The sequence below is a fragment of the Dromiciops gliroides genome, chromosome 3, assembly GCF_019393635.1.
Source record: "Dromiciops gliroides isolate mDroGli1 chromosome 3, mDroGli1.pri, whole genome shotgun sequence".
Lineage (NCBI taxonomy): Eukaryota > Metazoa > Chordata > Mammalia > Microbiotheria > Microbiotheriidae > Dromiciops > Dromiciops gliroides.
Window position 1 is genome coordinate 190,122,778 of NC_057863.1, and position 144,179 is coordinate 190,266,956.

The following is a 144,179-nucleotide window of genomic DNA, read 5'->3' on the forward strand; positions in this document are numbered from 1 at the left end:
CAAGTTTTTTTTTCCCTCCACAGTTACTATTGCTAACTGTATTTCCCTCCAACCTATTCCCTCCCTATGATATTTACTCTATTTACCTTCTTTCACCCTATCCTTCTTCAAAAGTATTTCGCTTCTGATGGCTCCCTCCCCTATCTGCCCTCCCTTCCTTCACCCCTCCCTCCTTATCCACTTCCCCTCCCACTTTCCTGCAGGGAAAGATATGTTACTATACCCACTTGAGTGTTTATGTTATTCCCTCTTGGGGCCAATTCTTATGAGAGTAAGGGTCACTCACTCCCCCACAACTTCCCCATCTTCCCCTCCATTCCATAAGCTTTTTCTTGCTTCTTTTATGTAAGATACTTTACTCCCATTCCACCTCTCCCTTTCCCTTTCTCCCAGTGCATTCCTCTCCCCCTTAATTTTATGTTTTTTAGCATATCAACATGGGGCATTCCATTAGGTGGCACAGTGGACAAAGCACCAGCCCTGGACCCAGGAGGACCTGAGCCCAAATCCAGCCTCAGACACAAGACACTCACCACCTATGCAACCCTGGGCTAGCCACCCTACCCTGACCACCCCAAAAGTTTTTTTAATGCTTTAAAGACATCATCTCTTCACATTCAACTCACACCTGTGTCCTCTGTCTAAGTATACTCCATTCAGCTGCATTAATAATGAGAAAGTTATTATGAGTTATAAGTATCATCTTCCCATATAGGAATGTAAATAGTTTAACCTTTTAACATCCCTCATGATTTCTTTTTCCTGTTTACCTTTTTATGCTTCTCCAGGATCTTGTATTTGAAAGTCAAATTTTCTAATTTAGTTCAGGTCTTTTCATCATGAATGCTTAGAAGTCCTCTCTTTAATTGAATTCCCATTTTTTCCCTGAAAGGTTATAATCAGTTTTTCTGGGTAGGTGATCCTTGGTTGTAATCCCAGTTCCTTTGCCCTCTGGAATGTCATATGCCATGCTCTCTGATCTTTTAATGTAGAAGCTGCTATATCTTGTGTTATCCTGACTGTGGCTCCACAGTACTTGAAATGTTTCTTTCTGGCTGCTTGCAATATTTTCTCCTTAACCTGGGAACTGTGGAATTTGGCTATAACATTCCTAGAAGTTTTATTTTTGGGATCTCTTTCAGGAGGTGATTGGTGGATTCTTTCAAGTTTCCTTCTGTTTCTAGAATATCAGGGCAATTTTCCCTGAAAATCTTTTGGAAAACTGTCTAAGCTGTTTTTGATCATGGCAGTAATTTTCAAATTATCTCTCCTGGATCTATTTTCCAGGTCAGCTGTTTTTCCAAGGAGATATTTCACATTGCCCTCTAATTTTTCATTCATTTGGATTTGCTTTATTGTGTTTTGATTTCCCATAAAGTCATTAGGTTCCATTTGCTCACTCCTAATTCTTAAGCAATTATTTTCTTCAGAGAGAACTTTTGTATCTTCTCTTCCATTTGGCTTTTTAATCTGTTGACTTTTTTTTCCCATGACCCTCCTACATCACTCTCATTTCTCTTTCCATTTTTTCCTCTACCTCTCTTACCTTATCTTCAAAATCCTTTTTAAATACTTCTATGGCCCGACACCAATTCATATTTTTCTTGGAAGCTTTGGATGTAGGAGCTTTGACTTTGTTATCTTCTTCTGAGGGTGTATTTTCATCTTCCTTGTCACCAAAGAAACTTTCTAGGGCTGGCATCTTTTTCTGTCTTCCCATTTTGCCAGCCTATTTTTTGACTTTTAACTCCTTAAAGTGGTGCACTGTTTCCAGGTTGTACTGTCCCAAGCTTCAGGGGGTCCAAGGTAGTACAATTTAAGGAGAGGCACATTCACCAGTCCCCTGGCCTGTGCTCTGGTCTGTAAGCAACAGCAGGCTGGCATGCTCTATAACCTGGGGACAGAATCCTGTTTCACTGTGGCTGTAAGTGTTGGCATGCCTGTGCCCCTCCACAACCTGGTCCACCACTCAAAGCTGCTTACTAGTTCTGAGCATGGCAACACCACATAGTTCCACCTCAGCACAAGCAGAGAGCCCTGCAATCTCCCTCTAGCCAACTGCTCAGCCTCCTCACTGGACTGTGAACTGAGTTCCAGAAGTAGCCGCCACTGCAGCTGATTCAGAGGCTCCCTCTGGCATGGCTGGCCTGTGGCTGGATCTGTGTCCACGTGGCCCGGATATGGACTCTACTCTCACCATGGTACAACAAACCCTTCCTGCTGACCTTCTAAACTGTCTTTGGCTGGAAAATTATCTCACCCTGTCCTTTTGTGGGTTCCGCTGCTCCGAGAATTGTCTTATGATATGATTTTGTAAGGAGCTAAAATCCTAGCTAGTCTGTCTAAAATATCTAATGAGTGGTCACCAATAAATTATAAGCTTTAGCAAGAGGTTAGCATTTATTAAGGAGAATAAGCATTTGGTGAAGAGAGAGAAAGAAGCCTAGATTCAGCTGTCTATTTCAGGGAGCCAATGTCTCCAGCTCCTCTCCCCCCATGAGGTCCTCCAGAAAGAGACCAAGAGAGCAAGCCTTGCCTCTTTTATAGAGTATCCATGAGCAAACGTCACTTCCCGATGCCAAGGAAAACTGCATGGCTTGCCCTCAGACACCTTCTCCTCATGGTGGAGTTTTCCTACAGTAGCTCTCTAGCAGGTGGTGTCATTCCAATTGTTACAATTTGGAGCTATTTGGAAGGATTTGGGGGAGAGGTCTATAAAGTTACTACTTTTCCTCTGACATCTTGGCTCTGCCCCACCCTCCCAGGAACTTTTCTTTCTACTGGTATTTGTGTTCCTAGCAATTAAAGCAATGTCTAGTAAGCATATGTATGGTAAGCACTTGATTCTAGTTCATTTAATTTAGTATTGTAATTTTATTGTATATAGTGTATCTTTTGGGGGGCACTTGTGACAGGGTTCAGAGGGGTAGCTCTCCTAGAAAATTGGAGGCTCATCACAAATCTTGTAAAATAAAGAGGGATTTATTAGAAGAGAGAGGAACAGATCACCATGGTAACTGTCCCACTGGAGTAAGAGAAGACAGGGTCTTTTGTATCTTTACGAAACAAAGGGGAGGGAAGAGCATTACAAAGAACCAGGAGGGAAATGCAACAACAGGGAGAGGATTTTGGAATAATGCAGCATCAGTAAGATATGCAGCTCCCATCCATATCTTACATCTTACAGACCTTGGAATTGCTTATCAGTGCTAGGCAACACACATTCCTGAAGTGGGAGATAGAGCTACCCCCCCCCAGGAAAATTCAAGGATTCCTTGGGGGGTTGGGATCTTTAGGATTCTTGGGGTCCAAATGCATTCCCATAATAGTATCTTTTTGCATTGTTTTATGGGAATGGATTTCTTGATTTTCTCATGAAAGTTTTATGTGAGAATCAGGGTGCCACCCCCCTGCTGAGAAAGATATTGTGAGAACCAGGGCAGTGCCACCCTGAGGAGAAAGCATGTGACTAGCATCCAGAAGTTACATCTATTCATAGAAAAGCCTGTAAGTCATGTCAATCAATGCTACCAGCCAATTAGCTTGGAGCTGTGTGTGTGGGGACCACACCTGGGTGGGCCACAGATAGCATCTGCTTGAGAGAACGGAGGATCCTCCTTTTTGGTTGGAGGTCTCGGTGGAGTCACCAGGTTTCCTTCTGAACTACATGTGTTCTTCTCTCTTTTGCTAACTTATAAATACTTTAATAAATGCTTAATGTCCCAAAGACTGGTGCTATGAGCTTAAATCACATCCATCATGGCTATCTTTCAAATTTGTTGATTTTGCATGTAATATTTTGAGTATTTCTACACCTAAAATGTAACAACAACAACAAAACAAAATTGTATATAGTTTTAAACACATAGCACAATAGTTATTATTAGTCTTTTTAAAAGAAAAAAACTAAAATTATTAGTCTTTTTAGCTACTCAAGCAAAAAGTATCTAGGTTGGGATATGTTCTACTCAGGGATACAAAAGCACCCTTTTGCAATACTTTTTCAAAGAGCCTTCATTAGACTGCTATCTTGTTATCTGAAAGTTCATTAAATATCTATTCTCTCATATAAGGTGGTTGACCAGCCAGTATTTTATCTCAAATATTGACTATGACTCTAAAAATACAGTATATAGAGCCCAAATATCAAACTAAATCTTGTGACGTTTCTGCTTAAGATCTTAGTATCATAGTATTTAGGGTTGGAAAGTACCTTCTAGTCTAGACCCTTCATTTTATCTTGTTTTTAGTATTATATTTATGCTGGTTGGTTTTTTTAAAATATTATTTCCCAATCTTCCATCTGCCACTCCAGAAATAAAGAGAAACAGTTAAGAAAAATAAAACAAGGCAAAGAATTGGAATCTGTAGGGATGCTCATCAATTGGGCAATGGCTAAACTAGTTAAAGTATATAGATGTGATGCAATATTGTTGGTACTGTAAGAAGTGATGAAGGAGATGATTTGAGAAAAATATAGGAAAACTTGTGTGAACTGATTCAGTCAAGTGAAGTGAGTAAAACCAGGAGGAAAAAAAATTAAAAATTTTTAAAATTAAAATTTTTTTTAAAAAAGGAGAAACATATACAACAGCAATATTGTAAAGACAACTTTTGTAAAGACAAAAAGACTTAGATTAACACTAAGACCAACCACAATTCCAGAGGATTAATGATAAAATAAGCTACCCATTTCCTAAAAGAGATAGGCTCAGAGTATAAATTGAGGCATTTTGGGAGGGTGGAGGGGAGTGACAGCTGGTATAGGAATTTGTTTTGTCTGACTATGCATGTTTCTTTGGGGGGGGTGGGCAATGAGGTTAAGTGACTTGCCCAGGGTCACACAGCTAGTAAGTGTCAAGTGTTTGAGGCTATATTTGAACTCAGGTCCTCCTGAATCCAGGGCTCTACTGTGCTACCTAGCTGCCCTGACTATATATGTTTCTAACAGAAGTTTTGGTTTTCTTGTTTTCTCAAATTGAGGTGTGGGTGAGAGGGAGAGAATGCAAATCTGATAATAATTTTTTTTTTAAAGAAAGAAACCAATGTCTACCACTTTCTACACCAGTAGATGTCATCATCAGTCTGTTGAGTTGCAACATCAGCTTCATGAATAGAGTGCTGGTCTCCAGAAATAGGAGTTCTGACTCAGCCACATAATTGGCTACCTCTCAGTGCCCCAAGTGACTTTCTAAAACTAAATTGTGGAAAATGTATCTGTTTTGTCCATTGCACACATATGTGTGTGCATGCATGTGTGTGTGTGGTGGTGGTGGGGCAATTCATGCTCCTCCAAATACATTTCAGAGAGGCCAAGCCATAAGAACCTCATAGAATTGTGTAAGTTTGAATCACTGCAATTTTTAGAGGTTCTAAAATTCATTGATTCTACCATGGGGGTGGGGGTGGGGGGAAGCATAGAAACAAACTAAGCTCTGAAGCAAGGTCATCGTCTCCTTTCTATCAGGCCCCATTCCTGCCTTTATTTTGTATGTGTGGCCAAAAACTTTCCAAGCTTTGAGCCCATACTGATAAGGAAATGTAGGTCCAAACTAAGGAAGACATCTTTGCCCTGTCATAAAACTAGTATTTGACAAAATTCAAAACCCAAAACATACCACATAACTAGCATATTCTTATTATTGACATAGCATATTCTTATTAACTATTGCCCAATTCAAAACATGAAGTGTACCACATATCTAGGATGTTCCTTTCTTATTTTTAGAGGATAGTAAGATGGCTATTCCCTTAGTGGGGTCCATCTGTCAATTAACCTAAAAAAACAGCGTAGTCAAGAAGATCTGGGTTAAAATTCCACCTCATACTAGCATATATATTAGCTATATGTCTTAGATCAAATTATTTAACTTCTTTGAATTTCAGGAGATTCCACTATAAAATGTCCACCATAATAGTACCTACTTTGCAGGTTTGTTGTTGTACTATATCAATCAATTAATAAACATTTGTCAAGTGCCCAGTATGTGTTAAGCACCAAGTTAAGCAGAGGTTAATTGAGGACCCTCTACTTTTGAGTTTCCAAAAAAATATATACATGAAATTTACAGGAAATAAGGGACAGGGAAGACAATAAGATGTTGGACTTTAATGCCAGCACTCTCAGCTCAGGTTCAATATTGGGATAAAATGTGCCACTCAAAAGTTATTGAACAGTGAACAAAAGGAGCTTTATGTTGCCCTAGCAAAGCAAGGTTATATATACAAGGATATAATAATAGTATTTAGCTTTTAGGAATGTATATACCTTTGTCTCCATATGGTCATCAGGGAAAGAGGTGGTGTTGAAAGACATGGTGACTCAAACGGTCTTCAGAAAACTACCAAGTCATAGGGGCCCCAATTGCCTGCCCATGGCTGGGACTTTTTATGCCTTTAGGTGGCCAGAAGATATGAGAATGTGTACCCCTTTCAGATTCTTAGTGGTTCATTTTTACCTTGTAAGGGAGCTTAATAACCTGACTCACTAGGCCTAGGAGGGATCTAGGTTTTAGGGCCTGCCAGACTCTAGACTCCCCTCTATTTCCTTTCAATTCCTATCAAAGGAAGGAAGGAGTATGATCCTGGACTCATACACCCATGTTGTGGGTGGTGGGAAGAAGTTACACCCAGGAAACCATTAGTCCTATCACAACCTATCTTTCCATAACCACTCCAACACTGATTATTCCCATCCTTTGTCATCTTTGCCAATTTCCTGGCCATATATATAAATTTCCAAGCCACCATCTTCCAAATTTTTTAATATAAAAAATCCCTGAAGTAACATTCAATCCATTAGTATGCTTTTACCTAGAGCAGTAATTTTCAAACTTTATTCAATCTATAACTGATAGTTATAGGCCTATAATGAAACCATAGATCTGGACCAGAAAAACAAAATTATAAAAAGTAGTATTTAAAAGGGTCCCTTTACTAACTCCATCTTCATATGTTAGACTTGCTTATCTTTGCCTATCCCATTTTTTTTTGATCATCCCCTCAATGCAATTCAACTTAATTAAAAACACTTATTGATGCCTACTATAAACAGTGCTAGGCACTAGTGATACATAGCTAGATCTTGATTAGTATGAATAAGGCATTCAGTGAGGGGTCGCAATAATTGAATTCTGAGCTTATACTTCTATTAAGCTGGAACCAATTGCCGTATTTTACAAACATAGTGTGAATTTGAATATAGGTGATCATTTCACACACTAATGTAATTATTTCATACATTAATCATCTAGCTGTAATACAGAAAAGACATTATTCATGGAACTTACAATCTGATAGACAAATACACAAACAGCTATAATTATTTCAATGGTTTAAGGAAGTACTGAATCATTAGAAAATTATTAACTGCGATTAGAGAGATGCAAATTAAAACAACTCTGAGGTACCACCTGACACCTATCAGATTGGCTAAAATAACAAAAAAGGAAGATAATAAATGTTGGAGAGGCTGTGAGAAAATTGGAACACTAATGCATTGTTGGTGGAGCTGTGAGCTGATCCAACCATTCTGGAGAGCAATTTGGAATTATGCCCAAAGGGCAATAAAGCTGTGCATACCCTTTGACCCAGCAATTCCACTTTTAGGTCTTTTGCCCAAAGAAATCATGGAAGGGGGAAAGGGACCCACATGTACAAAAATATTTATAGCTGCTCTTTACGTGGTAGCAAGGAATTGGAAGTTGAGGGGGTGCCCATCAATTGGGGAATGGCTGGACAAGTTGTGGTATATGAATACAATGGAATACTATTGTGCTATAAGAAATGATGAGCAGGAAGAGTTCAGAGAAACCTGGAGGGTCTTACATGAGCTGATGATGAGTGAGATGAGCAGAACCAGAAGAACATTGTACACAGTATCATCAACATTGAGTGTTGACCTACTGTGATGGACTATATTCTTCTCACCAATGCAATGGTACAGAAGAGTTCCAGGGAACTCATGATAGAAGAGGATCTCCAAATCCAAGAAAAAAAAAGAAAGAAAGAACTGTGGAGTATAGATGCTGATTGAACCATATTATTTCTTTCGTTTTGGGTGCTGTTGGTTTTTTTTTTCTTTCTATTTTGAGGTTTTGCATCACTGCTCTGATTCTTTCTCTTGTAACAGGATTAATGCAGAAATAGGATTAATGTTATTATGTGTATATATATGTGTGTGTGTGTATATATATATATATATCTATATGTATATGTATAGAGATATATAGATATAACCTATATCAGATTACCTGCTGTCTAGGGGAGGGGGGAGGGAGGGGTGGGAGGGAGAAAAATCTGAAATTCTAAAGCATGTATAAACAAAAGTTGAGAACTATCTTTACATGTAATGGAAAAAATAAAATACCTCATACATTAAAAAAAATAATTAAAAAAAAAGAAAATTATTAACTGCATTGTAGATGCTAAACAGTACATGATCATGATCATGAGCTCATGTGGGCTCATTTAGGCTCGTTTCTAGCTGGGGAGATCAGCTAGGCTTTGAAGAAGGAAAGAAATAGAAAGGGAAGAAAGAAACAGAAAAGAAATTTATTCCAGGCAAGGGGGTCAGTGGGAGCCAATGGGATAAGATTAATATAGAGAATATGATCTGGATTAATCAGCCAGAGTAAGGCAGGCTACATCTGCATCTCTAGGTTCTAGGGTACCCTGAAAAGTGTCAGATGTCTGTACTCACTAATCACCTTGAGCTCCACCAGCCATGTTCCCTCATTGTTGGGTGTCCGTGACTAGTGCTCTCATTCCATTGAACTACTTAACATCAATTATCTTTTTCTTTTTTTTTTTAATTTTTTTTTTTTTGCGGGGCAATGGGGCCAAGTGACTTGCCCAGGGTCACACAGCTAGTAAGTGTCAAGTGTCTGAGGCTGGATTTGAACCGAGGTACTCCTGAATCCAAGGCCGGTGCTTTACCCACTGCACCACCTAGCTGCCCCCAATTATCTTTTTCAAAGCCAATCAATATGTTTAAAGCAACTACTATGTGCCTGGTGCCATGCTAAGTGCTGGGGATAAAAAAAACAAAAGGCAAAAGACAGTCAGCTCCTGCTTCCCAGGATCTCACAGTGGTGAGTGAGATTCTCCCACCCCTTAGATGTTAGTGATTTAACTATAGTAATGACCCATTTATAGACAACAAACTGTGACTTAATATGTCTGGGTGTTCTTTAGTAGCTTAAGAAAATAAAGATAAAGGAAGGAAGACAGGTACTAGCAGAGCAAATTCAAATGCTATATCACCATCAGGTCTAAGAAAACATCTAACTGGCATTCCCCTTTTCCTCTAGCAATCACCTGGTGGCTAGCACCCAAGGAGGCACAGCCTTAAGTGGAAAAATGAAACCCACAGCGTTTACCACTTGGATGACAAAAGACTGATGTTTCTTTCTCTCTATTTCATACTTACTGTACATGTACCACTTGGTTTGTGTTTAATTTGTGGGATGATCCTGAGGCTCAGGGTCTTTGAGTCCTAGACCTGAGACCAGCTTTATTGTGAAAACAGGATCCCTCTCTCAATAAACCTGTTTTCTTTTGCTTGGAGACTGCTTTTTCTTTGTCTAGCTTAGAAATTTTCACAACAATTTTGGTGACCCTGACATGATTGGGCAGAAATTCTGTCTTTCGGGTTCCTTTTTTCAACTAGTTACTCTATTTCTGAACTCAAACTTAGGACTATTTGTCCTTGGTCCCTTCTTGAAGGGAAGAGACCTAACAAAGATTCTCCACCCAATTCTACCTGCTCCAAGCCCTGTTCCAAGCCAGTGAACATTTAACAAGCTGCAGATTGTGATACTCATTCTCTTTTTTTTTCTTTTTCTCCAAAGGCTTCTGATACTAAGTTATTTTATATTTGGGTTTAAAATGAGAAAGATGATACATTGTAGCTAGACAGTGGAGGGTCTTAAATTCTGAGCTAATTCTATTCTATTTTGGTAGGCAATGGAAAGCAACTAAAAGTTTCTGATTATATAATATAAGTAGAACTGAGCAGAATATGATTAGACCCAGAAAAATACTAATATAATTGAACCTGAGCATTAGGCAAATTTCTTTGGCAGTTAACGCAAGGATGGAATGAATCAATCAACCAAGAGCCCAAGAGAGGAGAAACTAGAGACTCAGAACTGTTAGAAGACTACCAAAATACTGAGACCAGATGGAGGTAGCAGTTCAAATGGAAGACAGGGGATAGAAGAAATATGTCTGAGGTAGAACTGAGAAGACTGATTAAATATTGTGAAGAAAGAAGGAGGAAATGTCAAGGATGACTCAGTATTTCTGAGCCTGGTGACTAGACAAGAGCATGCTTGTTTAACAAACTTGTAGGAGCTCTCTTCTCCCTTGGTTTCCCTGACATGGCCTTTCTCTGTGCTTCAGGTTCCTCATCTATAAAGATTTGAGGTTGGCTCAGATGATCTCTAAAGTTCCTTGCAACTCTGTTCTTCTGAGTTTATACAGGGTTGCTTTCTTCCTTGTCTCTCTGCTCCTTTGATTATATTTCTTCCTCAAATACTGAGATTTCTGCTAAATTTAAATGTTTTCCAAAGTTCTGTCCTTGGCAATTTCATTCACCATGAAGGCTTCAACTTCTATATTTATGTAAATGGCTCTTCAAAACTATTTCTCCAGCCTTGATTCTTTATACCCTATATTTCTACCTGCAAGCTATTTATCTCCAACTGGATATTCTATAGTCATTATGTCTAGAACTAAAATCATCCTTCCTTTAAACCCTCCTGACTTTTCTATTTCTGTTCATTGCATAACCATTCTCCAAGTTATCTAGACTCAAAAACCCATTGTCTTTGACTCCTTTCCTTTCTTTTAACCCCCAAATTCAATCAGTCACCAAAACCTGTCATTCTTCCTTTATAATGTCACTTAATTCTAAAGCCTCCTTACCACTCCAATTGCTACCTTTGGGATTTAATTATCTTTTAAATGGAGCATTGCAGTAGTCAACTTATTTATAGTCTGCTCACATCCAGTTTTTCATCTCTTTAATCCATTATTATACATACTGGTGTCAAATTAACTTTGTAAAAGCAGTAGTTTTGGTCTTCCATATTCATACTCAAAAATTTTCAATGACCTCCCATTACCTAAAAAGTCCTTTGCATGACATTCAAGGACCTTCATTGTGAAATCATTGTGGCAAGGGGGTCTACCATTTTCATCACCATCAGTCAGTTGTTGCTGACCAACTACCAACAACCAGCAGAAAAGCATGGGAGTCGAGAGAGTGGTAGCAATCTTTCAGATCACTAGTTCCTACTTCCAGGCCAGTCTTCACAGTCATCACTCAGGAAAATAGCTCCTGTGGAGAGGGGACCAGCCATCCCTGCTATCAACCAACCATCACACACAGGGCATGTAAGCCAGTCTAGTTGAAGCAACAGAGAACTTTGAATGACAGATGGAGGCAGCTACCACCTTGACCACCATCTCCCCTCAGATCCTAATGGAGACAATCCAGAACCCTGAGCTTGCCAAGAACCAATCCAGTGCTCAAAGTCATTATCCTGGGAAGCAACTCAGGTGGAGGGGCAACCGAGCAGCTATAAGATTATAGTGGTTACAGCAACAGCTACTGAAGACCCAGAAAAGAAGGTTCTTGACCCCAAAGTCCTTAGCACTGTCAAATGGTTCAACATCAGAAACTGATATGATTTTATCGGTGAAAATGACCTTAAAGAAGAGGTGTTATGATCTATCTTCTTTTGTTTTGTCTCTGCATCCATGAATGGGACTTTTCCATTTAATTTGCAGCTAAAACATTCCATATAATCAGACTTGAGCATTAAGAAGATTACTTTGGAAGCATTAAGAAGAGCATTAGGAAGCTCTCTAAGATGAGAATTAGGAAGATTACTATTAGAATGTGAGTTCTGGTAGAGCCCACATTTGTATTCCCAGCACATAGTAGTGAAAGAGGGAGGAGAGAGAGGGAGAGGGAGCTGGCTTGTCCAACTAGAGCTTGCTAGTTGGGTTCCCAGTGGAGCAGCTCTTACTCACAGAATGTTGTTGGTTGTACATGACATTGGGAGGTGATGTCATGACTTGCAGTGAATTGGATTTAAGTAAGGGAGTCACCAGCCTCACTCTCTCCTCCAGAATTACCTAGTAAGTGCTTAATAAATGCTTCATTCATTCAACTATAAATGGTACCTACTTTTCCATCTCTCTCTGGCTCTCTGGCTCTCACCCATGCATGGATCATAAAATATCAGGTCAAGAAACAATAGGTTTATTAAAATTAAAAAATATGTATTAAAAATAAACAATAGGGTATAAGCAACAGAGATGACTTAAGCTGCTAGTCTAAATTACTGAGATTTCTTTCTATCTAATGTTTTATATTTAAAAGATGGTTTGGGGGAGGGGGAAGGGCATAAGTGGAATCCTACATGAAAGTAACAGGAAAAGGCTTATGGAGCTGGGAAAGAGATGGGAGAGGAGCAGGGCTGTAAATGAATTTTAAACTCATCAGAAAAGGCTCAACGACCTTAAACTCCTCAGAGCTGCCTCAAGGAGGGACTTAACAGACACACCCAATTGGGTGTAGTAATCTGTTTAATCTAGGCAGTAAATGAGCTGCCATCAAAATTGGCTCAAAGACCTCAATCTCATTAGAATTGGCTCAAGGAGGGAATGATGTACACACTCAATTGGGAGGAGTAATCTCTCTAACCCTGCAGGAAAATAGGAAGGGAAGGGGATAAAGAGAGAGGGGCAAAAGAAGGAAGGGCAGAGTGGGGGAGGGAACAGACAGAAGCAAATCCTTTTTGAAGAGTGATAGGATTAAAGAAGATGGATAATAGAATAAATATCATGGGGAAGGGAATAGGATGGAAGGGAAACAGTTAACAACAGTAATCATGAAAAAAAGAAAAGGGGGAAATTGTACAAAAAATATTCATAGCAACTCTTGGTGGAGGCTAAGAATTGAGAATCAAGGGAATGTCCATCAATTGAGGAATGATGGAAAAAGCTGTGTTATATGATTATGCTACAGGAAATGACAAACAGGATGATGCCCAAAAAACCTGAAAAGACTAATGAACATCGATGTATAGTGAAGTGAGCAGAGCTGGGAGGACATTGTGTGTAGTGACAGCTGTATTGTTCAATGACCAATTGTGAATGACTTAACTACTCTCAGCAATCCAAGACAATCCCAAGGAACTAATGAGGAAGCTTACTATGCACCCCTATAGAAAGAACTGATAAAAAGAACACTTGTGGATTATACATATATAACCTGATTGCAATCTTATGGAGGGGGGAGGAAAGGGAGGGAGGGAAGGAGGGAGAAAAATTTGGAACTCTAAATCTTATGAAAATGAATGTTGAAAACTACCCTTATATGTAACTGGAAAATAAAATAAATGTTTGTTGCTGGAAAAAAAAAAAGATGGTTTGTTGGGGGACAGCTAGGTGGCACAGTGGATAGAGCACTGGCCCTGGATTCAGGAGGACCTGAGTTCAAATCTGGCCTCAGACACTTAACACTTACTACCTGCATGACCCTGGGCAAGTCACTTAACCCCAATTGCCTCACACACACGCAAAAAAAGTTTGTTTACTCTTAAGGGTTTTTAAAAAATCTGTTCTTGATGGAAGGAGTGTCTTTGATCTCATGTTAGCCCTATTATGATCAACTGTATAGGCCTGTATGAATCACCTGGATTTGATGGAGGTGCCTTATTATCCAAAAGTATTTTTTATGAAACCCTGGGTTAAAGGAGCAAAATGTTCTTCAACTGAACCCAGATAGCTGGCAGATAAAAGACCTTACCTGGTGACTTCTTTTCCCTAAGGATAGCAAGTCCCTATCTTATAGGGATATATGGGCATCCTCATCCTTGCCAAACCCTTTTTTGGAATCCTGTAATCTTATCATGATGCTTCTGTATTTCCTCCATACTTGTTATAACTGAAATTTTTAAACTGCTTTTGTTTCTGGGTTGATTTTTGCATCATACTATTGAAACTGACAATACCAATACCATATAACCAGTGAACAAAAAAGCACCTTATATACCCTTAGAAAAAGGGAGTCTCTGAGCTCTTTTGGAAAGGAGTCTTCAACATGATCAAGTTTCATTCTTCTTGGGACAAAATTAAATTGGTATTATGTTTTGCCGTCTGTCTCTGATCTGGTTTATCCTGTAAGAGACATGTTCTCTGATCTAGTTTTTAGCCATGTTCTCTGATCTTTTCTTTTTTTTTTTAATTTTCTTTTTTTGGTAGGAGGGCAGGTATGGAAACAATTTATAGGAGATATCAGATTAATTTCTCTGATCTGTTTTTTTTTTTGGTAAGAGATAGGTAGAATAAACTATATTTAATTTTCAACAGCCCATACATGTGGGTATAACAAAGACCTTGCAAAGGGGCTATATTTATGAAATCTTGTATAGAGATTCCAAACATTAATTGCAAAGTTAGGGGGAGGAGACAACCACATTGTTGCTAAACAGCATCACAATCACATGCCTTCCTTCTTTTGCTTTTCTTATTCATTTCTTTTCATACCACACCTACCCCTCAGGGGATTCATGAAGAATGACTGAAGAATATTTTTTTAAAAACCCTATTCTTCCTTAGAAGCAACCCATGGTTTAAATATTAATCAATAAATATATTATTTATTTCCTAAAGAGTATCACAGATAACAAGAGGGAAAAGAGGAATTATTCATAGTAGTGCAAATTACACTACTAAAGAGGTTCTGTACATTACCCAGTCATTATAGCTTATATAAGCTGGGTAATGTATTACTGAGAATGTGTTTACGAGGCTACAGAATTTCACCCCATACATGTCCTGCTAATGGCTGTTAGTATACACTTACATGTGTGTGCTGCTATATTGTGGGCACTCTCAGATTATCCTTCACAGATAAGGATGTGCTCAAGTATTTTATTTAGTAATATGGTAAATAATGAAGCACATAGTTATTTGATCATGGGGTAAACTGCATTTTTCATCCTGGGGTTGAATTATTTGTGGATAGGATAGTAGTCAGGCAAGGCTTCCAACTGATTCTATTCAGAGAAAGCAGTCAATAGAAGTCCTATTTCAGCATCTTAAAAGTAATGAAACTTTTGATCAATAAAAATCCAGATTTATGGAAAAAACCCAATAAAATAAAAGTGTGGTTAATTTTATTAAAAAAAAAAAGAAAACCAAATTACCAGTATCAAAAATGAAAGGGGTATTCACCACCAATGAAGGGGAAATTGAAGCTATGATAAGGAGCTATTTTCCCCAACTGTATGCCAAAAAATTTGAATATTTTAAAAAACAGAAATTGCCCTGATTAACAGTAGAGGAAATAAAATACTTAAATTAGCCCATTTTAGAAAAAAAATTACAGAAGTCATCAATGAACTCCCCAGGATTGAATGGATTTACAAAACAAACCAACCATTTAAAAAACAATTAATTCCAATACTACATAAACTATTTGGAAAAATAGGTAAAGAAGGAGTCCTACCAAATTCCTCTTATGACACAAATATGGTGCTGATAACCTAAGTGAGGCAAGCCAAAACAGAGAAAATTACAGACCAATTTCCCAAATGAGTATTGATGCAAAAAATTCTAAATAAAACATTAGTAAAATGATTACAGCAATTTATCATCAAGATAATACACTAGGATTTCTACCAGGAAAGCAGGACTGGTTCAATATTAGGAAAACTATCAGCATAATTGAGCACATAAATAATAAAACTAACAGAAATCATACGTTTATCTCAATACATGCAGAGAAAGCTTTTGACAAAATATAGCACCCATTCCTATTAAAAACACTAGAGAGCACAGGAATGAATATATGGAATTTTCCTTAAAATGATAAGTAGTACCTATCTAAAACCATCAGCAAGCATTATATGTAATGAGAAAAAGCTAAAAGCTTTCCTAATAAGATCAGGGGTGAAACAGGGATACCCATCATCACCATTATTATTCAATATTGTACTAGAATTATTAGCTTTAGCAATAAGAGAAAAAAAATAAATTGAAAGAATTATAATAGGCAATGAAGAAAAAAACTATCACTCCTTGCAGATGATATGATGGTATACTTAGGGATCCTAGAGAATCAACTAGTAGATTTTTTTAAAGTAATAGACATTTTTATTTACAGTTTGGGGTTCCAATTTTTATCCCTCCTTCCCTCCATCTCCTTTCCCTTCCCTGAGGCAGTAATAGATATAATAGTATAATAATCAGATATAGGTTATGCATGTATGATTATGTAAAACATTACTATGTTAGTTATTTTGTATAAGAAAACTTGAATAAAAGAAAGAAAATGAAAAATAGCATGCTTCAGTCTGTGTTCCATAAATATCTGTTTTTTCTTTGGAGGTAGATAGTATGCTTCATCAATAATTCACTGGGGGCAGCTAGGTGGTACAGTGGATAAAGCACTGGCCCTGGATTCAGGAGGATCCGAGTTCAAATCTGGCCTCAGACAATCGACACTCACTAGCTGTCAAGTCACTTAACCCTCATTGCCCTGCAAAAAAAAAATTCATTGGGAATATCTTGGATCATTGTATTGTTGAGAATAGTTAAGTATTTCACAGTTCTTCATGAAACAATATCGCTGTCTCTGTGCACAATGTTCTTTTGGTTCTGCTCTCACAATTCATACAAGTCTTTCCAGGCCTTTCTGAAATCATCCTGCTTGTCATTTCTTATAGCACAATAATATTCCATCACCATCATATACCACAGCTTGTTTAGCCATTCCCCAATTGATGGGCATTCCTTTGATTTCCAATTCTTAGCCACCAACAAAAAAAGCTGCTATAAATATTTTTGTACAAATAGGTCTTTTTCTCTTTTGGGGATGTCTTTGGGATATAAACCTAGTAGTGGTATTGCTGGATCAAAGGATATGCACAGTTCTATAGCCCTTTGGGCATAATTCCAAATTGTTCTCCAGAATGGATGGCTCTTTTTACAACTCCACCAACAGCGGATTAGCATCCCAGCTTTCCCCCATCTCCTCTAACATCCAATATTTTCCATTTTTGTTCTATTTGCCACTCTGATAGGTGTGAGGTGATACCTCAGAGTTGTTTTAATTTGTATTTCTCTGATCAGTCATGATCTAGAGCATTTTTTCGTATGATTATAGTTTTGATTTCTTTGTCTAAAAACTGCCTGTTCATATCCTTTGACCACTTACCAATTGAGAAATGACTTATATTTTTATAAATTTGACTCAGTGCTCTATATAATTGTGAAATGAGGCCTTTATCAGAGATATTTGTTTCAAAAATTATTTCCCAGTTTTCTGCTTCCCTTGTAATCTTGGTTACATTAATTTTGTTTGTGTAAAAACTTTTTTAATTCTATATAATCAAAATGATTTATTTTACATTTTGTTTTACTCTCTCTGTTTTCTTTGATCCTAAATTATTCCTCTGCCCATAAATATGACAGATAAATGATTCCATACTCTCTTAATCAGCTTATAGTATCATCCTTTTTTTTAGTGTGGGGGGGGGGGACAATGAGGGTTAAGTGATTTGCCCAGGGTCACACAGCTAGTAAATGTCAAGTGTCTGAGGCTGGATTTGAACTCAGGTCCTCCTGAATCCAGGGCCAGTGCTTTATCCACTGTGCCACCTAGCTGCCCCTGGTATCACCCTTTATGTGTAAATCATGTACAACTAGTAGTTTTTACTTGAAATAATTAACAACTTTAGCAAAGTTGCAGGACATAAAAATAAACCCACATAAATCAACAAAGCCCAACAGCAAAACATAGAGAAATACCATTTAAAATAACTGGGGGGGGGGCAGCTAGGTGGCACAGTGGATAAAACACTGGCCCTGGATTCAGGAGGACCTGAGTTCAAATCCGGCCTCAGACACTTGACATTTACTAGCTGTGTGACCCCGGGCAAGTCACTTCACCCTCATTGCCCTGCAAAAAAAAAATAATAATAATAACTGTAGGGGGGCGGAGCCAATATAGTGGAAGAAAGGCTGTGACTCCCCTGAGCTCCTGACAAACCCATCCACACACTCCAAAAATAATGCCATAAGACAACTCCTGGAGCAGCCTAACCCACAGAAGAACAGTGAGGCTATTTTCCAGCCAAAGACAGCTACTGTTTTGCTGTTCCAAATTGGAAAGCCTCTTTCATAGCTTCTACATCTTAAAGAGATTTTCTATCAGGGATTCATTTTTTTTTTACCACTAATTTTGTACATATGCACACATGTGTGTATTTATATATGTGATGTACATTTATATTAAGCAGGTATGTATATATCTATGATACTAATCATATGATAGTAATATACCAAGCATATATATGTATATATATACATATATATGCTATGATACTAATTATATCTATGTACATTTACTTATTTATTTCTGCTTTGGAAGTTTCATTTTGTGTGTTGAAAGCTCTGATCTGTGACCTAGATTTATTACTAATTTCTTATTTTCCTAATTTTATTTTTCTTTTGAACCATTCTGGAATTCTTTGTCATTATGAGAGATGGGGGATGGGATCCACAAGATTCTGTCTTTCATCAGGAACTATTAGTTCAATTACTTTCATATTATCATATTTGCTAAACATATTTTGATTGTGAATTGGGCTTTTATTGAGGCATTTTCTCTTGATTCTTAGTATTTCAACATCTTTCTGGTATTCTTATATTCTTGCCATTCTCTGGCCACTTTATTGGTTAGCTGACCTTCAAGTTTGGGCTACAAGTATACTCTAACCTCTTTATATTATGGGATATGCAGGGGAGTGGGGTGGGGCAGAGGTCTTTGTCTTGTGTTTTGGACCCAAGTAACATCGAGGGTTACTTACCTCAGTTAGTTTTCAAATTCCTTTCCAGGAGGAAAGGCAATGAGCTCTAGAATTGGTGGTACAATCACTCTAAAAATACAATTCCTGGAGCAGCAAAACCCATAGAAGAATGTGCTGAGATCATTTTCCTACCATAAACAGCTTGGAAGGTTGGAAGGAGGGAGCTGCTATGCTGAGATAGGAGTGGAACCCAACCCCAGAGTCACACTGATACAGATCCAGTCCCAGGAAGCCTTGCCAGAGAAAGAGACCCTCCAGAACCTCTTAATCAGCTGAAGTGCCAGTGTTATCTGGAACTAAGCTCACACAGTCTGGTGAAAGGGCTGAACCCATGGCAGGGAAGAGATTATACGGGTCTATTCTGGTGATGAGGCAGAACTTGGGTTTTTCACCCCTGCTAGAAACCAGGAGGTAGGCTTGAGTAGCAGTAGCCCAGGTGTGGGAGGGGCACAGGCTCATTGGAGCTGACAACCACAGCACACAAAGCTGGTTGATTAGAAAGTTGGTCTGGGGTCATCTACAGACCAGGGAACAGGCCAGGCTAGTGAAGAACCTACTCTTCCTTAAATCATACCACCTGGAACCTCCTGAATCTTGGGCTAGTGCAGCCTGGGAACAATGCCCCATTTTAAGGAGCTAAAAGTCAAGTAAAAGAAAGGCAAGATGAGCAGATAGAAAAAGGTGAGGACCATAGAAAGTTTCCTCAGTGACAAAGAAGATCAAGGTGCATCCTCAGATGAAGATGTCAACATCAGGGCCCCTATATCTAAAGCTTCCAAGAAAAATGTGAATTGGTCTCAGGCCATAGAGGTGCTCAAAAATGACTTTGAAGATAAAGTTAGAGAGGTAGAGGAAAAAATGGAAAGAGAAATGAGGGTGATGCAGGAAAAACATGAGAAAAAAGTCTACAGCTTGAAAAGCCAAATTGGCCAAATGGAAAAGGAGGTACAAAAGCTCTCTGATGAAAATAATTGCCTAAGAATTAGGATTGAACAAATGGAAGCTAGTGACTTTATGAGAAACAAAGACACAATAAAGCAAATCCAAATGAATAAAAAAAAATAGAGGGCAGTGTGAAATATCCTCTTGGAAAAACTGCTGACCTGGAAGATAGGTCCAAGAGAGAAAATTTGAAAATTATTGGTCTACTTGAAAACCATGAATAAGGAAAGAGCTTAGACATCATTTTCCAAAAAATTGTCAGGGAAAACTGCTCTGATATTCTAGGAGCAGAAGCTAAAATAGAAATTGAAAGAATCCACCAATCACCTCCTGAAAGAGATCCCAAAAGGAAAACCCCCAGGAATATTATAGCCAAATTCCAGAGCTCCCAGGTCAAGGAGAAAATATTGCAAGCTGCCAAAAAGAAAGAATTCAAGTACTGTGGAGCCCCAGTCAGGATAGCATAAGATCTAGCAGCATCTACATTAAAGGACAAGAGGGCATGGAATATGATATTCCAAAGGGCAAAGGAATTGGGATTGCAACCAAGAATCACCTACCCAGCAAAACTGATCATAATCTTTCAGAGGAAAAAAATGGGACTTCAATGAAAAAGAGGACTTTCAAGTATTTGTGATGAAAAGACCTGAACTGAATGGAAAATTTGACTTTCAAATATAAGACCATAGAGAACCATAAAAAATTGGAGTTGGGGGACATACCTGGGGTCGTGCAGTGGGTGACTGTCTTGCATGTGAGGCTGGGTTTTGGCTGGGATCCTCCTGGGTCCAGGGTGGATGCTTTGTCCACTGTGTCACCTAGCTGCCCCATGATGAAATCTTTAGGGTTGAATTGAAGGGTGAGGGAAATGCATTGGGGGAGGGGGAAGGGCAGAAGTAGCATGGGGTGAAATTCCACATGAAAGACACAGAAAAGGGCTTATGAGTGGGGGAAGAGATGGGGGAAGAGCAAGGCAGTAAATGAATTTTACACTCATCAGAATAGGCTCAAAATTCTCATCAGAATTGCTTCAAGGAGGAATTAACACACACACACACACACACACACACACACTCCTAATTGGGTGGAGTAATCTATTTAATCTGGGCAGTAAATCAGCCTAACACTCATCAGAATTGGCTCAAAGGCTGGACCAGGTCTGGCCCCTGCCCTGGCGAGGTGGTTGCTGTCCAGTGGTGTCCACAGTGAGGAGGGCATGGGCCGCCTGTGGAGGTTGCTTACTTTCTTTGTTGTGCTCCCCGGAGTGGCAGTCAGTGTGCTGAACACCTACCTGAAGTTGTGGGAGCATCACGAACAGCCCGAATTCATCCCCTACCCGCATCTCTGCATCTGGACCAAGCCCTTTCCATGGGGAGATGGAAACCATACTCTGTTTCATAACCATTATGTCAATCCTCTCCCAACCAGTTATGAGGACGAGTAAAGAAAACTTGGACCATACTAATCAAGCATTGGGGGACCACAGCAGCTGATGGACCATCCTTTCCTCTGTATGTAGATCAGAAAATTATATGGAACCTTAAGTTAACTTCCATCACACAGTAACAAATATGCTTTTATCATTTTGCTTGTGATTGAGAAGGCTTAAATAAATAATTCTTACCTTAAAAAAAATTGGCTCAAAAACCTCAATCTCATCAGAATTGGCTCAAGGAGGGAATAACATACACACAGTTGGGTGGAGTACTCTATCTAACCCTTCAGGAAAATAGGAGGGGAAGGGGGGGGATAAAGAGAGAGGGGCAAAAGAAGGGAGGGCAGATTGGGGGAGGGGACAGACAGAAGCAAATCCCTTTTGAAGAGGCATAGGGTGAAAGAAGATAGATAATAAATATCATGGGGAAAGGAATAAGATGGAGAGAAACAGTTAACAGTAGTAATCATGAAAAAGAGAAAAGGGGGAAAATTGTACAAAAAATATTTATAGCAACTCTTTGTGGTGGCTAAGAATTGGGAATCAAGGGAATGTCCATCAATTGAGGAATGACTGAAGAAGGTGTACTATATGATTGTAGTGAAATGGTATCGTGCTATAGGAAATGACAAGCAGGATGATCCCAGAAAAACCTGGAAAGACTCATATGAATTGATGTATAGTGAAGTGAGCATAACTGGGAGGACATTGTACATAGTGACAGCAGTATTGTTGGATGAGCATTGTGAATGATTTAACTATTCTCAGCAATACAATGATTCAAGACAATCCCAAGGGACTACTGATGAAGCATACTCCCATAGAAAGAACTGATAAAAAGAGCACTTGTGGACTGTACATATATAACCTATATCAGATTGGTTGATGTCATATGGACCGGGGAGGAAAGGGAGGGAGGGAGAAAAATTTGGAATCTCTAAATCTTATGAAAATGAATGTTGAAAACTACCCTTACATGTAACTGGGGAAAAAATAAAATAGAAAATGAAGGGTTAAAAACAAACAAACAAAAACCCCAAAATGCCTTTCCAGCCATGCAGGCTCTCAAGCCAGGACCCAAAGCAGAAGGCTAAAAGTTTTCTTGAAGTCATTACCAAAGGATCATAGAAACTGATGGGAAAGGGGCAATGAATGAGACCTTTAGAGAATAAATTTCTCCAGGATTCATTCATAACATTTTTTCCCTCTTTGAGTATCTTCTTTTGTAGATTTAGCTGTAATCACATTTGACGCATAATTTCTTTATTTTTAGATTAAGGGGTTAAAGAAACGCCCAAAAAGAAGCCAATCCACCATATTGCTTATGACTTGCTTATGAATATAAGATTTCAAAATACTCTTATTTCTTTCTTTTTTTATTTTTCAAAATACTCTGCTTGCCCAATCATGTTCTTCCCCTGCTCAAAATCCTTCAGTGGCTCTCTATTACTTACAGGGTTTTTTTGTTTGTTTTGTTTTTTGTTTTTTTGGTGAGGTAATTGGGGTTAAGTGACTTGCCCAGGGTCACACAGCTGGTATTAAGTGCCTGAGGCCAGATTTGAACTCAGGTCCTCCTGACTCCAGGGCTGGTGCTCTATCCACTGTGCCACCTAGCTGTCCCCTCTCTATTACTTACAGCACATCATGCAAACTCCTTCCTACTAGCACTTAAGGCCGTCAACAATCTGATTCCCATCTACCTTTCCAGTTTTATTTCATGCTCTTTCCTTTTGCATTCTAGCCAAACTGGACTACTAAGTTGACATTCCACATATCCATACAGGCTGTTGCCAGTGCCCATCTCAAGGGAATCTCTTAGAATCTTTATCTTCCCTCAAAGCTTAATTCAGTGAAGTCTTCCTTGACACTCTTTCCCTCAGTTGCTAATGTTCTCTCCTTCCTCAATTTTATATATATGTGTGTGTGTGATGGTTGCATTTCTCACTTCCCTGTAGTATGTAGGTTCCTAGAGGGTAGGAACTACACATAGCAAATGAATTTACTTTTGAGTATCTGGATGAGGAGGAAGCTGTTGTTTTTACTTACCTAAGGTAGTACAGAAGTTGGGTTGGCTTGGATGGGGCGACGTGGAGGAGTGAAAGTTAGAAAGCATTGAGTTATTAAGAATAACTCTTCAGTCCTGACCTATTCTTGAATGGAGCAAGGAAGTAAAAGGTGAATTCAAACATTTATAAAGTGCCATAAAATATTTTTGCTTTCCTTTGATTACTTTGAAGTAATTATATCAGCCTCATAACATCAGTCAGAGTCAACATTTCAATATGCCCTGCCCACCCTGCTCCTATGACTTGACCTCTCTCCCTCTGGGAGTTGCAGTTATATTCAAGATGACAGAATTTTTTATTTATTGACCTCAGAGGCATATTAAGATACTATGGAAATTTATTTTGATTTGGGGACTCTGCCTTTGGGCTGAGATTAAAAAGCCTTAGGCTTTCAGGGTTTTTTTCTTTGAGAGCTGGTGCCTCTCCCCCTCCACTTCAGCTGAGCCAAAAAAGCCCCGTGGATTTTTCAGGACGCCAGGTCAGATGGCTGGGTAAAAAAAAAAAAAAAAGCCCCAGCCCCCTGCGCCCTGAGGGGAGCTGCCCCGGAGATCCCAGGCTTGTCCTGCCAGGCCCTAGCATAGCCCATGCAGAGGTCCCAGGCACATAGCAGGGGGCACGGGCCCCTCAAGCCCCACTGGACACAGCCTTAGTGCGGCTGGTGGATTAGCTTGGCGTGTGTTGGGGTGCAGAGAGCCCGAGGTTTGAGGGGAGAGAAGGAACATATATACAGGAGAGCTAGCGAGACAGAAGGGAGGGGGCCACTAGAGGACTAGGAGGGTGCAAGGAGGTCGGAAGATTAAGAGAACAGAAGGATGCTGGAGAATAGAAAAGGGGAGAGGAGACCAGAGATGCTAAGAGGGAGACAGAGAAAAAGCTAAGAGCAAGGAAGAACGAAACAGTAAGAGGCTTTTCAGGGGGGTTGACAAAATGAAAGGGGCTTGGAGTTAGAAGAAAGGAACTGAGCAATGAAAGTGAAGCAGGGGAGCAAGAGTGAAAGTTGGAGAAAGCTGGGGCATACCCTAAGGCAAGAGGCAACATGGCCCTTATTATATTAAAAGCAGACAGGTTGTATAATTTGCATTTCTTAACCCTTATCATTTACATTTATTTTTATAAATAAATTCTGCCTTGATTATTTAATTAAGAGGCTTCTTAATTGTTTGTTTATCAATTTGGGAGCAGTGTAGAGAAATTTTGTAAACGACCCATATTAAATTAATAGCAGTCAGTCAAACATCCACAGATTAGACCCCAGCCAGTTAATAAAATATTTTCACATTTGAATGGTGACTGTGGCAGGACTTATGGCCAATTATAATCTTTCTAAACTTATAATTTTTCATATGCTTATAATTTTTTATAAGTACCATTATATAATTTTTCCAGATTAGACTAGTTAGTTAATAATTTTTTTACAATACCCATTGGTCATTCAACAAGCATTTATTTAAGTGCATACTATGTACTAGACACCATGTTAGATGCTTGGAAGATCATTTAAACCATGCCCCTTATTTCATAAATGAGAAACTGAGCCCCAAAGAGTTAAAATAACTTACTTAACTGAGATCAGGAATGGATTTAAACTCAAGGCTGTGATCAGAAATAGAATTTCCCTGAATCAAAGCTCATTCATTACTCTTTCAAAATTACACATAGTTGCTGTAAGAACAGGATGAAAGGGGCACCTTCAAGAAAAAATAATCAGAACTTGGTAAATGATTGGATGTCAGAAGACAATAAGAATCTTATGATTTTAGAGCCATAAAGGACTTCAAAGATCATTTAGTTCAATCACCTTATTTTAAAGGTGACTTAGAGCACCTAGAGAAGTTAAGTGACTTATCCAAGGTCACCTAGCAAGTTAGTTGTTGAGCTTAGACTAAAATCTAAGTCTCCTAATGACCCAGCACAATGACTTTTCCACATCATCACCTCAGCTACTGTAAGGGCCAAATTTAATATGGGGAGTGTTAATTGGGTGGCTCACTGTAATATTGGGGTAAGAAAGGAGATTACCAGCCTCTTTAAAAAACAAAACAGGGTTTATTAATGGGAACAAATTTAAAACACAAGTAAGGTTAATAGAACTAGGGACAAAGAAAAAGAAAATAGGGAAAGGAAAAATATACAATCCTCAACTCACCACCACCCCGCCACCCGGAAATCAGCCGTTCCCAAGAGAATCAGCTGCTCAGTGTTCCAGCGTCTTGCTCCCTCTACCACTCATGTCAGAGTGCTCTCTTCTCCCTTCTCTCTCCCAGAAGCCCCCTCTCTCACAAAAAAAGGGCCGACCACACACACAGCCCCAAGCTAATTGGCTGGCAGCCCTGATTGACAAAAATAACATACAGCCATACATATGCCAGTCCCCCAGCTTCCAGACACCAAAGATCACCTGACTGCCCTCACCAGGCTTCCCATCATTATAATTTGGTCAGACCCATGCAGGCACATGGGTGTCTGGCATGAGCCAGTGTGCACAGGCATGCCAGGGCCTCCAAACCCAGACAAAGATGGGGCCACAGAAAGCCCAAATCACAACCAATTCCTTACACTACAAAAGTTTTAACAAAATTTACTAGATTACAGACTAGAGAGAGCTTTAAATTAGGATTCAAAAAGAGATGACTTAAGGACCCCTGAAGTTGATGTGTTGACAGAAACCTACTTTTCTGGATCAAAGACCTTCATCAAAAGATGTAAAATGGGACTTCTGGTGCCAAGGCAGAGTGAGGAAGGAACCCTTCAAACCAATAGAAAATTGCTGCTGAATTATTCCAGCCCTTCAGGAAGGGTCTGTCTTACCTGGGTGTGAGAGAAGTGAGGTTCAACAGCAGCAGCAGCAATAGCAGCAGCAGCAGCTGCCACCTCTGGGCTCACAGCAGAGAGCCTGAATCAGGGCTCTAAGCCTGAGGCAATCCACTAGTGAGGTTCCGCCCACCTGCAAATCAGAAGCCCCCTGAGCAAGTGAGCAGTCTGGGCAGCATAGCAGGGACTCTCACCAGCCACCCCATACCTAGCTAACACAGACCACCAGGGAGGCCTTGACCCCATTACTGACCAATAGTGAAGCCTGGACAAGGCTAGTCAACAGCAAGTTCCTGCCCCTGGGGTCTACCAGCAGAGACACTCTTTTCCCAAAGGAAACCAGCAGCAGGGGCTCCAACCCTCAGGCAGATCTGCAACAAAATTACCCCTCCAAGGCCTGCTAGTAGAATGGTAACATAGTGACCCAACAGCAGGGCCCCCACACTTGGGCAGATTTGTAACAAAATTATTCCTCCATGGCCTGCTAACAGAGAGTCCCTGTTAACATAGCAATCCAGCAGTAGAGCACCATCCATGGCGATGACCAGCAACAAGATCACTCCTCCAGAGCCAGGTACTAGAAAGACTGTTAACTTTTGCAGTCTAGCAACAAGACACCATCGTTGGAGAAGGCCAGCCCACATGGAGGCCAAAAGGGAGGAATAACTCCACAATACCAGTCAGAAGGGAAGCTTACTCTACAGGGAAAGCAAGTAGCTAAGCCCTGAAGCTCAGTGAAAGCCACCGTCAAGACCCAGAGGCTCAGCACAAAAACTTGGAACGGTGTAGGAATAGAGCTCAGCTTTCTAATAAAAACACCAAGTCACAAAAAAGGCACAAAAATTAGCAAAAAATTTTAAGAGGCTTGACTATTGAAAGTTACTACAGGAATAGGGAAGATCAAGGCATAAATGTAGAAGCAGACAAGAGTAACAAAATGGGTAAAGGTGAAGCTTCAAAGAAAAATATGAATTGGTCTCAGGACTTTAAAAAGGACTTTAAAAAACAATTTAGAGTAGAAGAAAAATTGGGGAAAGAGATAAGAGTAATGCAAGAGAACCATGAAAAAGATATTCAAAGTTTTCTTTTGTGCATGTGTGATTTTATTTTTTTATTTGTGATATATAATTAATTTTATACATATATCAAACATAGATATAATATACACATACACACATATATGACATATAATTGTATGGGGCTAAAATTCTAGCTAGTCTGTCTAAAATATCTAATGAGTGGTCGACAATAAATTATAAGCTTTAGCAAGAGTTTAGACTTTTAAGCATTTATTAAAGAGAATAAGAATTGAGTGAAGATAGAGATAAAGGCCTAGATTCATCTATCTATTAAAGGGAGAGTGCATTTCTCTCCACCAGTCCTGACGAAAGAGAGAGAGAGAGAGAGAGAGAGAGCCAGTCTCCCCACTTCTTCCTCCAACAAGCAAATGTCACTTCCTGACACCAAAGAAAAGCCACATGGCTTGCCTTCAGGTGCTTTCTCCTCATGGCGGAGCCTTCCCACAGTCAGTGTCCAGCAGGTGGCATCATTCTAATCATCTCATTCCCCCATTTGTTTCTTCAAGAAACACGGGGTGTTTCCTTGATGAAACAGTCAAAAATAACAGAATATAATACTCTATGCTAACAAACAATATGTTAATAACAATATGGAAAAGGGAGAAAGGGGAAATTTTGTCCAGAGGGGTAGTCCCTCATGAACTGGTGCTTTGACACTGGCCTTCAGAGGGAGGGCCTCTGCAGAGAATACATGTTACAAATGGTATATATAATAACAGAAGGGAAAAAGAAAAACAACAAAACAAAACTGTTCATTCAAAGTCTTTGAAAGTCTTTTCTCAGATGATTCTTGGGATGTCCTCTGGGTGTAGTCATGGAATAGAAGTTTTTTCAGGAGTTGATGTGTGGATGCTGGTAATCAGACAGGAAACTTTCCTACAAAATTGAGCTTAACACACCTTTAAAATAGCTTTGTCAATAATCAAATCAAACAATGAAAGTTCTTAAAAACATGTCTAAGGGAATTCAGAATCTTAGTTGTTACACATGAAACATAATAAAACAAAAATTGAAAATTCTCTAAAACATAATACTACTATAGTCCCTCTTGTGGAGGGTAAATTGAGAAGACAATTGTTGTGATATTAATTTTAAAAAACAATTTTTTCTTTGTTTTATCACTTTTTGCATCATCTGCCTAATTATCCTCATGCCATTATGAGAAATTAAAGAATCTAACATAATTGATAACAGATGTCAAGGCCAAATCCAACACTGTATTTATCATGACACCTGAGATAATTATGGGGGTTACCATAAAAGAACAGAGAAATGATGGGATATGAGCATTCCCACTGTAACAATTGGATGACGCCACCTGCTGGAGACTTACTGTAGAAAAGCTCCTTCGTGAGGTCTTTGAGGGCAAGACCATGCGTCTTTTCTTGGGTATCAGGAAGTGACATTTGCTTGTGGGAGGAAGAAAAGGGAGCCTGGCGCTCTGACTCGGGCTCTTTCGTGTGGACTCTGGTAGAGAGCGGAGCTAGGAATGCTCTCTCCCTTTAATAGATAGATGAATGTAGGCCTTTCTTTCTCTCTTTACCAAATTCTTATTCTCCTTAATAAATGCTTAAAAGCCTAACTCTTGCTAAAGTTTATAATTTATTGGCGACCACTCATTAGATATTTTAGACAGACTAGCTAGAATTTTAGCCTTTAACAACACACTTGAGCAATATATATTGCTCATGCAGTATGCCAGGCTTAAAATAGGTGGATTGGGGCGGGGGGGGGGGGTGGCTTGGTGGTGCAGTGGATAAAGCACTGGCCTTGGATTCAGGAGTACCTGAGTTCAAATCTGGCCTCAGACAATTGACACTTACTAGCTGTGTGACCCTGGGCAAGTCACTTAACCCCCATTGCCCCACACAAAAAAAAATAGGTGGATGTAATATACGTCCATGCCACCGAACATATTGGAGGAAACTGAGTCAGATTTAATCAGATGCATGGGATTGAGACGTCCATGGCATCAGGCATATAGGAGGGGGCATAGAAACCAGGTGAAGAATGAGATGGGTGGGATCAAAACTTCCAGCCATCTGTACAGTATTTTGGGGAAAAAAATTAAACCAAGAGAAACCAACCTCAACGTTTGTCAAATGCTGTTGCCTCAGCCATACCTTGACTTCATGTCTGCTCTTGCATGTATTCCTCTTGTGATCAGATGGCATCTTGTCCAACTGGCATCTGATAACTCAGAATGAAGGCAATTAATGTCTTAAATGATAAGTTCCCATAATCCAAGTCTCATACGGGTTTAAAAATTGAGGATAATGATGATCACAAAAAATGTGAATGTAGCTTGACTCAGAATACAATTATGTAACAATTTCAAATAATACCTTTTTTATTTTTACTAAATATACAATTACTTTTGTGAAAAATCAGAACATATTTAAATACGTTAAAACAACACAATATTAAAGAAAACTTTTTTAAAAAAAGAAAACTTTTACAAATGTTCCCTTCTTTTTTTTTAAATATGCTTATCAAAAATAATACTTCTACACTTGCCATGGCAACCAATTTGCCAGGGACATGCTTTATAGAGTTCGATCAAATAATCAGTTGAGAGAAAAAAATAACAAAAACAAACTCAGAATTAACAATGTATTATGAAATCAAAACCATCTTGCATTGTTTTAAAATTAGATTAATGAATAGAAGAAATACACATGGAAGAATAAAAGACAATGAAATTTAAACTAGGGAAATCTAAATGAATATGAACTTAACATTAGTAAGAGTATTACAAAATATAAATTTGATCACATGACTATAAAAAGCTTTGACAAATATTCTCCTTTTTTTTAAAGCTAAGTATAAGGGGCAGCTATGTGGCATAGTGGATAAAGCACTGGCCCTGAATTCAGGAGTACCTGAGTTCAAATCCGGCCTCAGACACTTGACACTTACTAGCTGTGTGACCCTGGGCAAGTCACTTAACCCCCATGGCCCAGCAAAAAAAAAAAAAAGCTAAGTATAAAATACAATCTTAAAAGCATGAAAATCTCTATGAAAATAAACCCATACCATTAATTTCAAAATGTAGATGTAATAGCATGTCTGAACTGACATTATTTCTCTCAGTGAATTTAGAACACTTTTGATTCTGATATCTAAAATCCCCAATACTCATATCAATACCTTGCTGCTTACTTCTACATTTCTATAAAATATGTCTTCTTGAAATACGATGATGATTGTCATTATCTACTACGCCACCTAGCTGCCCCTCAAGGGCAGTGGATAAAGCACCAGCCCTGGATTCAGTAGGACCTGAGTTCAAACCCGGTCTCAGACATTTGACACTTACTAGCTGTGTGACCCTGGGCAAGTTGCTTAATCCTCATTGCTCTGCAAAAATAAATAAATAAATAAACAAACAAACAAATAAATAAGTAAGTAAATAAACAAATAAGTACATATAAGTCATTTTGTATAAGAAAACTTGAATAAAAGAAAAAATGAAAGAAAGTGAAAAATAGCATGCTTCAGTCTGTGTTCAATGAATATCAGGTCTTTCTTTGGAGGTGGATTGTGTGCTTTATCATTAGTCCTTTCAGATTGTCTTGGATTGCTGAGAATAGTTGTTGTTCACAGACTTTCATCAAACAATAATGCTGTCCCTATGCACAATGTTCTCCTGGTTCTTTTTCACTTTACTATACATCAGTTCATATAAGTCTTTCTAGGCCTTTCTGCTTTGTCATTTCTTATAGCATGGTAATATTCTATCACAATCATAGTTTATTTAGCCATTCCCCAATTGATGGGCATTCCTTTGATTTCCAATTTGTAGTCACCACCACCACCAACAAAAAAACTGCTATAAATATTTTTGTACTTTTTCTCTTTTTTGGGATACTTTCTAAGACTTTTAAGATATACAGGAGGGAGGGGCAGCTAGGTGGTGCAGTGGATAGAGCACTGGCCCTGGAGTCAGGAGTACCTGAGTTCAAATCTGGCCTCAGACACTTAACACTTACTAGCTGTGTGACCCTGGGCAAGTCACTTAACCCCAATTGCCTCACTAAAAAAAAAAAAAAAAAAGATATACAGGAGGGGCCAGCTAGGTAGCACAGTGGATTAAGCACCTGCCGTGGATTCAAGAGAACCTGAGTTCAAATCTGGCCTCCGACACTTGCCACTTACTAGCTGTGTGACCCTGGGCAAGTCACTTAACTTAACCCCCACTGCCCTAAAATAAAAAAAGATATACAGGAGTTACAAATCTGCATTGGTTTCTGAATCTGAAGATTCCCTCCTTTTCCTCACCTAAAAGTTTTTCAGAGATTCTTAATCTGAGGTCTTTGAACTGTAAAGGCTAAAATTCTAGCTGTGATGTTTAAAATCTAATGTGTAGTCGCCTGACCTGACCCCAGTGTGGGGGAGAAACAAGCTAAGATTTACTGATCAATTCAGCAAGAGTTTAGGCTTTTAAGTATTTATTAAAGTATATTAGAAGTTAGTGAAGAGAATAGAAAACCCTATTCAATATAGCCAGAGAGAAAAACCTTCATTTCCTAGCAGCCCACATGAAGTCCTCCACCACGCCAAAGTCCTGGATGAAAGACCAAAATCTTCTGCCACTTCTCCCAAAACCCTCTGTGAAACAGGAAGCAAGGCTGTCCACACACACACAGCTCCAAGCTAATTGGCTGGTAGCTTTGATTTACACTACCCACAGGCAGCAGGCACAACTTCAGGACACTAAACCGACCTTTGAAACCCCAGAAAGGTTTCATGCTTTCTCCTCAGAGCAGGGCTTCCCTGCAATGTCTTTCTCCGCAGGTTGATGGTGCTCCAATTCTCACAGAACTTAAAAATACCTATTTTTTACAATTATTTAAAAAATTTTAATTTATCTATTATTTATTTACAAGTATTCCAACATATTTAGTTTCTTCTGTAATCCTATATATCTTATTTAATTCATGCATGTATGCAATAATGTATGCATGCATGAATTAACGCATTTATTAAGTGTTTATGAAATGCAAATGACTGTTAACCACACTAGGGATACAAATAGAATATGTGTATTGAATACAAATACAAATAGACCTAACTCTCAAGAAGCTCACAATCTACTGGGAGAGATTACGTGATGTTTCAACTACAAGTTAGATTTTAAAATATTATCCTGGGGCAGCTAGATGGCGCAGCAGATAAAGCACTGGCCCTGGATTCCAGAAGACCTGAGTTCAAATCTGACTTCAGACACTTGACACTTACTAGCTGTGTGACCCTGGGCAAGTTACTTAACCCTCACTGCCCTGCTCCCAAAAAACCCCAAACAACAACAAAAAAAATTATCCTGACCAGGAATGCAGTGCTAGTTCAATATTAGGAAAACTATCAGCAGAATTGACTACTTCAAAAACAAAACTAACTGAAATCATATAATTATCTCAATAGATTCAGAAAAAGCTTTTGACAAAATACAGCACCCATTCCTATTAAAAACATCAGAGGGCATAGGAATAAGGGGAGCTTTTCTTAAAATGATAAGTAGTATCTATCTAAAACCACCAGCAAGCACATGTAATAGAGATAAGTTAGAGGCATTCCCAATAAGTTCAGGGGTGAGATAGGGATGTCCATTATCACCTCAATTATTCAATACTAGAAATGTTAGCTTTAGCAACAAGAGAAGAGAAAGCAATTGGCAGGGCAGCTAGATGGTGCAGTGGATAGAGCACCAGCCCTGGATTCAGGAGGACCTGAGTTCAAATCTGGCCTCAGACACTTAACACTTACTGGCTGTGTGACCCTGGGCAAGTCACTTAACCCCAATTGCCTCACCCCCCCAAAAAAAAGCAATTGGCAAGAAGAAAACAAAACTATCATTCTTTGCAGATGATATGATGGTATACTTAGAGAATCCTAGAGAATCAACTAAAACACTACTTGAAACAATTAACTACTTTAGCAAAGTTGCAGGATATAAAGTAAACCCAAATAAATCATAGCATTTCTATATATGACCAACAAAGTCCAACAGCAAGAGATAGAAAGAGAAATTCCACTTGAAATAACTGTAGACATAAAATATTTCAGAGTCTACCTGCCAAGACAAACCCAGGAACTATATGAACACAATTACAAAAGACTTTTTACACAACTAAAATCAGATCTAAATAATTGGAAAAATATCAATTGCTCATGGATAGCTCGAGCTAATATAATAAAAAATTACAATTCTACTTAAATTAATTTACTTATTCAGTGCCATACCAATCAAACTACCCAAACCTTATTTTGTAGAACTAGAAAAAATAACATCATCTGGAAGAACAAAAGGTCAAGAATATCAAGGAGATTAATGGGAAAAAATGCACTGGAAGGTGGCCTAGCTGTACAAAATCTAAAATTATTATAAAATGGCAGTCATCAAAACTATTGGGTACTGGCTAAGAAACAGAGTGGTGGATCAGCGGAATAAGGTTAAGCACACAAGGCTATAGTAATCTACACTTTGATAAACCCAAAGATGACAGCTTCTGGGATAAGAACTCAATATTTGACAAAAAACTGCAGGGAAAAGCAGAAAATAGTATGTCAGAAACCAACCTTTCATAAACAAAATGGGTATATGATTCAGACATAAAGGATAATACCATAGGCAAATTAGGAGGGGAACGAATAGTTTACCTATCAGATCTATGGAGAAGGGAACACCAAAGAGAATATCATGAAATGCAAAACACATAATTTTGATTACATTAAAGTAAGAAGTTTTTGCATAAGTAAAACCAATGCAACCAAGATTAGAAGAAAAGCAGAAAGCTGAGAAACCATTTTTACAATCAGTGTTTCTGATAAAGGCCTCATTTCTAAAATATATAGAGAACTGAATCAAATTTCTAAGAATACAGGTCATTTCCCAATTGAGAAATGGTCAAATGATATGAACAAGCAGTTTTCAGATGAGGAAATTAAAGTTATCTATAGTCATATGAAAAAAATATTCTAAGTCACTATTGATTAGAGAAATGCAAATTGAAACTACTCTGAGGTACTATCAGATTGGCCAATATGACAAAAAAGGGAAATGATAAATGTTGGAGAAAGCGTGGGAAAACTGGAACAGTAATGCTTTGTTGGTGGAGTTATGAACTGATCCAACCATTCTGGAGAGCAATTTGGAACTATGCCCAAAGGGCATACCCACTGACCCAGTAAAACCACTACTGGTTCTGTATCCCAAAGAAATCATATAAAAGGGGAAAGGACCCACTTGTTTTGTTTTGGTTTTTTGTGGGGCAATGAGGGTTAAGTGACTTGCCCAAGGTCACACAGCTAGTAAGTGTCAAGTGTCTGAGGCCGGATTTGAACTTAGGTCCTCCTGAATCCAGGGCCAGTGCTTTATCCACTGTGCCACCTAGCTGCCCCCAAAGGACCCACTTGTACAAAAATATTTATAGCAAGTCTTTTTGTGGTAGCAAAGAATTGGAAATTGAGGGAATGCCTATCAATTGGGGAATGGCTGAACAAGTTATGGTATGTGAATATAATGGAATACTATTGTGCTGAAATGCTGAGCAGGTGGATTTCAGAAAAATCTGGAAAGACCTACATGAACTGATGCTGAGTGAAGTGAGCAGAATCAGAACATTGTACACAGTAACAGCAACAGTGTGTTCTCAGTAATACAATGATCCCAGACAAGATGCTATACACATCCATAAAAAGAACTGTGGAATCTAAATGCAGATCGAAGTAAATGGTTTTCACTTTTCTGACATGAGATTTTTCTTTTTTGTTCTGATTCTTTTTTCACATGACTAATGTGGACATATGTTTAACATGATTGTACATATATAACCTATATCAGATTGGTTGCTGTCTTGGGGAGGGGAGAGGGAGAAAAATCTTATAAAAATGAATGTTGAAAACCATGTTTACATGTAACTGGACAAAATACTATTAAGATTGAAAATATTAGGAAATAATTGTTTTAGGAAATATCAATAAAACTTTATAAAAATAGAATTCGTATTTGTAATTTTATGCATGTGAAGTTTTATGATCAATTTTTGTAAATCTGAATACAAAGCTGGTTAAATATGTACATTCCTTTCTTTATCATTCAAAAATCAGCAAAGGTATGTATATCATATACCTAAGTTTTCTAAAAGTATTTTAACATATCTAAAATTATTTTCTTTCTTATTTATTTTTAACTTTGTCTAGGTCTAAAAAATGTACAAAGCGTTTCCTCCGATATAGTTGTGTTTCTTTGTTCTTGAAATTCACTTAATATTTATTTGTGTAGTTTCCTTGTATATTTCTTTTGATTAGATCTATTTTTGTTGTAAAAAAATATTATCCTGAGAAAGGTATAGGTTTCAGCAGACTTCTGAGAGTCCACCCCACACAAAAAGATTAAGAATTCCTGGAAGAGATTGGGACTGAAACTGGAAATGCAGCCCGCAGGCGCAGTCTGGAGAACTTTTTAGTACCTTCCCAGCACCTCCTTCCTAGTTCAGGTCACTAGGCTCCCCCATCCCACTCACTCCCCACTCTCCACAGGAGTGTGTCGGTGAAAGAGAGAGGAGAGAGGAGGAAGAGGGACAGGAACAGGGAGAGAGAGGAGGAGGAGGGGAAAGAGAGCGGGGAGGGGGAGAGCCCCGCCCCCCTCTATGCCCACGAATCCCAGCCTCCTTCGAGGCTCGGCTCCACCCCCTTCATCATCACGGCCCTTCTCTTCCTCTCCCTTTTTCCCTCAGCTTCAGGACCTAACCACGCCATTGCTTCGGTTCGAGCCGGAGACTCTCACCGCCCCTTCCTCATTTGCCCCTCCTCCCGCCCTCTTCCGCCTCCGTCGGGCTCGCGCTCCTCCTCTTGGGTCTCGCGCTCGGGGCGCCCTCCGAGGGGGGAGGGGGGGGCAGCTCCCTCCGGGTCGTGCTTGCGGCCCTGCCGCAGCCGCCTCCTCATCTTTCTCCTTCACAGTTCGGCGCAGCGCGGCCATGGTGCGGCGGCGGCGGCGGCGACGGAGCGATGGCGGCCGCCTCGGGGGCGCCGTGGTCCTCCTGGCCCTAGCCTTGTGCGAGCTGCCGGGAGCCCGGGGCCGGGCGCTCGAGTGGTATTCGGCCTTGGTGAGCACTGTGTACGTGGATCCGCTGACGAACGCAACAGTGCAGGGCGCAACCGAAAGCGGCCGCTATGGCGACAACTCGCCCAAGGAGAGCCTGCAGGGTCTGGTGGGCATACCCCGCGCCCCGGGCCGGGACAGGAAGGGCTGCGCCCCTGACACTCGCTACTATGTGCCGCCGCTGGGAGGACGGGCAGCCGGGAGGCGCGAGCCCTGGATCGCTCTGGTGGCCCGAGGAGACTGCACCTTCAAGGACAAGGTGCTCAACGCCGCCCGCAGAAACGCCTCTGCCGTGGTCATCTACAACGAGGAGCACTACGGCAACGGCACCAACTCCATGTCCCACCTTGGTGAGGGGCGCCCCGCCGCGAAAGGGCGGGGGGGTAGGGAAAGGGGGAGGGGAGCGCTCCTAGCGTGGCCAGTGGGTGCAGCCCGAAACATGTCTCCCTCTGCGGAGGAATCCCCTCTTCCCCCAGCCAAGGCCTCGGCCGGCCCTTGCCATCTAGGGACCCTGATAAAGTTACTTCTGTCCATCCACAAGCACTTATTAAGCGCTTTAGGATTTCTCCTCCCCTCCTCTCCTTCTCCCTCCTTCCCTCCCCTCCCCCTCCTTCCCTTCCCCTTCCCTCCGGTCCCTATATCCCCTTCCTCATTTTCTCTCCCTTTCCCTCTCCCCCCTCCTCCCTTCCCTTCCACTCCTCTCCCCATCCCTCCTACCTGCCCTTTTCCCCTTCCTTCCCCCTATTCTGAGCACCTTGGGAGCTAAGGACTGCCTCCCCCCCCCCCCGTTTCAATTTCCTTTGCCTAGGGCTTAGCACTTAGTAGGAGCTTAATAACTTACTGAATAACCTGGAGTAGGCTATTCAAAATTTCCGTATCCCAGGCAACTCTATTTAGACTTGAAGCAATTTAAGCCAGGGTTTGGGGGTGGGCTAGGTGGTGCGGCATTGTGAAAGTCAGGAAAACCTGAGTTCAGACTCTTTTTGGACATTGATGCATCCCACATGGTCCTCACTGTCAGGTAAGTACTGTTATTACCATTTTACAGATGAGGAAACTACCCCTTTTTTTGTATCCCCAGTCAGGAGTTTGCCACATAGTAGGCACTTAATATTCATTGGGGCAAGTCACTCAGCCCCTATCAGTCAGTATTCTGTCGTGGCTATTTGTAACCCTATTTGGGGTTTTCTTGGCAAAGATACTGGAGTGCTTTGACATCTCCTTCTCCAGTTCATTTTACAGGTAAGGAAACTGAGGTAAACAGGATTAAGTGACTTGAACTCAGGAAGATGAGTCTTCAAGTCCTGCATTCTATCCACTGAGACACTTAGCTGCCCAAATATTTATTAAGTGCCTACTGTGTACCAAATTCAGGGGTAAACTCTGAGGATACAGAAGAGGGGCCAGTTTGCTTATCTGTTACATGGTAATAATTATAGGGGCAGCTAGGTGGTGCAGTGGATAAAGCACTGGCCCTGGATTCAGGAGGACCTGGTTCAAATCTGGCCTCAGACATTTGACACTAGCTGTGTGACCCTGGGCAAGTCAACCCTCATTGCCCCACAAAAAAAAGAGAGAGAGAGAATTTGGGGGGCAGCTAGGTGACAGTAGTGGTGTGACCCTGAGCAAGGCACTTAACCCTCAATTGCCCTGCCAAAAAAAAGGCAATAATTCTGAAGAGTGGTAATAATAATGCTTCTTTTGTCACATTATTTCACATAATAGCTATCATTTATCTGGCAATCTTCTTTCTGTTAATCCTCACAACCACCCTGGGGAAAGGTAGCTGCTAGTATTATCTAAAGTTAAGTAATTGCCTCTGTCGGACAGCTAGTAAGTATCTGATGTATTTGAATTCTGGTTTTCCTGACTTCAAGTCCAGTGGTCTGTCCATTGGGCACTAACTGCTAGTTAGTAAGTTACTGATGTACATGGATAAGCTGGTGTCTTCTTACCTGGAATCTGTGAACTTATTTAAAAATTTTTTTTTGGATAATTATTTCATTATAATTAGTTTTCTTTATTTTATGTATTTAAAAAAATTGAAAAAGGGACTGTACTTTTCATATAGGGCCATTAGACTGTCAAAGGGGTCCTTCTTTCCTTCCTTCCTCCCTTCCTCCCTTCCTCCCCTCCCTCTATTGAGAGAAGGGAAGAAATTTTTTGTACAGTAGCTCTGTCAAAGAATGTCTGCAACTAGAGTCTGTTGCCTCTGTTAGTTGAGTAGCGTACTTTATATAGTAGGTCTTCTAGAATCTTGGTTTATCATTAAATTGTTCATAGTTCTTAAGTCTTTCTAAGTTGTTTATCTTCAAAATGTTGCTACTGTATAAATTGTTGAGTTCTGCATCAGTTTATACAAACAAAACTTCCCAGATTTGTTTCTTACCATTTCTTTTGTCATGTTCCATTCACATATAACATAATTTGTTCAGCTATTCTCCAATTGATAGACATCCCCTTTAGGTTCTAATCCTTTGCCACGGCTAAAGAACTGCGCTTGAGCTCTCTCTCTCCATATACACATACATGCATATATCTACACAAATATATATTTAACATGTGTCCTTTTATTTTCTTTCTTTGTGATATAGGACTTAGGTGGGGTCAAAGTGCTTGGTCTTTTAAGCATAATTATAAGAATTGATGAGTATAGGAAGCTGGTATGTAAACCATTTAGTTCTGTAACCATTCTGTTCATTGAATAGCTGTCATATATGCTTGGCAGACTATGAAACAACATTTGATCCTTGTGGTCAGGATTTTACTCTTTAGTAGGAAGAATAAATCATTTATAAATAAACGTCTTATGAGGTATGCCTTATTAAGTATAAACAATAGATTTCATAGAAAGGAAATAGTGATCTTTTTATCGTAAATTTAAATATGAAACACTACAATCTGTAGACTTCTGTTATCTCTATGCTTTTTAAAGTGCATAGTAAATTTAACATAGTAGTAATAAATCTATCCTGCTTGTCTGTATCCCCTTCCGAATTTTTTGCTCCTGTGTATATTTTTAAATGTTTTATTGACTCTGCTCTTTTCATTTCTATTATAACCCACTAACTTCCCCTACCTATAGAAGTCCTTTCTTGTAACCATTTAAAGATCCTTTTCTGATTGTATTGTGATTGTTAGAGGAGATGGCATTTGAACTAGACCTTGAATGCCAAATTAAGGCAGTTACATTCTATGTGCTCTGGGAGGTGAACTGGAAATTGGTAGCTGGAATATCAGTTCCAATGTAGTAATAGTATCTAAGGTAGTGGAGGTAGAAATGAATGGAAAGGAGGAAAAAGAGAATGAATAGGTATTAGTATTGATTTGAATGTAATTTGTCAGGAAGAACAGAACCCAATTTTTAAAACTGGGTGACTTTGAGAGTGAAATCAGGAGGAAGAAATGATTTAGGGAGAGGGATTGGGGGGCAGGGAGAGAAGATGACTCTTACAGATTTGTTGAGTGAAGTGTAGGTCAAGGTGGAATTTGCCTAAGTTGGAAATAGAGGACTAGAATTTATAAGAAGTCCTGGCTTTCTGCTCTACTGTTTAATTATGATTTGGATGGAGACAGTGAAGAACATCAATTGGCATGGTTGAGATAGGGCAGAATTGTAATGACTACTGGACATGGAGAGTTAAACTACCTGGGTTCTAAATTCAGACTTTTCTACTGACCAACTAGACTAGTTTCCTTCATTTAAAGGGGATAGCTAGGTGACTCAGTGGATAAAGCCCCAGCCCTGGATTGAGAAGTACCCAAGTTCAAATGTGGCCTCAGAACTTGACACTTACTAGCTATGTGACCCTGGGCAAGTCACTTAACCCTCCTTGCCCCGCCAAAAAAAAAAAGGAAAAAAAGGTCAGTTAAAGCACCACCTCCTAAATGAGGCTGTTTCTGATTCTCCTAACCAGTTGCTAGGATTCTCCCTGCAAAAAAACAAAAACAAATTATCATGTGTGGTAGTAGCAATAACTTAACATTCCTCCTTCTATGTAGATTAGGCTAGTTTTTCCTTAAAAGATCAATATCTTGACATTCCTTGATACATGATTTGCTCTGGGGACTAAGTTCAGATACTTGACTTTACTTCCTCATCACAAAGCAGTCCCTAGGAACTAGAGTGTCTTGGCTGGTAGATTGAGGTGGGCTTGCTTAACTGAATCAACTCAAGGGGTTATCAGTGCCTTCACCTGCTATGGCTTACTAGTGTCCCATTTTGTTCCAATATCAACCTAAACAACTAGCCTAGCTTAGAACACCTTGTATTTATAGAAGCATAGATTTAGGTATGGAAGGGACCTTAGAGGTTATAGTATGTTAGGGCCAAATTCAGCATGGGGAGAGTTATTGGGCAGCTTGCCATAATATTGGGGTTCAGGAAATAATGGGAGACCTCTAGGTACAGAGTTCCCTCTCTTCCAAACTGCCTTTTTTAGTTATTTCACTAAGACTGATAAGAAAGGAAATTAATAGCCTCTTTTCCACTAACAAATCAGGTTTTATTAATGGGAACAAATCTCTAACACAGGTGAAATTAATAGAGCCAGGGACAAGGAGAAAGGGAATAGGGGAAGGGAAAGATATGACCCACTTCCCAGGCACCTCAAACAAGCTCTGCCTCCTCAGCTACCCAGAATAGCCTGCCTCGCTTCACTAACACAAACTTACCACCACCTGGAATCTGTGGTTCCAAGGAGAACCAGCTGTGCAGTATCTCTGGGTTTGGTTGGAAGGCCAACCACCACCAGCTCCTCTCTCTCTCTCTCTCCTCCTGTCTCTCTGGCTTCCTTCCTGCCTCTCCCACCGGAAGGGAGGTTCTTAGCCATGCTGAGTCTCCAATTGGTTCAACATACCCCCTGGGCTGTCCCCATTATAATTTGGCCAGGCCCATGTGGGCATGGGGGAACTCCTAGGTGGGGCTTTTTCAAGGTTACATCTTTTCAGTCTGACCATGATGAAGCAAAGATGGGGTCTTGGAAATCCCAAATCACACTTAATTCCTTACAAGTACCTACACCCTCTCATTTTATACATGAGGAAACTGAAGCTGAGAGAAGTTAGATGATTTGCCCAAGATCGTAACAGCTAGTTCTGAAGAAATATTCAAAAGCTGTCTAGCATTCTTATCACTATACCATACTAACTGCCTGCACCTTATATTTACTTTGTAAATATTTTGTATTTACTTAACTGTGAACAGAGTGTAGCCTCGAAGTAGAATGTTCCTTTGGACAGGGACTTCTTTTGCTTTGCCATATGAAATTAAACCAGTTCTATAGCCTTGAGCAAGTTTCTTAACTTCTCAGGGTCTCACATCCCTCAACTCACCCCACCCTACCCCTATAATTAGGAGGTTGGACTAGATGACTCCCTTTCTGGGAGGACATTTTAAGATTATAGAATTCTATGAATAAAAGGTGTGAGATTTAAAATTGGATATTAGATCATAAATCTCCCCTACTTAACCTTTCCCTTAATTTATCTCCCAAACTAATAAATGGAAGAAGCTTTTGGTTTTCTAGATAGACCTTTTTATTTATTGTTATGGTAGTCACAAGGTGATGTTGATTAGAAGGATAGGAAAGTAGAAACACAATACAAATCGTCTTAAGTCTAAGCTTAGTCTATATTCCTTATAAAAACTCACCAAACCGAAAAGGCCACCTTTGGAGAGAGACTGTCTGTGCCGCGCCGTCAGGAGTCCCGCCAAGCAGGCAAAAGCCTCTACTTCCGTTCTCTCCACCCCGGAAGTCGAGTCCCGCAGGCAGTCTGACGTGCGCAGCAGGCGGACTGTTCGTCTCCTCCCCAAAAGGGTGGTCCTTGAAAAACTGGCGTCTTTCAGTTATCCTAACTGACTGTTAAAAACTTTCATATTTTACCATAAAGGATTGCCCTTACTGGGCAACATCTGATACATCTTAATTCTCTGGCCACCAAGTTCAGTTCACTTCTCTCTATAATATTTGGCTACTGAGTTTACAGTGATTCTATAGCTGCCTACAGCTGTTCAGATCTTGTGGACTTATAGGAGAATTCAGGTCTAGTACATAACAAGCCATAATTTTAGCTCTAGTGGGTACTTCATAGCTGTATGATCTTGGTCAACTCATATGACCTCTCTGGACCTTAGTTATCATAAGTAAAACAATGGGGTTGGGATTGGCTGATCTGCTAGGCCCATTCCAGCTTTTAAGTGTAAGTACTATGGGAGCATAAAATTTTCTGAAGCTTGATGATACTTGCCTTTAAGAATTAAATTCCAAATCTCCATTAAGGAAGGGACTCAGCATAGATATCTCCTCATTTCCCACCTGTGAGGGAAAAATCCATCCTCTTCTCAATAATTCTCAGGAACTCAGCAAAGAGGTGACAAAGGCTCTTTATTTTCTTCTTATGAGAAGGAGGCATCCTAGTGTGCAGCTAGTGGGTACCCTAGGGTGCAGCAGGCCCTGCTTTATACCCTAGTCCCTAACGCAAATGGACCCTCCCCTTTTTCATCACTGCTGGGGTTACAATCTACCCGCAAAAACTAGCTAATTGGAAGGCAGTATTCCCACCCCTCTTCCTTGTATGGGCATAACTCAGGAGTGGACCTTATACTTCCTTATATGGACACAACTCTGGAGTGGACCTTATTGAGACCAGGACTCCTTGAATCATGTGACCTTGCTAACCTGAGGGGGAGGAGGGGATCTGAGACCTTTGTCCTACAAACAGGTCAGGGGGAGTTATATCCACATTGAGGAGACAACTACCCATTTCTCACAATCCCTCCTCTTTATTTTTGACTATTTGGCTCTTCTCATTCCATTTATTGAATCTCTCCTCTGCCTTTTGGTCTAAATCTGTGAATCCTATGCTATCTAGGCAGATTAGAGCATCAGATGACCCTTTTTACCCCTCTGGGCTGTGTTTCTTTCTTGATTTAGACTCAGATTTGGAGAAATGCTCAGATGCCATGGTAAAGGGGGTGGTCAGCTGCACCAACCCACAAGTCCCAGTCCAGTTAGGGGGTAAAATTGGTCTTCCACCACAATACCACCATAGGTCGGCTGCGGGGAGGATCAGGGATGAAAAATCTACCGAGTTATTCTCGGTTACTTCCCATGTTTGGACACAACTCATGTTACCCAAGACCAGAAAACCTCTCACCCATCTGGAAAGACAGGTGGTATGGTTTCCTGGGATTCCAGCAAAAATGGGGATGATCTTTTCTGCTGTCTTTTTTATTACAGGGAAGTGTAGCTCCAGATTCCTGCAACTCTCACCCTTTGCCAACCTGTTCTGGTCTAATTGAAGGAGACACCAAAACCCCTCCAGACTAAAATGTGGACTTAGAGTATGGGCAGCTGGTCTTCCCAAAGCACTGACCCATTCCATCCGAGCATCTGAATCTCCAAACCCAGTCTCTGTCTCTGCTGTCTGTCTCACATTCTTAATTTCACTGGCTTGTAACTCAGGAGTTTCAGGGTTTCCTAATTTCCCTTCTGGACTTGGAGAGGTTATTTCTGGAGTCTTAAAAGGATAGGGGGGTGTAGGATCCATGGGATTTTCAAAGGATATTCCTATTCTTCTTACAGGATCAGTTCCTCCTTCAGATGCCCATATACCAAATCCTTTTTGCTCCTCCATTACTTGTTTGCCTGAGAAGCTCCCACTACCCCCAAAATGTTACCTCCCTTCCCCCTTTTTGTACCAGGCTTGGTATATTTGTACATTAAAGTCTTTTTAAACTTCGCCCTCAGTCGATCAGATTCCTTATTCACAGTCCACTGCTCTTGTTTTGGCTCTGGTTTTTCTTCTAGAAAAGGTGCCCCTTTTACTGGAGCGTAGTGAGTAGTGAGTCCTGTTTCACTCCTCAATGTCAGGTTCCAACTTGTTGCACTTCCAGGCTCTTATCAATACCCAGTCTCCAGGCTTAAATTGGTGAGCTGGAAACTCGAGAGGAGAATTCTGGGCCAGAAGTCCCTTTTGTCAGAGTAAAGAAAGAGAGACAGAGAGGCCAGAAATATATTCTGATAAACATGCTTTTCATTTCTATTATTGGGAACTCTGTTTCCCTTCCCAAGTAAGGATATCCAAATCTTTTTGAGGGTTTTTACTCTTCACATATACATTTAAGGCTTGGCATACCCAATTTTCTTTTCATTAGACCCAAATTTAGGCCAAAGGACTGAACCTCCCTTGAGGGGAACCCCAGCCCATATTAGGCAACGATATTTTATCATTCTCTTCTTGCATTTTCCTCTATACCTCTCAAGTTTATCCCAGATTTCTAATTTGTCTCCCAAAGGACTGTCTTTGGGAATTTTGGGAAGGTGTACTTTCTTCCTTTTCTGTGTCACTAGAGGTGGCATTCCTCATCTTTAATGAACCCTTTGAATTCTTGGGAACCACCCCTGCCTGGCACACTGCTTGGTATCTCCTGGCACATTGCTTGGCACACCTGGTGCTTACGGACTCCAACTCCCTGGCACACTGCTTGGCTCCCTGGTTGGCACGCCTGGCACCTACGGAGTCTAACAGCCTGGCACTTACAGACTCTAACCGCCTGGCACCTTGGCACACCTGGTACCTATGGACTCTAACCGCCTGGTACCTTGGCACACCCAAAACCAAGAAAGAGAATCCAGGAATCCCAGGATCCTGCATCAGGAGTGAAAAGCTGTTCCAGTGAGAGATGCCAAGAATGCCCCATGCTGTTCAAAGCTTTATCTAACAAATTATTTAATATAACAAAACATTCTATAAGTTACCCTCCTCTACTTCTCTTGAAACAAACTTGAGATGTTAAAAACTTCCCCAAGCCACCTGCAAAGGAGTCCATAAAGTTATACTCCTATTATACCCTTCTAATTTAATGTAAGAAATTAAGAATAGAATTTTCATCTTTGTTTCATAAAGAATCTAATACCATTGCTACCAGATGCCATGGCCAAATTCAACATTGTGTTTATCATGCCACCTGGGATGATCATGGGGGTTACCATAAAAGAACAGAAGTTGCCAAGCCTCATGGAATACAGTGCAAGGGACAATTGGCACCTTGTTTGCTCAGATCTGGTAACTCAGAATAAAGGCAATTAATGTAAAAGAATGAAAATCTCTATGAATAAACTATTTAACTCTCCAGATTAAAACAGCAAGATCCCTTTCACACTTTAGTGCAGCAATTTGGATGCCCTAGTATTAATTTCTTTGCAACAAATTAACTCTCAAATAGAATGAGCCTTCAAGTATTATATACATATAACTTTCTTCTTTTTTTTTTTAAGTGAGGCAATTGGGGTTAAGTGACTTGCCCAGGGTCACACAGCTAGTAAGTATTAAATGTCTGAGGCTGCATTTGAACTCAGGTACTCCTGACTCCAGGGCCGGTGCTCTATCCACTGTGCCACCTAGCTGCCCCAACTTTCTCTCTTCTAAGAAAAGGCACTGAATTCACACTCCCCTTTCCCAAGCAAATGAATTGCCTGGAGCTAACCGATCTTTGTTAATCCTAGACTCTAGAAGGACACTTGGGCCTCCCCCACCTTCCCCAAGCAAATCCTTTTGTTTTTTTAATGGGCCTAGTTTACCCAAGAAGTTCCCTGGGGCAAATTAAAAGAACCCCCTCCCCACAAAACCAAACCAAAGGACCGACACACTGAGTAACTCCAGGACCACCACCCTCTACTCCAGTCTCCCCCACCCCCAGGGAAGACAAGATTAGGTGTGGCTGCTGTCCTTGTGGTGTGAGGGGGGAAGAGAGAGATGACCTAAGGGATCATTCAGGGACCTCTCCCCTGGCTTTCCCCCTCCCAAACAAAACATACTAAACCCCAATAACATTTTGCTCTATTCTCACAATCCCGGGAGGTAAGCTTTCATTCATAAATTCACCCAATACCCCTGCAAAAGACTTATAGCAGTGACTCCCCACCATGAGCCTAACAACCAGAGCGCTGGCTTTTCCTTCCTCCCCACTGCAGTTTCTGTTTTGATAAATTCTTACCCCCATGATGAGCATGCTCCCATTTGTGACGGCTCTGCTGAGTTCCTTGGACTCAGGAGTTGGGGGTGGCCCCCCTGGGCTCCCACCATCGACCATTGCTGTCGAAGAGCACTGGGAGTGCTGGAACCCGGAGGGTCCCCTCAGCTCCCCATAGCTCCCCACATCTCGGTGGGACCTCCAATTGTGAGGGAAAAATCCATCCTCTTCTCAGTAATTCTCAGGAACTCAGCAGAGAGGTGACAAAGGCTCTTTATTTTCTCATGAGAAGGAGGCACCCTAGTGTGCACCTAGTGGGTGCCCAGAAAGGGGGCTCGAAGGCCCTGTTTTATACCCTAGTCCCTAATGCAAATGGACCCTCCCCTTTTTCATCACTGCTGGGGTTACAATCTACCCGCAAAAACTAGCTAATTGGAAGGCAGTATTCCCACCCCTCTTCCTTGTATGGGCATAACTCAGGAGTGGACCTTATACTTTTTTATATGGACACAACTCTGGAGTGGACCTTATTGAGACCAGGAGTCCTTGAATCATGTGACCTTGCTAACCTGAGGGGGAGGAGGGGATCTGAGACCTTTGTCCTATAAACAGGTCAGGGGGTGGATGACTGACTGTTATATCCACATTGAGAGGAGACAACTACCCATTTCTCACACCACCTGGCTACATTACTTTGGGAATTTTCCAGCATGCTCTCTCCCCAATTCCAGCTTCCTTTTGTATACTGTCTTCCCTGGTATTCCCTATTATTCCCTATTAAGCTCCTTGAGGGTAGTCCAGTGCTTAATGCTTATTAATGCTGGCTAGTAGAATCTACATTCTTGGGGGCAGCTAGGTGGCACAGTGGATAAAGCACCGGCCCTGGATTCAGGAGGACCTGAGTTCAAATCTGGGTTCAGACACTTGACACTTACTAGCTGTGTGACCCTGGGTAGGTCACTTAACCCTCATTGCCCCACCAAAAGAAAAAAAAAAGAATCTACATTCTCTTTTGAGGGAAAAAATATTCTAGTGTGTATACAGGAAGTTTCTTCCCCCTCCCCCCAGTTAACAAGCATTTATTTTCTCTTCCTCCCACCTTCCCCCCCCAAGCAAAACACCCTTGTAATATACATAAGCAGAACAAGTCCCCACGTTGTTTATATCTAAAAACATGCTTCATTCTTCATCTTAAATCCATTACCCTCTTTGTAAGGAAATGGATACCATTTCTGAGTACTGTCACAGTGGTGGGGATCCTTAGGTATTCCTCTATAAAGAATTACACTCAGTCCAGTTAGAATTAAAATGGTCTTTTATTTGGCGCCATAGAATGTGGCCTGAGTCAAAAACTTTACCCTTGGGGAGGAGGGCTCAAACATTCTCCTCTCAGAACAGAAGAAAGGCAGAAACTTTTATTGAGGATAGATGGGTGGCCACCTGAAAATGGAAGGTTCATTTGGGGGGGGGGGCAGGAAGCTTGGATATTTGTCATTCCTGAGAGTCATGGGGGATTAATTTTTTTGGAATGATGGTTCTGACCTCTGGAGTTACCTCTGTCTCCTGGCTCCAGTCAGGTAATAGCCTCACCTAATTGACTTTCCTTCTATAGAATTTTATCTCCATCCTGATATCTAGTTGGCCAGTTTAAATTTTAATGGCCCCGTAATTCCTCAGTATGTCTGTCCTATTATCTGGTCATCCTAAATCCCATGTCAGTACCATACCTCGAGACTCAGTTTCCTCATTTGTAAAGTTAAAGGATTGAGACTGGAACAGAAGATCTTAACCTGGGGTCCATGAATTTTAAAAAAATTCATTATTTTCCAAGTTAAAATTCTGACTTTTATTTTACAAATGAAAAATGTTATACAATGAAAAGAAACTTAATGTTTAGGGAATAGTAAAAGTACTATGGTTTTAGTACCAGGAGGGACAGTAGATGTCTGGGTCTGACTATTATTTTAGAGACATCATTTTTTCTCTTTTAAAACATTTTATTGATATGATCTTAACAAATAACACTATCTCTTAGTGATTCCCATTCCACTCCCACAGTGTAAAAAAAAAAAGTCAACTGTGGCCATGTCTAAACAGGCAGTTTTCTGATGAAGAAATCAAAGCTATCTATTGCCACATGAAAAAATGCTCTAAATCATTATTGATCAGAAATGCAAATTAAAACAACTCTGGGGGCAGCTAGGTGGCACAGTAGATAAAGTACCGGTCCTGGATTAAGGAGGACCTGAATTCAAATCTGGCCTCAGACACTTGACTCTTACTAGCTGTGTGACCCTGGGCCAGTCATTCAACCCTCATTGCCCCACCAAAAACAAATAAACAAACAAACTCTGAGTACCATCTATCAGATTGGCTAATATGACAAAATAATAAATGTTGGAGAAGCTGTGGAAATTTTGGAACACTAATGCATTGTTGGTGGAGCTGTGAACTGATCCAACCTTTCTGGAGAGCAATTTGGAACTATGCCCAAAGGGCTATGGGACTGTTCATACCCTTTGACCCCAGTGGTACCACTGCTAGGTCTGTATCCCAAAGAGACCATAGGAAAGGAAAAAGGACCCACATGTACAAAAATATTTATAGCAGCTCTCTTTGTGGTGGCAAAGAATTGGAAATCCTAGGGAATGCCCATCCTTTGGGAAATAACTGAATAAGTTGTGATATATGAATGTAATGAAATACTGTTGTGCTATAAGAAATGATGAGCAGGCAGATGTCAGAAAAACCTAGAAGTACCTAAAGTTATGGGTCTGTTTAGAGGGGAAATCTTAACATTCTCTCTCTTACTGTTCAGAGAGTTGTTAGCTTCTGGAAATAAGATGCAGTATCTTGACCCTGTTTCCCATATCCTTAAACCCTAACTAAAACTAGCAGCCTTTCTGGCTTTGTAATGCTTACTTACTAAATATTATTCACTCTCTTAGTTATATCCACGTAGCACTGAAATAGGTCTTTAATGAAAACAGATGTAGTAATAAGTCATTTTCAGGTCCGAAATGTTCTTCAGCCACAATGATATTTATAATAGCTAACATAAGGGGCAGCTAGGTGGCGCAGTGGATAGAGCACCGGCCCTGGAGTCAGGAGTACCTGAGTTCAAATTCGGCCTCAGACACATAACACTTACTAGCTGTGTGACCCTGGGCAAGTCACTTAACCCTAATTGCCTCACTAAAAAAAAAAAAGCGATATAATAGCTAACATTTATTATAGTACAGGGCCAGACACTGTACTATAAACACTTTACAAATCTCATCTTATTTGGTCCTCACAAGAATCCTGAGAAGTAAGTTATCCTAATTTTACAAATGAGAAAACTGAGACAAGCAGAGGTTCAGTGACTTGCTGGAGGTCACACAGCTAGTATGTGTCTGAGGCCTAATTTGAACTCAGGTCTTCTTGATTACTGGGCCACTGCTCTATCCATTGTGACACCTCATTGATGAAAAATGTTAATAAATAACACATTTTACTCAGTTTGGAAGAATTAAAAAAAGAAAAACAAAAAACTTCAGGATTTCTTCCTAACTGGACTGAAACATAATGAATCCCCTGTGTTCACAAAATTTGAACTCTTCAAAATTATAATTATCTAAAATATGGTAATTGGTTCCAGCCACAGTGTGATTTTTTTTTAATTGCCTGAGGAAAATTGTTATTCTCACCTAGCTTTACAAACTTATTACCAATTCCTCAATTCTTAAGAGGAAAGAGTCATTAATTTGCTATATTGTCCTGCTCATTTGTTTCAGATCCTCCCCTTTACTTTTGATCTCTCTTGTCATACTAAAAACAAAAACCAAAACAAAACTGCTCTTAGCTCCTTTAGTAGGACAAAGAGAGGTGAAAAAAAGAGAATTTTAAATATACCATCTTGCTAATTTCTTTCCTTCTTCCCTACCCCTCAATTATTTTGAATTCTTAATAAAATGGCTGTTTTGAGAACTATAACAATAGGAGTATACCAAGAATGAAGAAAACATTTGACATTGGCAATAATAGGCTTTTTAAAAAAAAAATTAATGTTTTAGTGGACTGAACCAAGTAAGAAAGATTCAACTCCTTTCCTTGAGTCTTTCTAGATTCTTTGAGATCCCTTTTAAGAACTGACCTTAGCAAAATGGGTACATGATTTAGACATAAAAGGTGATACCATAGTAAATTAGGAGAGGAAGTAACCACCTCTCAGATTTATGGAAAGGAGAACAGTTTATGACCAAACAAGAGAGAGGGAATATTGTAAAATGCAAAATGGATGATTTTGATGGCATTAAATTAAAAAGGTTTTTTACAAACAGAAGCAATGCATCCAAAATTAAAAGGGAGGCAGAAAGCTGAGAAACAATTTTTATAGCCACTATTTCTGATAAAGGCCTCATTTCTAAAATACATCAGGAACTAAATCAAATTTATAAGAATGCAAGTCATTCTGACTATTGAGAAATAGTCAGTGATAAGAAATCAAAGCTATCTATTGCCATATGAAAAAAATGCTCTATATCACTGTTGATGAGAGAAATGCAAATTAAAACAACTCTGAGGTACCACCTGACACCTATCAAATTGGCTAATATGATAAAAAAGGAAAATAATAAATGTTGGAGAAGCTGTGGAAAAATTGGAACACTTAATGCATGTGAACTGATCCTACCATTCTGGTGAGCAATTTGGAACTCTGCCCAAAGGGCTATAAAGCTGTGCATACCCTTTGACCCAGCAATACCACTATTAGGTCTTTTTCCCAAAGAGATCATAAAAAAGAGAAAAGGACCCACATGTACAAAAATATTTATAGCTGCTCTTTTTGTGGTGGCAAGAAATTGGAAATTGAGGGGATGCCCATCAATTGGGGAATGGCTGAACAAGTTGTGGTATATGAATGTAATGGAATTCTGTTGTGCTGTAAGAAACAATGAGCATGGGGATTTCAGAGAAACCTGGAAGGTGTAACAATTGGAGTGACACCACCTGCTGGAGAGTTACTGTAGGAAAGCTCTGCTGTGAGGAGAAAGCATCTGAGGGCAAGCCATGTGGCTTGGGAGGTCAGTTCCTTGGTGTCAGGAAGTGACGTTTGCTCATGGGTACTGTCTATCAAAGCTACTAGCCAATTAGCTTGGAACTGTGTGTGCCTATGGATAGGATGTTCCAGGTTTCACAGGAGGCTCCATCCCTCACTCTCTTTCTCGAGGACTTCAAGGGGAAGAGGAGCTAGAAATGCTGGCTCCCTGAGATAGATAGCTGTAGGCATCTAGGCCTCTCTTCATCAAATTTTTATTATCTTTAATAAATGCTTATAATTTATTGGCAACCACTCATTAGATATTTTAGACAGTATAGCTAGATAGCAACCTTACAAAGAACATGAATTGATGCTGTGAGATGGGGTACACATTGTACACAGTATCAACAACATTGTTTGTTGATCAACTGTGATAGACTTGACTCTTCTCAGCAGCACAATGGTCCGAGATAGTTCCAAAGGACTCATGATGGAAAATGCTCTCCAAATCCAGAACAAAAGAACTATGGAATCTAGATGCAGATTGAACCATACTATTTCTATTTTTTTTTTGTTTTTCTTTTTTGAGGTTTTTCCTTTTTGCTCTGATTCTTCTTTCACAGCATGACTAATGCAGAAATATGTTTAATGTGATTGTACATATATAACCTATATCAAATTGCTTGCTGTCTTGGGGAGGGGGGGAGGGAGGGGAGAGATGGAGAAAAATTTGAAACTAGAAATCTTATAAAAACAAATGTTGAAAACTATCTCTACATATAATGGAAATAATAAAATACTTTTATGGAAATAATAAAAAAGAAAAAAAGAACTGACCTCAGGGGGCAGCTAGGCGTCACAGTGGATAAAGCACTGGTCCTGGATCCAGAAGGACCTGAGTTCAAATCCAGCCTCAGACACTTGACACTTACTACCTTTGTGACCCTGGGAAAGTCACTTAACCCTCATTGCTCCACAAAAAAAAAAAAAGGAAGGGAAAAAAAAAAGAATTGACTTTGTTATAACTCATTTCAGGTATAAAACCAAATGAAAACATGACCCTTTTTTTCCTTTTTATTTTTCTCCCTTGAAATCTGCAATTGGTTCCTGAACATCCAAGTTGGCTTCTAGATCCAAATTTAATTTGTCAAGATTTGGCCTAAGTGGTAAACTTGAATCATAAAATTTTAGAGAGGTGGTAGGGGACTTTTGAGATAATTTCTTTCTTTCTTTTTTTTTCTTTTTTTATGGGGCAATGGGGTTAAGTGACTTGCCCAGGGTCACACAGCTAGTAAGTGTTAAGTGTCTGAGGCCGGATTTGAACTCAGGAACTCCTGAATCCAGGACCGTTGCTTTATCCACTGCGCCACCTAGCCGCCCCCTAAGATAATTTCTTTCAGTGGAGAAAGGTCTTTTCTTTTTATGGCTAAGAAAACTTAAGATACCCAAGTTGGTAACCTGTTGAATAGAGTGCTGGACTTTCAGTTGGAAGATATGATTTCAAATGCCGCTTTAGACTTACTTCCTGTGTGACTGTGGACAAATCATATAAAGTTTAAATTCTTTCAGCCTGAGTTTCCTCATCTCCTTATTTGAGCATCAAATGAGATATATGTAAACCACTTTTGTTATGTGTATATGCCATTTAAGTAAACAGACCCATGTCTGCAGGTACCTCATTTAAAGTAATCCAAAAAGGGGATAGAAGAGGTCACTGTGAATGAATAAAGGTGTTAATATTACATCAAAAATGTAAAGTTTCCAGAATTTTTTTTGGACTTGCTATGGTTCATATTTCCATTCTCTCCAAAATATCTACTGTGCTTTTATTAGCTCTTTGTGGGTCTAAAGTCTATGTATAAATTTAGTTTCTTTATAAAATTATGTCTAGTGTATTTAAAGATTTAACAGAGAAATGTAAAAAGTATTTCAGAGTGAAATTCAGGGATTTTTTTTTCCTATGCCAGATATATGGAAGAGTTATAGCTTTTACTTTAGGAGTAACGTATTTTCCAGTTAGGGCAGAGACAGTAATATGTGAGTTAAACAAGCCTGGTCCCTCTGGTAGCTACACAGTTAAGACTACATAATGACTCAAAAGAGAGATTAAAGATAAGGCAGAGATCATATGAATGGAATAGCCCGTATTTCAATAATTCACTTTTTTGAAAAGCCAGAGCCACTCAACAGCTTCCCAAAGTTCTTTGTGTGAAATCATGTATTATTGTAGTCTGGTTTATTGGAAAAGAATAGGACAGGATAGACAGAAGTGAAATGTTACTCAAGGACCCGTACCTAGCTAGGACAGAGAAATACGATTCAGTTCCTCAGACTTACAGTACTTTCTGCCTTCTTGTCAATAGCACTTTCAAGATAAAATTCATTGCCCATCAGATATTATGTGAGTTTTCAGTGTCTCCTAATTAGAATATAGTCCAACCAAACTGGACTGATTGTTAGCACTCCTCAACCTTTCCTTCCTTTCTACCTTAATTCATGCTGTTCCCATTTCTTGTATTTCTCCCGACTCCCATGTCCAACTTGACCAATTCATTTTCTGTTTGTCATGGCACAGCTCAAATGCTAATTTCTGTCATATCCTTTATATTTTTTTACCCCTTTCCTTAGCGCCCCCCACCCCACCCCGAACCCTGGAAATGAGATTGCATTTTGGGCCTTTCCTAGGGCCCTAAATGCTCATATATTTGATTGTAAGCTCCTTGAGATCAGGATTTGTCTTAATCATCTTTGTATTTCCCATAGTAGGCCTACTCAGTGAATGTTGAATTTTGAGTAATTATTCTATATATAGAATATATATGTGTGCATATATGCATGTATGTGTATATATATTATATATGTGTAAAAGGTCTGGTTTTTGATGCCACTATATGGGATAAGCCTATAGATATAGATCTTACAGCTTTATAGCTTATATATAGATATCTATATCAAAGCACTTTACATATATTTTTGTTTACCTTGACAGCACTCTGTCATGCAAGTAGTATTATCCTCCTCTTCTGTAGGTGGTGAAGTGACTTACCTGAGGTCACCTGGAAAGTAAGTGACAGAGCTACAACTTACCCACTAGGTTGTAAACTCCTTGTAACATTTTTCATAATCACTTAAATCCTTCTTGGATCAAATTTAAGCTCAACCTACACCGTGCATGCTTAATATTGATCCATGGTTTTTTGTGTTTTTTTCCTCAACAGGGACTGGAAATACAGTGGTAATTATGGTTAGCTATCCAAAAGGAATAGAAATTTTGGGGCCAGTGCAAAGAGGAATTCCAGTTAAAATGACCATAGAAGTTGGTACACGTCATGTGCAAGAGTTCATCAGTGGTCAATCTGTTGTGTTTGTAGCCATTGCTTTTATCACCATGATGATCATATCATTAGCTTGGCTGATATTTTACTACATACAGCGTTTCCTATATGCTGGTTCACAGTTTGGAAATCAGGTAATTATAGGTAATAGCCTTTAAAAAAATTTTTTTTAGTAAAACACTTAATATTTGGAAGTCATTTCTAAATTCACTATAATGCCATTCCAATTTGATGTTTTGGAAAAAACATTGAGTCACTTGTTAATTTGGATGTACTTAATTTCAGTATAGAGAAAAATTTCAGTAATTTCAGGGAGAAATTAGTCTAGTTTGGTGGAAGATGAAGTAATTGTTAGGTGTGGATCATAATTTCATCTGATTTTGACCTTTTGTCTTTAGTGCAGTCTTTCAGACAAAAAGACCTTATAAATTACAGAAAGTTTTCTCATCTGTATTGGTGGAAGAATTTCCTTTGTCCATAAAATTCACTAAAACATTTAAAATAATGTTTTCACTAAAGTTAATTTTAAGTTCAAGTAATTACAAATATGTTGTCTTCCGAAGACCCATAGAAAAGAAACAAAGAAAGCTATTGGGCAACTTCAGCTTCATACCGTAAAGCGTGGAGACAAGGTAATGTCTAATGCTTCTGGTTTATTTATGTTTGTGTGTAGAAAATACATTTGGTTCACTTTAACATGGCTAATCTTTTAAACAGGAAATATGTGCAAGAAAAGTTAGGGGGCAGCTAGGTGGTGCAGTGGATAGAGCACCGGCCCTGGAGTCAGGAGTACCTGAGTTCAAATCCGGCCTCAGACACTTAACACTTAATAGCTGTGTGACCCTGGGCAAGTCACTTAACCCCAATTGTCTCACTAAAAAAAAAAAAAAGAAAGAAAAGAAAAGTTAGGATAGGGGGCAGCTAGGTGGTACAGTGGATAAAGCACCAGCCCTGGATCCAGGAGGACCTGAGTTCAAATCCAGCCTCAGATACTTGCCACTTACTAGCTATGTGACCCTGGGCAAGTCACTTAACCCTCATTGCCCTGCAGAGAGAGAGAGAGAGAGGTTAGGATAGACAGAAATAACAAGTTGCAAAACAAAATTTAAGTTTATGGACAAGTCTAAAGATTCTGGCAGCCGAGAGAGAGAGATGTAGGTATATACATATATAAATAGAAAATTATGTATATGCTTGTGTATATATATATATATATATATATATATATATATATAATATACACATACATCTTCCTCCCCTCAACTTTGTGAAAGGAGTATTTGTATTCTTGGTGTTTTGTTTTCATTTTAAAACTTAGAAACAGACATGTCCATGACCAATCTTAAGTTCAAAATAATATAAGCTTTAAAAATGTCTTTGAGAAATTATATTATTTGAACTCTCTTCTCTCTCAGTACTTCAGATTACTGGCAGATAATTTCTTTTAAAAAATTAAAGGATTTATTTGTACATTTTTTTAAAAAGGCATACAGCAATGGCAGTATTTTTTGTTCTCAATACATTTGTGCTGTGTAAAAATACCATAATATTCTACAGATGTATAAAACACCAATTTTGTTTGTTGCAAAGACTTTCTAGTTTTATTATCTTGCAACAAGTTATTAAATATTGCTTCCCCTGCATCTCTTCCTCCCTCCCCCTATGTCAGAATAACTGACCCAGAATAAGACTGCCCTAAAAAAGCATACTTACTAATTCATGGATTCTCTACTGATCTGCTTAAGGGATTAAAGCATAATAGAAACTTAATAGGTGATGGTTGGGTGCTGCCCTGAATTAGATATTGGTAGTTAGTATGAAATATATTTAAAATAAAAATCTTTAAAAATAATATTCAATGTTATTACTATTGGTGATTACCATAAAACCAAATATACAAACTACTTGTGATTATACTTCATTATACTTTTTGTAAGGAAATCTAAAAAAAAAAGTGATTGACTTTTTATATGGCATTTTAGAAAACATTTTCTTGATATATTTGTTTTTTCTAAAATATACACAATGTGTAGTTTAGCAGTTACTGCAGATTAAGAATTTTAAAAGAATGACTGTGCACAGTGATCTTCCTGCCCTTAAGAAACTGACAGTATTTGTTTCTCAGTATTAAGTGGAAGACAATTTAAGGAGCCATATCCCAGTTTTCTAAAAAGAATGTTAAATTGATTAGGTGTGTGGGTGTGAATTGATTAAAATAATATTTTTATCTTGTCTGGTTACATTTTAAAAGCAGATGTAAAAATATAAGCAGGCTAGACTTTGTTTATGTAATCTTTAGAATGTGAAAATTGGTTAGATTATTTATACAACTTTGGACTGACGTGAATTTTTTCTTTTCACCTGTTTTCTTTGTACCATAACTTTGTGATTAAAAATTTGGCAGCAGTCTTTCATCATCAGTATTTTAGATCACACAACATAAATTTGTGATTCATTGTTGTTTTATTAAGAATATTTGTAATTACTTTTCCTCCTATAGGGAATTGATGTTGATGCTGAAAATTGTGCAGTGTGCATTGAAAATTATAACCAAAGGATATTGTTAGAATTCTGCCATGCAAGTATGTTTCTTAAATAATTTTAATAAACTTAATTCCTTTTAATTCCTCTTTCTTTCATATACTACTTTAGATTATTTTAGTAATATCTTTAACTTGCAATATCATTTTAAAAGTTTTTTGCTTAGCATGAAAAATTACTAAGTATTACTAAGACTTAAGTCCAGTACATAGTATAATATATAAATATAGATTGTTTTGATAGCCAACATTGGGACCTTTTTAGAATTGTGGGTCCTTGTAGGTATCAGTGATCTTTTGTCCATACACAGACATACATGCATGCATACACATTGTATATTTCAAATCATCTTCTTTGATTTAAAGAATCAAATGACCCAGAAATGTAGAAATAGGAGATTACTGCTACTGGGGAGCATGTCTATTGGATCTTAGCCCCTAAAGACTACACTGAACTTAGTACCTGAATACTACTACTTTAATAGGCAGCTAACAAAATGTATCTCAAAAAGGATACAACGAGAGTGAGGGTTATTAGAAACACAGCATGGGTGTAAGGAGAAGACAAGTGGATGTGGTGGTGAATGGCAGAACATTGTAAAAAGAGAGCTTGTGATATATAACTTTTGCACTATTGTGCTAGATTGTATTTAGAGAATAAGTGAAATAAACAGTACTACTGATGGTTTTCCCCCCTTCCTATAAAATTCTTCTGTGGTTACACTTACAATAACTGTCAGTGTTGGAAAATCATTATGATTTTGAAAGAGGAGTTAATTATACCCTTCTTTAAAAGAACTTTTTTTGGGGGCAGCTAGGTGGTACAGTGGATAAAGCACCGGCCCTGGCTTCAGGAGTTCAAATCCGGCCTCAGACCCTGGGCAAGTCACTTAATTCTCATTGCCCCAGAAAAACAAACAAACAAACAATAAAATAAAGTAACTTTTTGGTCAGTATAAGGTATTATCTTGTAAAGAAATTATAGCTTGCTTCAAGTCTTTTTCCTGTTTAATTATACTTTCAAGGCATATAGCAGATTATTATATAATTATATTTTACTTTTCATTCTCAAAGTGCTTCATTATTAGAATAAGTATTAGTATCTTTGAATGAGATGGGAGCAAGTATTATCAAAATCAAACTGAAGTACTTGAATACAACTGAGTATAAATCTATAGTTCTTGATTTGTATTTAGTATTCTTTGAATTAGCTGAAGTTTTAGAGTAATAATCTGGAGGACTATTTTGGTGGGGTGGTGGCAGGTAGAGGAGGTGGGATGGGTCTCTTAACTTTTTGTCCAGGTTGGAAATACAGGCTTCATCCTTGATAGTGGAAGTTTTCACCTACTGTTTTTCCAACCTGGACCACTTCACTGGTCCTTAGGCATATTGGACACCTTCTTCTCCCAGGGGCTCACTATATGAATGCCAGTTCTAGTTCTAGTGCCACTCAAGAATTCTAAACTCTGTTATATGTTATAATTAAATAAAATATAATTAAATTGAGTTGCTACATCTTCTAAAATGACTTTTGAGGATTTTTTAAAATAAAGATTTTGTCAAATAAGGAAAATATATCCTAAATAGGAAGGAATTCATATGACCAATTAAGGTAGGTAGACTTTTTTGCTTTTACCTCAAGTGGAACCTTCTCATTAAGTATTTTGAACAAAATTATCTTGTAGTATGAAGGAGAATTTCCTTTTAGTTTTCACATTGTACTTGCTAACATGTAACCCAGAAGATTTCGAATGGTTTAATAGGTTGATCATTGAATTTATTTTAACTATATTTAACCTATTTTGTAGGATGATAAGCAAGTAGTATAGTTTTTATTCACTTAAAAAGTGTTTTTCTTTTGAAATGTTAACACATACTTAATTTTTTTTTAGGCATATTTTTCATAGAACATGCATTGACCCCTGGCTTTTGGACCACCGAACTTGTCCAATGTGTAAACTTGATGTCATCAAAGCCCTAGGATATTGGGTTAGTTAAATTTTTATTTAAGTTCAATTTTCCATCCAAAATTTCAATTATACTATATTAATATAGTGTGTATGTATATAATATATATGTTATGTATATATAATGTATATATTTATATAGTATATGTATTTTACTCCTAAATCACTGATTCACATGAAGAAAGACTACTTGCATTCAAAATATAGACAAATTTTCTTCAGGCAAGGGAAAGGAGGTAATCCTCAACTAGTATTATTTTGTAATTATCAAACAATTCCCCAAGGATGTTTAACTTGACTTATGGCAAGTACTAGGTACCATGTGCAAAACACCATCTAGGCAATAGTAACTCAATATGAATCACTTGTTTTCAAGAAGTTTAAGCTGTCTAAGATAGAAGAGATAAGGCGTGTACACACATAGGTATGACACAAAGCGTATATGGAGATGATCAATCAGCAAGCATTTACAAAAGTACCTACCATGTGTTAGGAGCTATCCTAGACCCTGGGGATACAAATAAATTAATGGTATAATTGCTAATCTTAAAGAGCTACATTCAAATGAGGAAGTAATGAATAAGTATGTAGAAAATAAAAGATACAAAATCTGCCTTCAAGTTTGCTTTCTAGTTGTATGATATACAACATGTAAGTAAGTATATAAAATGTAAATATAAGAAAAATTGAGTAGGGGAGCTGTAGCAGGGAGCAACAGGGTTGGGTGAGGAAAGAATTGAGCTGAGTTTTGAAGAAAACTTGGGATTCTAAGAGTCTAATATGAAGAGGAATGAATTCTAGTTATGATTGACAGTCAGTACAGAGGCACAAAGATGAGACATGGAATGCTATATGTGGAGAACAGGAAGAAAACCAGTTGGATTATATAGTGAAAGAGAGTCATGTATAGGGTGTCCCAAAGTTTTAGTGCTGTTGTGAACTATTAAACTCTTTAAACTTTAAAGCTACACTAAGACTTTGGGATACTTTATATAATTAAGCTGGAAAAGTAAATTGGAACAAGTTTGAAAAGAGCTTTAAATTCCAAAGGAATTTAAAAAAAATTAATTCCTAGAAATAATAGAGTAGTCACAGTTTGAGGAGAGTGACCTGGTCAGACTTTATCCCTTATAATCTTATTTATTCCTTATATAATTCCTTATGAACACTTCTTTTGAGTTTGTAACTGTAGTCATTTTGGGTAGTTTTGCTTCAGAGTCCAACTCAAGCGTCACCTTGTATGTGAGACCTTTTCTGACTTTGCCTCTTTTCTCCTTCCTCCTACTTGATGGCCTGTCTCCCCCAGATTATTTTGTTTTATACATATACACACATGGATAGCTCTCATTTTCTTTATAGACAACATACATGTAGTCTCTCTCCAGTAAAATGTAAGGTCTTTTTGTCTTCAAAGACTGCCTTACCTGAATTCCTAAGTTTTATTGTTTTAATCTTGAGCACAGTTATTTATAATGTTTCTATAATGTTCATTGAGCTATTCATTTGTGAATCATTACTTATTCTTTTCTACTGGTTCTTGTATTCATGTTTCCTTTTTCCATTATTAATAGTTTGTACAAGTTGCATCTGTTAAACTTGCCTTTTATATTTATTATTCTTTTCTGCCATATTAATGATAATTTTTTAAAAAGTTAACAATAAAATAGTGAGAAATAAATATTCTTTAATCTTTACAATTAGAACTTGCCATAAAAAAATAACATTCTGACGAGTTTGATTACTTGTATTGTTGGGAAAAGAAGTTTTGTTTTATGTGATTTCTTTAAAATTAATATTTTGCCATTTAAGGGAAATCTTGAGGATACACAGGATATAACAGCTCCAGAATCCATTCCTGGTCATGTTTCAATTGTGAATTTGAGTGTCACTTTACAAGATGAAGACAGAAATGAAATAAGCAATTTGCCATCATCTTCTACAGATGGACCTGGGCTACCGTGCAACAACTTTAAAGATGATACAGGGGAAAATATGGCATTACTAGGTAAGTAGTTATACTTACAGTACTTACATTACAATAAGATGATACTTTGAAAATATTAAAAGTCAGTTGGGGGGGGAAGGGAACATGTTTTATTGTGAGGAAAGAACATACAAAAATATGTCAAGAAAATATAAATAGGAGTACATATTTTATGAATTATTGTATACAGAGGAAATATTAAGCCACAGTTGTGTTAAAAAAATTGTTGCTGTCTAATAAACCTCAGAGTAGAGAAAAAGGAAGAAAATTTAAGAGATCATTTAGTTCAGCTTCTCACCCTATTGGATCTCTCCAATCTCTACTTGAACATTTAAGTGATAGGGAATCTCATAAGATTTCTTGAAGGTTTTAATGATTACTTTAAAAGTTTTTCTTTTCTGTGGAATGAGGTAATGCAAGCTGAGACTACAGAAACCAGAAAAGGGTTCATATTGTTTTATTTTCCTCAATTCCATACAACAAAAATTTTGATATTTAAAACAAAATTTTGAGTTACATATTTTCCCCCTCCCTCCCTCCCATTTCTCCTCCTTGAGAAGCCAAGCAGTTATACATGTGTAATCATGCAAAACATTCCATATCTGTACCCTTGGGTGTGTGTGGGTGTGTGTGTGTGTGTGTGTGTGTGTGTGTGTAACAACTTGAGATATTTGTTACCTGTTAATTTAGTTCTACTTAAATGCTAAGGATAAATGTATGATTTTTATGGCTGTATGTATATTTGACTATTTGTTTGTAATGGATATAAGTTTAAGGATATATAGGATATGTGCTGCTTTTTTTTTCCCATTAACTGAAAAAGCCATTTTAAAGACTGTGGATTTAGATGACCTCATCATTTAGTCTGATTTTATTTTGCAGAGAAGGAAATTGAGAGAGGTTAAGTGACTTGACCAGGGTTACATGTAGCTAAGTAACATAACTGAGGTTCACATTCAAATTCTCTGCTTGTAATTTTAACTGAAATCTCCTTTTCTTTGCTTTCCACTTTTGGAGTAACCCAGAATAAATCTTTCTTCTTTCACTTTTGAGTTCTCTTTTGTTCTTTACAGGTTAGCTACATTCACTTGAGTTTTTGGTGTATCGTTAACATTTCTGTTGTTGTGTCTGGTTTTTTTTCTTGACTCTGTTCACTCTGTCTTCTGCGTCAGTTCACCCATGTCTTTCTTTATTTCACTGTATTCATGTGATAGCTTTTAAAGGGTTTCGCTGATAGTATATGTGAGGATAAAATTTAAATTATTTTTGATGGAGAATATTTCTTTGATCTAATTTTTACAAACTCAAGTTGATACAGAAAATCTATAATTTTTTTCCTGAATAAGTAGTCACCAAGTGAATAGTTAAATAATGGTTATTTTCTTGAAACCAGTAAGTTTGCTGGTGCTTATTTTCCAGGAAATATGGACTGATGTGGTATTACTTTTTTTAACTTTGTTTTAGAGAGAGATGGCAATGATGCTTCGCAGGAAGAGCCTGGGTTCGTAATGGATGTTTTCCATTCAGTAGCTTCACAGCAGCTTTTTGGACTGCATTAGAGAACATTTTATTTTTTTATCTTATTAGCACATACTTTGTACATTGGAAAAATTATGTTCTTTCAGACTTTTCTAGTTCTTATTTGTAAAAGGGCTAAGATATTTTGGTTCAAAAAGGAAGTTTTTAATTATTCTTCATGTTGACCTGCTGGAAAATGCATTTTCTGTTTGGAAAAATTTTGTGATATCAGACTGTTACAGAAAGTGTAACTTAAGAAAGTAACTAATGTAAAATGTTGGGTGTCAACATTACAGTAGCTAAAGTATAAGAAATATTATTTTCTGAAAGTTGAGTTAAGAATAAGCACAATTTATTTGATATATCTTGATAGTGGCTTTGTTTAATTAAATATTTTCCCTGGAGGAAAACATATTCATGGTTTAGGGAAACTTCTTCAAAGATGAGACCTTTATAATAACACTATTGTCTATGTGTGTCTTGTATGTAAATAATTCAGATCTTAATTAGAAATAGGTTATTTTCTTTTACTGTTTGAGACTGTTTAAAAAAAAACACTAACTACAATATATTTTTTCCTGTTTCTTGTGACATCTTGCAGTGGGAAAAGAAGATTGTTGACAAAATTTTCTATAAATAAAAAAAGCAATTCATATTCTCTTCTACCTCACTACTGGTTTTTCTGTGCTTCATTAAGGAAATTAAGCAAAATAACTATCATGTTGTTGCTGTTGTTAGTGGGTTTTTTGTTTTGTTTTTTTTTGCGGGGGGTATTGGGGGTTAAGTGACTTGCCCAGGGTCACACAGCTAGCAAGTGTCAAGTGTCTGAGGCCAGATTTTAAACTCAGGTCCTCCTGAATCCATGGCCAGTGCTTTATCCACTGCACCACCTAGCTGCCCTGCTGTTGTTTGTTTTTTTTTTTCTTTTTTCTTTTGTGTGAGGCAATTGAGGTTAAGTGACTTGCCCAGGGTCACACAGCTAGTAATTGTTAAGTGTCTGAGGACCGGATTTGAACTCAGGTCCTCCTGAATCCATGGCCGGTGCTCTATCCACTGCGCCATCTAGCTGCCCCTGTTAGTTTTTGAGACTGGATCACTTACAATGGCATAGAAGCTTTAAGCTACTATGTTCCTTTCCTCCCGTGGCATCCTAGTGGTCCTCTAATCATGAGGGCTCACCATATTGATTTATACTTTGTCTTATACCTGGTCAGCTTTAGCCATGCTGTAGCTCAGAATTCCTGGGCTCAAGAGATCTACCAGCTTTACAGAGATTACCATTGCTTGCCACCATGCCTTGCCCATCTGTCTCATTGTATCAAGATCTTCATAATTCTTACATTAGTCTGCCTGCATTTAAACCAAACATGAACATGAGGGCAAAGGGGTAATGGGATATGAGAGGAGGAATAGATTGAGGTAAAAAATTTCGGGGCAGGGGGGGGAGTGAAGAGTGGGGAAAAAAACTACCAAGTAGTTAATTTTCCTGGTTCTTTTGGTTTTTTTCCAATATAAAAGACTATTCTAGTTAGAGAACCCCTTTTGAATTTATTCAGAGACAAGAGAAGAATATAACTGGTTTTCTGTATCTGCTATTTCCTGCTGCCAGGTAGTGGAATGTTAGGATGAATGGATGTATGGAAGGAGAAGCATGCTGCCTGGTATCTTAAAGAAATAACACCTCAAATTGTTCCTTTGTCACCTTATATGTCCTAAAGTATACGGCTAAAATCTGTAGAGATTGGCCAAGAGAAGAAATTTTAAAACTAAAAATGCCTGTTTTCCCCCAAGTTGAATTGTGGGGGTTTTAACAACCAAGTTTAATATATCCTTATCCCTATCTTGTGTGAAATACATTTTTCTTCTTAACTGTATGAATATAAAGAAAAAATGTGAATCTTAGCAATTCAGAATAGAGGGATATTAAAATATTTCAATGGTTTGGTTTGCTTTGAGCATGGTCTAATACCTGATTTGTTTGATTTATTGAATTGTGTGTGTGTGTGTGTGTACATTTGAATGGCTTAGCATCAAAGTAATGACCCCCCCTTTTTTTTTTTTTGGTGGGGCAATGAGGGTTAAGTGACTTCCCCAGGGTCACACAGCTAGTGTCAAGTGTCTGAGGCTGTATTTGAACTCAGTTCTCCTGAATCCAGGACTGGTGCTTTATCCACTGTGTCACCTAGCTGCCCCCAACCCTTTTCTAATAGAAAAATATCCCTGCTATTTCTGTCTATGAACAAAGAAATTGTGTTAGGAAAATCGGGTGTAGCCAGTAACACAGAAGAGTAATTTATAATTGCCAGATTTTTAATTTTGAGCAGCAGTTGCCACCTACTTGACTCAAAAGTTTAAATATGAAATGTACATATAAAAGGAGGATAGAATGATTGCAGGCCATTTTCCAGAAACCCAAAGGTCTATGAGAGAGATGAAGATTCAATAGAAGACCCGAGAAATTTGTCATGTGATATATGGTAAGGTGTATCTTTTTCCTTCATTATATATGCTTTCATACAAAGAAGAAATTTGATAAAGATGAAATGCTATTTGGAAATTCTTGCTATAACTTGAAATTTAAAAATTAGTAGGGCAAGAAAGCTGATACTTGAGCATTAAAAATTAAATTAAAAATTGCCTATATCTCACAATTCTTCTAGGACTTTAAAAACTATCACCATGAAAGTAAAAAATTAGCATAGACATTATACACATTTATAAGACCCATTACTGCTTGGGACTTATAAATGACCTTGTAAGTCACTATATGCTTATTAATCTGAATTATTTCTTCTGTTCCCTTGTCCTACACCTAGAAAATCTGAAGAAATAACTGAAGAGACATAAACTTAACAGCAAGGTAAAAACTTTTATCTAAGTCCTGCCATTTTAGGGATTGTCAACTTTGAAAAAATTTCCTCGTTTTTGATGCTAATAGCACTTTTAGTATAAATGTAAAGAAAATATGTAACTCATTAATAGCAACAGTAGCTTTACTTGCCTTAATATTTCCATTGAGGATATTTTGACAGATGAAATTTTTAATTCTTTTTGAGTATTAATTTAATTCATTCAATTTAACTCATTTTGAGTGAATTCACTGCTGACATTTTTCAGGCTGTCAATCTTTTATTGACTTAGTAACATTATCTGCAAATGTGTGATTGATTTTTTTCACTTTACATTAACTTTAGAAACAAGATATTATTTATATGAAACCAACATATAGCCAACATATGAAACACTACCAACTAAGTAGGAACTTCTAAATAGTAAATAATTTTATTTACCTAAAGGATGAATTTATTGTAACTGAGGAATGATGACAGTAAAAGGCCGAATTGCAGTGCCATCCCACAAGCAGTTTGCTCTCTATATGGAGCACAATGACAAAGTTTCCAGAAGCGTACTAAACTAGTCTGACCTCAGTTGCAGGGTGAATATTTTCCTAAACTATGATTTTTACAGACCTACTAGTCTTTAAAGCTTATTGATACCTGTTGTTTTTTAAACAAACTGTATAACCATTTTTTCTCATACTAAAGTAATTTGATAGTAGAACAATAGACCTAATGTCCTATATTGATAGCAAGTAGAAATGGATCCTGGATTTAGCATCATCAGGGACTAAATAACCTGTTTATGTAGTTCAACAACCTGGCCCTGATTAATTCGAAGCCCACTTTAGCTCTCAAACTTTTTGCCACTACCTCACCAGGGAGTAGAAATATAAGCCATTCTAGTGAACAATTTACATTTTTTATTTTACATTATTATTTAAAAACAATGTAAGGGAAAAGAGCTTTTGAAAGACTTGTCTCTGATTAGTATAGTGACCAGTCAAGGTTTCTTCATCTTTCAGTGTGTTGAAGTACTTTGGCTTTCAATTTGCATGATTTATACTTTTTTTGTTAAGAAGGCTTGCTTGTGTGTTCAATTATTGTGTAGTGAATGACTTTTACAATAATTTTTAACACTTTTTAAAATTGAGTTGCAAATTCTCTTCCTTCCACTGAGAAGTCAAGCAGCAAATTATCTCAGAATTGGATCTGTGATTTTATTGAACGTGGGCTCGTCAGAAATAAGCTTTAAAATGAAGGTCTGCTCTTTCCGAGACCCTGTGTACTCAAAAAGTATCTAGTTTAATAACCTGTTAGTAAAATATTAAATGCTTTAAGATAAATAGTAATTTCTACCATGCATTAATTTACATATGAGGCATATTTGTCTAAAAATAACTTATTAACATTCATCCATTAGACTGATATTTATTATTTCCCAGGTGCTTTGAAGATGTTAAAAAGCTGTATTGGTGACTTCAAAAGATGTTTGAAACATCTTTTGCCACAACTCTTGGCAAAGATGATGCAGTTGCAGTGGACTCTCGGTGTCTGGGAAAGCAGGTTATGTGTTATTGTAAAAGTTGGAGACATAGTTTCTGGGTAATTTAATCATTTTATTAATAAGGCCTCTCTCTTACACCTCAAGACAAACAGCAATTAAGATTGGTTAATATAGCAGGTGGGCTATATTTAGAAATGAAAAAAAAAAATGTCAGACAGACTCAGACCATCCCCCAGCCTTGGGTTTATCTAGACAAAAACCTGTCTCCATCTAAGCTTGTCCACCTAGATTAAATTCCATGCAAGGTTGGTGGCGTTGAGTGCAAGATTGAGTGATTGAAATTCAATAAAAACTGGACTTTATCATTTCTCACAGACAATTTTGTTAACCACTTTTGGTTAAATTATATGTATACATCATTCACTATTCAAAGAGAAACTACTTGTTACATGGTTTGTATGAGTACACAAATTCACAATAAAAAAATTTAAAGTTAAAGACATCTATACAAATCAAGGGCCCTTTTTGTTGTTAATCATGTGAATAACTAAAAACTAGTAAATTTTCAAAAGAAAGGATGGGGAATTAAAGATCAATTTTTTGGCTTATCTGATATTTTTTTAAAGAATTTGTCAGATTTTTTTGCTGTATTTGTCAATTTTAGAATTTATCTCAATTAAGGAAAAATACCATCTCTTTGAAAAGGTACAGAAACCTAAATGCCATTATTTTAAAAACACATTTTGGGCAGCTAGATGGCGCAGTGGATAGAGCACCGGCCCTGGAGTCAGGAGTACCCTGTGTTCAAATCTGTCCTCAGACACTAGCTATGTGACCCTGGGCAAGCCACTTGGCCCAATTGCCTCACTATAACAAAAAACAAACAAACCCCACAATCAAGCTCACAATTCAATTAAGTGAAATTAATAAGAGCCAGATATTGTTTGCCTGATACTGGTGATGTCATTCCTTTATTTTGTCAGTTTTAAGAAGCTGAATTGGTTGAAATTGACCAAATAATTTTTATTCTCAGCAGGAAACACCCAGTATGTTTTACCCGTGTTCCTTGTAGCTCTGTTATGGTTCTTAATAACTTGTACAAACCAATGAAATGCACTGCCATAGAACAGATTGAATTGAATTGAAAAAAGGCGAAATAGAAAGTGCTCTATTGAGAATTTTTTTCTATACTCTTGCAATAAGCCAAGGTTCTGGTGTCATTTTTTCATCCTGGGCCCTAGGATTCTCTTCTCCCTAAGAGGCAGAGCTCATACTGTACAGATTGGATTGGATATCCTTTGAGTTTCATGACTTTGTACTGGTTTGTGATGACCAGATTCTTCATTTTGAAATGATGGAGTTGGACTAGGGTCTCTTCGTTTTTTCTTCTCTGTTCTTTCACAGTTCATTGGCCTCCTTTCAACCTCTTTCCACTATCACTGGCTCTTCTCTAGAGGTAGCTATTCTCACTTTCTCTACAGGTGAGCTTTCTGCTTCCACTCCATCCTTCACCCAAGCCTGCACAAATCCCAGAAATTAATAATTCCTATTCACAGGATTAAAATAAAAACCGCTTAACAATTATATAGAGGACTGAGAATTATTAGACTACTGATTAGACAAAAAATGTTGATGTGGGGAAAATTGGGTTGTTGGGTAGAGTTGTGAATTGATCCAACCATTCTGTTAATTTGGAACTATGCCCAAATTATGCATCTTTGACCCAGGCAGTAATAAAAAATGGCCCACATGTACAAAAACATGTGGTACATATTTTGGTGGTAGTAAAGAATTGGAAATTAATGGGGATACCAGTCAATTGTGGAAACGACAGGCAGATTTCAGAAGAAAACCTGCAGTATAGCAGCAATCCAAAGAGACCTCAGGAACTGAATGCAGAGAGAGACCTGTTTTCCACTTTTTTTTCCTCTTGGTTGATTCTTCTTTCACCTCTATCTTGCTGTCTTGGGGAAGGGGAAGAAAAATTTGGAACTCAAAAATCTTTGAAAAATCAGTGTAATTCCCGCATGGAATTTTCAAAGCAACAAAATTTTATTGAAAAAGCAGATTTGAGTTCTCTATCCATTTGCAAATGGCTTGAGTTAAAGGACAGGAACTCTATGTGAAATTTAAAAATCTAGTAACAATGTCTCTTCCACAACCAATTTTAATTTTTCCTTAATTTTTAATTTCTCAAAAAAAGTTCAGCCACTGGAACAGAAAAGCATTGTTTATTATTTAGTTAAGTCTTCAGGCTCACGCCACTTTTTACAAAAGGTATTTCTTCCTCCAAGTATAAATAAGAACTCATAAATCCCCCACCTCATCGAAAAGGCTATTTATTCAATAAATTCAGGAATGAAACAAACATAGCTCCTTCTGACAAAGGAAAGACAGGGTGGGTAATAAAGCACTACACATTTTGCTGAAAAATATAAATTGAACTATATGTATGGGTTGGGGGGGTTTTTTGTTTGTTTTTTTTTTTGAGGTAGGCACTGTTGTCCAAAGTTAAGATAGATTAGGGCTTAAATACCAGCTTGCAGTTGCATTATACTTCCTTTCTTTTCAAAGATTTCCATCTTCATCCCTCACCATTCAAAATATTTCCTTCTTGCTATTTTCCCCAAATTCTTCCTTAATTGTTCCCTAGAACATGTTTGTTCTTTTGTTGAACCTTTTAAACTCGACAAAAATAGAATTAATAATGGATTATTTTTATGAGTACCCAAATTGAAAAGTCAACAAGAACAGGTTATCAGTCCAAGAAGCTTAAAGGGTAAAAGGGTACAAATTTTTCTTTAGCAAGTTCATAGTGTGTTTAATGAACACTTTTAATTTTCCTTCCATTCTGAGATTCAAACTAAAGATTCAGTTCAGTCTTTTCTTTATTTCCATTTAAATAGTTCCTTATAAGTTTGGCCTGGGTTTTGGGAACTTAAATGTATCGCTGTTCCTATAAACCAAAACAGGAAGCTTGCTCTCTAGTTCAGGATAGTAGTTCTTTCCATGGATCACTGTCATCAAGACAGCCAAGTAGTTTTATTTCATCCAGAAGACTGATTTAAAGGAAAATCAGTAGCAAAAAAAAAAAAAAAAAAGCAAAGTTTTGGGCAAATGTCCATTCAGGGTTCTAACAGTTTTTAAAATTAAAACACCAAGTGATATGCAGAACTGATGAGGCCTTATTTGGAAGTCTTAGTCTCAGAAGGATTTTCCCCTGTATCCAATGTCTTCAATAATCGGAAAAGGCCTGCTGCTTCTGTATCCGACTGAATTCAATACAGAATGCTTGCACTTCTATGAATAAGTCCTGTACATTAATTATATTGTTGCGGATCAAAGATTGGAGAAAGACACATACAAGCCGCACCAAACGGTTCTGAAAGAGAAACAGGAAAGTTTAGTTTTTTAAGAGCACACCCTATCTGCCAGGGGAAATTTTTGCAAATTTTATAAATTTTTACTATGCACCTGCATATATTTGTCCTTAATCTGCTCACAGGTAGAGATACAATTTGATATATAGAGGTGAATAAACTCAGGAGGTAGATCAACAGCTGTTGTAAGTCTGTTGGGAAACAAAAAAAGTATATGAAAGCAATTTGTTGTTAATCCAACAAATATTTAAACCATCTACCTCTACCTCTTTTAAAGGGAATGTTAAATATATATTTTACTAAAAGGCCTAGAAAAACTTTCAGCACTTTGGTTTTGCACTTAAGGCCCTAGCATAGCCGTGCAGAGGTCCAGGGTGCGCAGCATGGGGCACGGGCCCCTTGAGCCCTGCTGGGCATAGCCCTAGTGCAGCAGCGAATTAGCTTGGCATGTGTGGGGGAGAGCAGGAGCGCCAAGGTTTCAGGGAAGAAGACAGTGAAGAATTGAGAGAACAGGAGGGACACTGGAGGATAGAGAGGTTGGAGAAGACAATGGAGAAGGGAGGCTGGAAGATTGTCTTAATCTTACTGTCTTAGTAGGGAGGGAAACGGACAGAAAGGGGGGCTGCTACAAGGATGCTAAGGAGACTGAGGCTATATAAAGAGAGGGACTGACCGAGCAGGCAGACAAGAGAAAGAACGGTATGGAGAAAAGGGTTTTTTTAGTGAGTTAGCTGGGCGGCGACCAGAAGATTAAGAGAACAGAAGGACAGACAAGAGAAGGTGTTGGGGAGTTGGAGAAAGTGAGGAAAGACTACGATACAGAGATGCTAGAGATGCCAAGGGGTTTGGCAACAGAGGTGAGGATGCTAAGGGGCTTGGAGTTAGTAAAGAAAGTGAAGTTGGAGTGAAAGTGGAGAAAGCTGAGCATACCTAAGGCAAGAGGCAGCAAAGGCCCTTATTAAAAGCAGATAGGTTGTATAATTTGCATTTCTTAACCTTTATCATTTACATAGATTTTTATAAATAAGTTCTGCTTTGATTATTTAATTAAGTGGCTTCTTAATCTTTTGCTTATCAATTTGGGAGCAGTGTGGAGAAATTTTTAAACAGCCCATATTAAATTAATAGCAGTAAGATAGCCTCAATAGACTCAAATTAATAGCCTCAGATAGACTCAAAAGTCCCCAGATTAGTCCTCCAGTAAGATTAGGCCCCTCCAGCCAAATTAGGCCATAGTCAGTTAAAATATTTTCACAAAGTATTTGCTCTTTTCTCTGAGATTCTCTGTACTCTCTAAATGGAAAAAAGTTCATTTTACTATTAAAACAATGTGAAATATTCAAGTATTCTACCTTTTTTACAAATGAGTAAGCTGGGCTCAGATAGTTTAAGTAACTCACTCATGTTTAACTATCAAGTACCTTTTCCCTAGCCCCATAACAATTATACTAGTTTACCCAAGAAAGGCTAGATTCTTAATTTTGCTTTTTTAAAAAAATTGTGATAAATACATTCTGAAAATGGGCTTTCAAAGAAATCCACAATAAAACAAAGGCCAAGAATCCCTGTTGCTTCCTTGTGCTATAAGGTAAGCTCTACTGGTAAGCATAATGGAAGAAACAAATGTCCCCGTTCTTTATAGATCAGTATATTTCACTTCAGAGCTAGCTAAAGTAAGGGGTTGCTCTAGGAATGGAACAGGAGGAGGAAAAAAAATTGACATTCATCTGTTAGCTTTGAGAAAGCCTTTTAAGTTCATATGAAAAAATTCTGGGAGTATTAGCAGATAACTGTTTGGTATGATAAAGGATTTAGAGTAACAGATAAAGCTACCCAAAAAACTAGAAATAATAAATTGCATTAGTAGAAGTAGGACCATTTAGGCCCTCTGAATCTACGTCATGCTGTTTTCTAAAGGGTCTTGAATGCCAGGGTGTTTAAATAGATGTCATAAATCATCCTAAAAATACAAATCTGTTTGTTTGATGTAACAAATCTAATTGAGCCTAGGCTCAATAATTTTAATCCTTTAGGACAAAACTTTTTTTTAACCTTAAATTGAAGTTTTTCCTAGGCTCATCTGCCATTCCTGACATATCCCTTATATTATGCTCACAGCCAAGGTGGTCATTCCTGAACTTGATGAACAAATCTCCTCTCCTTCATGTCTTGTGAAAATTCTTAGTAGTGAGAATATGAAGTGGGATTTAATTTGGCCCCTTGTTGTGCTCACAGTTAGGGACAGAAAGGACAAACTGGGTGTTTTTATAATCTAGATTTTAAATTATCAATAAGGCTGGATTACAAAAATATAAAAAAAAAAACCCTGGAAATGCTACCAATATGGAGTTTTAGGGGATCCTGCTCATTAAAAGTGAGCCATACCAGATTTTTAACTCTTTAATGAAATGTTTTTTGAGAAATCCCCTTAATTCTACTATATATAAATTAGTACCCCTGAGAGCTGTCTATTGAAGGACTTAAATTATGTTTGAAAGTATTTTATTATGAAGAGTACTATAAGTTTCTTTTGAAATGACCCAGGGAAGAACTGTAATTAAATTTTCAGTAATGAAATATTTCATTCCTTGAACATGTTGAACATACCTATTAGCTAGAATCCTATGTAACTATAACATAAAGCATTTTCCTTTTAAATCTATAAAGATGTAACTTTCCACATTGTACTGCTTGTGTTTTGGCCTTCTGTTCTGTGCAATTGTGGTCTTGCTAGCACTTAAAGGATGTACTTGAATTTCAACAAGTCAGTAAGTGAAATAAGCATCTACCTTATACTGTGCTAAGTGCTAAGAATACAGAAAAAAAATTAAAAAACCCTAAGGAGCTGTTTTCATTAGAGAAGGGAATTCAGATATTCTTAGCTTAAAAAAGAAAGAAAGAAAAAGTAGGTACGGTTGAATGAAGCACACAGAAGTGACCTGCCATAGCTACAATTTGAATCTAGGTTTTGCTATATTACCTAGTATTTCATCTAATGAAGCTGCCTCTAAAAAGTTTTAATATAATCAAAGCATAGATATCTCTGTTTCAGAATTGTACTGATTTTTTCTCCTTATTAAACATTAAAGAACAAGCTTTAATAAATATAAAAATCATTATAAATACATTAAATGAGTCACATTTCGCACAGAAAATTCAACTCCCCAATTTAGTAAAGAAGAAACACTTACCGATTTACAACTTCCATTGAATGTAAAGACATGTCCATGTTGACCAGGACTGAAAAATTTCTGTTATCTAGGCTTGACTGCATTAATTTCAATAACATTTCTATGGCAACTAGAGGATTATTTTCCACAAGGTCAGGCAGTTTGGCAGGAGAGAGGCCAATGTGATAAACGAGTTTGGGATCTTTTTCTAACTCCCCAAGGAGCTACAAGGAAAGCCAAATATAATATATATATTATATTTTTTTTTAAAGGTCATAATTTTCAAATTACATTTTTACATACACAAGACAAATTTAGAGCACATTTTTATAAAGTAAATTTCCAATAAACCAGACTTCTGTTCCACTTCCCATAAAATTTCATACTTTATTATGCCAATTTTTTTAAGACTGTTTCATTTTGTAGAGACTTCCTAGTGAGGAAACTCTAACAATGTAGATGAGTTTTTTCAACTTATAGAATTGGGGATTCTGAGAGGTTAGGTGACTTGCCAAGGGTTACAAAAATAGTATGTCATCTTTAAAATAGGGTTGAGGGGTAAGAGGAATGAACTGGGGGAGGGGGAAGGGGAGAGGTGGACTGGGGAGAGGTAGCTCACATGAAGGAAACAAGAAAAAAGCTTATGGAGGGGAAGGGAAGAGGGGGAAGGAGTAGGGGAGTGAGTGAACCTTACTATCATCAGAATTGGCTCAAAGAGAATACATACTCAAGTGGGTATAGTAATATATTTTTGACAATTCAATAGAATTGTTTGATTTCACAGGGAAGGTTGAGGGAGGGTGGAAGAAAAATTTAGAACACAGAATTAGCTCAAAGACCTTAATCTCATAAGAGTGGGCTCAAGGAGGGAATAACAAACAGACCCAATTGGGAAGAGTAATCTATTTAACCCTACAGAAAGTTGGAGGGGAAGCGGATAAGGAGGGAAGGGTGAAAGAAGGGAGGGGCAGAGCAAGGGAGGGGGCAGTCAGAAGTAAAACACTTTTGAGGAGGAATAGGGTAAAATGAAGATAGAAAATTAGATTAAATATCATGGGAAGGGAACAGGATAGAGGGAAATAGGATGATGGCAAAATGTATCTGCTGGGCTATTGTAGAACATTTTTTTTTGGTGAGGTAATTGGGGTTAAGTGACTTGCCCAGGGTCACACAGCTAGTAAGTGTTAAGTATCTGAGGGCCGATTTGAACTCAGGTACCCCTGAATCCAGGGCCAGTGCTCTATCCACTGTGCCACCTAGCTGCCCCTCTGCTGGGCAAAAAAAATTCTTTGTCTAGTTTAAGGTAGTATATAAAAGTTATTATGATAAACAGGATGCTTCAGAAAAACCTGAAAAGACCTACATGAAATGAAGCAGAGAGGAAATGTACTGTATACAAAATAACAGCAATAGTGTAAGATGATCTGGGAAGCACATGGTTATTCTCAGCAAGGCAATATAACTCTGAAGGACTTATGAAAATTGCAGTCCATCTACAGAGAAAGAACTGATGTTATCTGAAAAAAGATTTAAACATTTTTTTTGACAATTCATTAATCTGAAGTTGTCTTTATCTGTTTTCTCTCACAACCTAGCTAATGTGTATAACTTACATTGAACTGCTTGAGTTCTTTGAGTGGGGGATGGGAAGGGAGGGAGGAAAAAAAAGGTTGAAACACAAAAGTTTTTTTTTAAACTGATGTCAAAATTTGTTTTTACATATATTTTGTAAAATAAAATTCTAACAGAAAATAAATAAATGAACAAACGAACGAATGAATAAATAAATAAATAAAATTTGAAAAAAAATTAAAACTATAGTCAATTATTCAGTCAATTATTCCTTACTCCAAGAAAAGTTATAAGACATAAAAATGGATGCTACAATAAGGTGGTACTTTGCTTAGGAAGGAAGCCCACAGAGGAAAAAAATACTGAATCCAATGTTTGGCTGCCACATTAAAACAAAAAAAACATTCCTAGGTGAAATGATTTAGAGATTGCTCATAATTGCTCCATTCACAATGTATTATAGGGAGCCTGTGAAAATTTGACATAACATAAAAGCTGATAATCTCATCAATTTACTAACTAGGGTGGCAGGAGTTTGAAAGCACATTTTAAGAAGAAAAAATAGCTAGTGATCATGTCTACTTTCTCTTTAACAGTAAGGCCTCAATTGCTATGATGAATTCTTTGCTTATTTAGTGCTAGTATAAGTTTACTTGTTTTATAATCCAACACTTTATTTAGACCTTCTAAAACCTAAAAGCCAAGACAGACCAGCAAATATGGAAAACAAAAGTGATGTGCTTGCAATCAAATACCTACCTGTGTTTGTTTGTGGAGAAGACAAGGGACTTTTAAAAGCTTTAGCCATTATACGTTTGATCTCAACACCAGTGCTATTTTTAACACACATGGATTTGTCCCACTGAATGGTATGATCAGGCTCTGTTGGGTTTAACCAGCCAAGTTCATCTTCACAAATATGGAGTGGAGGTGTGGCGGGATAAATTCTGGTCGAAAGTGACCTGTTATACAAAGCCTTTTTCTTTTCACTTGAGAATAAAAGGTTGCATTCATAAAAAAGTACACATATTTACATTACATTACATTTACACATGCAACTTACTTACCTCTTGTAATGAAGATACATTCTACTGATCAGTAACTTTACAATAATTAGAAACAGGAATTCATCAATTTCTACTCAACACAATATGTTGAGATTCATCCCAGTTCTATATATTCTACAAATTTGGTGAATATGCCTTTTATGCCCAATTTTAAAATTACTGAATGGGGCAGGGCTGAGAAAAAAGGTTTATGGCATATCAGAGGTCTTTCAGGTTAATAGTGATCAACTACATTCAGCATTCTTGGGGTCTTATCATTCAGGTAAGAAGTGACCTGATTATACATTGTGTCCACAAGAATATTATGAAAAGTGTTCCCTGCCTTGCTAAAATCTAGATATATAAAATGTCTGTTATACTTATGAAAGTCTAGTACCCTTAATGAAAAAGGAAATGAGGTTAGTTCAGTATTATTTCTTACTGAACTCATCCTAGTTTTTAACAACAAAGCAGTCCAAGTGTTAAGTTTTTTACTGAACTGTTCAAGAATTTTCCTGAAGACTGATATCAAGTTGTGATTTCTGGCAACATTTTTTTCACAATATTTTTCAAAAAGAGAAGTATATCGTTAGTTTTTTAACCCCTCGTCTATTGAACACAGCTCCTCAAAAATCACTAATAGAACTTCTGCAATCACATCTGCATGTTCTTTCCTTGGGACGTAGGCCATCTGGGCTTTTTAATTTCATTTATACATTTTGTGTACCTTTTCCATTTAAAAAAAATTCCCTTTGACAGAGAAGACAGATGCAAAATAAAAAATAAGCAATGTTTTTTTTGTAGACAGTTAACATGTGTAGCCAGTGCTCCTATTCCTTTCTTGTTCTTGCTCTGAACACAACTTTAAAACAACAGCAACAACAAAAGACCAGTCTTCTTGCCCTTAGCTTTTTTCCATTAAGAAGCCACTCATATGGGGCTTTACCTTTCCTGACACTATTATTATGAGCTACTATTCTGTATTCAAGTAATCAAAAATCAATGAACATGTATACTCTGGTTTCTCTTCAGAGTGTATAAATAATCAATGAACACTTATTAACCCCTCTGTAATGTGCCTCTTTTTCCTCCTTTAACATTTTTTTAAAAAATGAGTTAAGTGGACAGCAACCTGAAATCACAGTGCCCCTTTCTGACTTATGAAATTATTATAAATTATATAAATAGAAATTCCACCTGGGTCTGGTTTTCCTTTAGAATTTCTGGCCATGAGATCTGAAAGATCAAGGTATCTTTTCAGAACATTCTGAAATGTCTAAGGCACATATGTGCACCAGACCACAGTCTGCCCAGGGAAGGAAATGCCCAGTCAAAAACCAAAGGATGGCAAATACTATAGGCCTCTTAATGTCATTTTCCCACTGAAAATAAAAATGTATGACTACTGTGGTTTGGTGTTTCAGGAAGTATAAGGAAATTAAATTCATTTACTTCAACAGGCATTTTAATCACTACTATATAAAACAAAAATATCTGTGATTGATTTATTATTCAAGAAATTTGTGAATATATTCAGGTGAAACAATATTAACTCTCTTATATGGGCTATGATTATACTTTTAACCCCAATCAAAATATGGATGTTGCTGGTACACAAATGATTTGTGTACTATCACAATTAAAAAAAAAAAATCACCCAAAGTATCATCTTCAAAACAAAACAAATCCTTTTAATCTTTTTTTTTTTTTTTTTTTAGTGAGGCAATTGGGGTTAAGTGACTTGCCCAGGGTCACATAGCTAGTAAGTGTCTGAGACCGGATTTGAACTCAGGTACTCTTGACTCCAGGGCCGGTGCTCTATCCACTGCGCCACTTAGCTGCCCCTGAATCCTTTAATCTTAAGAGACTTTCCCTACCAAAGTATAAAAATAGCAATTTAATATTTTCTACCCTAAGCTAAAAAAAAAGATTTTTTAAATCACCTTTAAATTTTTTAATAAGGACATTTCATTAGGTTATTTCACATAATTCCCCCAGAATCCCCTTTTCATATCTCTTTTCCTTACAGGGAAAAATGATATAAGTATAAAGAAACTGTTGATTTTTAGCTCATGCTAAAACTCATTGTTTATAGATATATATAACCAATTCTATTTACTGAAAATTGTTACATAAACAAATGCTTTCACACATCCTTGACCACATTAGTATTCGACATATTTATTAGCAATATTGTCCCTTGTAACATCTGTCAAGTATTTTAATAAAGCTTTTCACAATGGATTGTTGGTGATTAGGGTTTAATAAAATTATTTCATAAATAAGGCTGTAAAGCTGTTTGGAAGCTTAAATGCAAATTGTCATTTGGTCACACACAGCCTGCCTTTCTGTCAATCTCTAGCTACAGGATTGGGAGAGGCCTAAAATGTATTAACTATTTGATCCTAAGTGGCAGGCACCTTTGGCACACTTCCCCCAAACCACTAGTAACTGATAACTCTTTCAATCAGGTAAGCTACTATCTGTGAACTAACAACTCTTTCCAAGTTTTAAAAGAACTTTTAAAAAGAACCTTAAACACAAAACATACTCAGTTACTAAACACAACAAAATGTTTTTGAAAAACAAGTTGAATTTTATTAAAAATCTCATATTACATTTAAATATTGCAACATTAGAAGAGCTGGCACAGTGAGAGCTACCTTTCAAGGCACTGTACTTGTGAAGTATTCCTAAATCTGTAATTTCAATTTGTTAGGTTAGAACAATATTTGAGCACCCTAAAAGTTCTAATCAAGTTAACTAACATGGGATTTTACTTCCATTTTTAAAAGTTAAACAAAAACAGAAGGGGGCAACCAGGTGGTGCAGTGGATAAAGCACTGGCCTTGGATTCAGGAGGGCCTGAGTTCAAATCCAGCCTCAGACACTTGACACGTACTAGCTGTGTGACCCTGGGCAAGTCACTTAACCCTCACTGCCTAGCCCTCCCCCACCCCAAAAAAGTTTTATTTGTTTTCCTGAAAAAAAATTTAAAACCATGATTGGATTTTTTTTCAGTCCTCATTCATGTCCTGCCATCATTTTAAATCCAAGAGCTTAAATTCCAAACTCAATGCATCACTGTCGCTCAAAGTCTTTAAAAAAGAAAAGGAGAAAAAAGTATTTCCATTCTCCCAGTTAGGCAGACTCAAAGGTTCAGTCATCTTTTAGCTCTTCTCTTTCCTATATCCAATCAGTTGCCATTTCTACCTCTGAAATATTTCTTGCATCTTCCCTATTCTAGTACAAACCAATCTTACAAGATTTCTGGCTTTCTTTGCTTTTTCTAGAGCAGAGCTTCCATAAACTTTTTCTACTCACGACCCCTTTTTTCCCCAAGAAATTTTTACATGACCCTGGATATATAGGTATATAAAATAGGTATACATAACCTTTTATTCTTGCCAAATTTTTTGTGACCCATATGGGGTCACACAATCCACAGTTTAAGAAGTTAGGTTAGAAAGTACTATAACAACTTCCTTACTGATATCGCTGCTTCAAGTCTATTCCTACTACAGTGTCACCATTGGTAACATTCTGACTATGAAATCATGTCATTCCCTTGTTCAAAGGTCCCTAATGCCTATGGAATAAAACCTTTTTAGTTTGACATTTCATAATAATCTCTAAAACCTAGCTTTCCAACATACTCTTCCCCTTCTTACATTCTTATTCATCATTTTCTGACTTCCTGCCTTATCTCATTTCCATGGCATGCTCAGAATGAGATGCCCCTCAACTTATAGAAATCATTCCCTTTGATCAAGGTCCAACCTAGTTCCATGACCTCCTCAAAACTGTTTCCTGGATCCATCTCTCTCAAATTTAACCTCTCAGAATTCTCTAGATATATCACAGGCATTTGTCATATTATAATTTGTATTATGGTCATTCTTTGCCTATGTCTTATCTGTGAGCTCCTTACAAAGTTCCTGAGGACTGTTCTAGGACTGTTTCGTCTTTGCACCTCCACAGCCTAACATAATGCTTAATAAAAATCTGTTAATTCAATTAGTTATTTCAAAGATCCATGATATGGCTTTTTTCTCCACTGATGTAGCTTTCCATTTCTCAACAGAGGTTATATGAGTTGACTGGGGAAAAAAAAGTGACTTGATGGTCAACCTTTCCACTGATGAACCAAGAACTGATGCCCAACTAATGGGTGCTTGACCTGGCCACACAACTTCAAGAGATCTTTGGTAGCTACGAAAGTAAATAGATCTGGTTTGACATGGACTTTTCAACCCAAATCCTACAGTCTTAAAGTATCACAACAAGGCTTCCCTTCTGAGATCCCTGCATTCAGAGTTGCATTCAGAATGGCAGTATTACTGGTCCATAACTAGGGCTGCTTAAATACAACTAATGTAAAACCATTCTTAGCTCATGAGTCGTACCAAAACAGGTAGGTGGGCCAGATTTGGCATGTAAGCCACAATTTGCCAACCACTCGAAGGACCACACCCTGAACAAGAACCTGGGCATACTGGAAATGACCTTTCATCACTGATTTTCTCCTTAAGAGCATACGGCAATTTTTACCTCTTTACCTAGAGCTGCCATTGGGCTGGGGCCTTCAAGGAACAACTCTTACCTTTGGCTTTGCTATTGTCCAGGAAAAGGGAGGAGGTTGTGAGTGAAGCAGACCTAATAAGTCAAAATTATCCATCTCCATGAAGTCTATCCTTCCTAACTCAACATTCCTACTCTGCCCTATATTTATCCCCCAAGAGCCGTCCTTTTCTCATCCCTTGGACACCATTAGAATCTCAAGAATTAGAATGAATCTTGGATACTTAGATAGTTATCTAGTCCAACCTGTACTACAAATGGCTCCAGCTGAAAACTCCCAGTAAGAGATAAGGAAAACCCAAGACATCCTAGTCTTCTTTTGAATTGTGCCTATCTGCTTCATTGTAATTCTGATTTAGTTTTGCCCTTTGTGTACCCAATTAAGCCCCATGATAGCCCACTGAATTCCTGAAAAATATATTCATGTCCTCTCCAGTCTTCTCTTCTTCAGGCTAAAAATCTTTTGTTCTTTATGGCATCGTTTCCAGTCCCCTCATCTTGACTGACTTTTCTGTTTATCAATGTCCTTCCTAAAATAGTCACCATGTACCATACACAATATTCTAAATATGGTTCTACCTTTCACATTATATACACATCTCTATTATTGTAGCCTAAGAAAATGATAGCTATTTTTTACTTCCATGTCAACATTGTCATTCCACTAAAAACTCCCAAAGCATTTTTCACCTGTGCTACACTTGTGTGGTTTAAATTTTCTTTATTTTCATTCATTCATTCATTCATTCATTTAGAATTTTCCCCAAGTTACATGTATAAAGAAATTTTCACATTGATTTTTAAAACTTCGTGTTCCAAATTCTCTTCCTCCCTCCCTCCTCCCTCCCCTCCCTTAAGAACTCAAGCAACTCAATATAAGTTATACATGTGCAGTCATACAAAATATTTCCACATTAGTCAGTTTGTGAAAGAAAACAGACAAAAAACTTTAGAAAGAGGAATTAACAAAAAAAAATTATACTTCAATCTGTTTCAGCTACCATTAGTTCTTTCTCTGTAGATGGACTGAATTTTTCCTTCTGATAGCATCCTGCTCATAATTTCTTACAGCACAATAGTGTTCCAATCCTAATCTCATCCCGCAATTTATTCAGCCTTTCCCCAACTGATGGGCATCATCCCAATTTCAAATTCAACTTTTTTTTTTTAATCTTTTTCAGGATACCAACCTAGTAGTAGTAGTATTGCTAGGTTGAAGAGCATGCATGGTTTTATAGCCCCTTGGCCATAGTTCCAAACTGCTCTACAGAATATTTGGATCAGTTTACAACTTTACCAAGAGTGTATTAGTCTCATTTTCCCCATATCCCCCACAACATCTGTCATTTTCCTCTGCTGTCCTATTATCCAATCCAATAGGTATGAAGTAGTACCAGAATTGTTTTGACCTGAATCTCTCCAATCAATAGTGAATTAGAGCATTTTTTTTCCCACATGACTATAGGTGGATTTGATTATTTCATCTGAAAACTTCAAGTCTTTTGATCATCTATCAATTGGGGAATGGCTCTCATCTTAACAAATTTGATTCAGTTCTGTATGTGTTTGAGAAGTGAGACAAGCACCTACAGTACCAATGTTTCAGTCAAGAAGTCCTGCTGTGAATCAAACTTGTTACATTGCTGCTGTTACTCCTCAATGTTAGGGCTACAGCTCACTGCTTATATACACTAGTATATGTACTGAGATTTGGACTCCTACTAGAGAAGGCCTTAGCACATGACTACTTTCCCTCCTTAAATGGAATAAAGAAAGCTTTTTGCTTATGGTATAGTTTTAGTTTTATTTTGTTTTACTTTTCAGAGTTAATTGTAGTGATGATGACCTATGTAAGCTCTTTGGTATTTTTAGACTTAATAGTGGTTGCAAAACCTCATTGGTCATTTGTTTTCAGGGGTGATATACTAGATACCTCCCTTCTTCAGGTAGTTATTAATAGTCACTATTCTTTAGATTGTGTTATTCAGTCAGTTCTCAATCCACTTAATCTTATTATCATCTAACTCATGTCTGTTCTAGCCAACAAGGATAATGAAAATATTGTCAAATGAATTTTGAACTTATTGATCATGCATGTCTAGAAACCCTCTTTTAAAAAAAATGAGTTTAGTCTGGAACAAACTATTTCTGAAGAATCTGTGTTGGTTCTTAGGAAGCTAAGTTCATAAATTCTCAATTCTAGAATTTTGCAAATTGAAGTTAAGCTCATCCATATAAAGTTTCATGTGTACATGAATAAATATAGTTACCTTAAAAGACCATTGTGAAGTAAAATTATTTACCACTATTGAATTTTACTCACTAGTCAACAGTTTGGGCTTAACTACATACTGTATTTATCTAAATGGAAGACAGCTTTCTTAAAAAAAAAAAAACCCAAAAAACAGAAAAAACAAAAACACACCAAAACCAAAACCCAAACCAAAAAAACAAAAACAGGGCAGCTAGGTGGTGCAGTGGGTAAAGCACCAGCCCTGGATTCAGGAGGACCTGAGTTCAAATCCAGCTTCAGACACTTGACACTTACTAGCTGTGTGACCCTGGGCAAAGTCACTTAACCCTCATTGCCCGGCAAAAAACAAAAACAAAAACAAAATCCCCCTCCAAAAACACCAGAGATCATCTTTTAAATTTATCAGCTATTGCTTTCTAATAGTGAAAACAGGTAACCACATGGCAAATAAGCCCTGCTACACCAACTCAAAAAAGAAGATTGTGATGTATTAACATTATTTTTCCTAGCTTACAGAAGTGTGATTAAATGCAATTGTGATTTTTGGCAATTCAACATGTTTATAAATGAATCATGAAAAAAGAAATCATAATGAAATTAGAACAAAATAGAATGTATCAAAAAATGCAAGGAGAACTAACTATAATGCTAACTTGAAAATATAAACAAGATTAAGTAGATTAGTGCAACACTATTTTGTCATTGAATTAAGACAGCAGTAGCACCAGATAAATCCAGAAATGGTATTTAAACATTTAAGAAATATCATATTTCTGTCTTGGCTAGAATTCAAGATGCAGCTACTTATTAAAAGTTTACATTTTGCATAATGATTACAGGTATGTGATAAACCATATACAGTCCTTTTTGAGGGGAAGGTCATCTTCCTTGAAGGCTAATTTTATAATAATTGCACATTTATATTTATAAAATACTCATATTTGACCATATATAATCTTCACAAGATCCTATTATACTCCCATATTACAGCCATTAAAACATGCCTTGAGAAATACTGAAATGTATACAACAGCACTGCAAAACCCAATAAAATGAATATAATTCAATTTATATACATACTTTCAATAGGTGGCTTTGGTCCACTGACTAAAGCTTCTGTGATCTGTGAGGCAACAGAACTATCAAAACCAGAATTTGAAGAATCTGGATCTGGGTCACTGAGAATGCTAGGGAAGCTAGCCTTGCTTTGTGTTGGTAATTCAGATTGCCGTTCTGGAAAAAAAGAATGAGGCCTTTAAAATAATATAAAGCAAGAGTTCATAGTGTAGTTAGAACACAGTCTAAGCTTGACAGAAAGAACTGAAACATTCATAGCCTTCCCAGGAGATGACATTCCTCCTAGGGTGCTGGTAGGGAATGCTGTCCTAAAATAAATCTTATAAGTAAAATAAGAGGAAAGAAAAAACAAGTTAGCAAATCATGGATTTGACAGTAATTTCTGACAAAACCCAAACCACAAAATTAATATTGTCAGCGTCATGAAGGAAAAGGTTGTTCCTACTGGAGTACCACAACTTTTTATTTCCTACAGTTTTTATGAAAAAAAAAATTAAGAACATATGCATTGCATAATTCATAAATAAAAATAACTGGTAGGTCAAATTTTTTGCCTACCAGCCTGAAAAATGTTGCTTGAAGCTAATCAATCCCACTGCAATACATCTGAATTTTAGCCCTTCAGAGGCAGCTACACTTTTTTGCACTTGTGAAAATGAATGGATTGGGAATTCTTCAGTCTTGTAAAGGAAGACTACAAGTTCAGTTACAGCACCTTGCCAAACTTCTCAATCTTTACTTAATTCACATTTTCATTGCTGTGCTAGATGTATGTAAACTTTTTTTAGAAGCTGACAAATCATAAGACATTAGAAGCTGTTTTGGATTTGATTTCCAGTCTACTGAATACTGATCACGAGATACAGTTATGAAGTTTAAATGCCCTGACATAATTCACACATTCTTTTCTGTTAAAGCAATATTAAAAAAAAAACATATATTTCCCTTTCCATGAATAGTTTGTGTATATGCCAAGTAGCCAATATGCAGCTGTGTGAATATACTAAGTCTCAAACTGTTCAGAATCATTTTCTTATAGGCATGCCTTCAGCAACAACACTAACCTAGCACCCAAAATCAAAGTGTAAGTCAAAAGAATTATAGGAATAAAGTTTATTGAAATACTTTGATTCCTAAAGCTTATTACATCAAAGCAAATAAACAAAAATATCAAAAGCACCAACTTATTAAAGATTATCAAAACTTTTACTGGAATACTATAATAGTTTATGGATAATATGTCCTGTGCTTTATTGTTCAGTTGTTCACTTGTATCCAACTCTTCATGACTCCCTTTGGGGTTCGTGTGGAATGGTTTGCCATTTACTTCTCCAGTTCATTTCACAGATGAGGAAACTGAGGCAAGAAGGGTTAAGTGACTTGCCCAGAGTCACATAGCTACTAAGTGTCTGAGGCTACATCTAAACTCAGATCTTCCTGATTCCAGGTTGGGTGCTCTATTCACTGCACCACCTAGCTGTCCTAGAATCTATTCTTACATAATAAGGCCACCTAATCAAATAGTATAATGGACAACATAAAAGTTTAAATCACCTACAACAAACAATTCCTTAAGGATTTGGAACAATTTTAGAACATTAAACAGGTATTTTCATTTAAATAATAAATAACATATATCCCAACCATAAAAACCAGAAGGGAAGAAATAAGAAAAAAAATACCATTTTAAACATAAAGTATTTCATCCAGTTAACCTAAAAAGTCATTCAGTAAACAAGTTCTATGGAAACTAATACTATGAATTCTTTTTCTCACTATAATGATGCAACACACTAGAGAATGGTATTAACAGCACTTATTTTTTGCTTGTATCTAAAGAGCAATAATCTAACATACATAGTCTGGATAAATACAAGTACTTAACAGACACTCCTTTTTTTTCATGGAGAATAGAAAATTACCAGGATCCAAATAGACAAAAGTTTGGACAAATAAGAAAAGCCAACAGGGGGTCATGGAAGGGATTTGAAAAATCATACAAAAAACTAGCTGTCAGCTAAATTGCTCACAAGTTAGTTGTGATAATGCTTTGCCAGGTCTCACATATATGCTTCTGGTCATTGTGGAATGGATGAAAGAATGTGGATGACTTGGCACACTTAAAAAAAAGCACATGTCCAGCTGACAGCTGGTCTGTACTATATAGGGACAATCACCACTTTGTGCTCTGATCTGAATAAAGGTATCTGGATGTATGTTACATCCAGGAGCAGGTACTGCCTAACCAGTAACAATTCACTTTTGGAGAGATTATTTAGCCCAGGACTTCTTAAACTTTTTCTACTCATGACCCCTTTCTGCCTGAGAAATGTTTATGTGACCCCAGGTATATAGGTATATAAAATAAGTACACAAATCAAACATTTACTGCCAAATTTTTTTGCAACCCCCCATATTCAGTTATGCAACTCCATATGGGTCACAACCCTCAGTTTAAGAAGCTTTGATTTAGCCAATAGCCTTGAAGCAGAGAAGGGAAGGACCCTAAGCATCTCAGGACCTCACTTATAATTTGTGCTTAATTTGTCATAGGTCTAAGAAGCTTGGTTATCTGGTTTCCCAGCTCCATAGTATATATGGAGGTTGGGGACAGAGAAGGCCCCTGTACTAAATGACTCTAGATTTTTAGGTTGATTTTTATCATCTCCTATCAATGTATTTGCCTCTAGCAGTAGCTGACACTGACACCTGCTTAACAGGCCTGAGGGCCATCACAAATCAAAAAGTGGATGATCAAGATGATCCCCCTGTCATTAAGGTTTAATTAATTCAAGATGTCAAGAAACATATAAAAAATTATTTAAAATACTGTAAAAGTTGGGGGCGGCTAGATGGCGCAGTGGATAAAGCACCAGTCCTGGATTGAGGAGTTCCCGAGTTCAAATCCGGCCTCAGACACTTGACACTTACTAGCTGTGTGACCCTGGGCAAGTCACTTAACTCCCATTGCCCTGCAAAAACCCAAACAAACAAACAAAAATTATTGTAAAAGTTTAGGTGCAAAAAATTTTGGTTATTTGGTGGGAAACTCACTTACATAAATAATTTGGTCCTCGATGATGAAAGATAAATCAGTTTGGGGGGAGAAGGCCTTCACTAACAGAGGTATTCAACTCTGTCAAAAGAGTAGCAAAGTGGAAGCTAAAAAAGATGAAATCTAGGATACCTTAGGCTGGAGGAGGAAATGGCTAAATAGTTTAGATAAACAGAAGATAACACAGGAAGAAAAAACACTTTTTTGAAGCTACCCAAGAGGGTAATCTGTGATACTGGGGAAGGGAAAGGGGCACAATCAGTTCTTGCCAAGCATACTCTCTTCTCTTAAAACTGTTCCCTATGACCAGATCCCCCTGCCTTAATCATAACTCATATACCAGAACAATCCTTCCTGTCTATTAAATAGCTATCAGCATCTCAAAGAACCTATCACAAGCACCTCTACATTAAAAGAAAGGCATAAAGTAGGGGAGGGGGATCTGATAAGATTCAACAGTAATGGCAATTATAAAAAAAATTTCTAAGAAATTCTATCATGGCAGCTAGGTGGTACAGCACTGGCCTTGGATTCAGGAGGACCTGAGTTCAAATCCAGCCTCAGACACTTGACGCTGTGTGACCCCGAGCAAGTCACTTAAAAAAAAAAGAAAGAAAGAAATTCTATCTTCGGTCATTTCTTTTGGTGATAGGTTTATGTCAGTCCACTTAATTATTTGCTTTCTGTATAGGAAAAAGATAGGTGAAAATTGAGTTATTAATAACTGTAGGAACCAATTTTTAATTGGGGAGCGTTAGCTAGGTAGCTTGCCGCAATATTGGGGCAAGGAAGGAGACCGACAGCCTCCCTCAGAACAGAGCAGGATTTATTTAACAAGAATGAACTTAAAAAAACACAAACAAGATTAGTAGGATTAAGGGAAAGGAAATAAAATGGGGAAAAGGAAATAATACAACCTGAAGAGCACTACTGCCCAGGAATCAGCTGAGAACACACAAGCAGCATCCTGTCGCCTTCTAGAATGGCGAAAAACTTCCCTTCTTCCCAGCAGACCCCAGGCTGACCACGCACAGCCCCAAGCCAATTGGCTAGCAGCTCTGACAGTCACATGACTGCCCTCACTGGGCTTCTAGTCATTATAATTTTGCCAGGCCCATGTAGGTGTCAGCAAGTGGCGATGATGTGAGGTTGCCAACACCATGGCAATGGCTACAACCAGTGGGTGGAACACCATGCCTTTTGTGGAGGCACTGGCCTGAGCCCATATTTAAAGTTAAGTATAAACATTGTATTGCAATGCTCATAATTATTTGCAAAAAAAACCTTCAAGAAAGTAATCACAATTTTTGATAGAGGGTAATATGGTAGAGAAATCTACAAACCCGATTTCCCTGCCTCAATCCATCTTCTCTTAAGCATAGTTATGACCATGTCATCTCCTGCTCAAGTATTTTCAGTGACCAGACTCACTCTAGAATATAAATAATACAAACATCTTAGTTGGCATTTATGTATCTTCTGACGGCTCATTGCCTTACTTTCCTGACATGTCTAACAGGCTAAAATGTGTGAAGGGAAGCAAACTGGCCAACCTGAACAAGCATTCCCTCTCCTGTACCCCATGTCTGGAATAGACTTTCTCCTGACCCCAGCCTTTTAGATCCCTTACTTTCTTTCAAAATTCAACTCAGGTGCCACTTTCTAGATAATGCCTTTTCTTATTCCTCTATTCTCCCCTTCTTTTCTTAATTCCCCCCTTCTTAAATGATCTTACACTTATTTAGTGGTGCCAATGTTGTAATATATGCCTTTCAAGGCATGGACTTATCTTAATTCTATTGATGTACTGTCAACACCTAGCACAATGCCAAACAGTAGGTGCTTAATAAATATTTAATGGGTTGAAGTAGTTGACATTTATAGTATATTTCACATAACTGGCTAGTGACTATATTTTCATAATACAAACTCTGCTAACAATTTTTCCAAGATTTTTAAGGCATTTTCTTTTCATGTCACCTCAAGAAATCTCTATGACAACTTAATTATTTTTTACTTCATTAAAGATGTAAAATATTCTGTTTTAAAGAGAAAAGGATGCATTACAGAAAAAGGAGAGGTTTAAGTTTATATGTCTAATGAAAAATAACAAGTTATGACGTCAAGAAGTTACTACCTCATAGTTGTTCTTCCTTGTCCCTATTAGCAAAGAAAGACTTAAAATTACATTCAGTATTCCTCTGAGGCAATTACAAAAACATGATTTAGTCAAAATGTAAGATAAGTTCATACAATATATATTGTTAAAATGGAAAGATTTAAACGACTAAAAATTAAAGGATTTCTTTTCCACAGAAGGTATTGTGCTCTGATCTTTGTCTTAAGGACAACATATAGATAAATTCATCTTTTCAAGATTCAGAAATGATTATATGCCGGTTCTTTTCTTACCAGCCAATGCTAGCTGAAGCCCGCTGATGTCCACTGACTGGGCCATGTTTCCTACATCCATTAAGGCAATCTGTCGAGGTGTCTTTTTGAAGAGTTCTCTTGGTGGGGCCAGCATTAGCTGGGAAAGAAAAAACTTTTCTGGTGGAGTTATAGGAGGCAAAAATCCTGGTCCAAAAAGAGACAGAAAGATCGATAAAATTATTAAATTACTGGGGGGAGAAATCTCAAGTCTCTTAAAATTACTACTGTAACACTCAACAAACATTTATTAAAATGCTTAACATGTGTAAGATAAGGCTAATATGGGAGACAAATATAAATGAGAAAAAGACTACTGCCAAAGAGCTTACAATACAATGAGATTATATGTACATAAATATCTGAAAGGGATAATATGCCAAAGGGAAAGTCCAGGTAAAAAGGGCTATGAGAAATTTAAGGAGGAAGAGGTCACTTTTGGTTGGAGTGTGGGAAATAGGACTTTAAGGAAGCGGCCTTTAAATCTTTAAAGGAAGGGAGAATATTTGACAGATGTGGATTGAAAGGAAGACAAGAAAGGGCAAAAAGAGAAGGGAAAGCAAGTAGTTCATTTCGGTCAGAGCCAAATCATGAAGAGCTTTGAATAAAGGATGTGATATATTTTATTTAGTAAGTTACAGAAATCCACTAAAGGTTTTGATCGGAAAGAGGTGATAGAGTCAGAGTCAGTACTGTAAGAATATTTTAACTGACTAGCTGGGCCCTAATCTCAGGATGTTTGACTGACTGGCTATCTGACTGCGATTAATTTAATATGGGCCGTTTTTCCCCCACTGCCTCTCAAACTGATAAGCAAAAAAAAAGTATTAAAACACCTCTATTAATTAAAGCAAATATGGGGTTCATTTAGGAGAATAAACAGAGTTAAATGTAGAAACAAGGATAAAAAAATTAAAATACAACCTGTAAGTTTTTTAAACTTTCTGCCTCTGCTTGGACCAGTTTCAACTTTCACTTTTTCTCTTCACTCCAGTTCTCCTGCTTCACTTTCACTGCTCAGCTCCTTTCTTCTAACTCCAAGCCCCTTGCTTCACTCTTTAACTTCTCTCTCACTACCATAGCCTCAGTCTCCTTAGTGAACCCCCAAGCGCTTTTTTTTTTAGTGAGGCAATTGGGGTTAAGTGACTTGCCCAGGGTCACACAGCTAGTAAGTGTCTGAGGCCGGATTTGAACTCAAGTACTCCTGACTCCAAGGCCGGTGCTCTATCCACTGCGCTACCTAGCTGTCTCCGAAGCGCTTCTTCTCTCACCGAGCTCCTTGTGTCCTCCTAGTCCTCTGGTGTCCCCCCTTCTCTGTCTCACTAAAAAAAAAACCCTTTCCTCCATACCGTTTTTTTCTCTGTCCGCTCTGTCAGTCTGCCCTGCAAAGCATCTCTACCGTCCATTTTTATCAACTTTCTTTCTCAGGTGAAACTCTGGGCCCAGCCCTCTGGTGCACACACCCACAGCTGGGGCAGGGTGAAGCAAACCCCTGTGTCCCTGAGGGTTTTCCTGGGCCTTTCCGCTATGCGGTTTTCGTGCTGAAGGGGAGGGGGAGGGACAGGGGCAGCAGCAGCTCTGCTCAGGGAGCCTGAGGCCAATTTCAATGCCCACAGTACTAGGAAAATTACACTGGGAGCACTATATAAAGGATAGATTGGAGAAGGAATATCCTTAAGGCCAAACATCATGGAAATCCCTACCACTCCCCCTTCAAAGTCTGTCATCAATGTAAAATTTAAAAACTGAATTCTATACTATTCGAAATCCTTGTCTGCCTTTAAAAATCCTATCTTTGACCTATTTATACAAAAAATATTTATAGAAGCTCATACAGTACTCATTCCTATTAAAACCACTAGAGAACATAAGAATAAACAGAGCTTTCCTTAAGATGATAAACGGTATCTATCTTAAACCATCAGCAAGTATGTAACGGGGTTAAGTTAGAAGCGTTCCCAAGGAATTAAAATGGGCAAGGAGGAAACAAAACTATCAGTCTTTGCAGATGATATACTTAGAGAAACCTAAAGAATCAACTAAGGGGCAGCTAGGTGGCACAGTGGATAGAGCACCGGCCCTGGATTCAGGAGGACCTGAGTTCAAATCCGGCCTCAGACACTTGACACTTACTAGCTGTGTGACCTTGGGGGAAGTCACTTAACCCCAACTGGCTCACCCAAAAAAAGAGAAAGAGAGATAAATAATCAGCTAAAAAACTACTTGAAACAAAATAACAACTTTACCAAAGCTGCAGGATAAATCCACAAAAATCATCAGCATTTCTAAATATTTCTAACAAAGCCCAGCAGCAAGGGATAGAAAGAAAAATTCCATTTAAAATAACTGTAGACAATATAAAATATTTGGCAGTCAATCTGCTAAGGCAGACTCAAGAACTATATGAACAGAATTAAAAAAACACTTCAGGGAGCAGCTAGGCGGCCCCGTGGATAGAGCACTGGCCCTGAATTCAGGAGGACCTGAGTTCAAATCCGGCCTCAGACACTTGACACTTACTAGCTGTGTGACCCTGGGCAAGTCGCTTGACCCTCATTGCCCCCCCCCCAAAAAAAACACATCAAAAAAATAAAATCAGATCTAAACAAATGGGAAAATATCAATTGCTGGATAGGTTGTGCTATTATAATAAAAATGACAATTCTACCTAAACTAATTTACTTATTCAGTGCCATACCAATCAGACTACCTAAAAATTATTTTATAGAGCTAGAAAAAAAATAACAATGAAATTCATCTGGAAGAACACATGGTCAAGAATATCAAGGGAATTAATAAAAAAAAAAAATGCCTAGGCCTAGCTGTACCAGATCTAAAACTTTATTATAAAGCAGCAACCATTTCAGTGAGGCAATTGGGATTAAGTGACTTGCCCAGGGTCACACAGCTAGTACATACATGTTAAGTGTCTGAGGCCAGATTTGAACTCAGGTCCTCCTGAATCCAGGGCCAGTGCTATCGACAAGCAGGATGATTTCAGAAAGGCCTGGAAAGTATGAACTGATGTATAAGTGAAATGAGCAGAACCAAGAGAACATTGTGCAGAGAGACAGCAATATTGTTGGATGAAGAACTGTGAATAACTTAAGTATACAATGACTCAACAATACAATGATCCAAGACAATCCCAAAGGACTATTGATGAAATATACTATCCACCTCCAAAGAAAGAATCGATATTGATGAAACACAGACTGAAGCATGCTATTTTTCACTTTCATTTTTTTCTTTTATTCAAGTTTTCTTGTACAAAATGACCAATATAATGCTTTACATAATTGTACATGTATAACCCATATCTGATTGCTTACCACTTCAGGTGGGGGAGAAGTGGAGGGAGGAAAGGAGGGATAAAAATTGGAACTCAAAACTATAAAGAAAAATGTTTATTACTTAAAAAAATTACAAAACAAAACAGAAAAATACCAAAAAATATATAGCTATTACTTTGGTAATATAGTAATGGTCCTCAAAATCAAGAGTCCCAGAGACCTGTGAAATAATTATGTAAAAGATGTCCTAACTGAAGTCCCCTGTCAGGAGGGAAAAAAAGTATGTGTGTATACAGGGGGAGGGGCCACTATCTACTGTGCAATAAAAGACATTTTTTTTCCTCTCAAATGTCTTAAGTCTATTCTAGCCTCCAGAAAGGAAAACTAGCTTTGAATTCTTGTCTGTTTTTCATAGTTTCCTACGGACTACTGTCCTCCAGTTAACTCTTCAATTCTCATTTTAATGCAATTCAAAATTTGGGAACATAAGATTCATTTTCAAAGGCAATTGAGACAGAAGAATCATTTTCCCAAAATAAGAGCCACTCAGATATATGGTTTGGAACAAGAGTTGCTTTTATTGCTTTCAGGGAAAGATGGGAAGAAAAAAAGACAGGCTTCTCAATGTCTTTGAGGAGACTGTTGATTGATTTTAGTGAATTTACTTCTTAACCTATATTCCCATTCCAGTTTTACTGTGTACTCCTGATGTGGAAGATGCCAGATAATGGTCATGCATATTACATACTTATTAAACTGGAATCAATCATCCAGTCACAGAGGTTAACTAGAGATGTCTCTCGATAGAACAGGGAATTTCTAAGCTGACCCTTATGGGAGAGAAGAGGAAAGGGAGAAGTTCCTTCAGTCTTAAAATGCAAGATCATAAAAGGGTAGAAACTAGAATGTGGCAGACCCTCTAAACTTTTACTTGCTGCGATATGTGGCCTCTGAATCACATCCTCCCTTACAAACATCCAGATGAAGAAGAGAAAGGGACTTTTAAGGAGTGAAGAACTTTGAGACACTGTACTTGCATTTGAGGTCATAAAAGCTAGAGGTGCATAAATTGGGGTTCGTGAACTTTTGAAAACTGCATTTCAATATAATTGGTTTCCTTCGTTATCCTGCATCATTTTATTTTGTGCATTTTAAAGCATCCTTCAGAGAAGGGGTCCACAGATTTGAAGAGTCTGGCAAAAGATTCACGACACATAAAAAAAGGAAAGAGACCCCCTTCATTGTACAGCTGAGAGAACAGGCCCACGGAAGTGAAATGACAGGGTCAAAGTCACCCAGGGAACAGAACCAAGATTAAAATCAAGACGCTCGAAATCAAGTTCACTCTTCCAAAGGCCACACTCCCCCTCCTCCTTGGGGGGGGGGGGGCTTTGCACCGGTGGGGGAGGGGCTGGGAAGCAGTGGAGCTCCGTACCTGAGAGCGGGGGCCGGTCGGGCTCCTGACCGCCGCGGCTGGGGGACGCCGGGTTGAGCAGATGGGCGAAACTGGCTGCGAAGGGATTGGCCGCGAGGGGCTCGGTACGGTACATCTCCCAGAGCAGGTAGAGGGCGGTGAGGCGCTGAGCCGCGCTGGGCAGCAGGTCTGGCTGCTGGAGCAGCATCACGAGCACCGAGCCTAGGCGGAAATGGTCCGCCTTACTGAAGTAGTGATGGAAGGCGCTGGACAGGCCCTCGAAGGTGCTGCCGCCCCCAGCCTCCTCCGAGATGATCCCCAGCAGGCTGGAGAGCTCTTTCGGGGACAGACTCATTCTACCTCCAGGACCGCTGCTGTTGCAGGAGCCGCCCGGCCCGGGACCCCCGACACCACCGCAGGAGGAGCCCCCGGGGCCGCCGGTCCCGGGCCCCGTCGCCACTGCCTCCTCGCCCCCCCGCGGCTCCGAGGCGGGCAGGAGACTGCAGGGCGCCGGGCTCCCCCCGCCACCGGGCATCAACCCTCCCGCCGCCGCCGCCGCCTCCTCCTGCCTCGCGTCCTGGCCCCGGTCTCGGCCCTGGTCTGACCTAAACGCCCGGATCCTTCGCCCCCGTCGCTTCCGCCCGGCGCCGGCTCCGCCACCGCCACCGCCACCGCCACTGACGCCCAAACTCCCGCTCTCGCTGCCACGGCCGCTGCCGTAGTGCCGTTTCTCGCTGCCGTAAAGACCCGCCGTTAGACGACAGTGTCGTAAATCAATTCGTAGGGTCGGGAAGAGGAGGAAGACAGCCTGGAATTGAGGCTACTAAGTGGCGGAGAGGAGGAGGAACTAGGGGAAAAGTACGTAATGGAAGGGGCGTGGTTAGAGGGAAGGGATGGAACAGAGGAAAGAAGGCTGGTTGGAAAGAGAGAAAGTAGAGGATAGGGCGGGGCCAGAAAGCAAAGGCCAAGGGGCTGGGAAGAGAGGGTGAAGAAGCAGGATTGAGGAAAAGGGTTCTGATGCTGGGGGCGGGGTCTCGGGAAGAGGCGGGGCGAGTAGAGGCAGATGCTATGATGACTTCCTCCAGCTGGGGGTTAGTCTGGGTGGAGGTGGAGCGGCTGCGCAATTGGGCATCCCCCTTTTCTCCCCTTCTGCTACCCCCTGCCCCAGTATCAGTCAAGCGCCCCTGTTGGCTGGAGGTATAATTTGTCATTTTTTCCTGTCATTGTACAGTCCTTTTGATAGTGGCCAACCCTTTGTGACCCCATTTGGGATTTTCTTGGCAAAGATACTGGAGTGGTTTGCCATTTCCTTCTAAAGCTCATTTTATGGATGAGGAAACTGAGGCAAACAGGTTTAAATGACTTGCCCAGACGGTACGTGTCTGAGGCCACATTTGAACTCCAGAACAGGATTCTTAAACTTTTTCCATTTTTATGCAAAATAGGTATACATAACCTTTCACTGTTGCCAAACTTTTTGCTACCTCCATATTCAGTTATGCAACACTATATGGGGTCCCCTCTAGAAAGTTAAGTCTTCCCTGTTCACTGCACCATCTAGCTTGGGGAGGGGGGGGGGGAATGCACTGAATGAGGTCCCAGCCAGAGCTAATCACCATTATCAGCTCACTGTTTCAAAGTTCAAAAAGAGCCAGGTGATGTGGAAAATGAAAGTGTTATCCTCATTTCATTAATGATAGCTCAGTCTTTTGAAAACTATATTGGCTACCTTTAGTTCATATGATTGCTGTGACCTAACACATGGCATTAATTGACATTATTCCAAGGGACATCTTGACTGGGCATTAGTTCACCTGATTGGGGACCTTCTTTGAAGTCACTCTATAAGTGAACTTAATTGAAATCCCTTCACCCTAGCTTAATTCACTACCTTAAGTTCTCATAATTGAACACCTTAACTGAAGTCACTAGATGCATGACCTTAGTCAGAAAATCACTTCACTAATGTTATGGGCCCAGAGCACCCCAGAAGTTCTCTGGGGTACATCAAAGAACCTTCTCCTTGAGAAACTAATCCAAAGGACAGACACCTTAGCTCTTTAGAGCTAAGTGGAACCAGATGAGACTGAGCTAGCTCCTGGACCCCCACCCTTCATTGCAGTCTCCTCCACCCCTGAGGAGATAAGGTTAGGTGTGTCTGCTGCCTTTGTGTCCTGAGGAGAGAGATGGCTTGAGGAATCTGCAGCCACCCCTCACCCTACTCCTCGAACCACCACCAGGGGGGATGGTCCTCCCTCAATAGGGGAACTTTCCACAGTCAGACAATCACCTCATCGGAGCACCATCAATCCTCTATAAAAGTATCTGCCTGTCTCTTGCTGGAGGAGATTAGTATCTCAGAGCCACGCTCTGTGCCATGCCTTTCTCCCCAGGAGAAGTCCAAGGATTTCTCTCTTGGTTTCCCTTCCCTTCCCCAGTCCCTAAATAAACTATGTTATTCTAATTGCTTTTGTGTGCAAGAGGGTGTAATTCTTTAAAGAGGAATTCCTAAGGACCCCTAACCCCTACCCCAAACCCCCTACCCCATTTTCCCCACATCGCTACCTTCATTGAAGTTACTTGATAAGTGAAATACATTGAATTCAATTCACTGAAGAACTTAATTAGCTCCCTTAGTTCACCTAATTGGATACTTTCCTTGAGGTGAACTGATATGTGACCTTAATTAAAATAATTTTTCTAGAGAATTTAATTGGCTTCTTTAGTTTACCTGATTGGAGACCTTCCTTGAGGTTGACCTTATAAATGAACTTGATTAAAATCATTTCACTGGAGAACTTAACGAGCTTCCTTAGTTCACCTTTTTGGCCACCTTAACTGAAATCTACAGATAGATGACCTTAATCAAAATCACTTCAATGGAGAGCTTAGTTGGTTACCTTTGTTTACCTGAATAAGGGCATTCATTGAAATCCCATTATAAGTGAACAAATTGAAATCACTTCACTGCATAAATTAATAGGCTTCCTTATATCACCTCTGTGGGGACCTTAACTGAAGGAAATGGATAGATGATCTTAGTTTACCTCATTAGTAACCTTTATGGAGGTCAAGTTATAAGTGAATTTTTTTTTTTAGGTTTTTTTTTTTTTAGTGAGGCAATTGGGGTTAAGTGACTTGCCCAGGGTCACACAGCTAGTAAGTGTTAAGTGTCTGAGGCCGGACTTGAACTCAGGTCCTCCTGACTCCAGGGCCGGTGCTCTATCCACTGCGCCACCTAACTGCCCCCTATAAGTGAATTTAAATGAAACACTTAACTGGAGATTTTAAGGAGGTTCCTTGGTTCACCAGACTGAACACCTTAACTTAAAGCTAGAGAAAGATGACCTTAATCAAAATCACTTCACTGGAGAGCATAGTGAGATATTGAGGTCTAGATGTAAGTGAACTTATTAAAAAATATTTCACTGGAGGTCTTAATGAGCTTCCTTAATTCACCTGTTTGGCCACTTTAACTGAAATCTTGAGATAGGTGATTTTAATTAAAATCACCTCACAGGATAGCTTAGTTAGATTCCTTCATTTATCACATTGGGCGAATTCTCTGGGGTCCTGTTATAAGTGAACTTAATTGAAATCAATTCACTGGAGAATTTAAGAACTTCCTTAAGTCACCTTGTTGAAAACCATAACTAAAGTTAAGGGATACATACCCTTAATATCACTTGACTGGGGACCTGAATATGCTACTTACATTTTCCTGATTGAGGTAATTCAATTAGGTCACATTATAAGTGAACTTAATTGAAATCATTTCAATGGAAAACTTAATGAGTTTCCTTACTTTACCTTACTTACTTTTCCTTACTTTAACTAAAGTGAAGTTAATCAATGGACCCTGTTAACTAAAATGAGGAGATAGATGACACCTTCATTAAACTAAAACCTTCATTAAACTAAAGAGTTGGGGGCAGCTAGGTGGCATAGTGGAACAAAATAACTGAAAACACTTAATAACCAAAAATACTTCTTTCCAGAACTTAATGAGGGTCTGTACTTCACCTAGTAGAACAAGTTAACTGAAACAAAAATAGATAATCTCAATCATTAAGAATAAACTGGAAGGGACAGCTAGGTGGCACAGTGGATAAAGCACTGGCCCTGGATTCAGGAGGTCCTAAGTTCAAATCCAGCCTCAGACACATGACACTCACTAGCTGTGTGACCTTGGGCAAGTCACTTAGCCTTCAGTGTCATCCTCCCCCCCCCCCCCCCCCCCCCCCCCCCCCCCCCCCCCGCCAAAAGATTAAACTGGAAAGCCCAGTTACAGAGCTACAGTACTTTGATAGCAGCCATTACTCTAAGCCACATTATAAGGGAACATAAGAGAAAATACTTCAATGGCAAATTGAATGAGCTTCCTTATTTTACCTTATTGAACACCTTTGCTTTAATGCAAAGATTCAGATGACCTAAATCAAAAACATTTCTGTGGAGTGCTTGGTTAAGGTGGTTCTTTAACCTGATCCAATATATTCGTTGTAGCAATGTAATAAGTGAACTGAATCAAAGACAATTCACTTAGACTACTTAAAGAGGTTGCTTACTTCATCAAATGGACCATGTTAACTAAAATCAAGAGATAGATAATCTCAATCAATATGTTCCAAATACGTAGATCACTTAGGGTAGATCACTTACTTTCACTACAGAAATTAAGTCTAGTCATAAGGGAACATGAGGGAATACAGTTCAAGGGGAATTGAATGATCTTCACCTTTTTGTTCACCTTTTTGAAGATCTTCATTAATCAAAAACAACATGATTGAAATAGATTTATCATTTAGGGAGCTACATTATTTTATTACAGTCATTACTTTAAGTCATGTCATAAGTGAACATGAGAGAAAGAACCTCAATGGGGAATTGAATGAGCTTCCTGAGCTCAGCTAATTGAACAGCTTCACTAAATCAAAAGCATTTCAGTAGAGTGCTTAGTTTCATTCTCTTACCTGACCCACTACATTCATTGTAGCAATAAGTGAAGTTAACCAAATACAATTCACTGGACTATTTAAAGAGGTTCCTGACTTCCCCTAATGGACCGTGTGAGCTAAAATGAAGAGATAGATAAAGACAATCAAAATGTCTGAAAAGGAGAGAAGTTATTACCGAGTTACATTATTTATGGAAATTGTTTTAAATCACATCATAAGTGAACATGAGGGACAGCATTTCAGTGGGAACTTGAATGAGTTTCCTAACTTCAGCTTATGGAACACCTTCACTAAAGCACAGAATTAGATGACCTTAATGAAAAACATTTCAGTAGAGTGCTTAGAGTGCTTCACTAAGGCAAAGAGTGAGATGACCCTTCAGTAGGGAATTGAATGAGCATTCCAAAACCCATTAAATGTGTGGAATATTATTCTGTGGGGAAGCCCTAGAAAATTAGCATTCCTACCAATTCCTGGCCTGTAATCTTCACTCCCTGCATTGCCTGTTTTCCAAACTGGAACAAAACATCAGTTTACCTTGATCTAGAATAGAATCCCATATCTTTAGAGAGGAAAGGGACCATAGAGGTCATCAGGTCTAATCTTCTCTTTTAAAAGATGAAGAAATGAAGACCCCAAGAAGTAAAACTGACTCTTCCAAGGTAACAAAATTAGTTAGGGGTGGAACACAGACTAGAACTCAGGTATCCCAACTCTCATTCCAGTGATCTACCATCATTAGTACAATATCGGTATACTATGTGACACACCCCTAAGGGACACAATGGAAACATCTTTGGGAATTATTTATTTAGCAGTTTGAGTTATTCTATTTGTAAGGGACAGATGCCTTCACCTTATAATACAGAGCACAATGGCTATTTTCTGTTTTATCTTTGGGTGACCACATTGCCCAAGCTTGTTGAATTGCATTAGTGCAGTGCTTCTGCCTTTTTTCAAAGCACTCTCATGTCAATTTTTTTTTCTGTTTGATCCTAATGATAACAGCAGTCCTTTGACTCTAGTACCTAGAACATTAGGTGCTAGAACATTGTAGGTATTTACTAAGTATTTAGTGAACTGAATTAAATGAGATAAAATATTTATTAGTATCCCCTTGTTGAGAGGTGAGGAAACAAACAGAAGCATAACTAGAGGAAATACTTCTGTGCCTGACATGTAATATTGGTGGGAAGTAAAGAAGATAGAATAAGCAAAACAGAAAAAAAAAACAGGAATAGAACATGTTGCCTGCTGTCCAAATGGTAGAAAAAAGAATCATACAGGAAAACATGCATTAAGTTGTGCTAATATTATGTCCCACCTCAAGTTCACCTGCAGCATATCAGCTATTAGGGTAAAAGAGCATGTTATCATGTCCACTTTTGTTCTGATGCTCATGATTCCTCATATCTACCTACCACCCAGCTGCCAAAATAATTTCCCTAAAGCTTGTCTACCCAGGTCATTCTCTGAGCCTCAGTTTCCTTGCTGGTAAAATGGCAATACCTTTTAAGCACTGAGCTTCAAAGAGAGGTTGTGAAGCTCACATGAGATCATGTTGATAAAGGACCAACCCTACCCCCCACAACTGTAAAAGCCCAATATGAATTGGAGTTATTATTATAATTTCATCCATTCTATCCAATTTGCAGATGAGAAAATTGAGGTCAAAAGGGATTTGTTCAAGGTCACAAAGCCAGAAAGTGCCATAGTTGTGGTTAGAACTCAGGACTTTTGAGTCCAATTTCATCCCTTTTTTATACTATACTACCTCCCCAGAAAAATCTCTTAAAGGAAACAAGGTAAGGAAAGACATACTCAGGGTGCTTCACTTTGAGAAAATCCAATGCATGAAAGTCCAAACTTATAAAACATAAAATTAGAGTGTTCATAATAGATGGTCCTATATTTAAATGACTTGGGACCAAACCTATTTCACAAAAATAGATAAAGAAAAAAACTCCTTGTTTAATGTGATTGTACACATATAATTTATATCAGATTACTTGCTGTCTTGGAGAGGGGGGAGGGAGGGAGAAAAATTTGAAACTAGAAATCTTATAAAAACAAATGTTGAAAACTATCTCTACATGTAACTGGAAAATAATAAAATATTTATATGAAAAGAAAAAAAAACCTCCTTAGCACTGTACTTTAGGCCCTCCTATTATAGTTTTTTTTCTAATATAGTTTTTTTTAAGTTATTTTTTTGATGGGGTAGTGACTTGCCCAGGGTCACACTGTCAAGTGTCTGAGGTCACATTTGAACTCAGGCCCTCCTGAATCCAGGGCCGATGCTTTATCTACTGTACCACCTAGCTGCCCCCTCTAATATAGTTTTTTTTTCTTTTTTTATGTCTTTTTTTATGAGATATTTTATTTTTTCCGTTACATGTAAAGATAGTTCTCAACTTTTGTTTATACAAGATTTACAATTTCAGATTTTTCTCCCTCCCTCCCCTCCCTCCCCCCCTCCCCTAGACAGCAGGTAATCTGATATAGGTTATATCTATATATCTCTATACATATACATATACATATAGATATATATATACACACACATATATATACACATAATAACATTAATCCTATTTCTGCATTAATCCTGTTACAAGAGAAAGAATCAGAGCAGTGATGCAAAACCTCAAAATAGAAAAAAAAACAACAGCACCCAAAACAAAAGAAATAATATGGTTCAATCAGCATCTATACTCCACAGTTCTTTCTTTCTTTTTTTTTCTTGGATTTGGAGATCCTCTTCTATCATGAGTTCCCTGGAACTCTTCTGTACCATTGCATTGGTGAGAAGAATATAGTCCATCACAGTAGGTCAACACTCAATGTTGATGATACTGTGTACAATGTTCTTCTGGTTCTGCTCATCTCACTCATCATCAGCTCACATAAGACCCTCCAGGTTTCTCTGAACTCTTCCTGCTCATCATTTCTTACAGCACAATAGTATTCCATTGTATTCATATACCACAACTTGTCCAGCCATTCCCCAATTGATGGGCACCCCCTCAACTTCCAATTCCTTACTACCACGTAAAGAGCAGCTATAAATATTTTTGTACATGTGGGTCCCTTTCCCCCTTCCATGATTTCTTTGGGCAAAAGACCTAAAAGTGGGATTGCTGGGTCACAGCTTTATCGCCCTTTGGGCATAATTCCAAATTGCTCTCCAGAATGGTTGGATCAGCTCACAGCTCCACCAACAATGCATTAGTGTTCCAATTTTCCCACAGCCTCTCCAACATTTATTATCTTCCTTTTTTGTCATTTTAGCCAATCTGATAGGTGTCAGGTGGTACCTCAGAGTTGTTTTAATTTGCATCTCTCTAATCATTAGAAATTTAGAGCATTTTTTCATATGGGAATAGATAGCTTTGGTTTCTTCATCAGAAAACTGCCTGTTCATATCCTTTGACCATTTCTCAATTGGGGAATGACTTGGATTCTTATAAATTTGATTTAATTCCCTATATATTTTAGAGATGAGGCCTTTATCAGAAGCACTGGCCTCAAAAATTGTTTCCCAGCTTTCTGCCTTCCTTCTAATTTTGGATGCATTGCTTCTGTTTGTACAAAAAATTTTTAATTTAATATAATCAAAATCATCCACTTTGCATTTTATAATATACTCTATCTCATGTTTGGTCAAAAACTGTTCTCCTTTCCAAAGATCTGATAGGTACACTATTCCTTTCTCTCCTAATTTACCTATGGTATCACCTCTTATGTCTAAATCATGTATCCATTTTGACCTTATTTTAGTATAAGGTGTAAGATGTTGGTCTAAGCCTAATTTCTGCCATACTATCTTCCAGTTTTCCCAGCAGTTTTTGTCAAATACTGAGTTCCTATCCCAGAAGCTGGAGTCTTTGGGTTTATCAAACACTACATTACTAGTGTCATTTACTACTGCATTTCCTGAGCCTAGCCTATTCCATTGATCTACCACTCTATTTTTTAGCCAGTACCAGATAGTTTTGATGACTGCCGCTTTATAGTAAAGCTCCAGGTTTGGTACCGCTAACCCACCTTCCTGTGAATTTTTTTTCATTATTTCCCTGGATATTCTTGATTTTTTGTTTTTCCAGATGAATTTTGTTATTATTTTTTCTAGCTGTATAAAATAATTTTAGGTAGTCTGATTGGTATGGCACTGAATAAGTAAATTAATTTAGGCAGTATTGTCATTTTTACTATATTAGCTCTGCCTATCCATGAGCAATTGATATCTTTCCAATTATTTAGATCTGATTTGATTTGTGTGAAGAGTGTTTGGTAGTTGTGTTCATAGAGTTCCTGGGTTTGTCTTGGCAAGTAGACTCCCAAGTATTTTATATTACCTACCGTTACTTTAAATGGAATTTCTCTTTCTATCTCTTGCTGCTGGACTTTGTTGGTCATGTATAGAAATGCTGATGATTTATGTGGATTTATTTTATATCCTGCTACTTTGCTAAAGTTGTTAATTGTTTCAAGTAATTTTTGACTTGATTCTCGAGGATTCCTTAAGTATACCATCATATCATCTGCAAAGAGTGATAGTTTTGTTTCCTCCTTGCCTATTCTAATTCCTTTAATTCCTTTCTCTTCTCTGATTGCTAAAGCTAACATTTCTAGGACAATATTAAATAATAGGGGTGATAATGGACATCCCTGTTTCACCCCTGATCTTATTGGGAAGGCCTCTAATTTATCTCCATTGCATATAATACTTGCTGATGGCTTTAGGTAGATACTGTTTATTATTCTAAGGAAAGCTCCCCCTATTCCTAAACTCTCTAGTGTTTTTATTAGGAATGGGTGCTGTACTTTGTCAAAAGCTTTCTCTGCATCTATTGAGATAATCATATGATTTTGGTTGGTTTTCTTATTGATGTGGTTGATTATGTTAATAGTTTTCCTAATGTTGAACCAGCCCTGCATTTCTGGTATAAATCCCACCTGGTCATAGTGTATTATCCTGGTGATCACTTGCTGTAATCTCCTTGCTAATATCTTATTTAAGATTTTAGCATCAATATTCATTAGGGAGATTGGTCTATAATTTTCTTTCTCTGTTTTTGCTTTGCCTGGTTTTGGTATCACCACCATATTTGTGTCATAAAACGAATTTGGTAGAACTCCTTCTTCACCTATTTTTCCAAATAATTTGTATAATATTGGAATTAATTGTTCTTTAAATGTTTGGTAAAATTCACCCGTAAACCCATCTGGCCCTGGGGATTTTTTCTTAAGGAGTTCATTAATAGCTTGTTCAATTTCTTTTTCTAATATGGGTTTATTTAAGGATTTTATTTCCTCTTCAGTTAACCTGGGCAGTTTGTATTTTTGTAAATATTCATCCATTTCATTTAGATTGTCAAATTTATTGGCATACAGTTGGTCTAATCTAGTTTTAAACTACCTTTCCAGTCTCAAATCTGACTCCTTTCACCAAAGAGCCCACTAATTCTGCTAAACTGGCCTATTTAAATGTTTTCTGAGTCAAGGAGAACCCACTCCTTGTCCTTTTCTACCTTAGACCACTCTTTCCTTTCCACCACGATCTCCCTTCCATCCCATTCATCCAAATTCTACCCATTCTTCAGGTCTAATTCAAATTCCACTTCTCCAAGAACTGTGTTCAAAATGATTTCTCTTGCTTAGGAATTCTGGAAGCTCATCCTGCCTCTCTTTCTCACAGATTTGAAACAACATCACTTCAGTATTTTAAAGAACTTGTGATTTTATCTTTGGTTTACAAGGTAAAAAGGATTCAACAATACAATCTTAGGCTTAGAGGCAGCATCCAGCACTAGGGAGGTAAATATCCTGCTGTACCTTGCCTGGGTCAGACCACACCTGGAGTATTGGGTGCAGTTCTGAGCACTAGTTAGGGGAAACTGATTATCTTAGGAGCATCCAGAAGAGTGTTAACAGGATGTAGAAGGGGTCTTGAGACAATTCCAAATCTAAGGGTCCTTTTCCCCAAAGAGGTCTTCAAGTGAAGACTGCACAACCACTTATTGAAGATGTGTATAGAGAAGAGTCTCAGCCAGGTACCAAGAATTAGATAGCCTCAGTGATACAAACCCCTGCTTAGGCATAGACCCCTGGGCATACCTTTGACCTCCCTGTGACTCAGCCTCCTCATCTGTAAAATGAGGCAACTGAACTTGATTGCTCCCTTCCAGCTCTAAATCTATGATGGTGAAATCCCTTACAAACCTGAGATTTGGGTATATAATGAGGGTTCCTCTGGAAATGCTTGCAGGGTTCATGGGTGAGTGTGGCCAACCTAGTAGCCAACCTTTTGGCAATGAGTAACTAAAATTACAAGGCAATATTTCATAGAATTTCAGACCTGGAAGGGACATTAAAGACCATTAGTCTAAACCTCTTCTTTTTAATAGATGAGAAAACTAGGACTTAGAGGGGTAAGGTAACTTGTGCAAGATCACACAGCTCATAAGTGGATTCAAACCACTTCCTTCTGACTCCATTGCTTTGTGCTGCCTCTCACTACTTTTTTTTTTTTTTTTGGCGGGGCAATGGGGGTTAAGTGACTTCCCAGGGTCACACAGCTAGTAAGTGTCAAGTGTCTGAGGCTGGATTTGAACTCAGGTACTCCTGAATCCAAGGCCGATGCTTTATCCACTGCGCCACCTAGCTGCCCCCTCTCACTACTTATTTTATATGCATGTATCTTTGCGTGTCTCTCTATACAAATATATGTAACAATCTATATTTATCTATACTTATTTACATTTATAACCATATCTATGTCTGTATCTATATATCTCTATATAACCAATCTCTATCTATGCTGTTCTACCCCATCTAGATTGTAACTGGTTAAGGGAAGAAACATTTTGCTTTCTCCCACAAGCACTTAGTACCTGACAGGTTTTCAATAATTATTTTAAATTGTCTCATCCACAATAGGATGACAAATAATGGGAACAGTCTGGCATGAAGAAGGGAAGGGACTAATTACCATCATTAAGTGATCTTGTTGATTACAACACAGAAACTACTTGAACACAGAGGAATATAGAAACTCAGGAATCTCAGAGATCTAGTCCAGCCCAAACCCAAATAAAATCCCCACTATAAGAAAACAGACAAGTGGCCATCCAGCCTTTTCTTGAAGACTGTTAGGGAGAACTACTACTCCTTCTTGCCAGGACAGCCCTCTCCACTTCTCAAAAGCCCTAATTGAGTTGCACTTTGAAGGAAACAAGAGATTCTAAAGAGGCAAAGGTCCAAGGGGGAGAGCACATTCTAGAACAAGGCATAGAGGCATAAGATGAATTGTCATGTACGATGATGAGCAGTTAGGCCAGTTTGGCGAAAGAACACAGATTGTGTGAAGGGGACAAACATGTAATAAGCTTGTGAAGGTAGCTTGGAACTAGATTATAAAGGACTAAAAACTTCAATAAGTATGTATGAAGTGCCTACAAATGTACCACTGCTGAGTGATGGGGATATAAATAAGAAAGATAGAAAGCTCCTGTTCTTAAGGAACTTACTATCTAGAACACAAAGGGAAGCAGAAAAATAGGGTGGGGGGCGGCTAGGTGGCGCAGTGGATAAAGCACCAGCCCTGGATTCAGGAGTTCCTGAGTTCAAATCTGGCCTCAGACACTTGACACTTACTGGCTGTGTGACCCTGGGCAAGTCACTTAACCCCCATTGCCCTGCAAAAAAAAAAAAAAACAAACAAACAACAACAAAAAAAAAAAAAGAAAGAAAGAAAAATAGGGTGGGTGAAGGTGGGGTTGGGAGACCAGACAGGCGTTATCTGACCACTGGGTCATGATGTTTGGTGGAACTGAAACCAAACAGAGCTGCTAATGGAAAATGGAGAGTTAACTAGAAAGTTCAGAGAGGTCAGAGCCCTCTCTAAAGAAAGGCTTTGGGAGGAGTGTTATTGTTTCACCCCCAATCAGAGGGGAGAGGAGAATGTACTGAGTATCAAAAACTGAGTACCAAAAAATTTTCATGGTGATGAGATTTCAGGTTATCCTGGGTGAGGCATGTTTCCCTGAGTTCCTACCAAAGAGAGTTGCTAACGTAAAATAGAAAGTTATTTGGGAGAGTTACCTTATATTTTACACTGAGGCAATAGCCAGTTAGTGGAGGCTCCTGAGCAAAGATGACCAGTGTCCCCAACATCTCACTTTGGCAGCCATGCTGAATGAAGGCAGATTGAGGAAGGTAAAGACAAAGCTGCCATGTAGTACAAGTGAGAAGCGTTGGAGGTCTGGGTTACTGGTATCTGATTGGGTGTAAGGGAGAAGGAAGAGTCAAGGATGGTGCCAAGGTCTCAAACTGGGGTGTCTGTTCTCAAGGTTAAATATTCCTAATTCCATCAACTGATCATCGAATGGCACAATCCTGGGGTCCCTCACCCTCTGGGCCTAGTTGCCCTCTTATAGATGCTCTCCATTTTGTCAACACCCTTCCTAAAATGTGTCAACCAGAATTAAAGGAAAAAAAAAGAATACTCTGGATGTGACCTGACCCATCCAGGGCATAGTGGGACTTCCTGGGTCCTGATCATTATGTCTCCCTTTGTGTAGCCCATGTTTGCATCAGTTTGTTTGTTTGGGGCTTCCATATGACCCTGTTGAGGGCAGCTAGGTGGTGCAGTTTATACAGCATCATGCCTGGAGGCAAAAAACATCTTCAAGAGTTCAAATGAGGCCTCAGACAGTAGCTGTGTAACCCTGGGCAAGTTACTGAACAACAGATTGGCCTCAGTTTCCTTATCTGTAAAATGACCTGGAGAAGAAAGTGGCAGACCACTCCTGTATCTTTGCCAAGAAAATTTCAAATGGGTTTTCTTTCACGAGGAGTCAGACATGACTTTACAACAACATCACACTATTGACTCAGATGGTTAGTTTACAACTAACCAGGGTCACATAAGTGTCAACATTATACAACATTAACTCTTGAAATGACAGAGGACAAAATGCCTTCTAGCAAATGACATCTGAAAACAAATCTTTGTATATCTTTCAAAATAAAACCACCTTACAATCTATGAACTACCAACTTTCAAGAGGGATTTCCCTTCATCTTAACTTGATACCTGCCCAATAGCCACCCCATCAATTTCATCCAGGTGCCCATTCACAAGATAAGCAAAAAAAATGAAACTAGGCTTGATTATACCATGTTTCATTTCATTTGACCAAGGTGGAATGGGAGGCCTTGGATCCATTATCCATAAAGCCTCAGTATGGAAGGGGAGAACCCTGATGAAGGATGTTTTTCAAATCAAGCCAGAAGCCAACAAAGATTTCAAGTTGCTCTTTGGGGTCATGGAATATATAAAACATTTTTATGAAGCTGAAGTCCCTGGCAATGAAAACAGTACAAGTCAATGAACAAGACACAGCCACACTCCCCACTGTACTATCCCCATACTATCTAGCACTTACATTTAATTGACTATATGATTTATTGCTTCAGAATTCCTCATCCTTCACCACACCTATCATCTCTCTCTCTCTCTCTCTCTCTCTCTCTCTCTCTCTCTCTCCCACGCATGCACACACACACACACACACACACACACACACACACATGCCCTCCAAGCCTTAGTTCATCCCAACATCCTCCAGTGCCACCTGATCTCATTTTAGTTTCACCTACCTGGCCCTTCCCACATTCCTGATACTTTAGGCTATGTCTGTCACTACTCTTTCATAAGTCTATTCTAATAATAAGTTTAATAGGGTTAATTGAGAGGAATCATGGGGGGGGGGTGTAGAGAGAGACTTAGATCCAGGAAGCCCTGGGTTTAAGTCCTGCCTCTGAAACATACTGGCTCCATGACCCTGAGTAAGTCCCCATACCTTTCAGTGCCCTAGACAATTCTCTGTAAAAATCAGTTTCAGAGAAGCGGCCAGCCCACATGGATAGAGAGAGTTTCTTCATTTGGGACTTCCTGAATCAATGTTATAGGTCAGGTGCTTATAACAGGAGCAATAATTGAGCCCTCTACTTCTTGGTACATTTGCAGTTCAAAGGTTCAATTTCTCTTTTGTAGGTTTTTCATTTTGGAGAGGAGTGAGAAACTTAAAAGGTTTGTACAAGGGCAGCTAGGTGGCACAGTGGATAAAATACCAGCCTTGGATTCAGAAAGACCTGAGTTGAAATCTGGCCTCAGACACTTGACACTTACTAGTTGTGTGACCCTGGGCAAGTCACTTAGCCCCTATTGCCCAGCAAAAAAACAAACAAAAAACCCAAAAACAAACCCTGTGTACAGCCACAGGGTTAGCACTGGGGCAGTCAGTTACCACCACAGAGCATAGAGTGCCCAGCCTGGAGGCAGGAAGACCTGAGTCCAAGTCCAGCCTCAGACACTTAATAGATGTGTGACCTTGGGCAAGTCTTGGCCTCAGTTCCTCATCTGAAAAATGAGCTTGAGAAGGAAATGACAAACCACTCTGGTATATTTGCCAAGAAAACTCCAAATGGGGTCACAAAGAGCTGAACAAAACTGAAATGACTGAACAACAAGAGGGTTAGCAACAGAAAGGACAGAAGTACTTAATATACTCTTTTTTTTTTTTCCTGGTGAGGCAATTGAGGTTAAGTGACTTGCCCAGGGTCACACAGCTAGGAAATTGTCAGGTGTCTAAGGCTGGATTTGAACTCAGGTCCTCCTGACTCCAGGGCCGGTGCTCTATCTACTGCGCCACCTAGATGCCCCCTTACTATACTCTTAAATGCACATACAGACACACTGATGAGCATATTCAGATTCTTGTGACTTTACTGCTGTGAGAGGGTAATGGATTTTGGAACACCCAGAGGCCTACTTGAGAGGAAAATATTGGGAATGATTGGATTGACTTTGCTGATTAACTCACTTAAAATTGACATGAGTGAAACTACACCTACTTGAGAGCCTGGCCCTAAAGGGGTGAGTTCTCTGAATTCTGAACTCACCACGTTCTAGTCATGGACCTGAATGATACTAGCCAATTAGCTTTGATTGGAGTGGAAGGGCTGCCTCTGTTCGGACTGAGATGAAGCTTCCACTCTCAGGGAGGCTCTCAGAGGTGCCTGTGGAGGAGGATTTTGAGGAAGAAGCAGGCCAGGCTGAGCTCTAGATAAGATAGGCCTTTTCTTAACTTGATAAGCTTAATAAAAAACATATCAGTATGAACACCTTCATTAGATCAAAGATTCAGAGGATCTTACCAAACAGCACATCAATAAAGTGCTTCTTTCTTTTTTCTGATTAAGTATATTTGTTGTAGGACAGTTTTAAGTAAAGTTCACCTAAGGCAATCAACTGAACTACTTAAATACGTTCTTAACTTCCAGTGTTACAATCATTACATCAGAAGTAGATCTGGAAAAACTCCAACAAAATGTTTGACACAAGGAGCTTTGTTAGGAAGTTGTTTGACATTGTACATTGGTTTAAGTCCCATTGTAAGTCAAACCCTTTAGCAGAGAATTGAATGAGCTTCCTTAATTCGGTATATTGAATGAACTGCTTTTCTCAAAGAGTGAGATAAGCTTAATAAAACACATATCATTAAGAACACCTTAATTAGATAAAAAATTCAGAGGATCTTATTGAAAAGGACATCAGTAGAGTGCTTCTTTCTTTATTCTGATTAAGTATCTTTGCTGTAGGCCAGTTTTAAGTAAAGTTCACCAAAGGAAATCAACTGAAGTACTTAATATGTTTCTTAGTTCCACTGTTGCACTCGTTACATCAGAAGTACACTCAAGAAAACCAACACCAGTGTCTGACACAGTAGCTTTGTTAAGAAATTGCTTTACTTTAAGTACATTGGTTTAAGTCCAATTTTAAGTCAAACCCTTCAGTGGGGAATTGAATGAGCTTCCTTAGTTCAGTCTTTCGAATACCCTCTCTCACACAAAGAGTGAGATAAGTTTAATAAAACAGATATCAGTATGAACAACTTCATTAGATCAAAAATTCAGAGCATCTTATTGAAAAGCACACCCCTAGAGTGCTTCTTTCTTTATTCTCAGTATTTACATTGTAACACAGTTTTAAGTAAAGTTCACTAAAGGCAATCAATGGGACTACTTAATATGTTCCTTACTTGAAGTGTTGCACCCAGAGCATCAGAAGTAGACCTGGAAAAACTCCACCAAAGTATAGGACACAGAAGCTTTGTTGGAAATTTCTTTACTTTAGGTACATGGGGTTAAGTAAAGTCAAACCCTTCAGTAGGGAATTGAATGAGCTTCCTTAATTTGGTTTTTCAAACTCCCTCTCTAACACATAGAGTGAGAAAAGTTTAATAAAACACATATCAGTATGAACAACTTCATTAGATCAAAAATTCAGAGCATCTTATTGAAAAGGAAACCCCTAGAGTGCTTCTTTCTTTATTCTCAGTATCTTCTTTGTAAGACAGTTTTAAGTAAAGTTCCCTAAAGGCAATCAACTGGACTACTTAATATGTTCCTTACTTCCAGTGTTGTACCCAGAGCATCAAAATAGACCTGGAAAAACTCCACCAAAGTATAAGACAGAGAAGCAATTAACAACTTTAGCAGAGTAGCAGGATATAAAAATAAATCCACATAAATCATCAGCATTTCTATACATGAACAACAAAGGCCAACAGCAAAATATAGAAAGAGAAATACCATTTAAAGTAACAGTAGATAATATAAAATACTTGGGAGTCTACTTACAAACCCAGGAACTCTATGAACACAATTACCAAACACTCTTCACACAAATCAAATCAGATCCAAATAATTGGAAAGATATCAATTGCTCATGGATAGGGAGAGGTAATATAGTAAAAATGAAAATTCTACCTAAATTAATTTACTTATTGAGTGCCATACCAATCAGAATACCTAAAAGTTGTTTTAAAAAAGCTAGAAAAAATAATAACAGAATTAATCTGGAAAAACAAAAAGTCAAGAATATCAAGGGAAATAATGAAAAAAATGCACAGGAAGGTAGGTTAGCGGTACCAAACCTGGAGCTTTACTATAAAGCAGCAGTCATCAAAACTATCTGGTACTGGCTAAGAAAAAGAGTGGAGGATCAATGGAATAGGTTAAGCACAGGAAACACAGTAGTAAATGACACTAGTAACATAGTGACACTAGTAACATAAACTCAAAGACCCGGTTTCTAGGATTGGAACTCAGTAAACCTGGTAAACCAGGTACACTTTTAATGCTCAGGGTGCAACACTAGAAGAAAAGAATATATTAAGTAGTCCAGTTGATTGCCTTTGGTGTACTTTACTTAAAACAGTCTTACAATGAAGATACTGAGAATAAAGAAAGAAGTACTCTAGGGGTGTCATTTTGAATAAGATGCTCTGAATTTTTGATCTAATGAAGTTGATCATACTGATATGTGTTTTATCACTCTTGTATCACTTTTCATGTGAGAGAGGAAGTTCAAAAAAACCAAAATAAGGAAGCTCATTCAATTCGCTACTGAAGGATTTGATTTACAATGGTACTTAAACCAATGAACTTAGAGTAAAGCAATTTCCAGCAAAGGTATTGTGTCTTATACTTTGCTTGAGTTTCTCCAGGTCTACTTCTGATGCTCTGGGAGCAACACTTCAAGTAAGGAACATATTAAGTAGTCCAGTTGATTGCCTTTAGTGAACTTTACTTAAAACCGTCTTACCGTGAAGAAACTGAGAATAAAGAAAGAAGCAGTCTAGGGGTGTCCTTTTCAATAAGATGTTCTGAATTTTTGATCTAATGAAGTTGTGCATGTGTTCCCTTAAACGTTTCTCACTCTTTATGAAAGAGAGGGAGTTCCAAAAACCGAATTAAGGAAGTTCTTTCTATTCCCTATTGAAGAGTTTGACTTACAATGGTACTTAAACCAATGTACTTAGAGTAAATCAATTTCCAACAAAACTTCTGTGTCTTATATTTTGGTGGAGTGTTTCCAGGTCTTCTTCTGATGCTTTGGGTGCAACACTGGAAGTAAGAAACATATTAAGTATTCGAGTTGATTCCCTTTACTGACGTTTACTTAAAACTATCTTACCATGAAGAAACTGAGAATAAAGAAAGAAGCACTCTAGGGGTGTCCTTTTCAATGACATGTTCTCAATTTTTGATCAAATGAAGCTGTTCATACAGATATGTGTTTTTTGAAACATGTCTCACTCTTTCTGTAAGAGAGGGAGTTCAAAAAACCGAATTAAGGAAGCTCATTCTATTCCCTTTTGAAGAATTCCAATTACAATGGTACTAAAACGACTGTACTTAGAGGAAAGCGATTTCCAACAAAGCTTCTGTGTCTTATACTTTGATGGAGTGCTTCAAGGCCTACTTCTGATGATCTCAGTGTAACACTGGAAGTAAGGAACATATTAAGTAGTCCAGTTGATTGCCTTTAGTGAACTATTCTGAAAACTGTCTTACCATGAAGAAACTGAGAATAAAGAAAGAAGCATTTTAGGATTGTCCTTTTTAATAAGATGTTCTCTCTTTTTGATCTAATGAATTTGTTAATACAGATATGTGATTTCTGAAACATGTCTCATTCTTTGTGTAAGAGAGGGAGTTCAAAAACCCAAATTAAGGAAGCTCATTCTATTTTCTTCTGAACACTTTGACTTACAATGGTACTTAAACCACTATACTTAGAGTAAGGCAATTTCCAACAAAGTTTCTTAGTCTTATATTTGGTGGACTGTTTCCAGGCCTACTTCTGATGATCTGGGTGCAACACTGGAAGTAAGGAACACATTAAGTAGTCCAGTTGATTACATTTAGTGAATTTTACTTAAAACCGTCTTACCATGAAGAAAGTGAGAATAGAGAAAGAAGCAATCTAGAGGTTGCCTATTCAATAAGATGTTCTCAATTTTTGATCTAATGAAGTTGTTCATACGATTATGTGTTTTCTGAAACATGTCTCACTCTTTTGCTAAGAGAGGGAGTTCAAAAAACTGAATTAAGTAAGTTCATTCTGTGCCCTGTTGAAGAGTTTGACTTACAATAGTACTTAAACGAATGAACTTAGAGCAAATCAATTTCCAACAAAGCTTCTGTGTATGTGGTAGAGTGTTCCAGGTCTATATCTGATGCTCAGGGTGCAACACAGGAAGTAAGGAACATATTCAGTAGTCCATTGGATTGCCTTTATTGAAGGTTCCTTAAAATACTATTACCATGTACAAAGTGAAAATAAAGAAAGAGGCCCTCTAGGCGTGTCCTATTCAATAAGATGGTCTCAATTTATGATCTATAGATGTTGCCATGGCTATGTGTTTTCTTAAACGTGTCTCACTCTTTGTGAAAGAGAGGGAGTTCAAAAAACCAAATCAAGGAAGTTCCATCTATTCGCTATGGAAAAGATGACCTTACAATGGTGCTTAAACAAATGTACTTAGAGTAAAGAAATGTCCAACAAAGCTTCAGTGTCCTTTCCTTTGGCAGACTGTTTACAGGTCTTCACCTGATGCTCTGGGTGCAACACTGGAAGTAAGGAACATATTCAGTAGTCTTTTGGATTCCTTTTCTTAAAGTTTCCTTAAAACTTTCTTACCATAAAAAAAACTGAAAATAAAGAAAGAAGCACTCTAGGCTTGTCATTTTCAACAAGGTGTTCTCAATTTTTGATCTAAACAAGTTGTTTCCATGTCTCAGTGTTCTTCTAAATGTGTCTGACTCCTTGTGGAAGAGAGGGAGTTCAGAAAACAGAATTAAAGAAACTCTTTCCTTTTCCTATGGAAGAGTTGACCTCCATTGGTACTTGAGCCAATGTTCTTAGAATAAAGCAATTTCCAACAAAGCTTCTGTGTCTTCTCCTTTGCTGCACTGCTTCCATATCTCCCTCTGATGCTCTGGGTGTAATCCTGGATGTAAGGAGCACATTTAGCAGACCTTTGCAATCCCTTTCTAGAATTTTCCATAACATTCTCTTACTATGTAGAAACTGAAAAAAAAAAAAAAAAGAAGCACACCAGGGTTGTCATTTTCAACAAGGTGTTCTCAATTTTTGATCTAAACAAGTTGTTCCCATGTCTCAGTGTTCTTCTAAACGTGTTTGACTCTGTGGAAAGGAGGGAGTTCAAATAACCGATAAAAGAAGTTCCTTCTATACCCGATGTTAGTGATGGCCTTCAATGATATATAAGCAATTTCCAACAAAGGTTCTGTGTCTTCTCCTTTGCTGCACTGCTTCCATATCTCTGTCTGATGCTCTGGGTGTAAACCTGGATGTAAGGAGCACATTTAGTAGACCTTTGGATTCCCTTTCTAGAACTTTCCATAACACTTTCTTACTATGTAGAAACTGAAAAAAATAAAGAAGCACTCTAGGCTTGTCATTTTCACCTAGATGTTCTCAATTTTTGATCTAAGCAAGTTGTTCCCATATATCAGTGTTCTTCTAAACGTGTTTGACTCTGTGGAAAGGAGGGAGTTCAAATAACCGACAAAAGAAGTTCCTTCTATACCCTATGTTTGTGATGGCCTTCAATGGTACTTGAGTCAATTTTCTTAGAATAAAGCAATTTCCAACAAAGCTGTGTCTTCTCCTTTGCTGCACTGCTTCCATATCTCCATCTGATGCCCTGGGGGAAAACTGGATGTAAGGAGCACATTTAGTAGACCTTTGGGTTCCCTTTCTAGAACTTTCCATAACACTCTCTGACTATGTAGAAACTGAAAAAAAGAAAGAAGCACTCTAGGCTTGTCATTTTCAACAAGGTGTTCACAATTTTTGATCTAAACAAGTTGTTTCCATGTCTCAGTGATCTTCTAAATGTGTCTGACTCCTTGTGGAAGATATGGAGTTCAGAAAACAGAATTAAAGAAATTCTTTCCTTTTCTATGGAAGAGTTGACCTCCATTGGTACTTGAGCCAATGTTCTTAGAATAAAGCAATTTCCAACAAAGCTTCTGTGTCTTCTCCTTTACTGCACTGCTTCCATATCTCCATGTGATGCTCTGGGTGTAAACCTGGATGTAAGGAGCACATTTAGCAGACTTTTGGATTCCCTTTCTAGAACTTTCCATAACATTCTCTTTCTATGTAGAAACTGAAAAAAAGAAAGAAGCACACTAGGCTTGTCATTTTCAAAAAGATGTTCTGAATTTTTGATCTAAACTAGTTGTTTCCATGTCTCAGTTTTCTTCTAAACCTGTCTGACTCCTTGTGGAAGAGAGGGAGTTCAGCAAACAGAATTAAAGAAATTCTTTCCTTTTCCTATGGTAGAGTTGGCCTCCAATGGTACTTGAGCCAATGTTCGTAGGATAAAGCAATTTCCAACAAAGCTTCTGTGTCTTCTCCTTTGCTGCACTGTTTCCATATCTCCATCTGATGCTCTGGGTGTAAACCTGGATGTAAGGGGCACATTTAGTAGACCTTTGGATTCCCTTTCTAGAACTTTCCATAACACTCTCTTACTATGTAGAAACTGAAAAAAAGAAAGAGGCACTCCAGGCTTGTCATTTTCAAAAACATGTTCTGAATTTTTGATCTAAACAACTTGTTTCCATGTCTCAGTGTTCTTCTAAACGTGTTTGACTCTGTGGAAAGGAGGGAGTTCAAATAACCGATAAAAGAAGTTCCTTCTATACCCAAAGTTAGTGATGGCATTCAATAGTACTTGAGTCAATGTTCTTAGAATAAAGCAATTTCCAACAAAGGTTCTGTGTCTTCTCCTTTGCTGCACTGCTTCCATATCTCCATCTGATGCTCTGGGTGTAAACCTGGATGTAAGGAGCACATTTAGTAGACCTTTGGGTTCCCTTTCTAGAACTTTCCATAACACTCTCTTACTATGTAGAAACTGAAAAAAAGAAAGAAGCACTCTAGGCTTGTCATTTTCAACAAGGTGTTCACAATTTTTGATCTAAACAAGTTGTTTCCATGTCTCAGTGTTCTTCTAAACGTGTCTGACTCCTTGTGGAAGAGAGGGAGTTCAGAAAACAGAATTAAAGAAATTCTTTCCTTTTCCTATGGAAGAGTTGACCTCCATTGGTACTTGAGCCAATGTTCTTAGAATGAAGCAATTTCCAACAAAGCTTCTGTGTCTTCTCCTTTGCTGCACTGCTTCCATATCTCAATCTGATGCTCTGGGTGTAAACCTGGATGTAAGGAGCACATTTAGCAGACCTTTGGATTCCCTTTCTAGAACTTTCCATAACATTCTCTTACTATGTAGAAACTGAAAAAAAGAAAGAAGCACTCTAGGCTTGTCATTTTCAAAAAGATCTTCTCAATTTTTGATCTAAACAGGTTGTTTCCCTGTCTCAGTGATCTTCTAAACGTGTCTGACTCCTTGTGGAAGATATGGAGTTCAGAAAACAGAATTAAAGAAATTCTTTCCTTTTCTATGGAAGAGTTGACCTCCATTGGTACTTGAGCCAATGTTCTTAGAATAAAGCAATTTCCAACAAATCTTCCGTGTCTTCTCATTTGCTGCACTGCTTCCATATCTCAATCTGATGCTCTGGGTTTAACCCTGGATGTAAGGAGCACACTTAGCAGACCTTTGGATTCCCTTTCTAGAACTTTCCATAACATTCTCTTTCTATGTAGAAACTGAAGAAAAGAAAGAGGCACTCCAGGCTTGTCATTTTCAACAAGGTGTTCTCAATTTTTGATCTAAACAAGTTGTTTTCATGTCTCAGTGTTCTTCGAAACGTGTCTGACTCCTTGAGGAAGAGAGGGAGTTCAGAAAACAGAATTAAAGAAATTCTTTCCTTTTCCTATGGAAGAGTTGACCTCCATTGGTACTTGAGTCAATGTTCTTAGAATAAAGCAATATCCAACAAAGCTTCTGTGTCTTCTCCTTTGCTGCACTGCTTCCATATCTCTGTGTAATTTAAGATTCTAAATGTGGATTCTAATGTGTTCCCCCAGTTTGGGGGAAACTGACTAAAAATCACTGATAAAACGAGTTTAGGTTTTTAAGGGTTTATTGGAAAATAGAAAGAAAAGGATTGAGAACAGAATTCTAACAGCCTAGCATTCCTATCTTTCCTCAAATTTCCTGTGAAGTCCTCTGCCGCCACCACCATCAAGTCCGGAAGCCAAAAGGGCCAGCGCTCCCTGCGCAGGCTCCCTTTCCTCCTTCCTGTCTCCTCCCAGACCCTAGGAGGCTCCTCCAGTTGATTGGCTGGTAGACTTGATAGACAGCACCCATGAGCAAACGTCATTTCCTGACGCCAAGGAAAAGCCACAATGCCTCTGAGGCATTTTCCTCATGGTGGAGCTCTCCACAGCAAGTCTCCAGTAGGTGGCGTCATTCCAATCATTACAGTCCCCCCTGTTGTTCCTCAAGAAACAAAATGTTTCCTTGACGGAACAGTAAAAAGAATATAATAACTATTGCTAACTGATAATATGTGAACAATAATATAGAAAAGGAAGAGAGGAAAGTTTTGTCCAGAGGGGCGATTTTTTTTTTTTTTGTCCTCATGAACCGGCGCTTTGACATTAGTCTTGCAAAGGGAGGGCCTCTGCAGAGGGTACATGTTACAGATGATGTATATTATAACAGAAAGGAGATAGTAAAAACTAACAAAGCAAAACAGTTCATATAAAGTCTCTGAGTTCTCTTGTCTTCTTGAAGTGGTAAGATGTCATCAAGGAGGAAACTGGATTCTGGTCTGGAAAACTGGATTCTGGACTCTGGTCTGGAAAGCTGGATTCTCTTCTTTAACTGTTTGAATTGCTGTATTTTTACTAAACCTTAGCATAGCATTGTCAATGATCAAATTAATAAATTCCATTACATTCCTTCCTTTATATGGTTAGACTTGTAATAGAGGGTTGAGGTAGTTATGCAATGTGTAACACTTTTTACCACCATGTGTCTGGACCAAAGCCAAATTTAGTATGTGTTCATGACACCTGAAAATGTTATGGAAAGGTTATCATACCATATCTCATGGTTCCGAGACAGCCAGTGATTGTGCTAGGCCACAGGTGAGTTCAACTGAGTGAGATAAAAAGATAATTAAGTTCAGTTAAATTAGGTTAAATTAGGAGGGAGAGAGGATGAATACTGGACTGTGCCTAGTAATTGTGCTCTACATAGTCACCATCATAAGCAAACCATGGACTTACATATACCTGTCTCTCCTTTTGTTGCACATATATTCTCTCCAGGGCCTGCATCAGAGTTCACAGCAAATTAGTCTCTGAAATGATAAGTTTCCATACTTCCAAAATCTCATTAATTTCACCAAAGACAGTATGATTGTAAAAATTCATGCTATGCTGCATAACTGAGAGTATATTAGTGATATATACAATAATTCCAAACCATACCCAGAGTATAATGACATATAAATAATAAACAAATGTAAATAGCTGATTACATTAGACATTATCACATAATCTTTTAGCAAGTAAACCACATCATCTTATACATGAATTCTCTAGTATAACAGTAGCAGATACTTAAAGTGGTGATTAATTTTTCAAAAAGAAATAAGATTTCAATATTCAATGTTTTCAGTGAGGTATCAAGCAATAGGGTTCAATAACCCTTTCTGGTCTTTTTTAGTTAAACAGAACAACATAAAAGAGAAAGGAGAAAAAAATAAATAAATAAAACAAAACTCATTAGAACTCATGGTCCTCTCAAAAAGAAAGAGTAAAAAAAAAATTCTGGTAGCTTCTGAGGCCCGATACCCTCACCCACAGCATATACTTAAAATGTCTTTGAATAATCACTTAGTTTATAAAATTTAGTTTTAAAGAAAAGCAAAAGAAACAAAAGTCAAGAAACAAAGCAAAACCAAAAATAAAAATAAAAAACAAAAGATTTGCTAAGCACCCTTTTGTGCTCTTAAAGAACTTAAAGGTGTGGTGAATTCCAGGTTTTTTTAGTGCCTTTCAAAAGTCAAAACAAAACAAAACAAAAAAACCAAAAAGAATTTTAAAAAAATAGTTGAGGTGGGCCAGAAAACTAGGCCATGTGCTTCTGTGCTTTTGCCTGTAGAAGGAAATGCTTGTTAAATTATAAGGTATTTAAGCTGCTAGAGTTTGGGGTATGCCACATTGTTTTAACTGGTTCCCCAATTCTCTGCAAGCCAAAGTGGCAGGGGTTTCTGAATTGTCATTGATCTTTCTAATGCTGTCATAATGTTCTTTATGGTAGAAAATGTGGAGTTCTCTAGCATCAGTTTTGTCTGTGCCACTGATTTTCAATAAAGGCTGATTTAATTGATGAACCACAACATTCAGCTGATGCTGCTTAGCAAACGCTACAATTGTATCATTTCCTCCCCACTTTCCAAATTTCTTTAATTCATCAACATATTCTTCAAAAGGGGAGTCATTTACTATAAAAGACTCAAACTCTTGTCTATGGTTAATCATATAAGAAGCAGCTTCTTGTCTGTGTCTGAGATGATTTCTACAGTGACCTTCTAGCTGGTCTGCTAAAGCCCTAAAAAGGAAATTTCCGTCTCCTGATACTTTATGAAGACTGAGTCCCAAAGCATTTAACTGATCAGTGGGATTATCAAATGGGAACTGCCTATTTCCTCTGAACTCTCTTTGCTCTTTAACAGTTGCTATCGTTAGGGTTTTTAGCTTTTTAGCATCTACCTCAGGTCTATCTGAAATCTCTTCACCTATGAATGGTGCAGGCTTTACATGAGAGCAATGAATCCATGAGTCTTTTTCACCAATTTTAATGGCAGTAGGAGTTGTCAATAATACCTGAAAAGGTCCTTCCCAGGCAGGTTGGGTTCCACTGGTTCTCTGAAAATTCTTTACATATATTTTATCTCCTGGGTTGAAGTTATGCAATGAAAAGTCTAATGGGCCTGCCTGGACCACAGCTCCTGCCTCATGGAGTTCACGTAGCCTGGTCTGTAATTCCTGTATATAGGAGGCAACAGAAGTATCACCTCCCACCAGTGATGTATAAACTGGGGAAAAAGTTTTAGCTTGGATAGGAGGGTGACCAAAAAGCATTTCATAAGGAGATATATGAAGTTCTCCCCTTGGTCTACTTCGTAGATAGAATAATGCCAATGGTAGAACATCAGGCCATTTCAAATGGGTTTCAGTACATAATTTGCCAATCATGCTCTTAAGCTCTTTATTCATACGTTCAACTTGGCCTGAACTTTGTGGATGGTAGGGCGTGTGGAATTTTGGAGTCACTCCCAAGAAAGAGTAGATTTGGGATAAAATCGAATCAGTGAAATGTGTGCCTTTGTCAGAATCGATGCGGGCTGGTGGGCCAAAAGGAGGTACTATCTCTTTAAGAAGAATTTTGGCAACAAAGGCAGCTGTGGCTCAGGGGCTGGGAAAGGCCTCCACCCACCGAGTGAGCTGATCAACTATAACAAGGCAAAATTTATAATGTCCTGCTTTTGGCATAGTAATATAATCAATTTGTAAGTGCTCAAAAGGTGTATATGCTAGGGGACGCCCTCCATAAGCTTTGGCCTTAAAAGCATACTGATTATAAGACTGACATGTGGAACAGCCCGAGCAGATTCGAGATGCTGTATTAGTCACACCTGGTGCTATCCAGGTTCTCTTAATAGAGTCTACAATGCCTCGTGTACCAAAATGGCCTTTTCTGTGAACAGAGAGGCATACCTGGTGGTAGAATTTCTGGGGAAGAAATGGCTTACCTTCCGGAGACACCCAGATGCCATTGATCTGTTTCGCCTTAAATTTCTTTTTCCACTTTTCTACTTCAGAATCGTCATAGGTTAGGTTGGAAGGAATATCCTCAGAAGGTGAAAGGTTAAATACATGTTCAGGAGCTTCTAATGCAGCAAGCTTGGCTGCAGAATCGGCTCGTGCATTTCCCTTTGAAACAGGATCACTATTCCCTGTGTGGGCAGGGCAATGTACAACGGCTAGGGAAGAAGGCAGTTTCAGGGCATCTAAGAGGTCCTTGATAAGGTCCCCATTGGCAATAGCCTTGCCCGAGGATGTTAGAAAGCCTCGTTGACGCCAAATCATACCAATAAAGTGGCATATGCCAAAGCCATATTTCGAGTCAGTAAAAATAGTGGCACTCTTACCTTTGGCTATATTACAGGCCTGTGTAAGAGCCACAAGTTCAGCAGCCTGTGCACTAAAATGGCAAGGCAGAGAAGCTGCCCAGAGGGTGTCATAATCAGAAACTACAGCAGCTCCAGTAAAACGGGTTCCCTCTCTCATAAATGAGGAACCATCTGTATAGAGGACAAGATCAGGATTTTCTAAAGGTGTATCAAAAAGATCATCACGGGGTTTTTCAGCCATATCAACTAAAGAAGCACAGTCATGCAACGGTTCCCCTGAGAATGGTAAGTTAGGGAGTAGTGTTGCTGGATTAAGAACTGTGCAGCATTTTAAAGTGATACTCTCATTACCTAACAGGGTTATTTCATACTTAGCCAGCCTTTGATCTGAAAAGGCTTGTGTCCTGTGACGTAGTAAGAGAGCCTCCACTTCGTGAGGGCATTGCACAGTTAGAGGGTTACCTAGGACCAAATCAGAGGCTTTTTCTACCAAAAGGGCTGTGGCCGCCACTGCTCTAAGGCAAGGTGGCGCTCCAGCCGCTACAGGGTCCAGCTGAATTGAATAGTAGGCTATAGGGCGTTGGTTAGGCCCCAGTGACTGAGTCAGGACTCCAGAAGCCACCCCCCTTTGTTCATGCACAAAGAGAGTGAAAGGCTTACTATAATCTGGTAGTCCTAGGGCAGGTGCTGATAACAAGGCCCGTTTTAATTCTTTTATGGCTGAGAGATGCTGGGGATCCAACTGTAAAATGTCTGGAACAGAATTTTTTGTAAGAGCTATGAGAGGTTTAGTAATTTCACCAAAAGAGGGTATCCATTGTCTACAGTACCCAGCTGCTCCCAGAATGGCTCTTAATTGCTTCTTAGTAGAGGGGGCAGAAAGTTGTTGAATGGCCTGTACTCTCTTAGAAGAGACAGAGCGAGTTCCAGCAGCCAAAATAAATCCTAAATATTCTACCTGGGGCAAACACCATTGTACCTTTGTCTTGGAAACCTTGTGTCCTCTCTTGTGCAGCTCCAGCAGTAAGTGACGGCTATCTTCCTGACAAATTTCAGCATTAGGAGAGGCCAAAACTAGTGTGGAGCCTTTAAAGGTAATAGAGGCCAGATCCTGCTGTAAAATTTAGGAAAATAATGTGGGACTGTCTACAAATCCCTGTGGGAGTCTAGTCCAGGTCCACTGTCTATTCTTCCAGGTAAAAGCAAATAAATATTGGGAGTCCTCATGTACTGGTATGGAGAAAAAGGCAGAGCAGAGGTCTACCACTGTGAAACATGTAGATTCATAGGGAATTGATGAAATTATCGTAGCCAGGTTTGGAACTATAGAATGTCTAGGAATAACATAATTATTAATCGCTCTAAGATCTTGCACAAAACGATAAACAGGTTTACCATCTGGCCCAGGCTTGGGTTTTTTAACTGGCAAAATGGGAGTATTGCATGGAGAGTGATGACATGGAATAATAATACCCTGGCTTTTCAAAGCCTCAATTATAGGGGTGATCCCTTCTATTGCTTCCCTAGACAATGGATACTGTGGAATGGAGGGGGGTGGTCCCCCCTTAACTTTAAAGGTAACAGGCATGGCAGACTTAAGGAGCCCCACCTCATTAGGGGATGAGGCCCATAAAGACTCAGAAATGTCAGAGGGGATTTCGGATACCTCCCCTGCTGTTCCTTGAGCTTCTGTAAGTAAAATTGGTAATAAATGAACAGTATCCTCTGGCAATTGTAGGGAGACAGCCCCATCTGGAGCACAAGATATGGTTGCTCTAAGCTTACAAAGGAGATCACGACCTAATAAATTTACAGGGGCATCAGGCATGAGTAAAAATGAATGTTCTACTGTTAAGGGCCCCATAGATACCATGCGAGGATTCAATTTTGCCACTCTCTGGCTCTTTCCTGAGACTCCTACTACATTCAAAAATCCTACAGGTCTACACCCAGCATCTGGTTTGCTTATTAATACTGATTTAGAAGCTCCTGTGTCTAGTAAACAGTCATAATACGTGTCCCCTACTTTGAGGGTCACATGAGGTTCATTACTCTGGGGAGGTGAATGAACTGGCACAAGTGCATTCAAAAAATCCAGATCTGGGAATATGTTGCTTTCATTATCTTTGTTCCATTCCTCCCCTTCCTCTTGTCAATCCTGTGCCCCCCTTTGAGGGAGTCCATGGTTACTCTGATTCTGGTTCTGTCCTTCTGTTCCTCCCTGATAGGGTCTACGGTTATCCTGATACTGTCTCTTTGTATCCTCCTGAAAAGATTTATATCCATTTTGATTCTGCCTGTAATAAGGGTTATAATTACTCCGGTTGTTTCCTTTCTGATAAAAGTTTCCAAAATTATTTCGATTTCCCCCAAAGAATTCCTCAAGGCTCTCGGTCATTGTCCTCTTAAGGTCTTGTTTTCTAGTTCTACATTCCCTCAAGAAGTGTCCTTGTTTTTTGCAGTACTCACAAAATTTAGGGGGTTGATAACGATTTTCAATTTTCCAGTTTCTCTGCCCTGTTGTTTCCTGTACTGGAGCTAAAATGTCCTGTCTGTTCCTTTCTTCTCTCTCATTTCCTTCGTAAATATATGTTGCTATTTCTTTAAGTCTGTCAGGACTCAAACTATTCCACCCAGGACATTGCTTTTTAAAATATTTCCGAATTTCTGGTAATGACTGGCTTACAAAATGAGAGCAGATAATATGGGCATCTCTACTGTCTAATGGGTTTAGTCTAGCATATTGCCTGGCATACTTACACAGCCTGTCATAAAATCTATTAGGTCTCTCATCAGGTCCCTGAACTATATCTATAAATTTTTGCCAGTTATCAGTCTTTCTAATACAGGATTCCATTGCCTTCAGCAATGTTTCCCTTGCATCTTTCAACATATCAAAATGCTCAGGGTTATTGGGGTCCCAGTCAGAGTCTTGAATAGGCCACCCAATATCAACCTTTCCCATGGCTTCCAGGCTGTTTGCTGCAGCTACTATATCTGCTCTTTCTCCTGGGGACAATATTATTTCCATAAGGTCAGTAACATCATTCCAAGTGGGCTGATATGCTCTAAAAATTGCTCTAAACTGCCTGATAACTGCTGTGGGATCTTCATCAAATTTAGGAGTACTTTGTCCCCATAAAGTCAAATCCTTGGGTGTAAAAGGTGTGTATTGTCTGAGCTTACGTATAGTACCTTTTTGACCATGGGCAAGGATCTCTTGAAGGGGAAAAATTTTTACTTTCTCTGTCTCCTCTACAGGGGAATCATTTCTTTCTTTATTTGTTTGTTGGGCATGGAGGGTGAGGGAATAAGAGTTGGGTCATTTGGAATTTCAGTCTGAATGGCCTTGGATTTAGTTGTTCTATTGGGCGTTTCGGTTTGGCAGGCCATGTCTGTCTGCCAGTCTATCCTTTCAGTTTGGGTGGCAGACTCAGATGTAAACTGGGGCCTGGATTTTCCTCGTTTTATATTGTTAGTATGATAATTTTCACTTGCTCTGGCCCAGATTTTCCAATAGCGTAAATGTTCAGGTGGACATCTACTTAGGGTTCTTTGCAAATGCCTCAATGTTTGGGGATCAAATGACCCATATTTGGGCCATTCTTCCTGTAATTCCTCATGCCACATAAAACACAGTCTGATAAGCTCTCCTCTGGTCATGGTTCTATTTAGTCTAAGTTTTCCCTCATTCCAATCCATAAGTAGCTTTCCTAATGGGGAATCCCAGGGAATCATCTTTATTCTAACATTATCTAGGGCATGCAAAATTCTCCATACCACACCAAAAAGCCCCACAAAACCACAAAGAGTAATAAAAATATATTCAAATTCAAGGTGGCCAACATCTTTGATTAGTGAAGGTAAAGCTAGAAAAGGGGTACTTAGGGTGTTTAAAAGATCCATTTGAAATTTAAAATAGCCTATACTTGGTAGTTCTTTCCAGTTTAAGGGGACAAGGGAGGGGAAATCTTACCCAATCAGAAGATCAGAAGATGAACGTTCGGTTTTCCTCTTCGTGGTCAGCCAAACTGTGTAATTTAAGATTCTAAATGTGGATTCTAATGTGTTCCCCCAGTTTGGGGGAAACTGACTAAAAATCACTGATAAAACAAGTTTAGGTTTTTAAGGGTTTATTGGAAAATAGAAAGAAAAGGATTGAGAACAGAATTCTAACAGCCTAGCATTCCTATCTTTCGTCAAATTTCCTGTGAAGTCCTCTGCCGCCACCACCATCAAGTCCGGAAGCCAAAAGGGCCAGCGCTCCCTGTGCAGGCTCCCTTTCCTCCTTCCTGTCTCCTCCCAGACCCTAGGAGGCTCCTCCAGTTGATTGGCTGGTAGACTTGATAGACAGCACCCATGAGCAAACGTCATTTCCTGACGCCAAGGAAAAGCCACAATGCCTCTGAGGCATTTTCCTCATGGTGGAGCTCTCCACAGCAAGTCTCCAGTAGGTGGCGTCATTCAAATCATTACATCTCCAACTGATGCTCTGGGTATAATCCTGGATGTAAGGAGCAGATTCAGTAGAACTTAGGGTTCCCTTTCTAGAACTTTCCATAACACTCTCTTACTATGTAGAAACTGAAAAAAAGAAAGAAGCACTCTAGGCTTGTCATTTTCAAAAAGGTGTTCTCAATTTTTTGATATAAACAAGTTGTTCCCATGTCTCAGGGTTCTTCTAAACGTGTTTGACTCTGTGGAAAGGAGGGAGTAGAAATAACCGACAAAAGTAGTTCCTTCTATACCCTATGTTAGTGATGGTCTTCAATGGTACTTGAGTCAATGTTCTTAGAATAAAGCAATTTACAACAAAGCTTCTGTGTCTTCTCCTTTGCTGCACTGCTTCCATATCTCCATCTGAAGCTCTGGGTATAAACCTGGCTGAAAGGAGCAGATTCAGTAGAACTTTGGGTTCCCTTTCTAGAACTTTCCATAACACTCTCTTACTATGTAGAAACTGTAAAAAAGAAACAAGCACTCTAGGCTTGTCATTTTCAACAAGGTGTTCTCAATTTTTGATCTAAACAAGTTGTTTCCATGTCTCAGTGTTCTTCGAAACATGTCTGACTCCTAGAGGAAAAGAGGGAGTTCAGAAAACAGAATTAAAGAAATTCTTTCCTTTTCCTTTGGTAGAGTTGACCTCCATTGGTACTTGAGTCAATGTTTTTAGAATAAAGCAATTTCCAACAAAGCTTCTGTGTCTTCTCCTTTGCTGCACTGCTTCCATATCTCCATCTGATCCTCTGGGTGTAATCCTGGATGTAAGGAGCATATTTAGCAGACCTTTGGATTCCCTTTCTAGAACTTTCCATAACATTTTCTATGTAGAAACTGAAAAAAAAGAAAGAAGCACTCCAGGGTGGTCATGTTCAACAAGATGTTCTCAATTTTTGATATAAACAAGTTGTTCCCATGTCTAAGTGTTCTTGAAACGTGTTTGACTCTGTGGAAAGGAGGGAGTTCAAATAACCGATAAAAGAAGTTCCTTCTATACCCGATGTTAGTGATGGCATTCAATGGTACTTGAGTCAATGTTCTTAGAATAAAGCAATTTCCAACAAAGGTTCTGTGTCTTCTCCTTGGCTCCACTGCTTCCATATCTCCATCTGATGCTCTGGGTGTAATCCTGGATGTAAGGAGCAGATTCAGTAGAACTTAGGGTTCCCTTTCTAGAACTTTCCATAACACTCTCTTACTATGTAGAAACTGAAAAAAAGAAAGAAGCACTCTAGGCTTGTCATTTTCAAAATGGTGTTCTCAATTTTTTGATATAAACAAGTTGTTCCCATGTCTCAGGGTTCTTCTAAACGTGTTTGACTCTGTGGAAAGGAGGGAGTTCAAATAACCGACAAAAGTAGTTCCTTCTATACCCTATGTTAGTGATGGTCTTCAATGGTACTTGAGTCAATGTTCTTAGAATAAAGCAATTTACAACAAAGCTTCTGTGTCTTCTCCTTTGCTGCACTGCTTCCATATCTCCATCTGAAGCTCTGGGTATAAACCTGGCTGAAAGGAGCAGATTCAGTAGAACTTTGGGTTCCCTTTCTAGAACTTTCCATAACACTCTCTTACTATGTAGAAACTGTAAAAAAGAAACAAGCACTCTAGGCTTGTCATTTTCAACAAGGTGTTCTCAATTTTTGATCTAAACAAGTTGTTTCCATGTCTCAGTGTTCTTCGAAACATGTCTGACTCCTAGAGGAAAAGAGGGAGTTCAGAAAACAGAATTAAAGAAATTCTTTCCTTTTCCTTTGGTAGAGTTGACCTCCATTGGTACTTGAGTCAATGTTTTTAGAATAAAGCAATTTCCAACAAAGCTTCTGTGTCTTCTCCTTTGCTGCACTGCTTCCATATCTCCATCTGATCCTCTGGGTGTAATCCTGGATGTAAGGAGCATATTTAGCAGACCTTTGGATTCCCTTTCTAGAACTTTCCATAACATTTTCTATGTAGAAACTGAAAAAAAAGAAAGAAGCACTCCAGGGTGGTCATGTTCAACAAGATGTTCTCAATTTTTGATATAAACAAGTTGTTCCCATGTCTAAGTGTTCTTGAAACGTGTTTGACTCTGTGGAAAGGAGGGAGTTCAAATAACCGATAAAAGAAGTTCCTTCTATACCCGATGTTAGTGATGGCATTCAATGGTACTTGAGTCAATGTTCTTAGAATAAAGCAATTTCCAACAAAGGTTCTGTGTCTTCTCCTTGGCTCCACTGCTTCCATATCTCCATCTGATGCTCTGGGTGTAATCCTGGATGTAAGGAGCAGATTCAGTAGAACTTAGGGTTCCCTTTCTAGAACTTTCCATAACACTCTCTTACTATGTAGAAACTGAAAAAAAGAAAGAAGCACTCTAGGCTTGTCATTTTCAAAATGGTGTTCTCAATTTTTTGATATAAACAAGTTGTTCCCATGTCTCAGTGTTCTTCTAAACGTGTTTGACTCTGTGGAAAGGAGGGAGTTCAAATAACCGACAAAAGAAGTTCCTTCTATACCCTATGTTAGTGATGGTCTTCAATGGTACTTGAGTCAATGTTCTTAGAATAAAGCAATTTACAACAAAGCTTCTGTGTCTTCTCCTTTGCTGCACTGCTTCCATATCTCCATCTGATGCTCTGGGTGTAAACCTGGCTGTAAGGAGCAGATTCAGTAGAACTTTGGGTTCCCTTTCTAGAACTTTCCATAACACTCTCTTACTATGTAGAAACTGAAAAAAAGAAAGAAGCACACTAGGCTTGTGATTTTCCAAAAGACGTTCTGAATTTTTGATCTAAACAAGTTGTTCCCATATCTCAGTTTTTTTCTAACCTGTCTGACTCCTTGTGGAAGAGAGGGGGTTCAGCAAACAGAATTAAAGAAATTCTTTCCTTTTCCTATGGAAGAGTTGACCTCCAATGGTACTTGAGCCAATGTTCGTAGGATAAAGCAATTTGCAACAAAGCTTCTGAGTCGTCTCCATTGCTGCACTGCTTTCATATCTCCATCTGATGCTCTGGGTGTAATCCTGGATGTAAGGAGCATATTTAGCAGACCTTTGGATTCCCTTTCTAGAACTTTCCATAACATTTCTATGTAGAAACTGAAAAAAAAGAAAGAAGCACTCCAGGGGGGTCATGTTCAACAAGATGTTCTCAATTTTTGATATAAACAAGTTGTTCCCATGTCTAAGTGTTCTTCTAAACGTGTTTGACTCTGTGGAAAGGAGGGAGTTCAAATAACCGATAAAAGAAGTTCCTTCTATACCCGATGTTAGTGATGGCATTCAATGGTACTTGAGTCAATGTTCTTAGAATAAAGCAATTTACAACAAAGCTTCTGTGTCTTCTCCTTTGCTGCACTGCTTCCATATCTCCATCTGAAGCTCTGGGTATAAACCTGGCTAAAAGGAGCAGATTCAGTAGAACTTTGGGTTCCCTTTCTAGAACTTTCCATAACACTCTCTTACTATGTAGAAACTGAAAAACAGAAAGAAGAACTCTAGGCTTGTCATTTTCAACAAGGTGTTCTCAATTTTTGATCTAAACAAGTTGTTTCCACGTCTCAGTGTTCTTCGAAACATGTCTGACTCCTAGAGGAAAAGAGGGAGTTCAGAAAACAGAATTAAAGAAATTCTTTCCTTTTCCTTTGGTAGAGTTGACCTCCATTGGTACTTGAGTCAATGTTCTTAGAATAAAGCAATTTCCAACAAAGCTTCTGTGTCTTCTCCTTTGCTGCACTGCTTCCATATCTCCATCTGATCCTCTGGGTGTAATCCTGGATGTAAGGAGCATATTTAGCAGACCTTTGGATTCCCTTTCTAGAACTTTCCATAACATTTTCTATGTAGAAACTGAAAAAAAAGAAAGAAGCACTGCAGGGTGGTCATGTTCAACAAGATGTTCTCAATTTTTGATATAAACAAGTTGTTCCCATGTCTAAGTGTTCGTCTAAACGTGTTTGACTCTGTGGAAAGGAGGGAGTTCAAATAACCGATAAAAGAAGTTCCTTCTATACCCGATGTTAGTGATGGCATTCAATGGTACTTGAGTCAATGTTCTTAGAATAAAGCAATTTCCAACAAAGGTTCTGTGTCTTCTCCTTGGCTCCACTGCTTCCATATCTCCATCTGATGCTCTGGGTGTAATCCTGGATGTAAGGAGCACATTTAGTAGACCTTTGGATACCCTTTCTAGAACTTTCCATAACACTCTCTTACTATGTAGAAACTGAAAAAAAGAAAGAAGGACTCTAGGCTTGTCATTTTCAAAAAGGTGTTCTCAATTTTTGATATAAACAAGTTGTTCCCATGTCTCAGTGTTCTTCTAAACGTGTTTGACTCTGTGGAAAGGAGGGAATTCAAATAACCGGCAAAAGTAGTTCCTTCTATACCCTATGTTAGTGATGGTCTACAATGGTACTTGAGTCAATGTTCTTAGAATAAAGCAATTTACAACAAAGCTTCTGTGTCTTCTCCTTTGCTGCACTGCTTCCATATCTCCATCTGATGCTCTGGGTGTAAACCTGGATGTAAGGAGCAGATTCAGGAAAAGTTTGGGTTCCCTTTCTAGAACTTTCCATAACACTCTCTTACTATGTAGCAACTGAAAAAAAGAAAGAAGCACTCTAGGCTTGTCATTTTCAAAAAGGTGTTCTCAATTTTTTGATATAAACTAGTTGTTCCCATTTCTCAGGGTTCTTCTAAACGTGTTTGACTCTGTGGAAAGGAGGGAGTTCAAATAACCGACAAAAGTACTTCCTTCTATACCCTATGTTAGTGATGGTCTTCAATGGTACTTGAGTCAATGTTCTTAGAATAAAGCAATTTCCAACAAAGGTTCTGTGTCTTCTCCTTTGCTGCACTGCTTCCATATCTCCATCTGATGCTCTGGGTGTAATCCTGGATGTAAGGAGCACATTTAGCAGACCTTTGAATACCCTTTCTAGAACTTTCCATAACACTCTCTTACTATGTAGAAACTGAAAAAAAGAAAGAAGCACTCCAGGGTTGTCATTTTCAACAAGATGTTCTCAATTTTTGATATAAACAAGTTGTTCCCCTGTCTCAGTGTTCTTCTAAACGTGTTTGACTCTGTGGAAAGGAAGGAGTACAAATAACTGACAAAAGAAGTTCCTTCTATACCCTATGTTAGTGATGGCCTTCAATGGTACTTGAGTCAATGTTCTTAGAATAAAGCAATGTCCAACAAAGCTTCTGCATCTTCTCCTTTGCTGCACTGCTTCCATATCTCCATCTGATGCTCTGGGTGTAAACCTGGATGTAATGAGCACATTTAGCCGACCTTTGGGTTCCCTTTCTAGAACTTTCCTTAACATTCTCTTACTGTGTAGAAACTGAAAAAAAGAAAGAAGCACACTAAGCTTGTCATTTTCCAAAAGACGTTCTGAATTTTTGATCTAAACAAGTTTTTCCCATATCTCAGTTTTTTTCTAAACCTGTCTGACTCCTTGTGGAAGAGAGGGGGTTCAGCAAACAGAATTAAAGAAATTCTTTCCTTTTCCTATGGAAGCCAATGGTACTTGAGCCAATGTTCGTAGGAGAAAGCAATTTCCAACAAAGCTTCTGCGTCTTCTCCTTTGCTCCACTGCTTCCATATCTCCATCTGATGCTCTGGGTGTAATCCTGGATGTAAGGAGCACATTTAGTAGACCTTTGGATACCCTTTCTAGAACTTTCCGTAACACTCTCTTACTATGTAGAAACTGAAAAAAAGAAAGAAGCACTCTAGGCTTGTCATTTTCAAAAAGGTGTTCTCAATTTTTTGATATAAACAAGTTGTTCCCATGTCTCAGTGTTCTTCTAAACGTGTTTGACTCTGTGGAAAGGAGGGAGTTCAAATAACCGACAAAAGTAGTTCCTTCTATACCCTATGTTAGTGATGGTCTTCAATGGTACTTGAGTCAATGTTCTTAGAATAAAGCAATTTACAACAAAGCTTCTGTGTCTTCTTTGCTGCACTGCTTCCATATCTCCATCTGATGCTCTGGGTGTAACCTGGATGTAAGGAGCAGATTCAGTAGAACTTTGGGTTCCCTTTCTAGAACTATCCATAACACTCTCTTACTATGTAGAAACTGAAAAAAAGAAAGAAGCACACTAGGCTTGTCATTTTCCAAAAGACGTTCTGAATTTTTGATCTAAACAAGTTGTTCCCATATCTCAGTTTTTTTCTAACCTGTCTGACTCCTTGTGGAAGAGAGGGGGTTCAGCAAACAGAATTAAAGAAATTCTTTCATTTTCCTATGGAAGTTTTGACCTCCAATGGTACTTGAGCCAATGTTCGTAGGATAAAGCAATTTGCAACAAAGCTTCTGAGTCGTCTCCATTGCTGCACTGCTTTCATATCTCCATCTGATGCTCTGGGTGTAAACCCGGATGTAAGGAGCACATTTAGCAGACCTTTGGATACCCTTTCTAGAACTTTCCATAACACTCTCTTACTATGTAGAAAATGAAAAAAAGAAACAAGCACTCTAGACTTGTCGTTTTCAACAAGGTGTTCTCAATTTTTGATCTAAACAAGTTGTTTCCATGTCTCAGTGTTCTTCGAAACGTGTCTGACTCCTTGAGGAAGAGACGGAGTTCAGAAAACAGAATTAAAGAAATTCTTTCCTTTTCCTATGGAAGAGTTGACCTCCATTGGTACTTGAGTCAATGTTCTTAGAATAAAGCAATTTCCAACAAAGCTTCTGCGTCTTCTCCTTGGCTCCACTGCTTCCATATCTCCATCTGACGCTCTGGGTGTAATCCTGGATGTAAGGAGCACATTTAGTAGACCTTTGGATACCCTTTCTAGAACTTTCCATAACACTCTCTTACTATGTAGAAACTGAAAAAAAGAAAGAAGGACTCTAGGCTTGTCATTTTCAAAAAGGTGTTCTCAATTTTTGATATAAACAAGTTGTTCCCATGTCTCAGTGTTCTTCTAAACGTGTTTGACTCTGTGGAAAGGAGGGAATTCAAATAACCGGCAAAAGTAGTTCCTTCTATACCCTATGTTAGTGATGGTCTACAATGGTACTTGAGTCAATGTTCTTAGAATAAAGCAATTTACAACAAAGCTTCTGTGTCTTCTCCTTTGCTGCACTGCTTCCATATCTCCATCTGATGCTCTGGGTGTAAACCTGGATGTAAGGAGCAGATTCAGGAAAAGTTTGGGTTCCCTTTCTAGAACTTTCCATAACACTCTCTTACTATGTAGCAACTGAAAAAAAGAAAGAAGCACTCTAGGCTTGTCATTTTCAAAAAGGTGTTCTCAATTTTTTGATATAAACAAGTTGTTCCCATTTCTCAGGGTTCTTCTAAACGTGTTTGACTCTGTGGAAAGGAGGGAGTTCAAATAACCGACAAAAGTACTTCCTTCTATACCCTATGTTAGTGATGGTCTTCAATGGTACTTGAGTCAATGTTCTTAGAATAAAGCAATTTCCAACAAAGGTTCTGTGTCTTCTCCTTTGCTGCACTGCTTCCATATCTCCATCTGATGCTCTGGGTGTAATCCTGGATGTAAGGAGCACATTTAGCAGACCTTTGAATACCCTTTCTAGAACTTTCCATAACACTCTCTTACTAAGTAGAAACTGAAAAAAAGAAAGAAGCACTCCAGGGTTGTCATTTTCAACAAGATGTTCTCAATTTTTGATATAAACAAGTTGTTCCCCTGTCTCAGTGTTCTTCTAAACGTGTTTGACTCTGTGGAAAGGAAGGAGTACAAATAACTGACAAAAGAAGTTCCTTCTATACCCTATGTTAGTGATGGCCTTCAATGGTACTTGAGTCAATGTTCTTAGAATAAAGCAATGTCCAACAAAGCTTCTGCATCTTCTCCTTTGCTGCACTGCTTCCATATCTCCATCTGATGCTCTGGGTGTAAACCTGGATGTAATGAGCACATTTAGCCGACCTTTGGGTTCCCTTTCTAGAACTTTCCTTAACATTCTCTTACTGTGTAGAAACTGAAAAAAAGAAAGAAGCACACTAAGCTTGTCATTTTCCAAAAGACGTTCTGAATTTTTGATCTAAACAAGTTTTTTCCCATATCTCAGTTTTTTTCTAAACCTGTCTGACTCCTTGTGGAAGAGAGGGGGTTCAGCAAACAGAATTAAAGAAATTCTTTCCTTTTCCTATGGAAGCCAATGGTACTTGAGCCAATGTTCGTAGGAGAAAGCAATTTCCAACAAAGCTTCTGCGTCTTCTCCTTTGCTCCACTGCTTCCATATCTCCATCTGATGCTCTGGGTGTAATCCTGGATGTAAGGAGCACATTTAGTAGACCCTTGGATACCCTTTCTAGAACTTTCCGTAACACTCTCTTACTATGTAGAAACTGAAAAAAAGAAAGAAGCACTCTAGGCTTGTCATTTTCAAAAAGGTGTTCTCAATTTTTTGATATAAACAAGTTGTTCCCATGTCTCAGTGTTCTTCTAAACGTGTTTGACTCTGTGGAAAGGAGGGAGTTCAAATAACCGACAAAAGTAGTTCCTTCTATACCCTATGTTAGTGATGGTCTTCAATGGTACTTGAGTCAATGTTCTTAGAATAAAGCAATTTACAACAAAGCTTCTGTGTCTTCTTTGCTGCACTGCTTCCATATCTCCATCTGATGCTCTGGGTGTAAACCTGGATGTAAGGAGCAGATTCAGTAGAACTTTGGGTTCCCTTTCTAGAACTATCCATAACACTCTCTTACTATGTAGAAACTGAAAAAAAGAAAGAAGCACACTAGGCTTGTCATTTTCCAAAAGACGTTCTGAATTTTTGATCTAAACAAGTTGTTCCCATATCTCAGTTTTTTTCTAACCTGTCTGACTCCTTGTGGAAGAGAGGGGGTTCAGCAAACAGAATTAAAGAAATTCTTTCATTTTCCTATGGAAGTTTTGACCTCCAATGGTACTTGAGCCAATGTTCGTAGGATAAAGCAATTTGCAACAAAGCTTCTGAGTCGTCTCCATTGCTGCACTGCTTTCATATCTCCATCTGATGCTCTGGGTGTAAACCCGGATGTAAGGAGCACATTTAGCAGACCTTTGGATACCCTTTCAAGAACTTTCCATAACACTCTCTTACTATGTAGAAAATGAAAAAAAGAAACAAGCACTCTAGACTTGTCGTTTTCAACAAGGTGTTCTCAATTTTTGATCTAAACAAGTTGTTTCCATGTCTCAGTGTTCTTCGAAACGTGTCTGACTCCTTGAGGAAGAGACGGAGTTCAGAAAACAGAATTAAAGAAATTCTTTCCTTTTCCTATGGAAGAGTTGACCTCCATTGGTACTTGAGCCAATGTTCTTAGAATAAAGCAATTTCCAACAAAGCTTCTGCGTCTTCTCCTTGGCTCCACTGCTTCCATATCTCCATCTGATGCTCTGGGTGTAATCCTGGATGTAAGGAGCACATTTAGTAGACCTTTGGATACCCTTTCTAGAACTTTCCATAACACTCTCTTACTATGTAGAAACTGAAAAAAAGAAAGAAGGACTCTAGGCTTGTCATTTTCAAAAAGGTGTTCTCAATTTTTGATATAAACAAGTTGTTCCCATGTCTCAGTGTTCTTCTAAACGTGTTTGACTCTGTGGAAAGGAGGGAATTCAAATAACCGGCAAAAGTAGTTCCTTCTATACCCTATGTTAGTGATGGTCTACAATGGTACTTGAGTCAATGTTCTTAGAATAAAGCAATTTACAACAAAGCTTCTGTGTCTTCTCCTTTGCTGCACTGCTTCCATATCTCCACCTGATGCTCTGGGTGTAAACCTGGATGTAAGGAGCAGATTCAGGAAAAGTTTGGGTTCCCTTTCTAGAACTTTCCATAACACTCTCTTACTATGTAGCAACTGAAAAAAAGAAAGAAGCACTCTAGGCTTGGCATTTTCAAAAAGGTGTTCTCAATTTTTTGATATAAAAAGTTTTTCCCATTTCTCAGGGTTCTTCTAAACGTGTTTGACTCTGTGGAAAGGAGGGAGTTCAAATAACCGACAAAAGTACTTCCTTCTATACCCTATGTTAGTGATGGTCTTCAATGGTACTTGAGTCAATGTTCTTAGAATAAAGCAATTTCCAACAAAGGTTCTGTGTCTTCTCCTTTGCTGCACTGCTTCCATATCTCCATCTGATGCTCTGGGTGTAATCCTGGATGTAAGGAGCACATTTAGCAGACCTTTGAATACCCTTTCTAGAACATTCCATAACACTCTCTTACTATGTAGAAACTGAAAAAAAGAAAGAAGCACTCCAGGGTTGTCATTTTCAACAAGATGTTCTCAATTTTTGATATAAACAAGTTGTTCCCATGTCTCAGTGTTCTTCTAAACGTGTTTGACTCTGTGGAAAGGAGGGAATTCAAATAACCGGCAAAAGTAGTTCCTTCTATACCCTATGTTAGTGATGGTCTACAATGGTACTTGAGTCAATGTTCTTAGAATAAAGCAATGTCCAACAAAGCTTCTGCATCTTCTCCTTTGCTGCACTGCTTCCATATCTCCATCTGATGCTCTGGGTGTAAACCTGGATGTAATGAGCACATTTAGCCGACCTTTGGGTTCCCTTTCTAGAACTTTCCTTAACATTCTCTTACTGTGTAGAAACTGAAAAAAAGAAAGAAGCACACTAAGCTTGTCATTTTCCAAAAGACGTTCTGAATTTTTGATCTAAACAAGTTTTTCCCATATCTCAGTTTTTTTCTAAACCTGTCTGACTCCTTGTGGAAGAGAGGGGGTTCAGCAAACAGAATTAAAGAAATTCTTTCCTTTTCCTATGGAAGCCAATGGTACTTGAGCCAATGTTCGTAGGAGAAAGCAATTTCCAACAAAGCTTCTGTGTCTTCTCCTTTGCTGCACTGCTTCCGTATCTCCATTTGATCCTCTGGGTGTAATCCTGGATGTAAGGAGCATATTTAGCAGACCTTTGGATTCCCTTTCTAGAACTTTCCATATCATTTTCTATGTAGAAACTGAAAAAAAAGAAAGAAGCACTCCAGGGTGGTCATGTTCAACAAGATGTTCTCAATTTTTGATATAAACAAGTTGTTCCCATGTCTAAGTGTTCGTCTAAACGTGTTTGACTCTGTGGAAAGGAGGGAGTTCAAATAACCGATAAAAGAAGTTCCTCTATACCCGATGTTAGTGATGGCATTCAATGGTACTTGAGTCAATGTTCTTAGAATAAAGCAATTTCCAACAAAGGTTCTATGTCTTCTCCTTGGCTCCACTGCTTCCATATCTCCATCTGATGTTCTGGGTGTAATCCTGGATATAAGGGGCACATTTAGTACACCTTTGGATACCCTTTCTAGAACTTTCCATAACACTCTCTTACTATGTAGAAACTGAAAAAAAGAAAGAAGCACTCTAGGCTTGTCATTTTCAAAAAGGTGTTCTCAATTTTTTGATATAAACAAGTTGTTCCCATGTCTCAGTGTTCTTCTAAACGTGTTTGACTCTGTGGAAAGGAGGGAGTTCAAATAACCGACAAAAGAAGTTCCTTCTATACCCTATGTTAGTGATGGCCTTCAATGGTACTTGAGTCAAAGTTCTTAGAATAAAGCAATTTCCAACAAAGCTTCTGTGTCTTCTCCTTTGCTGGACTGCTTCCATATCTCCATCTGATGCTCTGGGTGTAAACCTAGATGTAATGAGCACATTTAGCAGACCTTTGGGTTCCCTTTCTAGAACTTTCCATAACATTCTCTTACTGTGTAGAAACTGAAAAAAAGAAAGAAGCACACTAGGCTTGTCATTTTCAAAAAGGTGTTCTCAATTTTTTGATATAAACAAGTTGTTCCCATGTCTCAGTGTTCTTCTAAACGTGTTTGACTCTGTGGAAAGGAGGGAGTTCAAATAACCGACAAAAGAAGTTCCTTCTATACCCTATGTTAGTGATGGCCTTCAATGGTACTTGAGTCAAAGTTCTTAGAATAAAGCAATTTCCAACAAAGCTTCTGTGTCTTCTCCTTTGCTGCACTGCTTCTATATCTCCATCTGATGCTCTGGGTGTAAACCTAGATGTAATGAGCACATTTATCAGACCTTTGGGTTCCCTTTCTAGAACTTTCCATAACATTCTCTTACTGTGTAGAAACTGAAAAAAAGAAAGAAGCACACTAGGCTTGTCATTTTCCAAAAGACGTTCTGAATTTTTGATCTAAACAAGTTGTTCCCATATCTCAGTTTTTTTCTAAACCTGTCTGACTCCTTGTGGAAGAGAGGGGGTTCAGCAAACAGAATTAAAGAAATTCTTTCCTTTTCCTATGGAAGAGTTGACCTCCAATGGTACTTGAGCCAATGTTCGTAGGATAAAGCAATTTGCAACAAAGCTTCTGAGTCGTCTCCATTGCTGCACTGCTTTCATATCTCCATCTGATGCTCTGGGTGTAAACCTGGATGTAAGGAGCACATTTAGCAGACCTTTGGATACCCTTTCTAGAACTTTCCATAACACTCTCTTACTATGTAGAAACTGAAAAAAAGAAAGAAGCACTCCAGGGTGGTCATTTTCAACAAGATGTTCTCAATTTTTGATATAAACAAGTTGTTCCCCTGTCTCAGTGTTCTTCTAAACGTGTTTGACTCTGTGGAAAGGAAGGAGTACAAATAACTGACAAAAGAAGTTCCTTCTATACCCTATGTTAGTGATGGCCTTCAATGGTACTTGAGTCAATGTTCTTAGAATAAAGCAATGTCCAACAAAGCTTCTGCATCTTCTCCTTTGCTGCACTGCTTCCATATCTCCATCTGATGCTCTGGGTGTAAACCTGGATGTAATGAGCACATTTAGCAGACCTTTGGGTTCCCTTTCTAGAACTTTCCTTAACATTCTCTTACTGTGTAGAAACTGAAAAAAAGAAAGAAGCACACTAAGCTTGTCATTTTCCAAAAGACGTTCTGAATTTTTGATCTAAACAAGTTTTTCCCATATCTCAGTTTTTTTCTAAACCTGTCTGACTCCTTGTGGAAGAGAGGGGGTTCAGCAAACAGAATTAAAGAAATTCTTTCCTTTTCCTATGGAAGCCAATGGTACTTGAGCCCATGTTCGTAGGAGAAAGCAATTTCCAACAAAGCTTCTGTGTCTTCTCCTTTGCTGCACTGCTTCCGTATCTCCATCTGATCCTCTGGGTGTAATCCTGGATGTAAGGAGCATATTTAGCAGACCTTTGGATTCCCTTTCTAGAACTTTCCATAACATTTTCTATGTAGAAACTGAAAAAAAAAGAAAGAAGCACTCCAGGGTGGTCATGTTCAACAAGATGTTCTCAATTTTTGATATAAACAAGTTTTTCCCATGTCTCAGTGTTCTTCTAAACGTGTTTGACTCTGTGGAAAGGAGGGAGTTCAAATAACCGACAAAAGAAGTTCCTTCTATACCCTATGTTAGTGATGGCCTTCAATGGTACTTGAGTCAATGTTCTTAGAATAAAGCAATTTCCAACAAAGCTTCTGCGTCTTCTCCTTTGCTGCACTGCTTCCATATCTCCATCTGATGCTCTGGGTGTAAACCTGGATGTAAGGAGCACATTTAGCAGACCTTTGGGTTCCCTTTCTAGAACTTTCCATAACATTCTCTTACTGTGTAGAAACTGAAAAAAAGAAAGAAGCACACTAGGCTTGTCATTTTCCAAAAGACGTTCTGAATTTTTGATCTAAACAAGTTGTTCCCATATCTCAGTTTTTTTCTAAACCTGTCTGACTCCTTGTGGACGAGAGGGGGTTCAGCTTAAAGAAATTCTTTCCTTTTCCTATGGAAGAGTTGACCTCCAATGGTACTTGAGCCAATGTTCGTAGGATAAAGCAATTCCACCTTGTTGAAAATGACAAGCCTAGAGTGCTTCTTTCTTTTTTTCAGTTTCTACATAGTAAGAGAGTGTTATGGAAAGTTCTAGAAAGGGTATCCAAAGGTCTACTAAATGTGCTCCTTACATCCAGGATTACACCCAGAGCATCAGATGGAGATATGGAAGCAGTGCAGCAAAGGAGAAGACACAGAAGCTTTGTTGTAAATTGCTTTATTCTAAGAACATTGACTCAAGTACCATTGAAGACCATCACTAACATAGGGTATAGAAGGAACTACTTTTGTCGGTTATTTGAACTCCCTCCTTTCCACAGAGTCAAACACGTTTAGAAGAACACTGAGACATGGGAACAACTTGTTTATATCAAAAAATTGAGAACACCTTTTGGAAAATGACAAGCCTAGAGTGCTTCTTTCTTTTTTTCAGTTTCTACATAGTAAGAGAGTGTTATGGAAAGTTCTAGAAAGGGTATCTAAAGGTCTACTAAATGTGCGTGCTCCTTACATCCAGGATTACACCCAGAGCATCAGATGGAGATATGGAAGCAGTGGAGCCAAGGAGAAGACACAGAACCTTTGTTGGAAATTGCTTTATTCTAAGAACATTGACTCAAGTACCATTGAATGCCATCACTAACATCGGGTATAGAAGGAACTTCTTTTATCGGTTATTTGAACTCCCTCCTTTCCACAGAGTCAAACACGTTTAGAAGAACACTTAGACATGGGAACAACTTGTTTATATCAAAAATTGAGAACATCTTGTTGAACATGACCACCCTGGAGTGCTTCTTTTTTTTTTTCATTTTCTACATAGAAAATGTTATGGAAAGTTCTAGAAAGGGAATCCAAAGGTCTGCTAAATATGCTCCTTACATCCAGGATTACACCCAGAGGATCAGATGGAGATATGGAAGCAGTGCAGCAAAGGAGAAGACACAGAAGCTTTGTTGGAAATTGCTTTATTCTAAGAACATTGACTCAAGTACCAATGCAGGTCAACTCTACCAAAGGAAAAGGAAAGAACTTCTTTAATTCTGTTTTCTGAACTGCCTCTTTCCCTCTAGGAGTCAGACATGTTTCGAAGAACACTGAGACATGGAAACAATTTGTTTAGATCAAAAATTGAGAACACCTTGTTGAAAATGACAAGCCTAGATTGCTTCTTTCTTTTTTTCAGTTTCTACATAGTAAAAGAGTGTTATGGAAAGTTCTAGAAAAGGTATCCAAAGGTCTACTAAATGTGCTCCTTACATCCAGGATTACACCCAGAGCATCAGATGGAGATATGGAAGCAGTGTAGCCAAGGAGAAGACGCAGAAGTTTTGTTGGAAATTGCTTTATTCTAAGAACATTGGCTCAAGTACCAATTGAGTTCAACTCTTCCATAGGAAAAGGAAAGAATTTCTTTAATTCTGTTTTCTGAACTCCCTCTCTTCCTCAAGGAGTCAGACACGTTTCGAAGAACACTGAGACATGGAAACAACTTGTTTAGATCAAAAATTGAGAACACCTTGTTGAAAATGACAAGCCTAGAGTGCTTGTTTCTTTTTTACAGTTTCTACATAGTAAGAGAGTGTTATGGAAAGTTCTAGAAAGGGAACCCAAAGTTCTACTGAATCTGCTCCTTACATCCAGGTTTACACCCAGAGCATCAGATGGAGATATGGAAGCAGTGCAGCAAAGGAGAAGACACAGAACCTTTGTTGGAAATTGCTTTATTCTAAGAACATTGACTCAACTACTATTGAAGACCATCACTAACATAGGGTATAGAAGGAACTACTTTTGTCGGTCATTTGAACTCCCTCCTTTCCACCGAGTCAAACACGATTAGAAGAACACTGAGACATGGGAACAACTTGTTTATATCAAAAAATTGAGAAAACCTTTTTGAAAATGACAAGCCTAGAGTGCTTCTTTCTTTTTTTCAGTTGCTACATAGTAAGAGAGTGTTACGGAAAGTTCTAGAAAGGGTATCCAAAGGTCTACTAAATGTGCTCCATACATCCAGGATTACACCCAGAGCATCAGATGGAGATATGGAAGCAGTGGAGCTAAGGAGAAGACCAGAAGCTTTGTTGGAAATTGCTTTATTCTAAGAACATTGGCTCAAGTACCAATGGAGGTCAACTCTTCCATAGGAAAAGGAAAGATTTTCTTTAATTCTGTTTTCTGAACTCCGTCTCTTCCTCAAGGAGTCAGACACGTTTCGAAGAACACTGAGTCATGGAAACAACTTGTTTAGATCAAAAATTGAGAACACCTGTTGAAAACGACAAGTCTAGAGTGCTTGTTTCTTTTTTTCATTTTCTACATAGTAAGAGAGTGTTATGGGAAGTTCTAGAAAGGGTTTCCAAAGGTCTGCTAAATGTGCTCCTTACATCCAGGTTTACACCCAGAGCATCAGATGGAGATATGAAAGCAGTGCAGCAATGGAGACGACTCAGAAGCTTTGTTGCAAATTGCTTTATCCTACGAACATTGGCTCAAGTACCATTGGAGGTCAACTCTTCCATAGGAAAAGGAAAGAATTTCTTTAAGCTGAACCCCCTCTCGTCCACAAGGAGTCAGACAGGTTTAGAAAAAAACTGAGATATGGGAACAACTTGTTTAGATCAAAAATTCAGAACGTCTTTTGGAAAATGACAAGCCTAGTGTGCTTCTTTCTTTTTTTCAGTTTCTACACAGTAAGAGAATGTTATGGAAAGTTCTAGAAAGGGAACCCAAAGGTCTGCTAAATGTGCTCATTACATCCAGGTTTACACCCAGAGCATCAGATGGAGATATGGAAGCAGTGCAGCAAAGGAGAAGACGCAGAAGCTTTGTTGGAAATTGCTTTATTCTAAGAACATTGACTCAAGTACCATTGTAGGCCATCACTAACATAGGGTATAGAAGGAACTTCTTTTGTCGGTTATTTGAACTCCCTCCTTTCCACAGAGTCAAACACGTTTAGAAGAACACTGAGACATGGGAACAACTTGTTTATATCAAAAAATTGAGAACACCTTTTTGAAAATGACAAGCCTAGAGTGCTTCTTTCTTTTTTTCAGTTTCTACATAGTAAGAGAGTGTTATGGAAAGTTCTAGAAAGGGTATCCAAAGGTCTACTAAATGTGCTCCTTACATCCAGGATTACACCCAGAGCATCAGATGGAGATATGGAAGCAGTGGAGCTAAGGAGAAGATGCAGAAGCTTTGTTGGAAATTGCTTTATTCTAAGAACATTGACTCAAGTACCATTGAAGGCCATCACTAACATAGGGTATAGAAGGAACTTCTTTTGTCGGTTATTTGAACTCCCTCCTTTCCACAGAGTCAAACACGTTTAGAAGAACACTGAGACATGGGAACAACTTGTTTATATCAAAAAATTGAGAACACCTTTTTGAAAATGACAAGCCTAGAGTGCTTCTTCCTTTTTTCAGTTTCTACATAGTAAGAGAGTGTTATGGAAAGTTCTAGAAAGGGTATCCAAAGGTCTACTAAATGTGCCCCTTACATCCAGGTTTACACCCAGAGCATCAGATGGAGATATGGAAGCAGTGCAGCAAAGGAGAAGACGCAGAAGCTTTGTTGGAAATTGCTTTATTCTAAGACATTGGCTCAAGTACCAAAAGAGGTCAGCTCTTCCATAGG

The 144,179-nt window shown here is 38.5% G+C and overlaps 2 protein-coding genes and 1 non-coding gene across 3 annotated transcripts; 2 read left to right on the forward strand and 1 right to left on the reverse strand.

Annotated features, from left to right (window-relative positions):
* Positions 1-35,871: 35,871 nt before the first annotated feature.
* RNF149 (ring finger protein 149) lies at positions 35,872-63,364 on the forward strand. The gene is given in 8 exon segments (XM_043998812.1): positions 35,872-36,679; positions 54,547-54,797; positions 55,227-55,295; positions 57,164-57,212; positions 57,215-57,245; positions 59,096-59,192; positions 60,980-61,175; positions 62,619-63,364. Coding segments are annotated over 8 exon segments (1,590 nt in total). The 5' UTR covers positions 35,872-35,877; the 3' UTR covers positions 62,714-63,364.
* A 2,619-nt stretch (positions 63,365-65,983) lies between these two features.
* LOC122752402 lies at positions 65,984-66,102 on the forward strand. Its single transcript, XR_006356148.1, has one exon. It is a non-coding gene; the product is annotated as a small nucleolar RNA SNORD89 (small nucleolar RNA).
* A 1,406-nt stretch (positions 66,103-67,508) lies between these two features.
* On the reverse strand, positions 67,509-95,102 carry CNOT11 (CCR4-NOT transcription complex subunit 11). Its single transcript, XM_043998813.1, is given in 10 exon segments — positions 67,509-70,281; positions 70,284-70,398; positions 70,491-70,587; positions 73,588-73,790; positions 75,898-75,906; positions 75,908-76,071; positions 76,074-76,100; positions 84,100-84,252; positions 89,564-89,728; positions 94,310-95,102. Coding segments are annotated over 10 exon segments (1,527 nt in total). The 5' UTR covers positions 94,824-95,102; the 3' UTR covers positions 67,509-70,201.
* Positions 95,103-144,179: the final 49,077 nt, after the last annotated feature.